We start from the raw sequence: 144,179 nt of genomic DNA on the forward strand, positions 1-144,179 counted from the left end.
ACTGCACCGTGGTAGAGTCTATCATTGCCCCCAGAACTTTTCTCCTCTCTCTGTTCACTCCTTTTGCCCTGTGGCTTTGCAGTTTCTCCCACCAAAGGGGCAGAGTGTATTTCCCAAACCTATGACCTTGTGTTTAGCCACATGACTTGCCTTGGGCAAAAGAATAAGGTGCAAGTAAAAGGGTGCAAGTTCTGTACCTAGGTCTTAAGAAGACTTGGGTGTTTTCACTTGCTCCCTTGTGATTCGACCATTTCCATGAGAACATGGCTCAGGCAGGCCCTCTGGTCTGAGAAGGAGAGTGAGAGACACATAGATCAGCCAACATCCAGCATGCCCACAAACATGTGAGCTAAATAAATGCTCACAAGTTAGATGCCCCTAAGATACACAGTTGTTTGTTACGTAGCAATAGCTAACTGATAGACTCACCCATCATGAGGCTGGAGTAAGGAAGCAGGCAGGTATGATAGTAAGAGAAAAGCCTATTCCCTCCATTGGTTAAATGTGGGGAGTCAGGGAAGTAAGATGGGGAGGTCAATGTCAAGCTTCTTATTTTCTCCTTGTTCTTGAGTATCAGGGTTTGGAAAGGCAAGGAACATCCTGTGGGTTTTGGAAAACCTGAGAACATCAGGACTCAGTGGCCAATTTTCCTGGGTATAGCGTGAAGGAGTCTGTCATACAGGACACCAGGGAGCCATCATCCAGCTTTGGCAGAGGGAGGTGTCTGGGCCAGTGGCCATGGCACGTGGTGCTCCTGGCTCTCCCAGTCTTCATAAGTGTTTGACAGGAATCTGGAACTTAACTGCATGCCCCAGCAAGGGGCTGAAGAGGTCAGTGGGCTGATGGAAGACAGGTTAGAACAGAGAAACCAGAGAACATGTGGAATTTGTGACCAGAGTCAAATAGCTGGGACCATGGTGCTAGTATTCCCTCCCTCCTTAAAATAAAGCTAGATGCCAGCAGCTCCCCAACAGTGGTCCCCTCAGAGGACCCAGTGGCTCTGCAGACCTGTGACCACTCAGATGTCATCTTGGGGAGAAATGGGGTGGGAGGCAATGCAGGGGAGAAATTTGCCACCTTGAGCCTGAAAGATTCCAAAAGATGATCCTAAAGATGCTGGATCACCCTCAAAGCAATATCAAACCACAGTGGCAAATCTTAAGTTTTCTCCTTGCTACTCTGGGTATTGTGGAGAGTGCTCTTAAGAACTTTAAGTCAGGGAATTCCCTGTCAGTCCAGTGGTTAGGGTCCGTGCTTTCACTGCTGAGGGCTCAAGTTCGATCCCTGGTCGGGGAACTGAGATTCCACAAGGCGTGAGGGCGGCCCAAAAAAAAAAAAAAAAAAAAAGTTTAGCCATACGTGAACTATATTTCAATTTAAAAACGAAAAGAAAAAAAAAAAGTTTAAACCAATTCCTGAGCGTAGTTTATTCTTCCTTAGAACTCCCTTCTTTATAATACTGTTTTCTCCAAATGGTAACACATGGAGGGTTTTAGTTTGCGAAGCAAGCCTAAAATGCCATAACCCATCCAAGACTTCAGCATGCAAACATTTGCTCACCGCTACCAGTTAAAACGTCTTCCTTCAGCTGTTGGCTGTCAGCAACTCTTTGCAGGCTGGTTTAAGTTGGACAGGACCGATTGTAATGGAGGGCTGAGTGGTATCACCCATATGCTGTGTAACCAAAAATGCATTTTCACGGCAGAGAGAACAGGAAAGGGATTCCAAGTGGATTTCGAATCAGTTCCTGATTCTCAAGCCAATGTCCTATATCCAGTTTCCCCTCCCTCGTTTTACATTTCAACAAAAGGCAGCAGCGCCTTATGATCCCAGAGTTTATTTGGCCAGTGTCATCTGAGAATGCGGCCGGGTGATTTGTGGTGGGAGAGATGTGTTAACTGGGCCCAAAGTGCTATCCAATATCCCAGACGTAAACCGCTTCCTGCGGGGTTGAAAAAGGGGCTGAGGCTTTTGGAAAGTTTACCTTTCATTTTCTGAGGCTTTCCAATTTCTTGGTCGCAGCTGGATGAGCTCTCAGGGCAGAGGAGATAGCCTGGGAAAGAAAAGGGGTGGCCAGTCCAGCTGGGGGCAGTGGGAGTGGGAGCCTTCCCGGGATAGTGTGCCCCTGCCTGGCTCCCAGCTCTGGGGTAGGTCACGGGGCCCAGGTCTCAGCCCAAGACGGGGAGGAATCCCTGGGCTGATTGGATTCTCCAGGAAGAGCCTTGCACAACAAAAGGACCTTTCAGCTCCTATATATTTTATCTCCCCAGCCAAGCACCCTTTCACGAGTATTTATTAAGGACGCCCTTGTGTGGCAGACACCAAGCCACACAAGACATTCAGGAGCTGTTTGCATTATTTCCTTGGAATTTGTTTTCCAGGCAAAACCAGACGTTGGAGACAAGAGCAGTGATCCTTGCTTCCTTCCCCAGTGCTTCTTGACTTATGATCAGCTCTTGTTCGAAAATGCTTAGTTTTGGGTTTACGTGTGATGGATAGAGTTCTTGGGACTTGCTCCAGATCAAGTTGAGAGGGGAAGGGCTTTGTGAGAAATGCAGCTTCTGCTTTGGAGGCTCCCCCTGGGCAGCTGGGAAGGTGCTCTCATTGGCAGGCAGGACTCTCCCCGACTGGGAGGGGTGGGGCTGCAAGGGATTCTCCGGAGGCAGCACTGGGTGAATTGCAGGGAGGAGGTCCTGCACAGCCATTGCGCGCCTGCAGATTTTTCTCCCTGAACTGCGGCCTCCCCATCTGTTCTAGCCTCTAATTACAAACGCAAGGAATAGCTAATTTGCAGTGGCATCATAAAAAGGGGAAATATAAGTGATTTAAGAGCTGCTGTATGCTATGTTGTTCATGTTTTACACACTCCAGGCAGAGAGAAATTGTGCTCTCCCTGGCTTAAGAGAGTTCCCTCACACCAGCCAGTTTCTGATTTGGCTGGACTGTGGGAGAATTTCTATGAAGGTACCAAGGAAGAGGAGCTGGGCCCCAGGACACGCCCCATGATATTCTGCTCAGAAGAGGAGGCCAGCCACTGTGGTTACTGCTCAAGGCCAGTCGTCTGCCATGATTTCCGGATTATTTGAACTCCTTGGGGAAATATATTATGTAGACATAGTGCCGTGAGTCTAACTAGGATCACTGTAAATTATTTTCTTTCAACTGTGCCAGTGATGAAATAAGGAGGGTTTCTCGTAAATCATCTTAGTAAGGAGATGTAGAAAGTTACGTGCGCACACAAAGCCGTAGATTCGATCCCCTTTTCTTTCCTCGTCTTCCCCCTACCCCTCGTCCTCCTCTATCTTCTGTCTCTTGCACTGGAAGACCTTGGAAATCACCTGGAGTGGTATCCACATGGGAGAAAGGAAAGAACAAATGGTTTGGAGTCAAGGGCTGTTGTGCTCCTGGCACCCAGTGGTTATGGAAAACAGGGCGGGTGACAAACTCGCTGAGCCCTGCTTCTCTTAGGTGTGGATGGGGATGAGCAGCATCTGCCCTGCCCCCCAGGTCTCTGTAAGCATCCCGTGAATCCCAAGGTGACAGGGCTTGGTAAACCAGAAAGCACTTGCAGGCGCGTGTGCCAGCCCTTTGATCACATCGGTGAGGCAGTCAGTCCCCTGCAGTGCTCAGACGAGAGCCTCACTCTTGCACTTGGTCCCAGGTCTCACCACCTCACTCAGGATGTAGCAGACACTCTCACAGCACCCAGAATGGTGCTGACTCCTGGGGGAGGGGGCTTCGTGTGTAGAGGAACAGGCTCTGGTGGAGGCCACCAAAAAGAAGACGCTGTTTATGATTACAGCGTTACTGAGACCTGTCTTCAAAATCAACATTGCCAGGAACTTATTAAAAACTTAGGGCAAATCACTTTGCTTCCCTGGTCCTCAGTTATTCTCTGCTGTCAAATGAGAAGTTTGAACAAGGTGGTCTCTAGGAATTCTTCAAACTTTAAAACTCTATTGTTATAATCTTATTGAACTTAATTAGGGCAACAGTCTTTGATTTAGTAACTGTAGATCTGAAACACACATTTGCTCTGGGACCCTTTGATTAAGCATATTATGGATGTCATTTCTATCTTTAATGGTGGTTTATGTGCAATGAGGAAGATAATATGTAAAAATTCTTTCTGAAAAAGTAAAAACACTGAAATATCAATGGATAATTCATAAAGATGTGCTCTAAGAGTATTTGGGAGATGCTAGGAAAAAATTATTTTGACAGCTGTTAAAGGGGTAAGGAAGACTTTATTCAGGACTATTGCAATAGTGGAGAAAGATTGGGCTTAACTCCCAATACAGTAAAGACTGCTGGGGAGTTACAGTTAAGTAGCAGATCGAGTGGGTCAATGGATCACTTGAGAGGACGTGAATCAAGGGTGGGGGGTTTTTGCTAAACTTACTTAGGACTTTTGCTACAACTAGACTAGGCTCAAGTTTGGACAAGGAAAGAATCTGTCAGTGGGAAGAAATAATCTAATTTCTAGGACAGCATTATCTTTTTTTAGGTGAATTTTTCATATGATTATCGAATAATAAGTTCTCCATAGTTGTTTTACAAATAAATTAAATGATGGAGGAGGGGACGAGGGTTTAGTGGAAGGATAGGTTCCTCTTTGGTTAATGAGACACAATCCTCAGATCACCAGTTTGATGAGCACTCATATTTGCAGGTGGCTTGGAATCTTGGATTATATGACTTGGGGTGAAACTACATCTGAATCAACCCCCTAGACCAGGCCAAACCCTACACTTCTATGAAAAATAGCTGCCATTACATAATGTTTACTATGTAAAGACAACTGCCAGAATATTTATTGTTTTGCTCACGATTCCACTGTTTTGTAGGGGAAAAAAGTTTGAATAACCCTGTGAAATGTTGACTGGTGTTCAGAAAGTGCTAAGTGAATATCACAGTATAGACACATATCACACTGTCTACACTGCATGCTTCTAAACCCTGCTCTCTTCATTACTGCTCCATCCCCATGTGTACTTAGGATCCTTGGTTTTGGGAGTTCAGTGATAACTGCCTATGAAACAGTTCAAAAAGGGGAACATGTTTTCTTGGACTTTAATCCACTATTTTATTTTATTTTATTATTATTTTTTGTGGTACGCGGGCCTCTCACTGTTGTGGCCTCTCCCGTTGCGGAGCATAGGCTCCGGACGCGCAGGCTCAGCGGCCATGGCTCACGGGCCCAGCTGCTCTGCGGCATGTGGGATCCTCTCGGACCGGGGCACAAACCTGCGTCCCCTGCACCGGCAGGCGGACTCTCAACCACTGCGTCACCAGGGAAGCCCCACTACTTTAATTCAAGATTTGAAAATGCAGACAATTTCGTGAGAAAGATTTTGAACTTAGGGGTCAGTAAAGCAGATATCTGTTATTTCCTGTGCCCTCCATCCAGGCCTCTGGCCCCAGGGGCTTGGGTCGGGCTGGTTTGGGATTCAATAAGGATGAGAAGGCAGGCACACTGGCTCTGCCTTCCAGGAATTTCTGTTTAATATGGGAACACTGCTCTGAGAGGCACCGAATCATGGGGCTCACAAGTGGGTGAAAGAGCATTTAGAACAGAAGGAAGGTTGGCACAAATGGAAAGAAGTCAGAACACAAATCACCAATGGTCAAAGTCTAAGAAACATTATGAAAAATGTCCATTTCCCTTCGGCATTCTCAGGGTTGCAAAGCCTTCTGGAAGCAAAACAGAAAAATGGCAGAACAAAAGAAACAGCATCTTTCTGAAAAGGAAAAAATGTTGCCCAACACCTGCAAATATAGAGGATGAAGAAAAGAAGACCAAAGAGCCTTTTACTTCTCATTTATATGTGTGAGTAAAAGTAGGTCTCCCACCTTTTCCTTGTTTTCCTCGAAAGAAGGCAGTTTCCAAATTGTATTCACAGATTGACTTTGCTGCAGAGATGCAGCTTCATTTTATTCCATCGAAAAATAATTCTTTTCAGTTATAACCCTATTTGAAAACAACGTATTTTGAGCCACTGAACAGAGCTTTTGGAGCCGTGATCAAGTGGTTCTGTGGAGCGGTCTGCCAGTTTTGACAATTGTATTTTCTTGTATGCGGGCTCAGAGTGAAAGGGCCTCCTTAAGCTGTAAATGATGGGAGAAAAATAAGCTGATTGCTCTGGTCCACAGTCAGAGTAACTCCAAGAGAGGGTTCTCTGCTTAATCTGGACATGATTAATTCAGCTAATGTGGATTTTTTAAATGGCTAAAAATAAACTGTGTCCCAGTTGCTTCCACCTAAACCATCCTCAGTTCCTGTTCCTCTCCGTGGACGTGGATGGCGAAGTGGGGACTTCTAGAATTCTGACCTAGCATTTCTATAACACCTCAGTGAATTGGAGGAGCTTTTTGGATAATTAGCATGCAAATGTGCATTTCCATGCAGGATTGGAGACAAGCTCTCACTCTCCTGCTGAGGGACTGATTTTGTTAGAGGGCCCAAGAAGGTGTGTTTTTCATTAAGACATGCGTGACTATCAACGCAAGGGGTAAATTCCATCTCGGCTGTAATTGGGAGGGAACCTTATGAGAAATGAGCTCTTGCCCCACAGCAAGTCAAAATATCTGTGCTCTGTATTGGTCTAACATAGACTGGCTGGAAGATGTGGGCTTCTCAAGGAATGTTCGTCTGGGGCAATTCCTGCTTTTCATGTGTTTAAAATATTGTTGTAAAGGAATTTTAAAAAACCTTCAGTGATTATCTGCAAAATAACTGTACTAGGGGACTTTATTAAATCATACAATCTCACTTCATTTATTATTTCTAAATATGGTTCCCATGGGAGCGAGGGAATCAGGCCTTTGTTCTGTCTTCTTTTCGTACCTGGAAGGAGGTTCACTGGAGACAGGTCTGTCTAGGTTTCCTCTGGCAACATTCTCTTCTGTAAACAGTTCTGCTTGGAGCTTCTAAAATTTATATCTTTAAGACCAGATTTCCAAGCTGTTTGGTTTTTGTTTGTGGGAAGATATATTTCCTGTCGGGGGGATATTCTGTGGCTGGGATGACACATCCTGTCGTACCTGAATAAGACTGAATAGGGAGGATTTAGCCTCTTAGGCATCAAGGTAGAAGGTAGAAGCTTCTGGGCCCTCTTTTAGCAAGAAAGTGGCTGCCTGAAATTGAGCTCCCTGCCTTTGGAGCAAGGGAAAGCTGCATTGGCTCCAGGCCGGGGGAGAGGCTTTGTCCTTGAGTGGGTATCCTTGGCAGGGGTGGGGGGGAAGAGAATGAAAATGTACCACTTCTTAGCATCCAGGATGACAGGTACATCATTTTTTAAAAAGCCTATAAGGGGACAACCTGCTAAGAGTGATTAGTTACCTCTGGTTGTGGGACTGTGGCTGACAGTTGCTTCTTTATATATTTGTCCACATTTTAAAAGTTCTCTACAATGAGAAGGTATTACTCTCAGAATCCTAAAACAGTAATTATTTTTAAAGCTCCCCATCCTGGAGGAGATCAGGAGGTATGATGGAGCTGGTAACTGCAGGAAGGCACCAAGGCAGGAGTGCAGCCCCGTTTGGGCTGGACCCTGCCCTTGACTCCCCACACACTGACACTGCAGCATCCAGGGATGGGGCCGTCTGCTCCCCACCAAGCAAATCTCCCATCCTCTGCAAGGTGGTCAGAAGGCCACCTCTGCTCCCCAGCCTCACCTCACAGGGCTGCGGGGCCCTCCTTTTCTGAGAGCTGCCCTTGACTGGGGTACCAGCTTCTAGCGCATTGATTTATAGAGCTATTTGGTGTCAGGTAGTTGCCCATCAATATCCTATTTATCACCCAGCTTGTCACAGGTTGTGGCTGCTATTCCATAAAGCCAAGGCCTTTGAGAAGGGGCCAGTGACTCAAAGCACAGGAAGAGGACTTAGGAAATGTAACACTTTCAAGTTCTTTTCTCCCCACTTTGCTTCTTCCTGCTCAGCGCTCCCTTGAACAGGGGGAGGGACAGCGGCTGCATCCAGGGCAGGGAGCTGCAGACCCTAGTGGGACTTCTGGATGCCACACTGCCTGCTGCTGGGAGGATCTCTCTTGTCCCCGCCCTGCTCCCCAATATCCTTCCTAAATAAGTGTGTTCTGTGTTGGGGGAGTAGGAACAAAATCTGCATAGACTGGAAAGAAATATATCAAAGCACAAATACTCTGGTTGATTAAAAAAAATGCTTTCTTCTTTGCAGTAGTTTCCATACTGTCTAGAATGAGCGCATATCACTTAAAAAATTTATTTATTGATTTTTGGCTGTGTTGGGTCTTCCTTGCTGCACGTGGGCTTTCTCTAGTTGCGGTGAGCAGGGTCTACTCTTCGTTGCGGTGTGCGGGCTTCTCATTGTGGTGGCTTCTCTTGTTGTAGAGCATGGGCTCTAGGTGAGTGGGCTTCAGTAGTTGTGGTGCGCAGGCTCAGTAGTTGTGGCTAGTTGGCTCTAGGGTGCAGGCTCAGTGGTTGTGGTACATGGGCTTAGTTGCCCCGCGGCATGTGGGGTCTTCCTGGACCAGGGCTCAAACCCATGTCCCCTGCATTGACAGGCAGATTCTTAACCACTGCGCCACCAGGGAAGCCCCGAGCGCATATCTCTTAAAAACAAAATGATACATTTTGTATGTATTCACTGATACTTGAAGTTCCACAATTAAAGAGTCATTCATTTAGCTTCAAGTTTTTTATGCTTTTAAAATGCAGATTCTCTAGAAGACGTCTTTTACAGCCTGGCTGAGGAGTTCATTCTTCTAGAAAGAAGGCTTTGGAATTGATGAGCAAGCTCTGTTGAGGGGTGAGGGGTGGGGGGCTAGGAGAAAAGAGTGGAAGGAAACCAGCTTTGCCCACCACAGGGTTTCCCAGGGGTGCACCTGGGAATCTTAAGTACAAATGTGAGGACACGCCCCCTTTTGCAGGGCTGAATTCCTGGGAAGCCCGGCTGTTGTCTGGAGCCCTAGAGATCAGGAAACACTGGACTTTCTGGCCAACCCCCCTTGCCCTCGAGCTTCAAGGGTTCTGTCAAGGTTCTCACCCTCTCCTGTCCTTACTCTGCAGGGGGGGAAAAAAGGAAGCCAGAGTCTCCAGGTGTTTGACAACAGAGAGTCCCAGCTCCTGACCCTGATTAAAAGTGATTTTTCTTTTAAGAATAAAGACACCTTTTGTCATACTCTTGAGGCTGTCAGAAACCATCTGAGCAGGTTTTGCTAGTCTCGTTTTTAGATGCAAAAGCAAGAGGGCATACCTGTCCTCACCCCAACTCACCCTTACAAGCCTCCTTGAGGAGAGGAAGGAGGATTTCCGGTTGGTCTGGGAGGTGGTTTGATGGACTGTTCTCGTTATATCCAGGGCAGCCCTCACTGAATGAAAGGAGGCTGTGAATTGTTTCTATCCACACATTCCCCTTTATGTTGTTTATGTCTGAAAATCTGGGTCCCAGGGCATGGCACAAATGAGCCGAGGAGGGTTAACGTTTATCAGGTGCTTCCTCTGTGCCAGGCACTCTTTTAACTGCTTTACGTTTATTCATCCATTTAATTCTCTCTGCAACCCAGTGAGAAGGGAGCCATTGTCATTGCCATTTTCCAGGCAAAGAAACTGGGGGCCAGGAAGTCACTTGCCTGAGACCACTCAGTCAGTGGGTAGCAGGGCCAGGATACAAACCTGGGTGTTCGCTGATGGCCTTCAGTTATGACCACGACATACAATGTCTCCCACCATGGTGTCTGCAGGTGGTCATTTCAAATTTTGCTTACATCTGTGTGTAGAAGTCTTAAAAAATAATTGTAATGGAATACCTTTCCAGGCATTATGCTAATTATAATGTGCTAACAATTTACATCTGTAATTAGGAGACTGGGGAGTGAGGGATTCTGTTGCTTGAGAAGGTAAGGTACAAATATGACTCCCTGTGGAAACTATATTCCCAAATTGCAAGAATAAAAATAGCATACCAATGAATACTGGTGCCCAATGGAAGCCCGTCATCTAAATATTTTCAACGTCTAAGGATTTTAGTGATTAAATATCCCAATGGCATGAATCTATAAAGACAAGAAAGTGGGCAAACCCACTTAAGTCAGCCCAATTCAGCGCAAGGGAGGAAAAAGTGTTTTTCACTACCTTCCTAGGTTTTCTGGCTGGGACCCTATAAATTGGACTGACAAAATTCAGATTAACAAAGGAAAGACATACACATCTATTTATTTACTTATTTATTTTGTTTTTTATTTATTTATTTTTTTGTGTGTTTCTTGCAATACTTTATTCTGACACCTCCAGTTACTGTGACAACTATGTAAATCTTAATTGATAATTACATTGAAATACTTGCTAATATTTTAATTCTAATACAATGAAATTATATTTTAGTACAAAAATAAGTATGGACAAATTTTTAAAATTTAAAACAAAAGCAGACTACTGATGCAGAATTGAGTGGAGATGGCAAAACTAATACTATGATCAGAATAGAAAAGAAGAGACTGGAAGAAAAATATTTTAAACTTTACTGTGAATGACAATTGCAATTTACCACAGAATAAAACAGAGAAGATTTCTGTTTTGTTAAAAAAAAAAAACCACAAACATTAGAGACATTTATAGCAAATATGATGAATTTGATAAGAAGTTCCTTCTCAACAGTCAAAAAATAATCGACTAGGAGATTGGTTCCAGATGGCAGAGTAGAAGGACGTGCTCTCACTCCGTCTTGTGACAGCACTGGAATCACAACTAACTGCTGAACAATCATCAAAAGAAAGACACTGGAACACACCAAAAAAGCTACCCCACATCCAAAGACAAAGGAGAAGCCACAATGAGATGGTAGGAGGGGTGCAATCACAATAAAATCAAATACCATAACTGCTGGGTGGGTGACTCACAAACTGGAGAACACTTATACCACAGAAGTCCACCCACTGGAGTGAAGGTTCTGAGCCCCACATCAGGCTTCCCAACCTGGGGGTCCAGCAACAGGAGGAGAAATTCCTAGAGAATCAGACTTTGAAGTCTAGCAGGATTTGATTGCAGGACTTTGACAGGACTGGGGGAAACAGAGACTCCACTCTTGGAGGACACACACAAAGTAGTGTGCATATCGGGACCCAGGGGAAGGAGCAGTGACCCATAGGAGACTGAACCAGACCTACCTGCTAGTGTTGGAGGGTCTCCTGCAGAGGTGGGGGGGTGGCTGTGTCTCACCATGAGGACAAGGACACTGGCAGCAGAAGTTCTGCGAAGTACTCCTTGGCCTGAGTCTTCCCAGAGTCCATCATTAGCCCCACCAAAGAGCATGGGAAGGCTCCAGTGTTGGGTCACCTCAGGCCAAACAACCAACAGGGAGGGAACCCAGCCCCACCCATCAGCAGACAAGCAGATTAAAGTTTTACTGAGCTCTGCCCACCAGAGCAACAACCAGCTCTACCCATCACCAGGCCCTCCCATCAGGAAACTTGCACAAGCCTCTTAGATAGCCTCATCCACCAGAAGGCAGACAGCAGAAGCAAGAAGAACTACAGTCCTGCAGACTGTGGAACAAAAAACCACATTCACAGAAATATAGACAAGATGAAAAGGCAGAGGGCTATGTACCAGAAAAAGGAACAAGATAAAACCCCAGAAAAACAACTAAATGAAGTGGAGATAGGCAACCTTCCAGAAAAAGAACTCAGAATAATGATAGTGAAGATGATCCAGGACCTCGGAAAAAGAATGGAGGCAAAGATCGAGAAGATGCAAGAAATGTTTAACAAAGACCTAGAAGAATTAAAGAACAAACAAACAGAGATGAACAATACAATAACTGAAATGAAAACTACACTAGAAGGAATCAGTAGCAGAATAACTGAGGCAGAAGAACGGATAAGTGACCTGGAAGGCAGAATGGTGGAATTCACTGCTGTGGAACAGAATAAAGAAAAAGAATGAAAAGAAATGAAGACAGCCTAAGAGACCTCTGGGACAACATTAAACACAACAACATTCACATTATAGGGGCCTCAGAAGGAGAAGAGAGACAGAAAGGAGCTGAGAAAATATTTGAAGAGATTATAGTCAAAAACTTCCCTAACATGGGAGAGGAAATAGCCACCCAAGTCCAGGAAGTGCAGAGAGTCCCATACAGGATGAAGCCAAGGAGAAACATGCCAAGACACATAGCAATCAAAATGGCAAAAATTAAAGACAAAGAAAAATTATTGAAAGCAGCAAGGGAAAAACGACAAATAACATACAAGGGAATTCCCATAGGGTAACAGCTGATTTCTCAGCAGAACCTCTACAAGCCAGAAGGGAGTGGCATGGTATATTTAAAGTGATGAAAGGGAAGAACCTACAACCAAGATTACTCTACCAGTCAAGGATCTCATTCAGATTCGACGGAGAAATCAAAAGCTTTACAGACAAGCAAAAGCTAAGAGAATTCAGCACCACCAAACCAGCTCTACAACAATGCTAAAGGAACTACTCTAAGTGGTAAACACAAGAGAAGAAAAAGACCTACAAAAGCAAACCCATAACAATTAAGAAAATGGTCATAGGAACATACATATCTATAATTACCTTAAACGTGAATGGATTGAATGCGCCAACCAAAAGACACAGGCTCGCTGAATAGATACACAAACAAGACCCGTATATATGCTGTCTACAAGAGACCCACTTCAGACCTAGGGACACATACAGACTGAAAGTGAGGGGATGGAAAAAGATATTCCATGCAAATGGAAATCAAAAGAAAGCTGGAGTAGCAATACTCATATCAGATAAAATAGACTTGAAAATAAAGAATGTTACAAGAGACAAGGAAGGACTACATAATGATCAAGGGATCAACCTAAGAAGAAGATATAACAATTATAAATATATATGCACCCAGCATAGGAGCACATAAGGCAACAGCTAACAGCTACAAAAGAGGAAATTGACAGTAACACAGTAATAGTGGGGGACTTTAACACCTCACACCAATGGACAGATCATCCAAATAGAAAATTAATAAGAAAAGAGAAGCTTTAAATGACACAATAGTCCAGGTAGATTTAATTGGTATTTATAGGACATTCAATCCCAAAACAGCAGATTACACTTTCTTCTCAAGTGTGCACAGAACATTCTCCAGGATAGATCACATTTTGGGTCACAAATCAAGCCTCAGTAAATTTAAGAAAATTGAAATCATATCAAGCATCTTTTCTGACCACAATGCTATGAGATTAGAAATCAGTTACAGGGAAAATAACGTAAAAAACACAAACACATGGAGGCTAAACAATACGTTACTATATAACTAAGAGATCACTGAAGAAATCAAAGAGGAAATCAAAAAAATACAAATGACAATGAAAACATCATGATCCAAAACCTATGGGATGCAGCAAAAGCAGTTCTAAGAGGGAAGTTTATAGCTATACAAGGCTACCTCAAGAAACAAGAAAAATCTCAAATAAACAATCTAACCTTACACCTAAAGGAACTTGAGAAGGAAGAACAAGCAAAACCCAAAGTTAGTCGAAGGAAAGAAATCATAAAGATCAGAGCAGAAATAAATAAAATAGAAACAAAGAAAACAATAGCAAAGATCAATAAAACTAAAAGCTGGTTCTTTGAGAAGATAAATGAAATTGATAAACCATTAGCCAGACTCATCAAGAAAATGAAGGAGAGGACTCAAATCAATAAAATTAGAAATGAAAAAGGAGAAGTTACAACGGACACTACAGATGTACAAAGCATCCTAAGAGACTACTACAAGCAACTGTATTCCAATAAAATGGACAACCTGGAAGAAATGGACAAATTCTTAGAAAGGTATAACCTTCCATACTGAACCAGGAAGAAATAGAAAATATGAACAGACCAATCACAAGTAATGAAACTGAAACTGTGATTAAAAATCTTCCAACAAACAAAAGTCCAGGACCAGATGGCTTCACAGGTGAATTCTGTCAAACGTTTAGAGAAGAGCTACACCCATCCGTCTCAAACTCTTCCAAAAAATTGCATAGGAAGGCACACTCCCAAACTCATTCTGTGAGGCCACCATCACCCTGATACCAAAACCAGACAAAGATACTACAAAAAAAGAAAATTACACACCAATTTCACTGATGAATATAGATGCAAAAATCCTCAACTAAATCTAGCAAACGGAATCCAACAACACATTAAAAACATCATGCACCATGATCAAGTGGGATTTATCCCAGAGATGCAAGGATTTTTCAATATATGGAAATTAATCAATGTGGTACACCATATTAACAAATTGAAGAATAAAAACCATATGATGATGTCAATAGATGCAGAAAAAGCTTTTGACAAAATTCAACACCCATTTATGATAAAAACTCTCCAGAAATTGGGCATAGAGGGAACCTACCTCAACATGATAAAGGCCATATATGACAAACCCACAGCAAACATCATTCTCAGTGGTGAAAACTGAAAGCATTTCCTCTAAGATCAGGAGCAAGACAAGGATGTAAACTCTCACCACTGTTATTCAACATAGTTTTGGAAGTCCTAGCCATGGCAATCAGAGACGAAAAAGAAATAAAAGGAATACAAATTGGAAAAGAAGAAGTAAAACTGTCAGTGTTTGCAGATGACATGATACTATACATAGAGAATCCTAAAGATGCCACCAGAAAACTACTAGAGCTAATCAATGAATTTGGTAAAGTTGCAGGATACAAAATTAATGCACAGAAATCTCTTGCATTCCTATACACTAGTGATGAAAAATCTGAAAGCGAAATTAAGGAAACACTCCCATTTACCATTTCAACAAAAAGAATAAAACACCTAGGAATAAACCTACCTAGGGAGACAAAAGACCTGTATGCAGGAAACTATAAGACACTGATGAAAGAAGTTAAAGATGATACCAACAGATGGAGAGATATACCATGTTCTTGGATTGGAAGAATCAATATTGTGAAAATGACTCTACTACCCAAAGCAATCTACAGATTCAATGCAATACCTATGAAATTACCAATGGCATTTTTTACAGAACTAGAACAAAAAATCTTAAAATTTGTATGGAGACACAAAAGACTCCAAATAGCGAAAGTGGTCTTGAGGGAAAAAAACGGAGCTGGAGGAATCAGACTCCCTGACTTCAGACTCTACTACAAAGCTACAATAATCAAGACAATATGGTACTGGCAGAAAAACAGAAACATAGATCAGTGGAACAGGATAGAAAGCCCAGAGGTAAACCCACGCACCTATGGTCGACTAATATATGGCAAACCCACGCACCCATGGTCGACTAATCTATGATGAAGGAGGCAAAGATATACAATGGAGAAAAGACAGTCTCTTCAATAAGTGGTGCTGGGAAAACTGGACAGCTACATATAAAAGAATGAAATTAGAACACTCCCTAACACCATAAACAAAAATAAATTCAAAAAGGATTAGAGACCTAAATGTAAGACCGGACGTTATAAAACTCTTAGAGGAAAACATAGGCAGAACACTCTTTGACATAAATCACAGCAAGATCTTTTTGATCCACCTCCTAGAGTAATGGAAATAAAAACAAACAGAAAGGGACCTAATGAAACTTAAAAGCTTTTGCACAGCAAAGGAAACTACAAACAAGATGAAAAGACAGCCCTCAGAATGGGAGAAAATATTTGCAATTGAATCAACGGACAAAGGATTAATCTCCAAAATATATAAACAGCTCATGCAGCTCAATATTAAACAAACAACCCAATCCAAAAATGGGCAGAAGACCTAAATAGACATTTCTCCAAAGAAGACCTACAGATGGCCAAGAAGCACATGAAAAGCTGCTCAACATTATTAGAGAAATTATTATTAGAGAAATGCAGATCAAAACTACAATGAGGTATCACCTCACACCAGTTAGAATGGGCATCATCAGAAAATCTACAAAAAACAAATGCTGGAGAGCGTGTGGAGAAAAGGGAACCCTCTTGCACTGTTGGTGGGAATGTAAATTGATACAGCCACTATGGAGAACAGTATGGAGGTTCCTTAAAAAACTAAAAATAGAATTACCATATGACCCAGCAATCCCACTACTGGGCATACACCCAGAGAAAACCATAATTCAAGAAGACACATGCACCCCAATGTTCATTGCAGCACTATTTACAGTAGCCAGAACATGGAAGCAACCTAAATGCCCATCGACGGACGAATGGATAAAGAAGAAGTGGTACATACATGCAATGGAATATTACTCAGCCATGAAGAGGAATGAAACTGGGTCATTTGTAGAGACGTGGATGGATCTAGAGACTGTCATACAGAGTGAAGTAAGTCAGAAAGAGAAAAACAAATATCGTATATTAACGCATGTATGTGGAACCTAGAAAAATGGTACAGATGAACCAGTTTTCAGGGCAGAAATAGAGACACAGATGTAGAGAACAAACGTATGGACACCAAGGGGAGAGAGTGGTGGGGAAGGTGGTGGTGTGATGAATTGGGAGATTGGGATTGACGTATATACACTAGTATGTATAAAATGGATAACTAATAAGAACCTGCTGTATAAAAATATAAATAAAATTCAAAAATTCAAAAAAATAATCGACTAAACAAGTCACCTGATATTGGAATTAAACATCGATCAATAAAAATTTTAAAGATTTTTAACAGAATCTGAGCTTGTAATTTTGGCCAGCTATGAAATGACTTAGATTCTTACACACACATATACAGGACCATTTTTTGATAGATAATAAAATGAATTATTATTTTACTTATGAATGTTTTAAAGAAACGTATGAGGAAACTACTGTAAGTGATATTTTACCAAAAGTGGGAGATTTTCAATTAAGCCAGCAAACAATCGTCCATAGTCTACAAGACCTTTCTAACAACATGAAAGAGCAGTTAATACAAAATTGAAAAATTGTAAGGAATTTTTTTCAGCTTTTAATGCCTTGGGAAATCTAAGAGACGCTCCCCAATTAATATTTGGGTTCCTGTTTTCTCAAATTTGAGATAAATGTTGTTAACCCCTGGCCTAAAGTATGGAACTTGTGGCATAGTTAGTTTTTAATTTTTCCTACACGTTTATTTAATATAAGATTTACATGACACAGGAGCCTTCGTAAGGAAATGAATATCCCACCAAGGCCGGTAAAACCTTTGGGTCTTTATACTAGGTTTGATGAAGAGTGGAAAGTTGTGGGAAAAAACGTGATGGGGCAAAAGGATATGTGTTAATTGTAGTAAATTGAGGAAAAGTTAGCAAGGCCTGTTTGTTCAGATGCCCCTCAGAGCCCCTTGGTCTTCGGAGATAAGGACATTCCTTTCCTCCTGGTATAAGGAGGTTGCCTCTCACATGGAGGTCTCTCGACCCGGTTCAGGGAGACCCGCCTGCACCTGCCGTTTCTCAAATTCCTTCAGCAAAAAATATTCAGTTTTCCAAGTTGCCATATTTTGTAGTAGTGTGTTCTCAGCCCTGCCATCAGCAAACAATGAAGGTGAAATAAGAAAACTTTGTAAAGCTGAAGGCATTCGCAACCAAGACGTTCAATACAACATGGGTCTCAATTTTCCTAGACAGTTTATTTCATGTATTTTTTAATTGGCTTTTTATAGACATGAACACACATTAAAACAAAAGTTTGGTTCCAATTTTTTTTTCTTTAATTTTGAAGAACAGTTATTTGCAAATCTCTGCTTGGATTAAGGTCTTAATAACCACACTTAACCATGAATGTGAAAATGTGAGCTGAAGGAACACTTTGGAGTACTCACCAAAGATTGACTCTGACCTTCTCTGTGGAAGTTTCTGGTTCATAGTTGAACTCTGTGTGCTTTTGCATCCTTCCTACACAGTGTCTTTGACAATGATGCCAACTGTACAAAAATGATAACAGGACATGTCCTTGGAGGAGCCACTTTTCAAGACCTCTGACTCCAAGGGCTCTGAAGTTCAGCCAGTGGCAGGCTGAAGCGAGATTTGGCTTCTCTCCTGGAGTGACTTACATTAAGGCTCTGGACTAGGTTCCCAGACAGACGCCATCCCCCTGCCCAGCCCAGGCCTTCGGGACTGTGCCAGTAACTCAATGGTGAGCCTGAAACTAAGCCTAAAAGGAAGCAGATGGTCTGTATTAAGAGATTTTCCATGACCTTCCTCATTTCATTTCCTTTCTGTGGGATTTCATATTTGTGAGCATATCCTCTGAATGTGACGGTGTAGCAGCGTTAGACTCAGCAATCCTGAGTCTCAGGGCACTCATTTCATGAAGAACATGCATCAGAAGGGAGCGTTTGAGCTATCCTGTAAATGTTTTTAACTCACCAGTAACGTTTATGCATCAATCATGGATCCTGGGCATGGAGATGGTTTTCCTGTTGTGAAATTTTGTGCCATTCCTTAATATTATTACTTGTGAGTGGGGGACTAAAGTCCATTTCTAGCAATTCTTATCTTCCTTTTTATTTATTTTTTTATTCTCCTATTAGCTAGGGAAAATAAAAACTGCACAAGGAAAATCTCCCCATCTCATGCAGCAGTTCATTTTTTCCCTTTCATCCTAATTCTCAAAGAAGTAAATAATTGCATACAAAGGATACAAGCCAAGCTTTCTATTCTGTGAGTCTAAGGGACCAGCATATTTATCTTTCTTTCTGTCTGTACCTCTTTGATTTGTATTAATAAAAAGATATTAAAAATTTTTTTTCTAGAAAGCCAAATAAATGAAATCACACAGCTAGACAATTCTGTATGCAGGATAATGACTATCAATGATTTGGCAGATACATGACTTGATAATAGAGATACAAATACATTCATCTGTGTTTTCAAAGTTTTTCTAAAAGTAAAGACCATGGCAAGAAAAGAAAGGCACTAACTCAGACTTTTCAAAGAAAGGAACCTATAAATAAACTAATTGGGCTATCACTTGATTTGTATGTCAGATATGTAAGTACTGAGAGAACAATGTTTGTTTCAGCTGTTCTCATCAGTATGATTAATGACTACTTTAAAGTGCTTGATTCCATTGTGTGCCAGCTGCTCTTGTGTAAAACAAACTGGGACTTTTCTCAAGATAATCAGAGTGGGACTGTCTGCAGGGTTTGAGAGCTGATACCTGCGAGTTAGAAAAGGAAATGGATGGCTCTTAGCTGATCCTGATGAGATCAGACCCAGACTCCTGTGACTGAAATATATTCCTAAACAGATGCTTGTTACTGGGGGCTTGTAAATCAAGGGCCTGCCCCACGTGCAGGTTCTGCTTGGTGGAAAGGTCTGAGCCAATCGGGAGCCTTATGCGTGGTTAGCAAGTTAAAAAGAACCTAAGTAGTCTTAACCATACGAACTGATAGTACCTTCAAAGGTAAATATACAAGATGAGTCTTTCAAAATCACAGACAAGCTGGACCAAGCAGCAATAAGAAATCATCAAACCATGGAAGTAAAACTATGTCCTTTCCCAATGAAGCGACCACACACAGGTCACACCCTGGGTGTAGGCAAGGTGTTGGTGATGGGGACATGACTTCACAATTAGAAAATTGTGTATGCAGGATCATGATTTAGCAGATAAATGACTTGACAGTACAGATATAAATGGATTCATCTGGGTTTTTCAAAGTTCTTCTCAAAGTAAAGACTATGGAATCAAAAGAAAAGAGAAGCAAAATGGGGAATGATTTCAACTATGAGCTTTAAAGACATTGAGCATTTCTGTGTTTTCACTTCCTGTAGAGCAAGTTCAAAAGTAGCTGTGCCATCATTGTACCCTCTACACTGAAAGGCAAAAGGAAGTCAGAGATGGGAATGATTTTCTTTACCATACAACTACTTTCAAAAGGATCCACATGAAAATGAGAATCCCATTGTAGTCTTTAAGGTCAGTTCATTTATGGCACAAAGACAGTCACCAGATATTGTTCAGGCTTTCCCTGTGCTGGTCACTCTGCCGGTAAAGTGGATGCCAGACCTGAAATAGCTTTCCGTCTCACTGGGAGAGATCAGAGCATAATTGCTAACAGTTGTCAGATGCTTACTATTTTAGCACTGTACTGAGCGTGTACAACCACTATCTTATTTGTTCTTCAGAGCAGCCTTATGAGGTCATTATTATAGCTAAATGCCCATTTTAGAGACAAGGACACCAAGCTATTTGCTCAACATCTCACCGTTAAGAATAGCAGAAGCAGGATTCTCACACCCAAGTCTCTCTGACCCCAAGGACCATGCATGGTCTGCACTACTACATGGTGTCCATGTTCATGAGGAAAGGGGCAGTGCCAGGCAGTAAGCACGTGGGAAAATGTTGAGATGAGTGTCCAAGGCAGTGTCATGGAAGGTCACCAGAAGAGCAAAACGCATACTGAGGAAGCTCAGGGAAGAAGGTGAGGCTTAACCTGAATTTGGATTTGAACTTGTAGACCAAATATTAGTAGGATGATGTTGAGGATAACTACCATACTTTCTCACTAAAGCTCCTTTGGTGCTGCCAGAGAACGAAAATTGGCCTCATGAATCACTGAGTTGATCTACTGTCACCTTTCTTATATAATTATAATTAATTATATATATATATTTTTAACATTTTATAAATTTTGTATCAAAATATATCAATCATCTCTATTTTATAGATGAGAAATTCCATAAAGCCTCATATACTGTAAGAATTGATGAAGCTATTGGGAGATAATTCTCCATGGATCTCCCTCTTTTCTGCATGTTTTATAAACAAAGGCTTCCTGACTGCCCTTTGCTCTAGACTATCTCTTCAAGGATGTTAGTGAACAGCCCAGGAAGGTATAGTGAAAAGGGCAGATGCTTCCTGCCTATGTATTGTAAAAGCTAGGTTCTCTGAGCTCAGTGTTCCTCTCCTGGAGCACAACCCACCATGCTTGCAGGCATCCATCTGGGTCTGTCCACATTGCCTCCATGAGACTTGGGAGCAAGGGGACCTGACACAATATGCTGTCTCATGTTGCTTGCTGTGCAGTGAGGAGTAAAGTCCTTTGTCTCTGACCCAGGTATCCTGTGTCTTAATGCCAGCAACCATGAAACAGTGGCAGTTAGCTTGCAACTGGGGTGAAATCTCAGACCCTTCACGCTTCAGAAGATAGGAAAATTTTCTTTTTTAGAGAGGTCAAATGTGTCCTCATCCTTACTGAAAAATAATGCATCTCCTTTGGCATCCATTGGATTAATACCAAGTAGATTGATCTTAGAACCCAGAGAAACCAAGGAAGACAAAATGCCCTTGTGAGAGTCTCCCTTCGACGCTTAGTCAGGGTGCCCAGGGACTAGGCTCAGTACAGCCTCTCCGTGGCCATACCCTCAGAGTGCTCCTCATCTAAAGCAAGGGTTGGCAAACTGGCCCGTGAGCCAAATCTGGCTCACACTTGTTTTATTAAAGTTTATTGTCTAGCAGCATCTACTGCTGCTTCTGTGCTGCAATAGCGGAGTTGAGTGGTCACAGTAGAGACTGTATGGCTTGCAAAGCCTAAACTATTTACTATCTGACTCTTTTTTGAGAGTATTTTTTTAAAAATATTTTATTTATTTATTTATCTATTTATTTGGCTGCGCCAGGTCTTAGTTGCGGCATGTGGGCTCTTAGTTGTGGCATGCAGGATCTAGTTCCCTGACCAGGGATCGAACCCGGGCCCCCTGCATTAGGAGCGTGGAGTCTGGACCACCAAGGAAGCCCCTACTATCTGACTCTTTAAGGAAAATATTTGCTAACCTCTGATCTAAAAGAAGAGACAGATACTTGAAGAATAAAGAATTCCCTCAAAACATGCTAGAGGCCAAGGTATGAACAGAACATTATCTGAGAAAAGAAAAGAAAGCTATAAACACACACACGTACTCACATATAGGCATGTACAACCCCGCCCCTCCATGTACACCCACACCTGTCATTTACATGCATGGTCTTACTTCATCCTTGCAGCACCTTTATTAGGCATATAGATTAGGAGCATCACCTCTACAGAAAAACTAGGTTTAAATTTAAAGATTTGCCAATTACTAGCTGAGTGACTTTGGGGTAAGTTACTTAACTTCTCTGTGCCTCACTTGCTAAACATGGGTAATATCACCTATACATCATAGGGTTACTGGAAGGATTAAATGAAGGTATAGAATATAGCCTCTGACACATAGTAAACAACATGTAGCTATTTGTTATCATTTATCTCCATTTTCCAGATGAGTAAATTGAGGGACAGAGAGGTTGAGTAATTTTCTCAAAATCACATAAGTAGAAAAAGGTAGATGCAGAACTTAATCTCAGCTCTGACTCACAAATCTGGGCTTTTTGCCACTACTATTGTATTGCTTGTCAATAATAAAGGCTTATTAAATTTATAAGTAAAATCACCATAATAAAATTTCTTTACCTTTTCCAACAATGCTTCCTATTTTTCAAATTGTGATTTGTGGCTTATTGGCATATCCTACAGGTCTTTTGTACTGTGTGAGTTCCACAAGGGTCTTACTTGAATTCACTATATTAATATATTCATGCCTGACACTCGATAGTTGTCCTTTAAAGTCAAGTCTACTTTTATTATTAAAATAATGATGTTTCTGGCTTTAAAAGCATATGCCTAGGCAAAGGTTTTGCTAGTGATCTATATAATAATAAGGTAATTTTAAATTAAGAATAGTACTTTTAAATACTAAACTCTAGATAAGTGATTTGATACTATTGTATTGCTCTAAAAATATACCCAAACTGGTCATATGTTCTATATAGTTTTCATATTGTCAGTTTATCTTACCCTTATTATTCAACTGAGCTAAAAAACAAACAAACAAAAACAAAAAACCAAAACACCAGTAATTGGTTTATAGCCTTTCTGGGAATGGTCCTAAGGGAAAATGTACTGTCTCCTGAACCCCCTATCTCTTATCTCCAGATTACTGCCTTTGGCGGAGGGATAGTATGGGGAAATCTTGCTGAGAAACGTGACTATTTAAAGAACTTCATGTCAATAAAAAGGAAAAGTCAATATCCATTTGACTTGACATAGTATTTTGAGCTTCTAGAAAATATTTTCCATGACTGACAATGCTGATTCTTTGACAAGGAAATAATACATGTGCAATCTGATGTGTACTTACTGAAAGTGGAGGGCAATTATTACCTAGAACCTAAGCGAGAGAGACACTATACAAAAAATCATATCTAAGATGAAAAAAAGAATGTCTCTTTGGTCTGCACCAGACTAAAAAATGTGGTGTCTACCTGAACAACATCTTAGTGGCTCTGCATGGAACTTTTCCCTCATTCCATTTTGATGTTTTGGCCATTGGCCTATGAAAACTATTTCCAGAACTTGCCAGGAGGTTGTTTTTCAAAGATGTTATTTTCTGTATTGCATTTGTCATCTGTATGAAGCTCCCAAAGAAGAATTCCCCTGGTCTTTGTTCCTCTTGGGAAGCCATTTTGTGCTTTTATCTAGTGGACCCTATTACCAATCATGTAACTGATAGCATTCCCCTCTGCACTGGCTGCTAGAAAGTTTTGAGTCAGATTTTCACTTACCTCTAACAAATACGCAGGATTTTCATGGACTGCGTTTTGAATTCTAAGCTTGTTCCTGGCCTTGTCAAACTTTCTTTCCTACACTTATGCCTGTTTTTCATTTATTTTTATCTTGTTACATCTTATATATCTTTTTAATCCACTTTGAATGCTTTCTGGATCAAGAGAGACTTGGAAATGCTTAGATGGATATGTATCCTATAATCTGTGCTCTCTTCATGAAACTGGGTGATAAATATAATTACCACACCATTTGATGTAAGGAACTTTATATTGAAATAATTACACATTCTTTGAAATTACACATTGGTTCATACAGAATAATCTTCACCTTAATTTCTAAAATCAAACTCACTTTTGAAAACCTTCTAGCAAAATGATGAGATGGGTCAACTTTAGACTTAAAGCCTGGCTAAGAAAATGTATACTTCATGAGATTCATTTCCTCTTGCCATTTGAAATGGGTGCTTGCTCCCCATTTTGTGCTCAATACTGAAAACACAATTCCTCAGCAAAGATTTACTTTATACTTAGATTTCAGAATTTTCCAGAAAAGAACTTTTAAGTCATGTAAATTTGAAGTCACATTTTTGTGACCCAGCATTCAAATGTGCAAAAAGCAAATCAGAATTGTTTTTAAATGAAGGTATGTTTCCAAGTCAATATAGACAAGTGCAGTGTATGGAAATAGTTTTTAGAAATATTTTTAGTTCAGTGAAGTATACTAAACAGTGTTCTTAATGATAAATTTGGGAAAATATGAACAAAAAATTTTAGAAAGGAATTTGTGATACTAAAATAGATCTACAAATATTCAAAATATCAATAATCTTACTTTATGGGAGTGAGACAAGGCGACTGAAGACACAACAAACCATGGACTTGATTTAACCAAGTCTTCCTGGAGCATCCGGAACATGAAGAATGACAGTCATAGGGCACTGTGCTGGGAACAGTAGCTGAGTGCTTTTACACATGATTCCCAAAGGGCAGAGATGCTCCTTAGGAAACAGCGGGGTGGATTAATTTCGAGAATAATAAGCTTTACACAAGTGTAATCTGATCTCATCAGACTGAATGCTTGCCAAAAGCCTGAACTCAGAAGCACGATCAAGTCCAATCCTAGTGACCTCATTTCTACACAGGGAGAGCATTTCTAATATTTTTATTTAAAGAAATACTGATAAAATCTACCAGTGAACTTCATAGAAAGGGTATATAATGGATTTCTTGTTTGAACACCTTTTGTGTTCATTTGGAAGTTTAGAGAAATCTGTAAAGATCTGCCTCTCGGCTTCTTAACTTTATCAGTGCCCCTGGATGGAACATGAGGTCAACTATGTAAGTTTCCTGGGGAGGGAGAGCCCCAATCACCCCCTTTCGGGATTCATTCATCAGCTTGACTTCATTCCAGGCTCTGCCGTACTCCCCGCGAACCAGAGAGCAGCCGATGCCAATTCTGTCAGCCAGAGCCTGTGGGGAGAAAACGCGAGATCAACCAAGAGGGAGGAGGGAGAGGGGCGGAGAAAAAGCCTTGGTTGAAAGACCCACCTTGGTCGAAGGTGAAATATACACTCTTGCAGAACAACAACAAAGTGCTTAGAAAGGAGGCTGGAAAAAAGGTGGAGTGTTGTGATAGGAGTCGGTAAAATGTGATAAGTTCCCCTGTTGCTCAAGATTCTGTGGACTCAAAATCTCTGTGTAGGTCCTGCTGGGAAGGGACATTTTTCAGGCAGTTGCGCTGCGTTGTATCAGCACAAGATTGATAACGTAATTGGAGAAAAGCTGTTCCACAGGCTTTCAGCTCTAGTGCATCTATCAATCTTTCCAAGCTCCTGGGCTGCTCCTTGGGTGTGATATGCAGTGGGATTGAATGGCAGGACTGGAATGGCGGGGACCTGTTTCTAGCCCATTTGTTCTGTGTGGTGTAGACAGGTGTTTTGGAGCCGGGGGGGCAGAACTGTGAGCGGTTGGTCCTTCTTGGGCTGCCTGATGGATGCCCTGTCCTCAGGGGTTGCATATGTTCCTCGGAAGCTGTCTCTTCAATTTGTCCTGATTTTAAAAGCACTTTTTAAATAATCTGGAAACTTCCTAGCCACATCATAGTGGATAAGAGAGCTGGCTTGTGGGACCTCAGTTCCCTGACCAGGGATTGAACCCAGGGCTCCAGCAGTGAGCACGCCAAGTCCTAACCACTGGACCACCAGGGAGTTCCCAGAGTCTGAGTTCTTAACCTCAGCTGAGTTGAATCTGGAAGTATCTATTTTCTTTGTGAAGTGGGAAACAAGGTCATCTGCGTATAGGAAGAGGTGAAGATGAAAAGGCTTAGGAAAGAAGGCAGATGTGGGGCACAGCTGCTGAGGAAAACAGGAAAAGCCTGTGGCCAGGAGCTGGGAAAGATGGCCAGGCAGCACGTACATCCACCACCTTGGATCCTGAATTGGCTGTGGCACATCCCACTGTCGCGTTCTGCAGCCCAAGTGTCATTGTGGGAAGGGCAGGCAGTCGGATTGGTCCAGTGTGGGCAGGCAAGGCAGAGGGGGCGGAAGGATGGGGTCATGAAGATGAAGGAAATCAGTGAGCAGTTTACACGGTCTGTGGACGATTTATCTAGGCTTCCATTGAGGAAAGGAGCCGGAAGAAAATGGGGAGGTGAAGAGTATATGTAGGGGGAGTGAATGCTTTTGGGAGGAATAGAAGGATAACACGTTTTACCAGTGAGTGTTGGTGTTCAGGATTCAGTGGTAGGCAAGACCTGGGTGATTAACTGCATGACTCAGGTGAGGTGTGAGGGTAATGAATTCAGTCTGCTGTAACGTTATGAACTGAAATGTTTCCCCTTGAGATTCCTGTTTTCTTTCTGAAGGTGGGTCCCTTAAGAGGAGTCATGAGGGTGAAGCCCCCACGATGGGAATTGTGCCCTTATAAGAGGAGGAAGGGCCCTCCCCCAACTCTGAAATATAAGGATACGGTACAAAAGCTGCAACTGCTGACCAAGAAATGGGCTCTCACCAGACACTGAATCTCCTGACACCTTGATCTTGGACTTCTCAGCCTCCAGAACTGTGAGAAATAGCTGTTTATTGTTTAAGCCACCCTGTCTGTGGTACTTGGTTATAGTGGCCTGAGAAGACTAATGCAGTTCCTACAAGACACACAAGGGCAGCTAGCTACAGGGTAAACAGACAGATAGACCTGGAATCAGGAGCAGCTTGTGGGAGAGAGGAAATGATCTAGAAACCTGAGACATGTAAGTCGTATTTAAGGTGATGTAGGAGGATGACCTCACCAAACGAAGTGTGTAAAGGGAGAAAAGAGAAGAGCCTGGGACAGAACCTTGAGTTCTGGGTCAGGACCCCAACATTTAAGACAAGGATGGAGGAAAAGAGGTCTCCAAAGGAGACTGAGATGAAATGGCAAGAGAGGACAGAAGTTACTAAAGAAAGTGGTGTTAAAGAAAAAGGATCAGTGACAAATTCTTTGATGTATCAAGCAAGACAGAAAACAGATCACTGTGATCCTTCTTGGGAGGGAACAAGGGCCAGACTGCAGGGAGTTGAGGATGAAACTGAGGTCAAGGAGTGACTAGGAGTTGAGATGACTCAGAATTTTGGCTGGGAATGAGAATTATCTTCAGATAGAAGCAGTATGGTAGGTTTTGGCTCAGATAGGCATGGGTTCAAATTCCAGCTGTATCTCTGGTTGTCCTTGGGTAAATTCCTTCTCTAAGTATCAATTTTCTTATCTTTAAAACAAAGGTAGTAATTTCAACGTTTGGCATATCTGAGACTCTTCACAATTATATATATTAAGTGCCTGGCACATAAGTTCAAAATGATGGTGGTCATGGTGATAGGCGCTTATAGGAGTAGTTGTAGATATAATGAGAAAAGATTTATGTTTTCTCTTTAAATGTTTTGGACTTAAGTTTAGATTTTAAAGGTAAAACAGCTAGTAGAGAGAAAGAGATTTAAGATGGGAGAGAGGAATTGATAGAGCAAGAAATCCAAGGAAATAGGAAAGACTGGCATTTGGATCATAAACAGAATTGGCTTGGAACTGGAGGTAAGATGCAATGAGGTTTATAGGTATTCAGGAGAGGGTAGGAAGTTTATACATTTAAGTCTACGGCTCTGAAACAATTTTCTCAGCTCCTTTTATACTCCAGACACTGGACACAATGGAGGAAAAAAGAAGATCACCCCCTCCCTTAAACCTAATCCTGCCCCAGTGTCCACATCTCTGTGAATGATGCCATCATTTCCAGTTACCCTGCCCAAATCCTGGAAATCATTTTCTTCTTCTCATGCAGTCTCTCACACCACCACTAGGCAGTCAATAGCTCCTTTCAGTTTTATCTCCTACATCTCCTGCCAAACTCACCTCTCGTTCACAGCCTCCACCATGGCTTTAGTATCAGGCACCTGTACTTCTTGCTCCAGTGACCTTCCAGTTGGTCTTCCCATCTCCAGTCTTTCCCCCGTTCTAGTTCATTCCACATTCTGTTGCCTGAGTGGTCTTTCAAAATCACTTTCCCCTTAACTTTCAGTGGTTACTCACAGATTTTAAGATCAAGTACAGACTCACATGGTGCTTTACTGTCTGGTGCTTTAGCCTTATCCAACCCCTCCCCGCTTTTCTGGATCCAGACCAACTACTCTGCATCCCTCAAATGGACCACTGACTCTCATACATGTTATTTTAAATAAAATATTTGTATTGTTTAGAACACCCTTGTCTTCCTTCTTTACCTGCTGAAATCCTATGTAGCCTCTAATTCTGAGGCCACATATCACTTCCTCCCTTGAAACTTTCCCTGACGTCACCTGAGAACCTGCAAGTCTGGCTTAGGTCCCCCTTGAATGCAGAGACTGTCACTTTATTTATTTATTTTTTAAATTAAAAAAAAAAAAAAATTATTTATTTATTTATTTTTGGCTGCCTTGGGTTGTCTTCATAGTGGTGCGTGGGCTTCTCACTGCAGTGGCTTCTCTTGTTGCAGAGCAGGGTCTCTGGGTGCGTGGGCTTCAGTAGCTGTGGTGCATGGGCTTCAATAGTTGTGGCACTTGGGCTCAGTAGTTGTGGCTCGTGGGCTCTAGAGCGCAGGCTCGGTAGTTGTGGCACACAGGCTTAGTTGCTCTGGGGCATGTGGGATCTTCCCAGACCAGGGCTCGAACCCGTGTCCCCTGCATTGGCAGGCAGATTCTTAACCACTGCACCACCAGGGAAGTCCCGAGACTGTCACTTTAGTATCCGTATATTCCCAGACCTTGGAAGAGGCCCTGGCCTAGAGTAGGTGTATGATAAATGTGAATGAATATGTTTCCAATAGTCTGGTGAATATACGTGTGTGTATGTATATATACACATACATATACATGCCAAATATAAGTACATCTAAATGACAGGATTAATATCATCCAGTTAATTGTTAGCAACTGGCTTACTCCACAATGACACAGACAAAACATTTTTACCTAGTAGGAAATGAGCAAAACATCTTAAATACCTTGAAAAGCAAAGCTCGATGGTAGAAGATTCCTTTTTTGATCAGTCCAATTGGTACAACATTGGATTTAAGTTGAAACTTTAGTTCACTTATATGAAGTTCCCAGCTGAAATCATGTAGTTTTTCTTTTGGAATTTTACCACCCATTTTTTCTGCCACGTACCTGTGTCAATTACAGTGAGATTTAATCAATCAAGTTTAATATCTCACTTTGGATGCTTTGAGTATAAATATCTGTGTAGTTATACTTGTAAAAGATACTTTCCGTCTGATTTTTGTTTGCTTTACTTTAAAAAATGTATTTACTATAAGTTAACATTATGCTTACCATATTTAAACTATCTTACATAAACTGAAATTCTAACATTTCATTCAGCAGGAAGAAGGAAATGAATGCTAATTTTCCCAATATGTATAGCAAGATACAAATCAATATCACACTACATTTGTATCAACACAGTTTTTAAATGTTATCTTAATCTTGGAAAGTATTTTCAAATGTTTGAATCTGAAATCCAAGGCATTGTCTTGACATGTGGTCCTTCTTTTAAGGAATTTAAACTCAGAGACAAAGACAAACATATAGGACCATTGTGAACTCTGAGGTTCACAAATCTTTTCAAGTTTTATCATCCTTTTCTTTTAAATTTTATCATTTTTTTTTAATTTAGAGAAAGACATGGCATTTACGTAACACTGAGGTTAGAGGAGACAGGAAGAGGCAAAAAGGGAAAAATTACTAACAGGCTCCTCGGAGGTGAGGTGCAGGGGTGTACTTTGCCTGTGAGTTTCTCCTAAGATTAGGCTCTCACTGAAGATGTCAGTAAGCACACCTGCAAAAATCCTCTGTCAGCTGAGGCTGCTACATCATGGAGTAAAGGCAGGATTGCCCATTGTAAAGAAAGAATTTCCTCTTGCTGTACGTGGAACCAAGTGAAGAAGAACAATGGTGAAAACCAAGAGAAAGGATTAGGCAGAAAACTGACCCTCAGTGCCAGCCAGATGTCCTGTAACAGCCTCTAGGAGCCAAAGGCATGGGGACACATCTCTGTATTGCTCTCTTGGTGTGGGTTCAGGTTAAGAAAACAATTATTTGGAAATGATGAGAACTATTTCTGATAGGAACAAAGCATGAGGAAATTTGACAAGTGTTGAAATGAGCTAAGTCAGAGTTCTGCTTGAGTCATCATTTCTCAAGGACACCAAGGAAAACTTCGGTAGCCAAAAACGCTCTCTTCCAGAGTCACCTGACAAGAAGTCAGTGACCCGGCGGCTGTGTTTCTTGCAGTTGTCACACCCAGGTTTGGTGCCTGCAATTCACTTCTATTTGGAGAAGGTACAAGCTCCCACGGAGATTGCAGCTGTTGCACAAGCCAGGAGCTCACGACTGGCTGGTGTCCGTCATGAAGGCGAGCCTCCCTTTCTAGAGATTTCCTGTCAGTCATAAAGTCAGGTTCTCAGCCTTCTCTTAGCGGAATCAGATTAAATGCTCTCATTTAGGAGGCGACCTCACTTAGCTTATACAGCATGCTGAACCATCTCTTAGAATACCCACAATCCCACTTTGGAGCAACATGAAACACAAAATATCAGACATATAACATAAAAATAAGGGATGGCTATTTGTATTAGAAAACAACTTGTGAGTTGACAAATAATTCAAATTAGGATTCCTTCATTCATAACTTCTTTAGGATCACCCTGAAAGATGCTTTTCCTGGTTTAGCTGGAGAAAATGACCTAGGCGTTTTTCTTTAAGTAATTTCCAGCTCCTAGCTCTGATTCTTGGCAGAAATATGATCTAAAATAGAAATGGAGGATTTATATCCAATTCATTGTGTTTCTGCTTCAGAATCAGAGGCAGGGTGCTATACAAGTTTGGTTTTATTATGGTGTAGTTGTTTGAAAATTGGCTAAAAAGTGCAAATCAGTAACATCAAAAACATTTTTCAGAAATTGAAAATGTGTATGTATATATAGACACTTACTTTGCAAGAACCTCAACCTGTTCCTTTATACTGGTGATGGGAAGTATGGATCTGGTCACTTCATACACATAAACACAGAAGTCAGGATCAGAGGGAGGGAGCCATTCTTTATCAGGACTTCCTTCTCCAGTCAGTTTTGGTGCTACTGCAACCTCTTCCTCCTCCTTCACTTTTTCCTCTTCTTTTTTTACTCTGCCTTTCCTTAGAGAGTAAACAATAGCAATCAATATCACAGAGTGAATAAGCACCAACTGTGCTCTGAGTTGATCTGAAGAGCATTGCAGAAATACAGTATTTTATATATACCTCAGCAACAATACCATACAGAGTTTTCAAATTTTCCACGACGAAGATAGAGCTTTATAGTCTCTATATTTTGCCGGAGAAATTATTTTTCAAGAGATTACTACACGACTGATATATATTATGAAAATCATTGCTTTTCTGTACCATTGCTTATCAAGATATTTGGTACATTGTAGGTATGTAATAAATATTTATGGAATTGGGAAAAAATAGGTTGCCTCCTCAGAGAGTCTATGCCAGTCTTATATCATCTCTTGCTTCAGTTGAGACCTTCTGCAGGAAGAATTTGGATCCCACTTTTAAGAACAATTATCCAAAACATGGAAAAAGACAAAAACAAAATAAGGATGGCATGGAATTTCCATGTCATGCAGGGGCAAAGATTCATGCAAAGTTTATCTAGGGAAACGTATTTAGTTCTGTACTTAGGGAAAATAGAATGTACTTAGTAAACAGTAAAGATACTGTTTAATTAAAAGATACTCTTAATGAAAAGTTCCAGACTTAGAGAAGTTACTAGTTAACATATAGATTTTTGTTTAGTAGAGATGCAAATTATTTCTGTTCAATGGAAAAGATACTCCCAAAGGTTAAAATCTTTTTCTAACATTCCTTAATTAAATTGGATATAAATGCATATATTCTCAAATGATCTTTGAACCAGTATTAATATCTTACTAATTCTCTCATGAGTGGAACAAAACAATGACAGGGGTTCTCATTCCAGGTAACAGGGAGTAAGCACACTTCACCCTGTGTCTCCTACTGAATACAGTCATAAAACCTGGACAGGGTGCATGCAATAGCTATTTGAAAACTCTGAAAAATAATGCACAGCAGGAAGATCAGAGAAGACTCACATTTGAATGACTACGGAACTGACGGTGAGCTTATATTTTAATTTTCCTCCACTATTCTCCAAGCAGAACTAAACATAGTCCCAAGTCTGGAAGTGGGCATCAGCACAGAGAGAGCCCAAGGAGAAGCCCGATTGAGAAACAGGAAAGAGACACAGTGGAGGAAAACCCTTTTTTTGATTTTTTTTTCTTATTTTTATCCATTATCTTGTACCCCATCTTCTAAGGAAGCTTGTGACGGTGGTGGCAGCAGTGACATTAAGGTCCCTAAGAGTCTAAAACTGCCTTATACTTGCTCAGTTCTCCTGCTGTTTGGCTGTGGACATGGATGCAGTCATGGCAAGAGTGTAGCAGCGCAGGGTAAATAAAGGGTTTTTTGGCTTGAGGACCAAAAGGGAAGCTCCAAGGAACCAAAAAAGACAAGGGAGATCATGGATAGGGAGGAGCTCAGGAAAGCAACCCTATAAAATTGTTTATATATTCCTAGGCTTACTTCCAAGCTGTGTGTGCATAGTTCTGATCCTAAATGGCACATACGTAGATTTTGAAGATGGAACTATGGTATAAACTACCGCCCAAGTCCCATACTGGACACTATTTGGTACACGTGCAGGGCTGATCCAAATAGCACCACAAAGCCTTTGAAAATGGGACTAATGGTGGAATGACAACCCACAAAACACTGGTTGAAATTTGAAGACTGAAAGCATCTGGGCCAATCGACTGCTAAAACACACACACAAAAGAAACATTCTTCTTAGCATAAGTGTAAGACCCATAAATAAGAACTGAAGGACTCATAACATAATATCACAATCTATATAATTACTCAACATATGAAGAACCAGGAAAATCTCACCTTGTATGGGAAAAGACAATCAAAACACATCAGTGCTGAGATGACTCAGCTGTAAACTGTTCCAACAAGTAGGTCAAACACTCTTGAAATAACCAGGGAGTTAGAAAGTCTTAGAAAGAAATAGAAGATAAAAAAATAGAATTTGCAGCTGAAAAATACAATAACCAAAACTTAAAAAACACAATTCCCTGAATAGGTTTAATAGCAGAATGGAGATAACAGAAGAAACAGTCTATGAACTTGAAGATGAATCAATAAAAATGATCCAATCTGGACAGCAAAAGATTGAAAAAGCAACTGACAGAGTCTCAGGGACTTGTGGTGCAATAAATAAGAGCTAATATTGGTGTCATCGTAGACTCAGAAGAAGAGGAGAAAGAATGAAGCACAGAAAAAAAAATTGAATAAATTAAGGCTGAAATGGTTTCCTCAATTTGGTTAAAGACATAAATCTACATAGTCTAGAATTTCAGGGACTTCCCTGGTGGCACAGTGGTTAAGAATCTTTCCTGGCCCGTGCACCAAAAAAAATAAAAAGAATCTGCCTGCTAACGCAGGGGACACAGATTCGAGCCCTGGTTCGGGAAGATCCCACATGGCGCGGAGCAACTAAGCCCGTGCACCACAACTACTGAGCCTGTGCTCTAGAGCCCTTGAGCCACAACTACTGAGTCCATGTGCCACAACTACTGAAGCCTGCATGCCTAGAGCCCATGCTCTGCAACAACAGAAGCCACTGCAAGAAGCCCACACACTGCAACGAAGACTAGCCCCCGCTCACTGCAACTAGAGAAAGCCAACGTGCAGCAACGAAGACCCAACACAGCCAAAAATAAATAAATAAATAAATATTTATTAAAAAAAAGAAAAAGAATTTCAGTGAATGTCCATAAGGTACACCCAAAGAAATCCACTCCAGACATGTTGAAATCAAATTATTGAAAACTAAAGACAAAGCAGATGATGTGATTGCCTATGTAGAAAATCCCAAGGAATCTACTGAAAAAACTCCCAGAACTAAGAATTGAGTTCATCAAGATCTGAAGATATAAGAACAACATACAAAATCAATTATGTTTCTATATAGTTACAATGAACAGGTGGAAACCAAAATTAAAAACCAAAAAAAAATTTGGAGCATTTACAATTATGCCAAGAAAATTAAATCCTTAGGTATAGGCTTCTAAAAAACGTGTAGGATTTGTGTGCTGAATATTAAAAAGTGCTGTCAAAAGCAATCAAAGAAGGCGTAAATACATGATGAGACATCCTGTGTCCATAGATTTAAAGATGCAACATATTAAAGATGTAATTCTCCCCAAATGATCTCTAGGTTTAATGTAATTCCTATCAAAATCCAAGCAAAGTTTTTTTGTAGAATAGAATATCTTATTCTAAGATTTATATGGAAAGGCACAGGTGCTAGAATAGCTAAATCAAACTTGACAAAGAAGGATAAAGTGGGAAGAATCACTTTGCTTGATATCAGATCTTACTGTGTAGCTACAGTAATCCAGATGGAATGATACTGGTGGAGGGACAGACACACAGATTAATGTAACAGAAGACCCAGACCCACACAAATATGCTCAATTATTTTTAACAAAGGTGCAAAAGCAATTCAATGGGAGAAGTATAGACTTTTCAACAGATGGTGCTGAGCAGTTAGACATGAATGATCCTTGTGGTGATAGAACTATTATCTTAACATGAACCTACCCATGTGAGAAAATTGTATAGAAGTTAATACACACACAAACACACACACGTAGGAGTAAAACTGGGGGAACCTGAATAAAATCATTGGATTGTATTTGTCATTATCCTGGTTGTGATATTGTACTATAGTTTTGAAAATGTTATCATTGGGGGAAACTGGGTTAGGGGTATATGGGCTCACTCTGTTATTTCTTACAATAGCATGTGAATTTACAATTATATCATAATATTTTCAATTAAAAAATCCATTGACCATGCTTCTGTCATCTATTATTGGACTCTATTCTGTTCATTCATGTCCCGGTCTATCCCTTCATCAATACCAAACTATTTTGGTTACTGTAGCTTTACAGTAAGTCATAAAATCAGGTAGAATGATTCAATTTTATTCTTTTTCAAAATGATTTTTCACTATTATAATTTATTTACCTTTCCATAAAAGTTTTAGAATTAGCATATCGCTAATCTACCAAAAATGCTGCTGGAATTTTGATAGAATTGTATCAAATCTAGACCGACTCAGGGAAAACTGACATTTTCACTATGTTGAGTTTTCCAACACATGAACATGGTATATCCCTTCACATATTTGTTTGATTTCCTTTGTGTTTTACAGTTCTCAATATATAAGTTCTATACATGTTTTGTTTCATTTTCTCTTTCACTTTAATTTCATATTTCATTTTTCAGCCCTTAAGTTTTTGGTTTTCAATTTTTCATTGCTGGTATATAAAAATATAATTGATTTTTCTGTGTTGAACTTATATCCTGACATGTTGCTAAACTCACCTATTAGTTCTAAGAGTTTTGTTTGTTTTTAAGTGGATTCCTTAAGGATTTTCTATTTAGACAATCATGTTGTCTGCAAATAGGAACAATTTTTCTCTCCTCACTTGTCTTGTTCATGATCTTTGCAGGAAAGCATCCAGTCTTTCACCATTAAGTATGGTAATTTTTGTGGATGCCTTTTATCAGGCTGAGGAAGTTCCCTTATATTCTTCCTATTTTGCTGACAGTTTTATTTTTTATCATGAATAGATGTTGAATTTTGTCAACTGATTTTCTGCATCAATTAATATGATTATGTGCTTTTTCTTCTTTATACTGTTAATATGGATTACATTGATTGATTTTCAAATATTGAACCAGCCTTGCATTCCTGGGATAAACTCCTCTGAGATGAATTATTTATTCTCTTTATATATTGCTTTGATGTGCTAATATTTCAGAAAGGTTTTTTTTCATCTATGTTCATGATGGATTTTTTTTTTTTCATGATGGATTTTGAGCTGTAATTTTCTTATAATGTCCTTTTCTGGTATTGACATTAGGATAATGCTGGTATCATAACATGAGTTGGGAAACATTCTCTTTTCTATTTTCTTGAAAAGATTGTTCAGAGTTGGTGTTAATTCTAGAAATATTTGGCAGAATTCACTAATGAAATCATCTGGGTCAGGAGATTTCTCTTTTGGAAGGGTTTTATGAAATCAACTTCTTTAATAGTTAAATGATGATTTTGGCATCTGTTCCATCTTTGGTGAGTTTTGATAGTTTGCAGTTTTTGATGAGTTGGTCCATTTCATTTAAGGTGCTGAATTAAAGTTCTCACAGTACTGTTGACATAGTTATTGACATTTTAAAAGAACCAGCTTTTGATTTCATTGACTTTCTCTGCTGTTTTTCTGTTTTAAATTTCATTGATTTCTGTTTTTATTATTTTCTTCCTTCTAATTTTATTAAGTTTATTTTTCTAGATTCTTGAGGTTAGATTATTGATTTATGACCTCTCTATCTAATACATTTTAGTAAAATAAATCTCCCTCTCAGCATTGCTTTGGCTGCATCCCACAAATTTTGAGAGTTGTATTTTCATTTTCATTCAGTTCTTTGTATATTTTAAGTCCTTTGAGGCTTCCTTTTGTCCCAGAGATTATTTAGGAGTGTATTATTCAATTTCCATATGCTTAAAGATTTTCTTCTTGTCTTTATGTCATTAATTTCTAGTTTGATTCTATTATGGTCAGAGAATATAACCTGTATGATTTCAATTATTTTAAATTTGCTGAGCCTTGTTTTATGACCCAGGGTATTGTAAATGTTCCAGGTGCAGCTGAAAAAAATGTGTATTCTGTTGCTGGTGATGGAATGTTCCATAATATGTCAATTAAATCCTATTTATTTCTGGTGTTGTTCAACTCGTTTATATCCTTGCTGATTTTAGGTCAAGTAGTTGTATCAGTTGCTTGGAGGGGCATGTCGAAGTCCCCAGCTATAATTTTGGATTTCTCTATTTCTCCTTTCTGCTCTATCAGTTTTTGCCTCATGTATTTTGAGGCTCTGTTGTTTGGTGCATATACATTGGATCATTATATCTTCTTCATGGATTGATTCATTTTATCATATGTAATGTCCCTCTTTGTCTCTAGAATTTTTCTTTGCTCTGAAGTCTACCTTAATACATATTTAAAAAACCATTCCTGTTTTTTAAAAAATTAATGTTTACATGGTATCTTCTTCCATCCTTTCATTTTCAACCCACCTATATCAATACATTTGAGTTTCTTTAAACAGCATATAGTTGAATCATAACTTTTTAATCCACTCTGCCAATCTCTGCCTTTTGATTGGCTCTTTTCCTTTGTTTTTCTTTTCTTGCCTTCCTGTGGGTTACTTGAACATTTTTTATTTATCCATCTTGATTTATTTACATTGCTTTTGAGTGTAGCTCTTTGTATTGGTTTGTAGTGGTTACTGTAGGTATTATAATATACATATATTGCTTATCACAGTCTGCTGGTATCCACGTTTTACCACTTTGAGGGAAATATGGAAACCTCACACCCATGGAGGTCTCTTTACTGTCTCCAGTTTTAAATACCATTGTCTTGAGTGTCAGATGTTTTTATAATTTTTGTTTCAATCATCAAATATGATGTATAAAGCTCATGAGGAAATAGTCTAATGTATATACCCATATTTCAGCTCTTCCTTTCTTCCTGATCCTTCCAGATTCTTTCATTATTTTCTTTTTGTTGGAAGAACTTCCTTTAGCTAGCCAATCTGTAAGGGTAGGCCAGCTAGCAGTAAATTGTTTTCCTTCATCTGGGAATGTTTTTATTTCTCCCTCTTTATTGCTGAAGGATAGATTCATCAGATAGAGAACACATGGTTGATTCTTTTAGCACTTGAAAAATGGTGTGCCATTTCCTTCTGGTCTGAGAGAAATCTACTATCATTCAAATTGGTGTTTCCCTATAGGTAATTGGAATTTACACCTTTATGAAGTCTGGATCCCATGACTCAGGTGGGCTTTCTTGGGTGGAGCAATCTCTTATGAGAAGCATCCTATGCTATGCTAGCAGAGACAGAGGGAGGACTAGGAAGCCTGTGTGTGACTTCTTTCAGCCTTTTCTTATGTGTATCTTTTGCCTGCTGATCTTGCATTGTATCTTTTGCTATAATAAATCTTAGCTGTGATTATGTATTTGAAAGCCCCAAAATGGGACTAGGCTGGTGTAGGCAGGTAAATCTCCTAAATTATGTATTTACAAGTATGGAGCATTCTGTTCCACTAGCAGTAAATTAGGGGTGGGAATTATCTTTAAGTATTATTTGAAGGATGGCGTGGGAGGAGGATCAACTAAAGTCCATTTGAGTTTTCCCTTTAATTTAGAGAAAAAAATACAAAAATAATCCAATCAGCTGCTATTGGAGAATTACACAAAACTCTATAATCATAACAAATACTAAAAAAAAAAGTTTTATATTTTCTAATCCAATATTCTATTTACTACAGCCAAGGAAAGAGTCTAATCATGCATTAAATACACTAATGATATATTGTGATAAAATCTCCAAGCAAAAATGACTACTTTCCAGCTATATCATCTTAACCCTTTTCCTTTTTTGTAAGATAAATAAACTGAACACCTTACAATGCATAGTCAGATGTTACTAAATTAGGAACTAATCCTGGGAAGGTCAATTAGAATGGCAAGAAAGCATAAATAGGTTTACCTGTTTTCTAAAATTACAGGGTAGCTTTGTAAGATTGGAGATCTCGACCCTGTAATTACTCAGAGCCACCTATGAAACAAAGCAGGTGTAGTTCTGCCTGAGCATGCTGCCTGAAGTGAGAAGAATCATTTGGTGTGAGAAGATGACGTCCAGTACCCTGGGCTAAGTGCATCAGAGAGGGAAACTGACTGAGTGATTAAAAAGAGATAATTTATGGGAACCCCTGAATTGTAATTTCCTGCTGCTATAAATAGAAGTATTTCACTTGGACTTCTTTCCCGTGAAGGCTGCCAAGTAGTGTAAATAAGGGCTTCAGTACTTAAATGAATTTCATTTCTAGATAAACATGGAAACAAGAGCTTGGAAATTACAAAATTAACTCCTGTAAAATTAATCTCCAGAAAGAACATCAATTTATGATTAAAGATATAAGAAATTCTAGCTTTCTTGCAGAAACTTTAGCAAAACTACCTCAGAGAACAGAGATTTACTGTGAGAACCCAAAACAATAAGGATATTTTCTATGTTCACAGGTAGATGAGTAGGTAGATAGGCAAGTAGAGAGAGATAATTGGCTCAAAATTGTGTATTGACATTATCAAAGTTTAACCACTTGCTCCTTCTTGATCCCATCAACTATTTTTTTAAATAAATTTATTTATTTATTTATGGCTGCATTGGTTGTTTGTTGCTGTGCACGGGCTTTCTCTAGTTGTGGTGAGCGGGGGCTACTCTTCGTTGCAGTGCACGGGCTTCTCATTGTGGTGGCTTCTCTTTGTTGTGGAGCATGGGCTCTAGGCCCGTGGGCTTCAGTAGTTGTGGCTCACAGGCTCTGGAGTGCAGGCTCAGTAGTTGTGGTGCATGGGCTTAGTTGCTTCACGGCATGTGGGATCTTCCCGGACCAGGGCTCAAACTCATGTCCCCTGCATTGGCAGGCAGATTCTTAACCACTGCACCACCAGGGAAGTGCCAACTATTTGAATATATAAATTATAGGGCAGAGCTGGTGGGAGAGGTGTAAGTCATGAATCCGGCCCACTTGTTTCAATTTAGGTGAGAAGATTTTGGTATGTGAAAAATAATCACAATACCATGTAGCATTCAATAAATTCCACAAGGAATAAAAATTAGAAACTCAAGCAGTTCAACACTGAACAAAATCTATTCCAGTTAGGTGTCCTGTTCTACCCAATCTATTACAAAAGGATGAGAAGGGAGTATTGTACAAAGTGGAGATATGATTTATTCTGGTCTTAGGAAGGTACATCGTGTGTGTGTGTGTGTGTGTGTGTGTGTGTGTGTGTGTGAGATGTGTGATGTGTGTGTGTGTCTGTAGTTTATTTTGTTTGTTCCACTAGGATGTAAGTTCTATTAGGGCAGAGGTATTTGTTCACTGCTATACTTCCAATACTAGAATAATTCCTGGCATCTAAGTGCTCAGTAAATATTTGTTGAATGAATGAATAAATTCAAGAAAAGAAGGCCAGAAGGTATTTAAATGTTACCAAGAGACAATATGTGTTTTTGGAAGACTTTTGAAGTCAAGATTTAAGGGAAGGGAAAAAAAAAAGGTAAGGTATGGGTAAAAAGAGGGTTTGAGAGAAATTCTTTTATTTTTTAAATTTTAATTAAAAATTTAAATAGAGGTATAATTAACATGTAACATTATATTGGTTTCAGGTGTACAACACAATGATTCGATATTTCTATACATTGTGAAAGGATCGCCAGAGTAAGTCTAGTTACCATCCGTCACCATACAAAGTGAACTTTTAGGATTCACTCTCTTGGCAACATTTAAATATGCTCTATATTATTGACTGTAGTCACCATGCCGTACATTACATTCCCATGACTTTATTTTATAACTGGAAGTTTGACCTCTTGACCCCCTTCAGCCATTTCGCCCACTCAACCCCCCTTCCCTCTGGCAACTACCATTCTATTCTCTTTATCTATGATTTTGTTTTGTTTGTTCATTTGTTTTGTTTTTTAGATTCCACATATAAGTGAAATTGTACAATATTTGTCTTTCTCTGTCTGATACTTTGCTTAGCATAATTCCTTCAAGGTCCATCCATGTTGTCTCAGATGGCAAGATTTCATTCTTTTTTATGGCTGGTGGTATTCTATCGTATACATATACCACTTCTTCTTTATCCAGTCATCCATCGATGGACACTTAGGTTGTTTCCATATCTTGGCTGTGTTAAATAATGCTGCAATGAATGTGGGGGTGTAGAAAATTTTCAAATTAGTGCTTTCATTTTCATCAGATAAATACCCAGAGGGGGAATTGCTGGATCATTTTAAGTTTTAATTTTTTGAGGAACCTCCATACTGTTTTCCATAAAGCCTGCACCAATTTACATTCCCATCGACAGTGCACGAGGGTTCTCTTTTCTCCATATGCTGGCCGACACTTGCTATCTCTTGTCTTCCTGATAGCCAATTTACCAGGTGTGAGGTGATATCTCACTGTGGTATTGATTTGCATTTCCCTGATGATTAGTGATGTTGAGCATCTTTTTATGTGCCTGTTAGCCATCTGCATGTCTTTTTTTGAAAAAATGTCTATTCAGATCCTCTGCCCTTTAAAAATCAGATTGCTTTGTTTTGCTACTGAGTTTTATGAATTCTTATATTTTGGATATTAACCTTTTATTGGATATATGATTTGCAAATATTTTCTCCCATTCAGTAGGTTGTCTTTTCATTTTGTTGGTGGTTTCCTTTGCTGTGCAGAAGCTTTTTAGTTTGATGTAGTCCCAGTTATTTATTTTTTGCTTTTGTTGTCTTTGCTTTTGGAGTCAGATCCAAAAATCAATTGCCAAGACTGAAGTAAACAGCTTATCATCTAAGTTTTCTTCTAGGAGTTTTATGGCTTCAGGTCTCACATTTTGAGTTAATTTTTGTTTATGGTATAAGATAGTGGTCTAGTTTCATTCTTAACGCATGTGGCTGTCCAGTTTTCTGAGGAAAATCATTTTAAAAACAAAAATGTTTTAGGAAGTCATTGTGATGGGATCAAGATGACCTAAGTAGCAGAAATGTTAAAGTATATGTTGTAAAGATCTAAAAGTCTCCAAAGATGAACAGACTAGAAGGATATGTATTTCATATCCTCCTATTTGGGGACAGAAAAACACACTTTTAAGTGTGTGTAATAAACTCATGTGCAATCAACTTAAATATTTATGAAAACTAGTCTCAATAAAAAATATGGTATAGATAGACCTTGTAATTCCTTTCATGAATGGGTATAGTAAGTGTTTATTGTAAGGAGAATGGTCTTTACAAGGAAAAGCTTTAGAGAGCATTACACATGTTGGTTTCTGTGAAGCCTAGGGAAGTATCAAGAAGGTGTCTGGATAAACAAAATATAAATTAATCACCTCTCCTTTGAGTGCTATGCCATAAAAGAAAGTGCAGTTAAAACCTTAGAAAACAGAAATAAGATGGTGGCTGGTCACCTAATGAGAGCCTGTTGCTCAATTATTTTAATTTACATGGTATATGGTAATAATATTCATCAGGAAAAAGAAGTCCGCACTTTCACTTTCCTTGTCTGGTACCTCACACACAGCTGACTGACTTGTCTCCCATCTCTCCTCTCCCTTTCAAAAATTCAGCTGCTTTGTGGTTCTAGATGTCTCATTATTCTTTGTCAGTATTGCTCAGTATCTTTTTGGTCAACATTAAACGTTCTCCGTGACATTTTCAGATGAATAGAGTTAAAATATTTTACTCTATGTCCAGGGGTCTCTAACAGCCACAAGACAAGAAAGGTTGACCAAAAGATAAACAACAGGACAACGAGATTATGACCAATCTATCCCCCAGTGGACCAAGGGCTGAGAAGGGGAAAGAGCCTGGACACACTGATCACTTAAATAAGCCAGGTGGATTCTTCCCGAGGAAGCTGAGGAGTTCAGGAGACCACATGGAGACACCTGCCTCGGAGCCAGCCTTGTCCTGTCAAGCATGTGAAGATAAGATGGTCTCCCCCACAAATACACACAAGAGACGCAGATTGTACTTGATTATTGTTGGGCTTTAGAACTGAAAGACTGCCTTGGAATTGGGCCCAGATTTGGTCCCATGGCAAGTCAAAGTCACATATAAGCTACAGTTATGGGTGAGGCGGCAACCAAAAGAAAGTCAAGGAAGGTAACAAAGCAATTGTAAACAGACACTGTGCAGGTGGAGAGAGAAAAAGAGAGAGGGAGAGAGACAAGCAGACTAACGGTTTATCTACTTTACTCCCAGCTCCTGTCGTGCGCTGGATTCTGGGGATTCTTCTGCATCCCTGCGAGGCTGGAGTGGGTTTGGGCTCCCTGCAACTGTTTCATCCAATAGTACTAACATTTGTTGAATGTTTACTCTGGGCCAGGCCCTGCTCTAAGCCCTTTTCATTCATTAACTTATTTAATCTTCTCAAGACACTGTGAGGAACAGACTACAGGTTTTTTGTTTGTTTGTTTTTTTGTGGTACGCGGGCCTCTCACTGTTGCGGCCTCTCCTGTTGCGGAGCACAGGCTCCGGACGCGCAGGCTCAGCGGCCATGGCTCACGGGCCCAGCCGCTCCGCGGCATGTGGGATCTTCCCGGACCAGGGCACGAACCCGTGTCCCCTGCATCGGCAGGCGGACTCTCAACCACTGCGCCACCAGGGAAGCCCCAAACTACAGTTTTGTTTTGTTTTGCATTTTACCGATAAGTGAACTCAGCCAAAGAGAAGGTAACCTATTTGCTCAAGAGACACAGTTTTTAAGTGTGGATCTTGTTGAAAAGAACCTTTTCCTGCAAAAAGTTGAGATTTCTATTCTCTTGAATAAACACAAATGCCTTATGTATGCCAGCCAAGCGCTGTGCTAAATGCTGGCGATGAAAAGAGAAATTATTCGAGTCCGAACATGTTCTTGTGCTCAAGGCACTCTCAGTCCAGGGGAGGAGAAACAAGAGAAGCCAAGTGAGGAGAGGAAGGGAAGGGAAGAGGTGAGGAGGGGCAGGAGGGCAGAGAGGATGAGGGATGATCAGAAGCAGAGATCAGAACAGTGAGCAACAGAGACTGACAGGAGAAAATAAAGTCAGAAATAGAACATACACAGCTCCGAGGTCTGCGGAGGAGGGCAGACCACTCCTTAGGAGACCTTAGGAGACAGTCTCGGTTTAGAAGGTAGATGCTCAATTATATACATGTGTGCCAAATAGCCTCCAGCACCCCAGTGTTTTTCAAGGGCTTAAGTCAACAATAATTGACAGGTCATGGAGTGGGGCAGGAGGTCTGAGTGGTTTTTTGAAGAATCCGGGAAAGCGCTGACAAGAGAAAGAATATTTTTAAAAATATGTAAACATGTAGACAGTGTTTTAAAATATGCCAGGCCTAAAAAGCGTGGAACCACATTATAATGGTTCCAGCCAAATTCAGAATGTGGTCCCGTTTCCCTTTCCTCTTCTCATTGCTTCCTGAAGGGTCGGGGGTTTCCGTGGGCAAGACGGGGAGGGGATGTGGAAGCAAGAGGCAGGGACGAGGGAGGCTTACAGTGCAGCCAGTGCTGCTCATCAGCTGCCCAGGCAGCCACGGGGCGGGGGTGGGGGGCAGAAAAGTTCGTCTTAAGTTGATTCCTACACATGGTTGGACTTTTAAAGGGCTGACTGGAGACTGCTGTTTCCGTTGTTGTCTCTGCATTAAAGTGACTGTAGGACTTTACAGTGAGCAAAGTACCCTGAGTTCTCACCCAGAGGCAGGAGAAGAAATTCCCTCTGGGTAAGTTTTAAAGAGACAACAAGAGACACAAAAGTAATTTTAATTATACTTCATGAGTCCTGTTTAGTCCTACATCTGATTCCATAAGAAGAGCTTGCTAGTTAAAAGCCACCCCTCCCTTTCACCAACTCTGTGGGTAATTAAAACTTGACAGGATTACAGTTAGGAGAAGAATACAGTAAGGAGGTTTCTACCTGGATCCTTTCTCTTTAGTGGCGCTTTTGCTAAGAGCAGTATTGCGTCCCGAAGTAGGTTCTGATTTCTCTTCGGTGGGAGATCCAAATCCAGCACTAAAATGATAACTGTTTTCTCTTGTCATTTGAAAAACACCACAACCAATTTCAATCATACAGAAAATAGCAATGCACTACATTTGCAAGGCATTTTATAATTTATAAGGCATTTTCACTTCCATTATATGTTTTGATCCCAGTCACAGAGAAGAAGCAGGGCTCCAGGCATTATTCCATCTACAGATAAGGACACTAAGCCTGATCATGGACACTGAGTCAGGGGCTCAAGATCTCACTCTGGGTTCACAGAAGACAGAATGTCAAACCAGGTTTCCTGGCTTTCATCCTGAAATTGTGTGACTGTGAGAAGACTAAAATTTAAGTTGCCAAAACCTAAAATCTGAATTTCTTTTTTACTCCCAAATTAAGGGAGAGAATTATTTGAGTGTAGACAAAACATCATTTTCTTACTTGGTCTTTTCTTTACTTGCTCTTCTTAAAGAAGATGAAGAAGAAATACTTCGTCCATAACCAACGTCTGATGACTTATCTTCCGTAGATGGAGTTGGAGAACTAAAATTTTACATATTTCAAATTATGTACAAATTAAAATAATTTGTCAATATTGACTTTGTCCTACAAAATAGATTTTTTCTGAAAAATCATATTTAGAGCTGACTTTTAACAGTGACACATTATTTTAAAAGCAAAAAGGAGAGTTTAAAATAAGATAAAATGAATATTATAAACCTTTTCATGAGCTAGAACTAGAAATAGTTTTATAAAATGTGTCACATAAAATGTATTATATAGATATATAGGAATACAAGACCATTTTAATGGCTGTTGAAGCTTTCATTTTTAGCTCTACTATTTTCTCCTTATTTTATTAAAAATATTGGGCAGCAGTGGTATTCCTGGATTTAGTTCTGGAGATTTGTAAACATAATTCATCTTGGTTTGCTCCTATCTGTTTATACTTTCTTCAGTTACTTCATGTTGCCGGAAGGGTAAGAAGCCCTGATTGCAGAAATACCCATGGAATTGACTGGTAACATGGAGTCAAAGGAAAAACCACAGTGGTGACTATTCTGTGTTCTTTACTATGTCAGGCTATGAGTTTATGGGCCAGTGTTTACTTTCATGGTGCTGCTAGATACAGGAAGTAAGAAAAGATACCATACTGGGAACCTTTATGTATTCACATGATGATGGACAAACAAAAAAAATTATTTGCTTTCCTTCATTCCTCCTCCCCGCAAAGACTCACGCATCAGATTTACTGTTAACTAAGAGTATAGCACGTTGGTCACTTGGTTCTTGTAAGCAGAGATCCTTCAAAGGCAAAAGTTTGGTGCCAGGATTTATCTGTAGATAATTTAAGAATTGAAAAGTAATACCTGCATGCATTATATATTTTTTTAATGAATACTGATAGAATAGGTTCTTAACTGTTTGAGGTATCTAATTTCACACACACACACTTAAAAATAGGAAACTGAAGCTTGTGGATATCTTTGGGCAAGATACACCCTCCAGTCCCCCCCCCCCCCCCCCCCCCCCCCGCCCAGTCTCTGTAACTTGATACTCAACTGTTTCATACCATAATTATCAGCTTGGCCCTGGAAGTATTTGAGTTTGAAAATCTATCCATATACGTGAGGAAGAGCTTATCATCTGTAAGAGTAACTAATTACTAAACAGATCACTAAAAATGTTGTGAGGATAACTAACAACAAGCTAGACAAAGCCCTATACTAGCAATTTTATCAGCCTGGTGAAGAGGGTTAGACCAGATCACCCTGTGAGCTCTTTTTCCAATCAAGTAATAGATCCTTCTCTCATCCAAGATACTTTTCATGGTTCTCTTAAAGTAAGACAGAGCGTGTCATTCTTCTGCCCAGAACCCTGACGTGTTTTCCCACTTCATTCAGAGTAAAGGCCCAAATCCTTCCAATGGTCTACAAGACTTCCATGAGCTGCTTGCTCTTACCTGCTCTGATTTGGTCTGTTATTCCACCCTTAGTTGACTCAGTTCTAGCTACACCGACTTTGCTGTCCCTTGAGTGTGCCAACCACTCACGGTTTCTGCACTAGCTCTTTCCTCCATCTAGAAAGCTCCTTCCCCACTGTCCCCAAGGCTAAGAAGTCCTTCACCTCCTTCAAATATTTTGCTCAGATATTACCCTTTTAGTGGGGCTACCTGACCACATCAGCTCCAGTGTCCTAAGCCCCTTTATCCTCCTCCCCACCCACTGCAGTGCTTATCATTTCTATCACGTGATAGAATGTATTGGTGAGATTTATTGTTTATTGTCTGTTTCCTCTCACTGGTACCATGGGAGTAGAGATCTTTGTCTCTTTTGTTCACTGACACATTTAAAGCCTGAAGTATTAGAAACTTAATATTTAGAGTGAATCAGCGAGTTCTCCTTCATAAGGACATTGTCTCATTACTTTTTAAAAAAAAAAAACTCATGAACAAATATATTTTGTCACAGTTTTATCTGTTCCATGGCAACAGATAAGTGCTCTGGTAAGTGCTCTTTGGTGGTTTTTCTGCTCTTTTCCTCATTTTTCTTAAAGCATCTTTATGCTAATAATGTGGCACCTGTTCTTTTAAAATTACTCATCATTGAACGAAAGCAGTAATTTCTCGGTGGTTTGTGTGTATCTGTTATGGGGGGTATGGTGGTGGCAGTGGCTGGCAGAAGCAGAAGGAAGAGAAAAAGTTTTAGGCTAGCAGTTTTGGTTATTCAACATGTCTCTAATTCTGTTACCACGATAAAGTGTTTCCTGCAAATACAGCTTAGCTGTGATTCTTTTATGGCCCTGTCTCCGCTGCTTCTTTGAACCAAATTTGTCCAAGAGGGTTTCTGCTACCAGCCCTGCTCACCCCGGTTCCTGAGGTCCTGCCCACCCACCCCCTTGCGAACCAAGCATATAGCTTTTGTATGTCTGAGTTCTCCATCCCCTCGGGAAGTATAGACTTTTGATGGTGCTTTCTGAGATCTGCTACCACTCTTGTCCCTCTCTGTGCTTTTTTTCCCCTTTCCATTCTTCCTCCTGTGTAACTTCTGCCTGATCCCAGGGACTTTTAAATATTTTTGAAGTCTGCAGATCATACCAATTTCCTACTTCTGCCTAAAATGGGATTTGTAGGTTTTTTAAAAATTTCCCTATTCTCCTTATTGCTTTTGGTTTCCAGAAGTAGAACATGCTGACTTAGACAGTAATGTCAAAAAGCCCTCAAGACTCTGTTTAGCTTCCCATTTCTCTTAACATTAACACTGAATTACACTGTATTGTTTTAAAATCGTAATCACAAACGCAGCTAAGTAAAATAATATTCTTCTACATTACATTTTAAAATTCAGTATTACAATTTGGTTAATTCAATTAGATTATAATTAATAGAATAAAAACTTACACTTCTGTTATTGACATTATCATTAACACTGAGCCCTAGAAGTAATATAAAAGCCGATTGCTTTATATCTTCTCTGAAACTTGAGACTAGCAGCAGCGAACTAATTTAAGTTCAGGTCATCAGATTCTAGTTAAAACTGTACACAAATGCAAAATCTTATAACCAGACAAAGTTTAAGGATGAAGTTCTGATTCCCAAGTTTCTGCCTATAAAAATATAAATTATGTTAGGCGGTTATAAAATTGCAACGTAATGGCATCACGATGCAAGAAGAACTGATCACACATACTAAAATACAAATTAGTGCTGCCACTTACCCGACCATAATCATAGACTCCATCAGTAATTATGTTACTTGATGACAAATAGCCAGTCTGGCTGTATTTCAGAGACAGGTGGTGGTTGAGCAATTTGTTATGAGCTGCCTCACTGAATTTATTTTTTCGACTTACTGATAGATTAATTTCTTCAAGGATATCTAAAGCCCTGTCAATAAAAGTAAAAAAGGCATTATTTGCCTTATATAAGCAATCCAACAGTAAGTTCCCATTCATACACCTCACTAAGATCCTGAATGAAGGATTGAGATGGAAAGGTTAAAACCATTCCACCCTTTTAGGTAAACTAATCCTGACAGAATTATGAAGACAAATCAGCCCTTTTTGAGAACATACATGCCATGTGGAAACTCATAATCAAACAGTTGAAAAGGACACTTTAGGAAGAAAAAGTTCTTCATTTAAAGCAAAATTAGTATCGGACTCCAATTTTTTCAGCTAACCAGGTGACATATACGAAGAACAAAAATGGCTAGAAACAGGGTAAATCTGTCTGAGGAACCTTGAAACCCTCTTGGCTGAGTTGCTAAAGGCAGCTGACTCACAGGCTGTTGGTAAGGGAACCGACGTGGTGAGGTTGGTTAAAGGCATCATTGTGGTGGAGCGGTTTGTGGGGGAGAAAACAAAGGTGGCACTCATGGCTTGCCTGTTTTAATTTAGCCTTGAAAGCTGAGTGACAAATAAGATTGTGTTTAGCAAAGCAGAGGAAGGTGAAAGAAGCGTTTATCAGAATGAAAAAGTGGAAAAGGAAACATTGAAGATGATTTTGTGGAGGTGGCGGGGGAGATCTCTCAGGGGAGGAACGGGGAGGATCCCGCTTCTGCAGGCGGTCCCTTCAGAGGGGCTGTGACCCGCAGAGCTTCTGAACGCCCTGCGGCCTGAGAGTGGGCGTGGAGACTCTGCTCGACCTTCCTCGGGCCTGAAGACTGTGTGTCCTTCATCTGAGCCAGACCCTCCAGACCGCTCCACTCACCCAAGCCTGCACAATTCAGCGGCCGTGGGCTCATCGCTGGCACAGACCATTATGGCCCAGCTGGCATGCCGTCGTACCTCGTCGTTCTTGGAATGCAGGAGCTCTACCAGTGGCTCCAGCCCACCTGAATTTCTCAACTAGAAATGGAAGCCAAAATTTTACACATTAAGAGTACAGAACATAAACATTCATGCTTTAAAAAAAAATCTCATTTTTTGACTGTTGAAAGGGTTTTGACTATGTAAAAAACATTTTAGGATGTGTCCATGTTTAGATTTATTAAATTCAGGGGGAAAGAATCAATTGCAAAAACCTTACAGACAGGAGCGTGGTGTTCTGTTCAAAGTTAAGAAGAGGCTGCAGTAAAGTTACTGAGGGAGGTCATTGTGAGTTTACATGGGGTGGGCAGGGCAAAGAGCCTGTCCTCTTCCCTCTACAAGCGGGATGTCCCACGTTCGTTCACTCTGCTGCTCACCACTGCGTGTCCATCTGGCCTGTGGAGGACAGAATCACGGGCCCCTAAAGATGCCCTTGTCCCTGGGAGGGATTTGGTAGATGTGGTTAAGGATCTGGGGATAGAGAGATGGTCCTGGATTATCAGGTTGGCCCAACTTAATTACAGGGGTCCTTGCAAGAGGGAGATAAGAGTGTGAGAAGCAGAGAAAGGAGACTTGTAGAAACAGAGATTGCAGTAATCTGCTTTGAAGACAGAGGAAGGGGCCACAGCCAAGGAATGCAGGTGGACGGTAAAAGCTAGAAAGGACCCGGAAACAGATTTCCCCCTCAGGTCTCCAGAAGGATCACAGCTCTGTTGATATCCTGACTTTAACCCGTAAGACCATTTTCAGACTTCTGACCTCCCAAACCATGAGATAATAGATTTTTATTGCTTTAAGCCACTAAGTTGTGGTCATTTGTTTCAGCACCAATAGGAAACGGACACAGTCTCCAAAGCTAGGCAGGAGTAACCAATGCAGGCTAGTGCCACCTGTGTCACTGGACAGTGCCATGACGTCAGCAGTGTGGACGAAGCAATGCTGAAGCAGTTCACCAGAAGGAGATCCATTTTGTTATCACTCATATTGCTTCAAGGAGTGAAAAAGAGAAGAAAAAGAACAAGAAGAGAATCAGGGAGAACTACATTAATTACACTATTAAAAGAAGTCACACATGTATAAAATTGTTCCAGTCAGGGGAAAAAAAAAGAAGATTCAACAGAGCTCTTGTCTCACTGTTTGAAATGTAATACAGTATTATCTGAGCCCGGAGGACTAAAAAGAATATTCTACAGGTCTCTCTGTGTGGTATCTGAAGACAGGAGCCCTTGTGAGATACGATCCACTTCCAATCATGTTCTTCTCAAACACAGGGACTCTAACAGGGATTACACATTAGCACACGTAACCTGGGCAAGCTTTGAAAAGTTTACTTGAAGCATCTGATGCTTAGCAAGCCAAATTTCTGAACATCTTTGTATCTGAGTATAAGATAGCAATCTGACTCCACGTGTTCTTTCGGCAAATATCTAATTCATTTATTAATTTCACCACTCATTCCTCCATTCATGCATTCACTCATTCATTCAACAACTGTTTATTAAGCATATACTGTGTGCCAGGTATAGATCAATGACATGGACGCAGGGAAGGAAAACCTCAGTTCCCTTCCCTAAAGCCTCAGGGAGCTTATGGTCTTTCATACAAAAACTAGTGCAAAACTGAGTTCAAGGGAAGCATGCATAGGGGGTGGTGTGAGCACAGAGCAGGACGTTGGAGTCCACGTTTGAAGACTAAAGAAAGCCGTCATGGAGGACAGGATGGCTGAGCTGGGTGTTGAAGGAGAAACAGGCACTTATCAGGTGAACAAAGGTGAGACTAGCTTTCCAAGCAGAGAAATCAAGGAGGTATATAAATAAGAGAATTTTAGAATTCAAATCGTATGGTGTTTCTGGAGTGTAGAGTTACACCTGGGAAGCGAGTTCAGGCTTAGGCAGGTAGGGGTGGATCATTGCGAGCCCTTGCATAGCACACTAAGCAGCTTAGCTGTTCCCATGGGGCAGTGGCACACCCCTGGGGACTTGCAATGATGTGATGAGGGTCATAAATTTGAATGATCAGTCTGGAGGCAGTTTGGGGAATACGAGGTGGCAGGGGTAGGGAGGGCCGTAGAGTCAGTTGCAATATTCCAGGAAACGGATGGACTGCTCAGTGAGCCGCATGGAGGAATGACCAACTAACACAGTGTTGTTTATCACTGTGTTGCTGCTGCCTACTGCAGTGCCTGGCACATGGTAGCTGGTAAAAAAAATATTTGGTGAGTATCTTACTACCTTAATGGATTAATACAAATGAACTGAGTCAACGGGAACAAAGAAGGGGATAGAAGAAATATCTAAGAGACAGAAGAGATTTGTTAGTTGTCTGAGCAGACAGCACAGTGTGAGGACGGGGGCTCTGGACGCAGAAAGGTGTGTTCGCAGTCCCTGATTTCCCGACCCATCAACTCTGCTTTCAGCACATTATTTCTTTAAGCCTCATTTTCCTCCTCTATAAAATAGGGATTGCAAATGTACCTATTTCTTTTCTTTTTGTAAAATTGAAGTATAGCTGGTTTACATGCTACATAGATTACATATAGTTGGTTTATTATATTAGTTTCAGGTGTACAACATAGTGATTCAATATTTTTATAGATTATACTCCCTTTAAAGTTATTACAAAATAATGGCTATATTTCCCTGTGCTGTGCAGTATGTCCTTGTTGCTTGTTTGTTTTATGCCTAGTAGTTTGTACCTCTTACTCCCCTGCCCCTCCCTTCTTCCCTCTCCCTGGTAACCACTGGTTTGTTCTCTATATCTGTGAGTCTGTTTGCTTTGTTATATTCATTCGTTTGTTTTATTTTTAAAATTCCACATGTAAATGATAACAGAGTATTCGTCTTTCTGTGTCTGACTTATTTCACTAAGCATAATAACCGCTAGGTTCAACCACATTGTTGCAAATGGCAGAATTTCATTCTGTTTCTGGCTGAGTAATATTCCATTGTGTATAAACACCACATCTTCTTTATGCATTCATCCATCAATGGGCATTTAGGTTGCTTCCATGTCTTGGCTATTGTGACTAATGCTGCTATGTACATTGAGATGCATGTATCTTTTCGAAGTAGTGACAAACATACCTATTTCAAGTGAGGCTTAAATGCATGTTAAGTGCTTAGCACACTGGCTGTGCATAATAAGTGCTCCATATTGTTATTTTTACTGGGGCGAGAGGAACAGAGTCCTAGGCTGTTTGAATGAGTGCCACACGACACGCAAACAGGAAAAAAGCAAGAGAAAAAGGTACATTTGTAGGTTTATATCAAGTCTTTATGAAATGGGCCAAACGCACTTTTATATGATGCACTTGTAAAAACTACAATTCCATGTTTTAAATTTTTGAAATACAAGAGAAACAGAAGAGTGTGAGTAACCCATATTTATAATTTCAAGCATCATAGCAAAAGGCACACCTGAGTGTCCCCCACTCAGCTTAAGAAATGGTGCATTTCAATGACCTTGAACCCCCGTGTGCTCCTCTTCAAACACATCCACCCCCTTGATCCCCCAAGAGGCAACCAGTTTCTTAAATTTGGGGTCAATAATTTTCTCACTTTTCTTTATAGTTTTATATGTATGTGCTTAAACAACATATTGCTTTGCTTTGCATATTTTTGAACATTATATAAATAGAATTCACACATCTGTTTTCTTCTGAACTTGACTTTGCTCAGCATTACGCTGGTTGAGATTCTTCTCTGTTGATGTCTGTAGCTACAGTTCATCCATTTTCACTGATGCAAGATTCTGTTTTATGAATATACCACAAATTTATGTATCCATTCTCTTAACAACTGGACAGTTGGTTTGTTTCCAGCTGTTGAGATGTTATAAACAATGCTTCCTGGTGCACAGAGACAAGAGAGTGTCTTAGGTATATACCTAGTTTTATACCTAGAATTGCCACATTATAGGGTACGCTCACCTTCTTTGCTGGGTGATGCTAATTTGTTTTCCAATGTGTTGCACCAATTTTGAGGGACTTAAATGATGGGTAGGTTCAAATACTTGAAAATGTTTCAAATTAATGCACCAGTAGGTACGGACCAGAAGAAAGAGAAAAGGAAAGTGATGCAAATGCTCACCTCTGTCCGGGCCTCGACATCACACGCAGTTGCAGCAACGGTGAGAGCGGCTTTGCTCTGCACGACGGTGTTAGCAGAGTGCAGCGGGCTGAGCAGGGCGTGCATGACGTCACGGCTCTGGATGCTCAGACGCAGAGACTCCTGCATGGCCATGTTCGTCAGCACCGTGGCGGCGTTGGCTATGGCTCCATCTCGTTTGCTGGACAGGGCGTTAATTAACGCATCGATACCATCACCTTCGGCAGCAGCGCTGGGTCAATGAAGGAGAAATGAATGCCGTTCACCCCTGTTCAGGAAATGATGTTTGGAGCATACAACTAAGCTTATAAAACAAACGAGTGCCTAAAGACAATTTCAGAAAGAAATTAATTTATCTGGGCGATGAACCCGGAATTGAGGCTCTGGGGATTTAAATGGAGTCTGGGGGGTTATGAATGAATATAAATAATCCTTTCCCTACGTCTGCAGCTTTGGGTTATAGGAAAATGCATGACTGCTTCTTAGAAACCCTACTACAGCTATTCATCTTTTAACTCAGTGATACTTACAAGACCAGGAAATTCTATTCAAAGAAAGTCTATTAAAATATTCCTAACCAGTAAGAAAACAAAGGTTTAAATGGGAGGAATGAGTGAGCATGGGAATTAAAAATTTTTCAGCTCATCTTCCCTCTTTTTAAGTGAGGCTGTTAACTGTAGGCAGACGTTAACACGTTTGAAGGCAGCAAATCATTTTGGGGGTGGATGTTGCTTTTACAAATTAAATATCAATATCAAAGTCATGATATTGACAAGAATAATTTTAGTAATGTAGGCATATTCAGTTGTTAAATTTCCTATTTCTAGTATAAAAACGTTTTCCCACAATTAGAAATCCTAAACCTTTTAAAAACACTATACTTTCTATAGTCCTTGCTTTGTAATCACTCAAAAAGCTCATAAAATTTTAAAAAAAAGATCATTTTAAAGAGTGGAAGTTGATTTAATTATGTTCTTTAATGTTTGGAATTGCTTCAAATAAGAGATGTTTCAAGCAGTAAGATATATAGAGCATCCTGGTTTTAAAGGAAAACCCCAAATTATGTTAAAAATCCACCTAAATCATCATAGAAATAGAGTTAATCAAGACAATAAAAATACACTTGAGTCTTCAATAATACGAACATCTTTTTCCAGTTTATATTTGCCACTTTTAAAAACATTTAGGATCACAGTAGTAACCAACACTGAAAAAAAGAAGTGAGGCTATGTAGTTTAGCCCATCACTCTGTATCCTGATGAGTTCAGTTTGGTTCTGTCACTTGAATTTTCTGGTTGTGAAGGAGAACTGACAGTGTCAAGAACAGAAGGTATCACAATTATTCATCAGAGAGCAGAATACACACACAACCTCAATAAGGAGACTGCTAGCTTTAGGTGAAAGGAGGCCCTGAAGGAGACTGAACAGCAGCCACTGGGCAGGAACGGAATGGCTAGAGGCAACATCTCTGGAGAACGAAGGGCTCCTTGGTGTTGACCTTGAACGCACCTCCTACCCCCGGTTTATATAAATCCATCCAGAAAACACACCCTACTGATTGATACCAAGTTAAAGTCAGCACTCAGTTCCGTGTTTCCCCTCCTCCAGTTCCTGGTGTCTGTTTAACCCTCTGTGGCATCTCCTAGTCTTTCTCTGGGATGGCGTCCCTTAAAACTAAAATTTGGTTAGATGACATGTGACCAAAATTTGGGAGGAAGCCCAAGAAAAATATTGAGAGGAAGGAAGGCCCTGCATCTCACTATGGCAGCCTGAGGAACAGCATTTAATTTCCTTTCCTAGAGGATAAAATAAACACTCTTAAGATAATCTCACATTTACGTCTCTCTCCTATTATTAACTGACACGGTGGTCATTTGATTTTATGAATAAGGGAAAATTTGAAGGCTCTAATATATTAGTTCACCAGGAACTTCTCATACTCAACACTGAATTAAAAAAAAATGCCAGGAAGAATTTTTAATTACGCATATATTCTAATTAATTAACATAAGCTTAAACCTTCTCAAAAAAAATTGTTTCCTTTGAATTATTTTTCATGCACTTGATGCAATCAGTTCCTTAAATCAAATACTCTGTGTTTTTTTAATCATTATAAACACACCTTGGCTAAAATGCACGATTCCTTTGTCACTTAGTGGTTTTTATCTTTGACAATGTTCATTTTTTAACACATCTTGGAGAGTAAAGAAAGAGCACACAATGGAGGTATTTCAACAGCATCCATGATAGAAGCCAGAAATGCTTTAGGTAAATGCATACTAGTAAATTCTGAAAGGCTTTATCTTTTGTGTGTATCAGGGAGTTTAGGGAAAATTTAAGTAAGTATGCAGGATCATACTCCATAGTTTTAGTTTCTCTAGTTTATGTAAAAACGAACAAACAAACCTGGGTCATGGAGACACAGGGATTTTCATCAAGTGTGTCTCTGCTGTCAGCCTTTCTGCTTCTCCCTTTCTCCTGTACGAAGGCATGTCTGGCCCTGGTTCATTTATACTCTACCTTCTGCTTTTTCTTTGCTCTTTATGGAGGCAGTAAAGGGAAGTACATAAAAACCTAGCTGTTTAAAAAAACCAAAGATTCTAGTACACAGTGGAATATAGCTTTTACTAAATTGAACATAACTGCCAGCACCGAAAGACAAATCATACAGGCACAGCTGGGAGAGCAACGTATATTGTATGTGCATAGCTGCCCATAATTTGCTACGTGCAGCTCTAAGTGCAAAAAGCATAATTGAGATTAACTTATGATATGAAAAATCAAGCTATTAGTCTTACTTAAAAAAAAAACTAATTTCAGTCATAGAAATAGAGTGCAGAATTTGTACTTTTTTTAAAAAAAAGAATTGCATTAATTTTGTGCTTTCAAACCCAAGACATTCTGTCTTATTTTTCCCCAAGTCTAACATATACACAAGCTGAAGCCTATCCTATTTTTTTTTCCCTATCCTATTTTTAAGACACATTTTAGTCTCCTAGATGGTAGAGCATTATCCAAATGAATAGGACAGAAGTCAAACTGCTTTGTTACAAAATCCAGAATTACAGGGCCATATATCATCACAGCAATCTGAAACTATTTTCTGATATTTACTATCATTAGTCTGCATCCGGCTGGAGTTTAATCAATTAGGAGTTTAATCAATTAAGAGTTTAAAATGTAAATTGAAACAGAAATTAACCAAACTACAAACCAAATATGGGAATGTATAAAAACATCTGTTTATGTCATTTGACATATGTAAATAGAAGTGAAGTTCGACATGTCATGTGTATCCAATCTATTACCAAGTCCTGACTATTTCTCTCCTCCATATTTCTCAGAACGCTTCCTTTTCTCCATCTCCATCTCTCCCACTGAATCCAATTCAACATCCTGTATCTTGTGGATTGATATAAGTATTCTCCTAACAGGTTTCCCCTCATCCCCTCTAATCCTTTCTCCATCTTACAGCTTAAGTGATTTTTTAAAAATAATTTTATTTCTCCCCTACTTAAAACTTCCACGGTTTGCCATTGTTCAGGATAAAGCCCCAAATTTCTTACGTGGCCTCTGAGGCCAAGCATGAGCTGACCCCACCTCCCTCACCAGCCCGTGCACCCCGCCACCTCTTCCTGTTGTCGTGTCCTAGGCCTTTCTGGCAACCTGCCATACGCCAGGCTCCGTCTCACCTCGGCGTGTGCCCACACTCTGGCCTCACTCCCAGCCGTCCCTTCCCCCGGATAATTCCCATTCATCTTGCCAAGTTTGGCACAAATGTCTCTTCCTCAAGGAAGCATTTCTTGACCCCCCAAACTAGGTTAGGTCTCTTTTTCACATGTCCTCAGAGCATTCATTTGCTAAACATATATATACATTTCCTTTTGTTTTAAAAAATGAGGTTTGGGCACAAGTGTTCACAGTCAGAGAAGAGTCACAATCTCGAAATATTATTTTACGGCGCCTGTTATGGAAAGGAATTCAGCACATAGTTTTTCATATTAAGTCCCCAAGCCCCACAGTTACAGCATGGGCACTAAGAGCACTAAGGAAAAGCTCAATTGCACAAATAGCGACTATTATGCTTCCCGGAAAGTACAGTGCTATTTCATGTCTGTGTGCCTTTGCACTCGTGCTTCCTTTGCCCCCAGATCCCTCCCGAACCTCTACCTGAGGACCCCGCAAGGCCAGCTCACTCACCGCTTCCTGGGTGAGGTTACCCACATCCATCACTGCCCCTCCTTATTAATCACCCCCTCCTCTGCCATGTCTACGCCTGGTGCCTACTTCTTAGGCAGCATGTGAGTCTTTTTATATCCCCAGTGCCGAGAAGATCGATATATTTTAATTGACTTGAATCAACTCAAGGGGAGTGATGAAAACCTCTGCTGGCGTCCAGAAGCGGAGAGGGAAAAGTACTTAGCTCAGTGTGAAGTTTGCAAGAAGGGGTGGGATCCAACAATATGGGGATCTCCGCTTGTATCACTTATAGCTGTTCTTAAAAGCAGTTGATTTCCTCCTCACGCCTAGGCTTCTCGGATTATATAGTGAAGTCATTTTCTTTTTAACTATTTTATTTATTTATTTATTTGGCTGCATTGGGTCTTCATTGCTGTGCGCGGGATTTCTCTAGTTGCAGCGAACAGGGGTTACTCTTCATTGTGGTGCGTGGGTTTCTCATTGTGGTGGCTTCTCTTGTTGCGGAGCACGGACTCTAGGCGCGCAGGCTTCAGTAGTTGTGGTGCACGGGCTTAGTTGCTCCGTGGCATGTGGGATCTTCCCAGACCAGGGCTGGAACCCGTGTCTCCTGCATTGGCAGGCGGATTCTTAACCACTGTGCCACCAAGGAAGTCCCCCCATGAAGTCATTTTTATATGAAGTTTAATAGATGAAATCTTGCACTTTAAACAATGTCTTTGGGATCCGTCCCTCTCATGTATCAAGGGATGTGGATATTCTTTCTCTGCAAACACAGTTTGTTTGGGTTGTGTCATCAGAGGACACGATTTGGTACCTCTCAGATTTTGATCCTTGCTGCCGTTTGGAGACTCACATTTAACTCATCTGCAAAGGCTGGTTACATGAATCAAGGGTGACCTTGGGCCTCATAGAAAATCTGTTTAACAGAGCCCATATACAGGGGGATATGTGGAACCCGCTGGAACAGATGGTAATATTGGCAATCAGAACCTTGTTTGTTAACAGTGATTACAACCATTCCCACCAGCACGGCTTTTCATATGTCTCCGTGAGGTTTGTCACACCAGGGAAGACATATTGGTGGCAGACACGCTGCAAGTGGTGAAGAGAGGTGCATATGCAGCAGTGACTCAGTGTTGGCGAGTTTAATTGCAGGCTCCCAGCGAGTCTATACAGGTGCGAGGGGGGTGGGGTGCTGGCCGTTATGATAAGCAGATCTCCTGGTTATCACAGCCGGATCTGGAATGCTGTGAACAGGATTCCTGACTCTCATCCCAGCCAGTTTTTCAAAGGTAATGACCCGAGAAGTCGAGGGTGTTAAATTGATCAGTTTCTGAGTCCCAAAGGACCGTCACCCCGCAGCAGCCCCACAGTTGCAGAAGACTAATATATGTGCCCCCCAACTCTGGCTGAACCCCAGGATTGACAAAAGTATCCAAGAGTATTGTCTCCTTTGAAAAAAGTATTATTTAAAGATGCTTATCCATAGTAAGGGAGAGAATCACAATTAGCTGCAGGCAAAAAGCTTAAAATGAAGAGTGTAAAGTAACACTATCATTAAAGAGAAACCCAGACATAGAAACAGATGTGGGAAGTTTTGCATCCTATAGCAAAATAAGAAAAAAATGCAAAAAAAAATATTTAAAAGTATGTGAAACCAAATTGTTTCCATCATATCGATGTGTCCTAGCAGGTATGATTTGGGAACTTCCAGAACATGCTTTTACGCTACAGTTGCTGTGACATCATGATTTTTCAAGAGAAAACTGCTAATTGCAAAGAGATGAGCACACGCCAACCCAGCACCTCCACAGAGAGCATGCGGGCTTTTGTTACCAATTACGAGGCAGTCAGTCAAGGTGCAGGGAAATCAAATGTAATTTTCTTACAAGTGACGTGGAATCCTTACTGACCTATCTGTTCAGTCACGATACTTCACTTCCATACATGCCACCTTCTGTTTCAAAACGCTGGAATGCCTGCCAATAATTAACTAGCTGCCATCAGGAAAGAACAACTGTCTTCATTTTACATGGCTGACTTGTCTCCTGATAAAATAGGAATAATGGTCAAGGTGTTAGAACATTCATAATAAATGGCTTCTGCAGTTACCAAATGTTTCTGTTTAGCCTGGAAAGCGGTCTATTTACATAACTGGATATGACAAGGGCCACAATCCCAAAGTAATTAGAGATACCACGTTGTTGATTTTCTTAACTGAAAAAAATAAGGACGCTGAAATCTCTAGTGTGATGGCACATAAAACCCCCTGGCCCTTGCCAGGACTACCCTCATCTCATCAGCTCTAATGTCAGAGAGACAGTCATTGACGAGCTGTGTCATTCCTGTGACCCCTTTCACAACGCTGGTGTCATGCATGCCCCTCTCTATGACTTCGTGCTGTTTTATTTCATCTATACTGTTATCACTTCTGAAATTACCTTAAAATTACTCATGTGTTGTCTGTCTCCCTGTCCAAACTGTAGACTTCATGAAAGCAGTTTCATGGAACCATTGTCATGATCCCTACAGCCTAGAGCAGTACCTGGCACATAAAGAACACCCAAGTAACTGTGAAATAGTTACAAAAGAAACCGAAATTCACAGATAATAACTTCCTTAGCCTCTGGGATAAAATGACAAAAGTGGTAAAGAGTGACCCCATCTAGCTCCTAGTGAAAGGTATGTTCCAGGCTCCCTGTGATCCTGGGTCAAGGGTAATCGCTTAGACACACAACATATAATAGATAATCCAGATTCACTTTTTTTAGAGTTAAGAGAGATAGAGTGAGAGTAAGACTTGCTCAGGAAGCAAGTCAGTTAACAGACACAGAATTAAAGCCATGATGATCTGACTATCTTTTTTACAATTATCAGTCTCTTAAGCTTTAAAAAGTACTGTATTTTCTAGAAAAAAAGAACCAGAATCTATTTGGTTCACTTCATCATTCCTCAGGGAATGAGAAATAAGGGAGACCATTTTGATGTATAGCATAGTGGGAAATTCTTATTAACCATTGGATACATTTTTTCCTCTTTCTCATTCTCTTATAAAGAGAATATAAGGAAGAGGAGGAAGAGAAGGCAAAACAGGGAAAGGAACCTGGAAGAAAGGAGGAAGGAGGAAGGAAGGAAAGGAGGGGATCGAAATTCAATTCTCCAAAGGTGCCTGCAGTCTGGAAGAATCCAAAAAGACCAGGAATGCAAAGGGAAACATTTGGTTGGAAGATTTGGAGAAGTTCAAAGTCGCAGAGATAGTGAGCAAGAGGCAGAGAGAGAGAAGAGTCACGAGCTCCCTCTGGATATACATAGTTGACTGCCTCGGTGTGAAGTGTGCATCCCACCTCTGTGAACTTGAGCAAAGACAGTGCCTATATTTCCTCATCTGCAGAATGGATGTGATGATAATATTCCCTACCTCACAGGACTGCTTCAAGGATTTAGTGATACATTCCGTTTGGAGTACTTAGCCCAACGCCTGGCCACACAGGCCAGGTATCATCACCATCACCATCACTATCAACATCACCTTCACCATCATCCACGCATACTCAGTGAGCCACAGGGGCAGAGATTTTCCTATATCCTGTCTCCATTTCTTGGATCATGGGAAAATAGGATCCTATATCCAAATTTGCATGTGTGTATGAAATTTTCATTTTCAGACAACTTTTCAGCTAGACGGTCAAATCTCCAACCCCTGCAGGGCTAGAGCAGAAGCAGTTTCCTCAAGCATCCCACCCAAGTCTCTTTGTTTAGGCAACAAATGAGTAATAAAGGCCATTTTCAGAGGGAAGAAAAATCAAGGAAAAGGATTAATATTGAAAAGTCAAAGACGAGTAAAAGTGGAATTTATGTAGGTTTTAAGCACTGCTTCAAATTTTAAGAGAAAAATCACACAATATAAAGGTATCCAAACTGTTTGATAATTTCCTCTTAAAATCAGTAACAGTGGAAATTAAACCTGAAGGATGTAGCAGCAAATTTAAAATAAGTTTATGCAAATGTTAGTCTCTGCTCTCTAGGTAATAAAAGCAGCATAGATAAGTTTCTAAATGAACATTTCATGGGATTCACCTAGCCTCACAAAACTTGTAGCCGACAAAATTCATACTGTTTGTGAAGGTCGACTAGGCTGACACAAAATGGGGGTATGGAATCAACTTGTTTTTATTGCAAAATCCAGCTTTTCATTCTATATATTCCTTCAAATCAGAGGCATCTATCAACACACAGCAGAGAAGGAATCTAGGCACTTAAGTGGGGTAGAAATGGAAAGTATCCACTCAGTAAACCTGGATGGAAATAAGGCAAGAATAATACTTAAATTTACCACGAAGATGCTTCCCATCTATTTTATCTGTTAACTCAGAAGGCTTTTAAAATAGTGAAGAACACTTTAAATAAAGTTCCTTGAGGTATCATACTGAATACAAAAGTTTGAAACATCCTTACTACAAAACTGAACTTTCTAAAAGGAAACTAACTCAAGTTTTCTTGCAGGATTCTCATATTGTGAGCATTCTAATTCAAAGGAGGTAGCATCTGACAACAAAGTGATATGTCAGAATTTTAAAACAAAATAATCTTTTCTGTTATATAAAGTCAAGAGCAAAAATTCAACTCTAGAGTAAGTACCTAATAACAAGATTAATTTATGTCGGTTAAGTGTATTATATTTATCCTATATGGTTATATAGCACAGTCGATATTCAGTCACCAGGACAATTAATGTGTCAAAATATTCTGAAATGACTTCACCTTAAAAAGAGACGAAGACAAGCATCTATTAACACACAGTTAGCAGTAGAATACTATCTCTTTAAAAGCACCACAATGGAATGCTTTCCAGATCACAATCTTTCAGTAATGTTTTAAAATATTATTTTAGACACATTGAAGAGTATTTCAAATTAAATTAGTGTGCCTTTTCACTAAAATACAGAACAAACCTTCTATTACCTTTTTTGCCCCTCCCCCAACTTCTTCCTAAACTGCCACTAGGGGTCAGTATGAAGACACAGTTCCTCCACTGTTAGAAGGAATATGGAACTCTGAAAACATTTTCCCTGTGAAAAACCCTAACAAAGACAATAACCGCAGAACTTTAGCATTATCAAGTCCAACCCATACACCACGTCTGTAACATGAGTTTTCATTTTTCCCGAGACTGCATTTTAATGTTGTAAATCACAGTGGATTATTTCTATGGTCAATGTTTCTTTGATAAAACTAAAGTACTGTAAGCGACAAGATCACTTATTCTAAGTGAATCTGTGCATATTGGCCAAGAAGTATGATCTAGAACGGATGTTAAAGTTTATTCTCAAATGGTGATGGTACAAATCTCTAGCCATCTGGGAGGTATGTATCCCATCTCTTCCTGTAGAGGAATGGAGATGCGGAAGTGAATCTTGTGATGTTTTGCCAGCTTTGAGAGGTGGTTTTTTCCCTCCTTCAAAATGACCATCATCATTCACTGCACTACAGCCTCAAGTACACAAGAAAATATAGGCAATTTTAAGGAACAGCACTAGTCTATACTTAAGTCTACAGAAAAAAAGGAATTAAAATATTTGTAAAAATAAATATACATGTATACTAACTTCCACTAACTCTATTTAATGGGGTGGGGATTTAAAAAAGCTTTGAAAAGTGCTATGTATGCACACTAGAGAGATTTAACATTCCAAGAAGTCACTCAAGGTCAGGCCCTTCCCTAACAATACTGAATGGATAGGTCACTGTGAATAAATGAAGTGCTGTCTTTTCTTGAAGTTCTGTATGTGGAATATCTTTCAAAAATTTTCTCTACACATTACATGGCTTTCTTAGGCATAGTACCCCATGAATAATTCTACTAGGTATTAAAATTATTCAGTAAATGCTTTATTTCTGTGTTAGTGAAGAGAAATATTAATACTGATAATACAAAATGACACGTCATCCATGTAGAATGAGGACGCTGAAAAGTTCCCAAAGCACTCAAAATGCACATCCATATAATTTAGCGGCATTCTGTCTCTTTCTGGAGTCCCCTTGGGGCATAATCCTTACTCATCTCCCTCATTTCCTTTATTGTGGTCCTGACTGTAGGTTACATGATGGCAGGATGGTCCCCAGGGAAGAGTTCTTTGTCTCTGGTATTGTGGAAGCTAGCGGTGGCCCAGCAATCAATCAAAAAAAATTTTTTTTTAAGTAACCACTATATGTGCTGCCATTTAAAACTTCCTTGAGTCACTGCTGTTGTGGGAAGTCAAGAAGGGGTATTAAAAACAAAAAGTAAGGGCTTCCCTGGTGGCGCAGTGGTTGGGAGTCCGCCTGCTGATGCAGGGGACGTGGGTTCGTGCCCCGGTCCGGGAGGATCCGACATGCCGCGGAGCGGCTGGGCCCGTGAGCCATGGCCGCTGAGCCTGCGCGTCCAGAGCCTGTGCTCCGCAGCGGGAGAGGCCGCAACAGTAAGAGGCCCGAGTACCGCAAAAAAAAAGAGTAAAAAAATAAGAAAGAGGAGATAACAAGGTCTCTCAGATTTAAGGAAATCGCCCAGTTCTTTATGGAGAGAACATGAAGTAAGTATGAAGAATCAGAGTTAGTTAGTATGATCCATGTGTAGACAACAGAGACCTGATTACTTTCTATATCAAAATCACAGTTTTGACTTACTTCTCTATAGGTATTAAAATAATTGTATTGTAAATAATTATTTATTGAATGAAAGATTTAAAAAATTTTATATAGTGCTTTACAATTTCCCAAAGTTTCACACACGTGACTTCATATAAACCCATGATAACCCTTTTTTCTCCACCCCTATATTGCCCACGCCCACAAGTGGTAACCACTAGTTTGTTCTTTTTATCTGTGAGTCTGCTTTTTTTTTCTTAATATTTTTTGTATTTTAAAAAAATTTTTAATTTTATTTATTTTTTTATACAGCAGGTTCTTATTAGTCATCAATTTTATACACATCAGTGGATACATGTCAATCCCAGTCGCCCAGTTCAGCACACCACCATCCCCACCCCCCTGCGGCTTTCCCCCCTTGGTGTCCATACGTTTGTTCTCTACATCTGTGTCTCACCTTCTGCCCTGCAAACCGGTTCATCTGTACCATTTTTCTAGGTTCCACATACATGTGTTAATATACGATATTTGTTTTTCTCTTTCTGATTTACTTCACTCTGTATGACAGTCTCTAGATTCATCCACGTCTCAATGAATGACTCAATTTCGTTCCTTTTTATGGCTAATATTCCATTGTATATATGTGCCACATCTTCTTTATCCATTTGTCTGTCAATGGGCATTGAGGTTGCTTCCATGACCTGGCTATTGTAAATACTGCTGCAATGAACATAGGGGTGCATGTGTCTTTCTGAATTATGGTTTTCTCTGGGTATATGACCAGTAGTGGGATTGCTGGATCATATGGTAATTCTATTTTTAGTTTTTTAAGGAACCTCCATACTGTTCTCCATAGTGGCTGTATCAATTTACATTCCCACCAACAGTGCAAGACGGTTCCCTTTTCTCCATAACCTCTCCAGCATTTGTTGTTTGTAGATTTTCTGATGATGCCCATTTTAACTGGTGTGAGGTGATACCTCATTGTAGTTTTGATTTGCATTCCTCTAATAATTAGTGATGTGAGCAGCTTTTCATGTGCCTCTTGGCCATCTGTATGTCTTCTTTGGAGAAATGTCTATTTAGGTCTTCTGCCCATTTTTGGATTGGGTTGTTTGTTTCTTTAATATTGAGCCGCATGAGCTGTTAATATATTTTGGAGATTAATCCTTTCTCCATTGATTCGTTTGCAAATATTTTCTCCCATTCTGAGGGTTGTCTTTTCGTCTTGTTTATGGTTTCCTTTGCTGTGCAAAAGCTTTGAAGTTTCATTAGGTCCCATTTGTTTATTTTTGTTTTTATTTCCATTACTCTAGGAGGTTTATCAAAAAAGATCTTGCTGTGATTTATGTCAAAGGGTGTTCTCGCTATGTTTTCCTCTAAGAGTTTTATAGTATCCAGTCTTACATTTAGGTCTCGAATCCATTTTGAGTTTATTTTTGTATATGGTGTTAGGGAGTGTTCTAATTTCATTCTTTTACATGTAGCTGTCCAGTTTTGCCAGCACCACATATTGAAGACACTGTCTTTTCTCCATTGTATATCCTTGCCTCCTTTGTCATAGATTAGTTGACCATAGGTGCGTGGGTTTATCTCTGGGCTTTCTATCTTGTTCCATTGATCTATGTTTCTGTTTTTATGCCAGTACCATATTGTCTTGATTACTGTAGCTTTGTAGTGTAGTTTGAAGTCAGCAAGTCTGATTCCTCCAGCTCCGTTTTTTTCCCTCAAGACTGCTTTTGCTATTCAGGGTCTTTTGTGTCTCCATAAAATTTTAAGATTATTTGTTCTAGTTCCGTAAAAAATGCCATGAGTTATTTGATAGGGATTGCATTGAATCTGTAGATTGCTTTGGGTAGTATAGTCATTTTCACAATATTGATTCTTCCAATCCAAGAACATGGTATATCTCTCCATCTGTTGGTATCATCTTTAACTTCTTTCATCAGTGTCTTATGGTCTTCTGCATACAGGTCTTTTGTCTCCTTAGGTAGGTTTATTCCTAGGTATTTTATTCTTTTTGTTGAAATGGTAAATGGGAGTGTTTCCTTAATTTCTCTTTCAGATTTTTCATCATTAGTGTATAGGAATGCAAGAGATTTCTGTGCATTAATTTCATATCCTGCAACTTTACCGAGTTCATTGATTAACTCTAGTAGTTTTCTGGTGGCATTTTTAGGATTCTCTATGTATAGTATCATGTCATCTGCAAACAGTGACAGTTTTACTTCTTCTTTTCCAATTTGTATTCCTTTTATTTCTTTTTCTTCTCTGATTGCCATGGCTAGGACTTCCAAAACTATGTTGAATAATAGCGGTGAGAGTGGACATCCTTGTCTTGTTCCTGATCGTAGAGGAAATGCTTTCATTTATTCACTATTGAGAATAATGTTTGTGGTGGGTTTGTCATATATGGCCTTTATTATGTTGAGGTAGGTTCCCCCTATGCCCACTTTCTGGAGAGTTTTTATCATAAATGGGTGTTGAATTTTGTCAAAAGCTTTTTCTGCATCTATTGAGATGATCATATGGTTTTTATTCTTCAGTTTGTTAATATGGTGTATCACATTGATTGCTTTGCGTAAATTGAAGAATCCTTGCATCCCTGGGATAAATCCCACTTGATCATGGTGTATGATCCTTTTAATGTGTCGTTGGATTCTGTTTGCTAGTATTTTGTTGAGGATTTTTGCATCTATATTCATCAGTGATATTTGTCTGTAATTTTCTTTTTTTGTTGTATCTTTGTCTGGTTTTGGTATCAGGGTGATGGTGGCCTCATAGAATGAGTTTGGGAGTGTTCCTTCCTCTGTAATTTTTTGGAAGACTTTGAGAAGGATGGGTGTTCATTCTTCTCTAAAAGTTTGATAGAATTCACCTGTGAAGCCATCTGGTCCTGGACTTTTGTTTGTTGGAAGGTTTTTTCTTTTTTTTCCTTTTTTTTGTTTTTTTTTGCGGTATGCGGGCCTCTCACTGTTGTGGCCTCTCCCGTTGCGGAGCACAGGCTCTGGACACACAGGCTCAGAAGCCATGGCTCACGGGCCCCCAGCCGCTCTGCGGCATGTGGGATCTTCCTGGACCGGGGCACGAACCAGTGTCCCCTGCATCGGCGGCGGACTCTCAACCACTGCGCCACCAGGGAAGCCCTGTTGGAAGATTTTTAATCACAGTTTCAATTTCATTACTTGTGATTGGTCTGTTCATATTTTCTATTTCTTCCTGGTTCAGTCTTGGAAGGTTATACCTTTCTAAGATTTTGTCCATTTTTTCCAGGTTGTCCATTCTATTGGCATAGAGTTGCTTGTAGTAGTCTCTTAGGATGCTTTGTATTTCTGCGGTGTCTGTTGTAACTTCTCCTTTTTCTTTCCTAATTTTATTGATTTGAGTCCTCTCCCTCTTTTTCTTGATGAGTCTGGCTAATGGTTTATCAATTTTATTTATCTTCTCAAAGAACCAGCTTTTAGTTTTATTGATCTTTGCTATTGTTTTCTTTGTTTCTATTTTATTTATTTCTGCTTTGATCTTTATGATTTCTTTCCTTCTGCTAACTTTGGGTTTTGTTTGTTCTTCTTTCTCTAGGTCCTTCAGGTGTAAGGTTAGATTGTTTATTTGAGATTTTTCTTGTTTCTTGAGGTAGGCTTGTATAGCTATAAACTTCCCTCTTAGAACTGCTTTTGCTGCATCCCATAGGTTTTGGATCGTCGTGTTTTCATTGTCATTTGTCTCTAGGTATTTTTTGATTTCATCTTTGATTTCTTCAGTGATCTCTTGGTTATTTAGTAACGTATTGTTTAGCCTCCATGTGTTTGTGTATTTTATGTTTTTTTCCCTGTAATTCATTTCTAATCTCATAGTGTTGCGGTCAGAAAAGATGCTTGATATGATTTCACTTTTCTTAAATTTACTGAGGCTTGATATGTGACCCAAGATGTGATCTATCCTGGAGAATGTTCTGTGCACACTTGAGAAGAAAGTGTAATCTGCTGTTTTTGGATGGAATGTCCTATAAATATCAATTAAATCTATCTGGTCTATTGTGTCATTTAAAGCTTCTGTTTCCTTATTTTTTTTCATTTTGGATGATCTGTCTGTTGGTGTAAGTGAGGTGTTGAAGTCCCCCACTATTATTGTGTTACTGTTGATTTCCTCTTTTATAGCTGTTAGCAGTTGCCTTATGTATTGAGGTGCTCCTGTGTTGGGTGCATATATATTTATAATTGCTATATCTTCTTCTTGGATTGATCCCTTAATCATTATGTAGTGTCCTTCCTTGTCTCTTGTAACATTCTTTATTTTCAAGTCTATTTTATCTGATATGAGTATTGCTACTCCAGCTTTCTTTTGATTTCCATTTGCATGGAATATCTTTTTCCATCCTCTCACTTTCAGTCTGTATGTGTCTCTAGGTCTGAAGTGGGTCTCTTGTAGACAGCATATATATGGGACTTGTTTTTGTATCCATTCAGCAAGCCTGTGTCTTTTGGTTGGAGCATTTAATCCATTCACGTTTAAGGTAATTATAGGTATGTATGTTCCTATGACCATATTCTTAATCGTTTTGGGTTTGTTTTTGTAGGTCCTTTTCTTCTCTTGTGTTTCCCACTCAGAGAAGTTCCTTTAGCATTTGTTGTAGAGATGGTTTGGTGGTGCTGAATTCTCTTAGCTTTTGCTTGTCTGTAAAGGTTTTGATTTCTCTATGGATTCTGAATGAGATTGTTGACGGTAGAGTAATCTTGGTTGTAGGTTCTTCCCTTTCATCACTTTAAGTATATCATGCCACTCCCTTCTGGCTTGTAGAGTTTCTGCTGAGAAATCAGCTGTTAACCTGATGGGAGTTTCCTTGTATGTTATTTGTCATTTTTCCCTTGCTGCTTTCAATAATTTTTGGGTGTCTTTAATTTTTGCCAATTTGTTTACTATGTGTCTTGGTGTGTTTCTCCTTGGGTGTATCCTGTATGGGACTCGCTGCGCTTCCTGGACTTGGGTGGCTATTTCCTTTCCCATGTTAGGGAAATTTTCGACTGTAATCTCTTCAAATATTTTCTTCGGTCCTTTCTCTCTCTCTTCTCCTTCTGGGACCCCTACAATGGGAATGTTGTTGCATTTAATGTTGTCCCAGAGGTCTCTTAGGCTGTATTCATTTCTTTTCATTCTTTTTTCTTTATTCTTTTCCACAGCAGTGAATTCCACCATTCTGTCTTCCAGGTCACTTATCCGTTCCTCTGCCTCAGTTATTCTGCTATTGTTTCCTTCTAGTGTATTTTTCATTTCAGTTATTGTATTGTTCGTCTCTGTTTGTTCTTTAATTCTTCTAGGTGTTTGTTCTCTAATTCTTCTAGGTCTTTGTTAAACATTTCTTGCATCTCCTCAATCTTTGCCTCCATTCTTTTTCCGAGGTCCTGGATCATCTTCACTGTCATTCTGAATTCTTTTTCTGGAAGGTTGCCTATCTCCACTTACTTTAGTTGTTTTTCTGGGGTTTTATCTTGTTCCTTCGTTTGGTACAAAGTCCTCTGCCTTTTCGTTTGTCTTACCTTTCTGTGAATGTGGTTTTCCTTCCACAGCCCGCAGAACTGTAGTTCTTCGTGCTTCTGCTGTCTGCCTTCTGGTGGATGAGGCTGCCTAAGAGGCTTGTGTAAGTTTCCTGATGGGAGGGACTGGTGGTGGGTAGAGCTGACTGTTGCTCTGGTGGGAAGAGCTCAGTAAAACTATAATCCACTTGTCTCCTGATGGGTGGGGCTGGGTTCCCTCCCTGTTGGTTGTTTGGCCTGAGGCGACCCAACACTGGAGCCTACCTGGACACTTTGGTGGGGCTAATGACAGACTCTGGGAGGGCTCATGGCAAGGAGTACTTACCAGAACTTCTGCTGCCAGTGTTGTTGTCCCCACAGTGAGCCACAGCCACCCCCTGCCTCTGCAGGAGTCCCTCCAACACTAGCAGGTAGGTCTGGTTCAGTCTCCTTTGGGGTCACTGCTCCTTCCCCTGGGTCCCGATACGCATACTACTTTGTGTGTGCCCTCCAAGAGTGGAGTCTCTGTTTTCCCAGGTCCTGTCGAAGTCCTGCAGTCAAATCCTACTAGGCTTCAAACTCTGATTCTCTAGTAATTCTCCTCCCGTTGCTGGACCCCCAGGCTGGAAGCCTGACGTGGGGCTCAGAACCTGCACTCCAGTGGGTGGACTTTTGTTGTATAAGTGTTCTCCAGTTTGTGAGTTAACCATCCAGCAATTATGGGAGTTGATTTTACTGTGATTGCGCCCCTCCTACCATCTCGTTGTGGCTTCTCCTTTGTCTTTGGATGTGGGGTATCTTTGGTGAGTTCCAGTGTCTTCCTTTCGATGATTGTCCAGCAGCTAGTTGTGATTCTGGTGTTCTCACAAGAGGGAGTGAGAGCACGTCCTTCTACTCCGCCATATTGGTTCCTCCCTCAATCTGCTTAACTCTGCTTCTTTTCTGTTTTATTCCCTAGCCTGTTGTATTTTTTAGATTCCACATATGAGTGATCTCATACAGTATTTGTCTTTCTCTCTCTGACTTATTTCACTTAGCATAATGCCCTCCAAGTCCATCCATGTTGCTGCAAATAGCAAAATTTCATTCTTTTTTATGGCTGAGTAGTATTCCATTATATATATATATACCACTTCTTTTTTCTTTATTAATTTTTATTGGTGTATAGTTGCTTTACAATGTTGTGTTAGTTTCTGTTGTTCAGCAAAGTGAATCAGTTATACGTATACATATATCCACTCTTTTTTGGATTTCCTTCCCATTTAGGTCACCACAAAGCATTGAGTAGAGTTCTCTATGCTATACAGTAGGTTCTCATTAGTTATCTATTTTCTATATAGTAGTGTATACATAGCAATTGTAGTTATTACTTTTTATAATTTAATTTTATTCACTGTGTTTTATTTCTTAAAATAATTGTATGTTTTGAAAAATACCTAGTCAACAATCGTATTATTTTCTAATCTTTTCATTGTTTACCAATAGCCAAAATTTAGTGTTCATATTGGGAAATGAAAAGCATTGAACTCTTTTCATTCTTGGAATAACTTAAAAACTCTAATTCTGATCAGATCCAACAGATGGCAGTGATGTTATAAATTAATAGTGTAAAATATTCTTATAATATGTAGACTCTGCCCCTCAGAAAATGTGAACCAAGAATAAATTCTCTCAGTACTTGCATAAATAATATAAAACTTTGATATGACTACTTGGATAAAAGAGTACAAAGTAAATATAACATGAAATTTAGCTGAAATAGTACTTCTTTCAAAAGCGAACAACTTTCTCCTTTCCAAAAAATATTATAAATTGAGAACTGTCAGAAAGATTAACAGTGAACCAAAAAAGATAATGGTGTCCAAATTAACTAAGTGGATTACATTTTTATTTAAAATTCATTATTGCTTCTTGGTTTCCTTTTTTATCTCTTTCTATGGGGGTTGTTTTAACCTCACTTTTTACTTATTCACTTAAAAATATTACTTGTTTTCTCCCAGTCACTTTAAATAAGTGAATCTGGCTATTCTTGTCCTCTTTTCCTATACCCTCAAATAGTTATTTTTATTCTTATTCATTGCCTTTTGTCCACTTTGAGTGACCTTTTTCTGCAGATAATAAAGAACGAAAAGTATGGCTAGAAGACTCTTAGAGCTAAGTTGCTCTCCACTTTGTGATCCAAATTATGTGAAAACAAACAAACACCACAATACAGATGATCACTTTCTGTTTCAAGTTATGGGCATTGTCAGATAGACCTTCTGTTTTTCACTGTCCTTTTCCTTTTGGTTGTATTTCCCCCCGAAAGCCTGCTATGGGATGGGCACAATTCTAGATGCCTGGTGTGTGTCTGTGAATTAAACAGACAAAGGTGTTGGGTGCTGGTCAGAGAACATAATGAGTGAGCTGTATGGTATGTAAGAAAATGATAAGAGTTATGAGAAAAGGGCAGTAGGAAAGGAGGATGGAGTATGTGTGTGGGTGGTACAGTTGTAACCACGGTGGTCACCACATTTGGGCAGACCTGAGGGGGTGAGGGACTGAGCGGTGGGCATCCTGGAGTAGAACATTCCACGCAGAGAGGATGGTCATACAAAAGGCCTAAAGCAAAACACTTCTGGGAGGTGAATGTACTCTCAGAATATATCTATTTTACGCTTCGTCATTTTACTCTCTGACATTGGCTTGTTTGTAAGTAAAGGGATTTGTGTTTGTTAAATTATTTTTTTAACTACAATTTCACTTATCCATAACTCAATACCTGGAGACTTCACATATCCAGAACACACATGAGAACTATCAGAAAAAAAAGAAAGGAAGAAAGAAATGGCCTGTGAAGACCAAAACACCCCTTAGAGCAGTGGCCTCGGATCCTCCCTTACTGCTTTTATGTAAACTTTGATAAAGCTTGGTTACCTGGTATCCAAGCTTTTCACTGACTGAAAGGAAGGGATCTGAAGAGAACCTCGGCAGGGTTGTGCCTGCCAATCAGATCTACAGACAGCAGTGAATGTTAACACTGCCAGCCCGCCAGTAGGAGTCAATAAAATGCACCAACCCCAAAGGCACCCCACCTAGAGGCTATACTCAGAGAGGAGGCAAGCACCCACCTTCCCTAAGGGGCCCTGACGACACCACTGTGGAGTGTACGATAGCCACTTACTCAAAATGATAACCATACCCCACCCCACCAAAGTTTTGATTCAAACTCATTACAAATTTTTAAAAGCTATGTTGATTATAGAAGTAAATTTTCAAGTGTCTAGAAGACTTTATCTAGGAAGCCTCATTCACAGAAAATAACAATTAGGCAAGATCTTTTGGTACCAATTAAAGAGATACTTATAATTCAAGTTGAAAATCTTCCACAAAGGGGTATGGATGACCTGGTTATTTATTTATCATTGCTACCAAATTTCTCATCATTCTCTTATTTTATTACATTTGGGTGTGTTTTCTCTTGCAAGAGTGCAAATCTGAATCCATGTATTTTAGATTATAAATTATTTTATGTATATTGTAAAATTCTGTTTTTAGATTATAAAAATACTTTGACTTAAAAAAGCATTTGCCAGTTTTGCAAAGAGAGTCACAGCAAAGTATGTTCCTCTTTCCTCTGGTTGATTACTTTCTTTACTTCAGAAAATTCTGATTTACCCACAACTTTCCAAGCAAAACTCAGTTACATAAAGGAAATTATACCAGCATTATATGTTGTCATAACATGCCAGTTATTACTCAGTTCATGAAATGAGTCTCCAGCTCCAGAAGGTACCCTGAGTGTAAGGATTAGAAATCCATTTTAGGCACTTGAGATAGAAGTATAGGGGAAGGGGTTACATTTTAACAAACAAAATTAGAATTCTCAGGGCTTAACTGCATTAATAAAAAAAAAAAAAAAAGAAAAAGAAAAAGGCTAGCAATTATCAGGTATCCAAACAGCTACCAAATGCACCTGGAAGACAATAGCTCTGGGTTTTTGCCTTCTTCTCTTACTACTTAGGTGTGGTGGAAAAGCAACTTTCTAACTATTTCTAACCCTCAGCTCCAGCCCCCCAGCAGCAGAGGCAGGGACTCAGCCTTGCTCCTACAGCTAGCACTTTGCTAGGAAAGCTGATGAAATGGACTGCTTCTAAAAATCGATGCTGGAAACACTCACCAATGCCGAGTTTAAGATAATCTTTTAAAAATGATCTGAGTAGGAAACATTTTTTTACTACAAATAACCAGTCATCTTTGTTGTCTCTTCTGCTGTGGTTGGCTTCAGTACCACCCTAGAAGGATCGACAATGGGGCTTGTTTGTGTTCATTCCTTTTGATTGACTATAAAATCTTTTTCAACCCCAGTTTTCAGCATTTGGCACAAACAGGTCAAATCTGACTCCATTTCCTCCTCAAAACCATTAATTTTCAGTATCTTTTAGCTCAAAAATTCCAAAGTAAAAGCTATACAGACCTCAAAAAAAATCCATAAAACACTTTTATTCATGTCCCATTTCCCTCACCAAACGTAAGTTGGAAAAAAGAAATCACAATGTACGGTACATAATAGGTTAAAGAAATAACAGCAATTAAAATTTATAAAAAATTAAATTACAAAAATAAGGTTGATTGTCATAGAGGAAAAGTCAGGCAACATTTAGCCCTAATTGTCCTCCCTGTGTTGACAAAATGGAACTATACTGGCAGAAAACAAAAATCTCATAAATAGGTAATTGAGAGAGAAGATCTGAAGGCAGCTTCTTTTAGAACTACTTGCCATCCTAATTTTCTATGATTTTATATAAAACGACATAAGCCAGGCAAACTCACATCAAATCAAGAGGGCTGTGTACACTGGAGGCCTTTTAGAGTGTGTTAGGTAATATATAAATCTAAATGCACTGGAGATAGAAGTGTTTTTGTGTCATAAGATTTTTTCACTGGCATGACTACACTGTAAAAATCACTGAATATGTTGTTTTCAAATTGCTACTTACTATGACCCAATATTCTAGAAATGTGTGTGCTTTCATACAGATGATTATGGCCCTGAATTTAGGAAATTATCATGTCAAAGATTGTAGCTATTAAAGGAACATAATTTTGTTTTGATGCTTATGCATTTCAGCTACGTTTTTATTGGACATTGTTAGATTTTTAGTCATTCCATTAAGGTCTTATAAAATATTTGTGTGGGAGTATAGAAAAAGAAAGGGTAAGAGACAGATGAACTATATGATGGGGATGGAGGAGGATTTATTTCAAGTAAGAAAGGGGTAATTTTAGGCACAATGCCACAAAAACAATAATAAATGAGTGTTAAAAACTAATGTACTGAGATGGTTAATTTTATGTGTCACCTTGACTGGGCTAAGGGATGCCCAGTCAATAATGGTGAAACATTATTTACGAGTGTGTCTGTGAGGGTGTTTCTGGAAGAGGTCAGCATTTGAATCCGCAGACTGAATAAAGATCCCTCTTATCAACGTGGGTGGGCATCATCCAATCCACTGAGGAACTGTACAGAACAGAGGAGGAAGGGTAAATTTGCTCTCTGCTTGAGACGGGACAGCCATCTTCTCCTTTCCTTGGACATCAGTGCCCCTGGTTCTCACACTGGGACTGACCTTTACAACCTTGTTCTCCACGTCACAGACAGCAGATCGTGGGACTTCTCAGCCTTCATAAGCTCATGAGCCAATCCCTATAATAAATCTCATATATATATATCTCCTATTGGTTGTGTTTCTCTAGAGAACCCTGACTAATACTCATACCATATTTAGGGAAGGTAAATAAAATTTTTTTTACTCTTCTTTATTTATTTAGATTTACTTTTTATTGAGGTTACATTGGCCTGTAACATTATGTAAGTTCATATGTACATTATATTTCTACTTCTGTATACACTATGGTGTGCTCACCACCAAAAATTTAGTTTCCATCCGTTACCATACAGTTGATCCCCTTTACCCATTTCCCACTCCCACGCCCCACCACCCCACCCCTTCCCCTGTGGTAATCACTACTCTGTTCTTTGTATCGATACATTTGTTTTTGTTTGATTGGGCTTGTTCGTTTATTTTGTTGGTTTTTTATATTCCACATAAGAGTGAAATCATAGAATATTTGTATTTCTCCATCTGACTTACTTCACTCGGTATATCTTCAGGGCCCATCCATGTTATCGCAAATGGCAATAATCATTTTATTTATGAAAGTTGCCTTCTAAAAATTCTGTTTTATAAGGCAACTGTATCTTCTGTAGAGGAAATAGTAAGGCTTTGGGGTCTAACATATCTGGCTTTAATTTCTAGCTCATCTAGTTGAATGAATATGTGTACCCAGGAAAATTAGGGAAACTTGCAGAGCTTCAGTTTCCTCATTAGTAGATGGAGTATCTAGACAATTAAAATTTTAAATGAATATAAATTACATTTCACAGTGTTTGGAATACGGAGGACATTCCTTTTCAACCCTTCTCCATAAGTATATACCCATATATGTTGTTTTCAATGGACTTTTAAAATGTTTCTCGATTTATCTAATGTTTATGTCCTTTTAAAATTGGTTCTTTAAAATTTTTTTCTTGATTTACCAATATTTGTAGACTGTCTTTAATATTTCCAACATTAGCCAGTTTTCTCTGTTCTGGAACCTTCTACAAGATTTAGCCTGTTACCTGCATCGAATGGCCTGCACATTTTCCCAGCAAGCCCAGAAACCCTCAAGATTTTGTAATGTCTTTGGAAAACAGGCTTATCTGCTGACTCTTATTTTCATAAGGGTTCCTGAGGAATAAATAACTCAACATAGAAGCATCTGAAAGAATATGTAAACTGCCTTGAAAGCCAGGAGATTACGATGAGCACATCTTGGACTGTTAAATATCCCACAAACAAGTCCCTGTTGAATGAGTCTTTTTGTACTTACTTTGCATTAGCAGGATTACAAGTGGTCAGATTCGCCAGGGCAAAGGCCGAAGCTTCCCTTACCTCTTCATTGTCACTTTTTAGTAACTGAATTAACTGTGGGATCCCTACAGAAAAAGAAAGGTAAAATGTGACTTTACAGACATCCATGTGAACTAGAATATGGCAACCTAAAAATGTTCAAAGTGGCCTTTTCCAGTTTGCTTACCCTGATTATTGAAAAATTCTTTGCTGCCCGAATTCTCACACATTGCCGAAATAGCTTGGGAAGCGGCAATTTTAGTTCCATCGTTTTCAGAACCCAAAAGGGTTACAAGGCATTTTTCAACTTCTTGTTCGTGAAAAAGTTTTCTGTTTTCAGCTTTCATAAACCAAAAGGGAGAAAAAAAAAATCAGAATTTTGCTGCAAAAACTGTGCAAGTGTAAAGACTTCCGCATCCAAAATATGATAGGAATTCAAACTATTTGTTAGCTTTAGTCAGTCTAAAATATATACCTATTTATCCTTTAGAACACAGTGATTATGCAAAATGAATTATGGGCATTGCATTTTTTTCATATTCCCTCATGATATCAATACTATGGCAGAGAAAATTCTGTAATAAGAAAGAGGCAAGCTTCAGACTTAGCAGGAACTTATTTAACATCAGTCATGTGCCTGTCATGGTGCTGTGTTCACATGCGCTGTCTTCTCACTGCATACAAAAACCTGTTTATTTTAAATACAAAGCCCTATATTTGAAGAATGCCTAAGACGCACAAACCTGTGAGCTGGATGCTCAAGAGCAGAGCAGAGAGGAGGAGAAAGTCAAAATGAGTAATAAAGTATTGATATGATCCCAAGTCTTAAGGAATTTTTGATCATCTTTTATCTTGTTACAATACATGCTGACATAGCAAAAACTATAATAATTACTTAATTGCTAAGTTGCCATAAACATAAAATAACATAAACATAGCACAGTTCTGTTTGAAAACAAAGTTATGACTCTGAGTACATACCATGATATTAACCCCACTATAAAACACTAAATTAAAACCAAAACCAAAGTATTTTTAATGTTCTTTTTGTTCCCGATGTTCCTCTATTTAGTTTGATTTTTTAATAAATGACAATCTCATCACTATACAAAAGCAAATACTGCATTGAATTAAATTAGAACATTAAACAATTTTTGTTTTGTGTTCTACAGTTAATTCTAAATAAATTACTATTTATTAAAAGCATGTACTATAAAAAATATATATTAAACCGAACTCAGTTTTAATGCTATAACAGAACCAGAGACAAGTTGGAAAAGAAGCAACTTACAAACAATTCCTTTCTAATTTATTTACAGTTCCTAAGAAAATTTTGTCATAGGTTTGGTTCTCATTAATTAACCTTTATAAAGTCAATGTAAATGATTAAAATGGAAGAATGTGTGATATGTGCTCTTAGGATGTTGATATACAAGAGAAGAATATTTTGTTAGAATAAAGATCTCTGCAAAAAATGCTGATACTACCTTAGATTACATCAACATGTGGAAATAATTCACTACTTGTACATATTTTAATTAACTTTTTTTCCCAGAGATATCTTCAGAAATTATAGCAACTAGGTTTCCACTTTTATTGATTTTTGTCTTCTTTCAACAATGATTTTTAAAAATTACCTTTTTCACAGAAGCGGTATCACGGTCAGATGTCACCACCTTTGCAAATACTGTTTTGGCCTTTGTTCCTCTGATACACAGATGTATGCCGGAGCAATCTGGCCATCACTGGCACAAGCTAAGTCACTAACACTTCTGTTCATTCGTCTTAAAGCAATCATGAACCATGTCCTATAATCCTATCATTTTAATCCCTGCTCGTTTCATTTAAAACTGGAATTCAGTCAGGCCATAACTGTTTCATTAACAAGCTGCGATTAATACTTAAATCTCAAGTATATGGCCCCTAAAATGTTTTAAAATATATGTAGTCCTTATTAGTTTTCTCTGAATAAACAAGATCTCAAACTTCTCCAGAATCTCTGACTTAAAATCCTCAGATTTATAATTAAGACTTCCAAGATGGGCTTCCCTGGTGGCGCAGTGGTTGAGAGTGCGCCTGCTGGTGCAGGGGACACGGGTTCGTGCCCCGGTCCGGGAAGATCCCACATGCTGCGGAGCTGCTGTGCCCGTGAGCCATGGCCGCTGAGCTTGCGCGTCCGGAGCCTGTGCTCCGCAACGGGAGAGGCCACAACAGTGAGAGGCCCGCGTACCGCAAAAAAAAAAAAAAAGACTTCCGAGATGATGCTCAATCAACTTCACTAAACAGAACACTCTGAGTGGATTCTATCAAGAAAATCGACCAAAAGAATTAATTTGAAAAGACTAACTTTGGAGTATGTGATGGTTACAATAAACAGTGTATACACAATTATTGGAACAATTTTTAAAAACTAATTTAAATACTGTGGGCAATTAGTTTCTCAACCCTGCTGGGAGTGTGCTCAAAATCCAGCTGTGTTCACCAAACCTCAAAAGTGCTGACTGCAGCGTGGCTATAATGGATTTAAAAGATGAATTAACATATTAACCAAGTACCTTCATTGAATTGCTACACTGAGAAGTATTTACGTGTTAATTACACAGAAAGTAAAGATGGCAAGGTAATTATGCTACTAATAGAATAATGTCCTTTAAAAATAACATTTGTTCAGTATCACTAAATTTAAAAGCATGAGGTTTTGTATCTGAAAATAAATCTGTATGTAATGATGCTTTTCTTTACCCATTCTCAGAAGTTGCTAGTGGGCCACCTGTGCTCCTGCTGAGATGTTAATGCAGTTCATAAACCTCATGGCAACATGGTAGTTAACACCTTCCTCCTCCTGGTGCCAGGTCAAAGGCATTCTAATTTAGGGGTGCATATTAAAACTTTACTCAGCAAACAAAACTTAAAGAGTGTATATTATGTGGTTTTGTTTCAACTGTGTTTTTGACATGCAATGACAATGCTAACCCTAATCCTAGCCTACAAAAAACTTTTATGATGATGGAAAGTAAAAAGAGAATGTTATAAATGAATATGGAACAGTATAAGGAGCAACATTTGTAAAAACCTACTTATGAATGGAGTTAAGAAAATATAAACTGGACTACATCAAAGTTTAAAATGTCTGTGCATCAAAAGACACAATCAATAGAGTTAAAAAGGCAACCCACAGAATGGGAGAAAATATTTGCAAGTCATATATCGGATAAGGAGTTAATATCTAGAAAATATAAAAACTCCTACAATTCAATAACAAAAAAATTTTAAACCCAGTTTAAAAATGGGCAAAGGATTTGAATAGGCATTTCTCCAAAGAAGATTTTTTAAATGGCTATTTAGCACATGAAAAAGATGCTCAACATCACTAACCATGAAGGAAATGCAAATCAAAACACAAAGAGATACCACTTCACACCCATTAGGATGGCTACTATTAAAAAAAAGAGAAAAAGACAGAATATACCAAGTGTTGGCAAGAATGTGGAGAAATTGGAACCCTTGTGCCCTGTTGATGGGAATGTAAAATGGTGTAGCTGCTATGGAAAACAGTATGGCAGTTCCTCAAATTAGTAAACGTAGAATTACCGTATGATTCAGCAATTCCAATTCTGGATATATACCCTAAAGAATTGGAAGCGGGGGCCCAAGGAGATATTTGTACATCTGTGTTCATAGCAGCATTATTCACTGTACCCAAAAGGTGGAAGCAATCCAGGTGTCTATTAGCAGATGAAAGGATCAACAAATGTGATATAATTATACAATGGCATACTTTTCAGAGTTGAAAAGGAAGGACATCCTGACACATGCTACAACATGAATGAACCTTGAGGACATTATGTTCAGTGAAATAAGCCAATCACAAAAGGACAAATATTGTATGATTCCACTTATATAAGTACTTGTAGTCAAACTCACAGAGACAGAAAGAATGGTTTCCAAGGACTGCAGGGAGGGAGAAGGGGGGAGTTATTTATTCATGGGTACAGAAGGTTAGGCTTGTGAGACGAAGAGGCCTGCAGCTGGATGGTGGTGATGGTAGCACAACAACATGAATGCATTTAATACCACTGAACTGTACGCTTAGAAATGGTGAAGTCGGTGAATTTTATACTATGTGTATTTTACAATTTTTCAAAAAAGAACAGACCTCATCTTCTTCCCTTCAATCAAAACCTGCCCTTCTTCTTGAGTTCCCCATTTCTGTGAGTGGCACCATTCTACGTCCGGCTGTCCAAGCCAGAAGGCCTTGTCCTTGGCATTACCTTCTTCTTTCCCCAACCCACAGAGTCATTCAACAAACCCATATGGACCCTCAAGCACCGTGCTGCTGGGTCTCCTTGCAGACGCCTCTGAGTCCATCACGACCACCTCGGCTCTGCTTCAGGACCCCCCTCCTCTCACCTCGATCACCGCAGCAGTCCCCTTCCTGGTCTTCCTGCAACTGGTCCTGTGCATGTCTAATCTCTTCTCCACTTTGCAGCAAGAGTGCTCTTTCTCTAAAAAGTGAAAATCTGTAGGGTTCCCTCCCCTCTCTAAGTCACTTGAGGAGTGCTTTGTTGCCACAAAAATAAAGTCCAAAGCCCTTAAACTTGGCTCGTGATGCCCATTAGCATGTGGCGCCTCATTACTTCTCCGGCCTGGACTCTCAGTTTTCTGCTGCACTCTATTCACTGGCCATTCTGAAAACTTTCAGCTCTGGAACTCACCACGCTCTGTCCCTCTCTGGCCACTACACACTGTCCCTTCTCCTCAGAGCACTGCTGAGCCCCCCCGACCCACCAGGACCTTCTTTGCCCAGCCAGTTTCCCTCATCTCCTCTAGGTCCGAGCCTGTAAATCACCTGTTCCAGGAAGGCTTGTCTGACCCAAGTCTGCGTTAGGTGGAACCTCCTGGGGGATCCTGTTCCCCCATCATCAGGCACGTTTAACACGGCATCGCGACTGCCTGCTTACTTGCCTGCCCTGGGTTTGTTGATACAAACTGGGGGCTTAATAAACATTAATAAATGGATTCATAAACAGATCCAGATAGGCTGTAGCTTACTCACAGACACATCCCTAGGTCACTGCAGTGCCAGTAGCGTAATTAGTAGTAGAACTAGAGTGCAAGAGCTCTCCATCCCGTGCTCTTTTCACTACTGTATCGCATGATGGGTAATAAACTCACGAAACTTGTATCACAAGAGGGGCCGAAACCCAAAGAGAAGTTGAGATACGTAAAAGTTTTAGGTTTGACATTGCTCATGTCTTTCCATTGCCCTCTCATCTGGTCTCAAATAACTAAGAAGGCCTGGGATAGATGGAGAACAGAACTGACCAGGTAATGACAACGCCTAAGTTCCTTTTGGGAGAATTCTGACTTAAGCAATTTTGTCAAAATTAATTTTACAGGCTGTCTTTAGATTTGGCCTGTATGATGTAACTCACGAGGCCCCTCTCTATTGACTTAGTACTGGGAGGTGAAATTTGGCATACTGCATTAAAACTTTGAAGAAATCCAGTATGGGTTGAAAAGGAAATGTTTCCCATAATATAGACATATATACAGATGTGAGTATATATGTTTAGAATATAAATCACTTAAAGTAGTCAAAGCTGTCATCATTTATAAGAGGGGTGATGTGGAAGGGGGAAAATAAAATCACATCTTTTATTAAATAAAATACTCCAAATATACATAAATTGAAACTATAATTTTATCTTCAGTGCTCATGATGTAATTAATCTCCCATATTTTACAGATTTATGTCAACATAGCTTGCCAGTGACATGAAAATTGTATTTTGTGTATAGTATGAGCATATTATTTTTCACAGCTATATAACATGGAACAGCTAGACTCCAGCTGCAACTCGAAATTACTGTATAGATATCATTCCAAATGTGGATTTATTGAAATGATGTTTTCGGGATTACAGAGAGTGCATACATTCTGTAAAATTTCAAAATCAGGAGAAATAAAAGCTTAAAACTTAATTTAGGAATGAACTGTTTAAAAATAGGTTATAATTAAATCATATTGAGTTTATTAAATCCTGGACAAAGCAATCTCTACTTTTACTTACTAGCATTGAGATGAATTTTGATCTTAAATAGTAAGTATAGCACTATCCTCAAATGACCATCTAAAAGCAGACAAATGCTGTAGCATTTGTTAGTACTAATTGAAATCAAGACTACAGGAGGAAATAGGTATGCTTAGTTTATACAAAATGAGACATACGATCATAAGCGGCTTTAGTAATTGCTCTTGCTGCATTCTTTTGAATATCAGGAATTGTAGAGTTTTCTGCAAATGATAGGAGCTTCTTAAGACCCCCTGTCTGCTGAATCATCACCATGGTATCCATATCTTCAAGGCAATTGGCCAACACGGAAAGCGCTTCTATATGAAGGTCACTCAATTCCTAATGATAAAAGCAAACACAACTTTAGAAAATTGTAATAAAAGCAATCCACACTTTCCAAATTTTATTACAAGAGGGACTCAGATCAGTCAGAACATAATGTAATTAATTTTGTTGTGACAGAGGCCCAAGGAAACAGTTCTGTTTATTAATGTGACATCTCTCTCCCTGACCATTAGTCCCATCTCTTCTCATTTCCCCTATTCCAAAATGTTTTACAGATAAAAAATAGTTGCTGGAAACTTCCAGTAATGGTATCCAAGTGATGTTGCTCAAACAGCCTTCCACCGACAAGTTTAAAATCTAAAGAAAATATTTTTTGAAAAAGCAGACAGAAGCTGAAAGAAAGTATATTCCTTAAAATCTCCAATTGGTAGAGGGAGGTATTGTGAGTGTGTGGCTTTCTTGCCTGAGGAATCTCCAGAATCCCCATAGCAGTGGAAAACTGAAGCCTTTTCTGAACAGTTAGAAATTTAAGGTAGAAATCACAGTAAAGATGCTCCACTGCCATGGTATTCTACACAGCAGTGGTTCTGATCAAGAAACTCACTTCACAGCAAAAGAAATGCAGCAGTGGGCAGATGGTCACAGAAATCACTGGCCTTCCCATGTTCCCTACCATCCTGAAGCAGCTGGCTTGATAGAATGGCCTATGCAAGACACAGTGACAGCGCTAGCTAAGTGGCAATAACTTGCAGGGCTATATATTCTCTGGAACAGCATCCAATATATGTTGCTGTTACTCCCAGGAACCAAGGAATGGATATGGGAGTGGCACCACTCACTATTACCCATGGCAATTCAGTAGCAAAAATTTTGTTTCCTGTACCTGTAACCTTATGCTCTGCTGATCTAGAAATCTTAGATCCAAAGGGAGGGATACTTCCACCAGGAGACACAACAATGAGTCCACAGAACTAAAAGCTAAGACTGCCACCTGGCCTCTTTGGGAGCCTCATGGTTCTGAATCAACAGGCAAAGAAGAGAGTTACTGTGCTGATTGGGGTGATTGAGCCCACCTATCCAAGGGAAATTGGACTGCTACTCCACAACAGAGGTGAGGAAGACTATGCCTGGAATACAGGGGGTCCCTTATGGCATTTCTTAGTAATACCGTACCCTGTGATTAAGGTTGATGGAAAACTATAATGACCCAATCTGGGTACCACTACTAATGGTCCAGGCTCTTCAGGAATGAAGGTTTGGGTCACCACATCGAGTAAAGAATCAAGATGGGGCTTCCCTGGTGGTGCAGTGGTTGAGAGTCCACCTGCCGATGCAGGGGACACGGGTTTGTGCCCCGGTCTGGGAAGATCCCACATGCCGGGCTCCTGCGCGTCCGGAGCCTGTGCTCCGCAATGGGAGAGGCCACAACAGTGAGAGGCCCGTGTACCGCAAAAAAAAAAAAAAAAAAAAAAAGAATCAAGATGACCTGAGGTGCTTGCTGAGGGCAAGCAGAATATGGAATGGGTATCTGAAGAAGGTAGTTATAAATACCAACTACAACCATGTGATCAGTTACAGAAAAGAGGACTATAATTGTCATGAGTATTGCTTCCTTATTTTGTTAGGAATGTGCGTGTGTGTGTGTGTGTATGAAATATCCTTTTCTTCTCTCTCTTATCCCCTCAGGCAACATGAGATGTACTGCCTTTACAATATGGTATTTAAGTATGGTTAATTTTACATCTTATTATGGGATGTCAAGGAGAAGAGGAAACATCATCCAAGGACTTTGCATCCTCCTGTGGGGAAGGGGACAGTGTGTGTTTTGTTGTACACAGGACAGCTGGACCATGTTAAGTGGAAGTATGATCTTGTTTTTGTCTTTATTTGGAGATTAATGATTTAGGAGCTGTGTACGGATGCCAGATTGACTAGTGATGGTTAATATTTATGTTTTAACTTGGCTAGCCCACAGTATCCAGATATTTAGTTAAACATTATTCTAGATGTTTCTGTGAAGGCATTTTTTAGGTGAAATTAATATTTAAATCAGTAGACTGAGTAAAGCAGGTTACCCTCCATCATGTGTGGTAAATGACTCTTCTTGCATTACCCTAGGGAAAACTGGGGCAGACAAAAGTTAAAAGACTAATTCTAGGTGTTTCAAGAAAACATAAGATCACAAACAAAAATTTAAAAATCTTAAATCAGAAGATTTTAAAAAATTAAATTATTTTAGAATGCCCTCTACCAATTGTCTGATTTAATTGTGCTGGTAAAGTATGTAGCAATAAGCAAATTAGTCCATTCTACTTAGCATCATGCTTAAATATAATAAAATTTCATTTAAAAAATATTCTATAATTTGTATTTTATAACAACACTTAGGAGAGATACATCTCCTCATAGAGAGTTGAATGAATGTTACAGGTACCTTAGTTTCTAGGATCTTAATAAGGTGGTCCACTCCTTGACTGTGTCTTAGCATTGCCCAGCACTCCTTATCATTTGTAATAACATCTAAGGTTTTGAGAGCCAACAACTGAATAATTGGATATTCTGACTTCAAGAGATCTAATACAGGAGGGATTGCATTTAGTTCTTGAAGTGTCGCTTGGCACTGAAAATCCTGCCAGGAAATATAAATGTTCAAATAAGTGGTTTTTAAAGCAAAATACAGTCTTAAGAATGGAGAGATTCTATTTTCTAACAAAGAACATTATGAGTTATAATGTTCCCATCTTTTATTCTGGATTTGCTTCCAAAATAACTCACAAACAAACATAAGCAAACCCTGGATTGACAACACCAAAATATTCATTTTAACTATACAGACCTTGTCAATAATAGGAAATAGGCATGATCTATGACTTCTCAGCAGCTACTGTTTTTTTATTATACAGCAAATTCCTCTTACTACAAACAGCATCACAATAAAATCTATGCATAATGAAATTCTTTTCACACGCTATACCCTGTTTCAAATAGTAGTCGATAAAATGAAATGACGGTATCAATTCCTTATTATTGTCATTCAGATGGATGGTTTATAAAATGCTAATCTGCATGCAGTGCTGTTGGCAGGACCTGTGCGTGCAAATTTACATCAGGTTTAGTTCTGACACATAACCTTAATTTAAGACATTTACAAGAGCAAGGGGTCATTAGAGTCCAGACAAGTCTGGACTGCATGGTGTGCCTGTAATCCTGGGTGAGTGGTGGAGGGAGGGTCGTTGGGGTGAGCGACAGAGAAAACAAAGCAAAAAAGTCATGAAAAGCCCCCAAACTCTGACTACTAAATCATGACATTTTAAATCAAAACAGGGTAAACTTAAAATAGAATTAAAGACAGAAAAGACCCCACTTCCAGTTTATCTTCCCTCTATCCTTCAACTGGCCTCTCATAGTCAGCTTCCTTCAGACATAAAAACTGTAGGTTGCTGCTTGCTATGGGTTGAATTGTACCCCCCCAAAATATCTTGAAGTCCTACTCCTCAGTACCTCAAAATGTGACCTTATTTGGAAATGGGATCGTTGCAGATGTAATTAGTTAAGCTAAGGTCATGGGGGAGTAGGGTGGGTAATTATTGGTGTCCGTATAAGATTGGTGTCTTTATAACAGGAGGCGAGAGAGCTGACAGAGGGAGAGATTGCAGTGATGAGGCTGCAAACCAGGGACCACCAAGGATTCACCGCCACCACCAGAAGCTGGGAAGAGGTAAGGGAGGATTCTACCCAGAGTCCCAGACGGAGCATGGCCCTGATGACACCTTGATGTCAGAAGTCCAGCCTCCAGAACCGTGAGGGAATAGGTTCCTGTTGTTTTAGCCAGTTTGTTGTACTTTGTTACAGCAGCCTTAGGAAATGAATACACTGTTATTAGCTAGTCCTTCTGTTATGAAGAATAGTGGAGGTAAGTCTTTTCATTTCCACTTGATAGAAAATATAGAGAAATAGACTTAATGAGGAATCTTGGCATGAAACACACAGACACGTTTGCAGGATTATTTAGGCCTATAGGATGAAGTAAAGTCACCAGAGAAGGGGTATGGCTGTACTTGCTCTTCAGGAAGAGGAAAGGTAACACCAGTGGGTGCCCAGCTACGTGGCAAGGACATGCCAGGGCCAGGGTTGCATGCTTTGGGTGCCTTTTGGCATGAGTGCCTTTGTCCTCTTTTTCTATATATTTTGTCTAGATACTTTGCTTCTCAATGAAACGTCCTTCACCTTTGCTTCCATATCTCTTCTTTCACATTCTCTTGACGGCTATTTAAAATGGTGTCTTGTACTTCCAGTTGATCTAAAGCTTATCAAACGTGTGTGGGAATTGTTCAGGAACCTGAACAGGAAAAGAAGCAGAGAAGGCTGTCCAAAGTGGCAGCAAGCTGACCTGCTGGGGGTGTGAGGGTGTGTGTGCTGGGTTGGGGATTGGAGGGGAGGGGCCAGAGGACAGGACAGGTTGTGGGCGGAGGGTGGGTAGGGTGTTTCTTCCATTATGAAGGAAAGCATCACAGTGAGGTAGCATCTTGCAACTGTGAATGATGAGTTCTGTTCAGCAAAACTCAACTTTTCACCAACAAAGAAGCTGAATCCAAAATCTTGGTACATTGCGAAAGGCAGATGATACCAACCAATTGGATCACCAAGATTAGATCAACAGTTTACTGCCTAGGTCAAAACTAGTTCAACACTAATATTAGATTTCCTGTTTTGGAAGAAATAGTACTTACCTAGTATAATCCTGCCTTAATTTGCAAGCCCATTCTATTCTTTTAAAATGCCCTTTTATGGGGGACAATTACTTACAAAACGTGAAAACTGAAAGGTATCGACTCTAAACTTCCATTATTTTTCCTCTGAATGATAACTACTAAATAGTACTGAGAAGGAGTGATTTTAATTAAAACTGGACCTTTTTTTAAAGCTTTGTCCTTTTTTTAATGGGAAAATAAATTCTATAACCAGCTTTTGTCAAAACTCATTGTTAGAAATTAATCTCACCTGGACCAAGTTGTAAATGCACTGGATAGAATTCTTCTTCACGTCCGGGTCTGGGCTGCTTAGCAGTCTGATGAGAGGCTCTAATCCACCTTGTTCAAATATTTGCACTTTGCTGGTATACTCTGCAGACATGTTTGCTAGGCAAAGACTAGCAAACTCATGGATAACTACTTCCTCTGTGTATCAAAAACAAATAACACAAGTATGTAAAGGCTTATTCAACCATTATGTTAAACCACGCTGTGAAAACCAAAGCTCCACAGATCTTACCTTGGTTGGAGCCCATCTTAGTTTGAGAGAGTTTAATGACAATACAGAATTGGTGTTTCATAAACTATTTTCAATCGGTACTTTAATCAGGTGCGAAAAATAAATCATTCCCCATTTTTGAAACATTGATAGATGGAGGATGCAGAGTTACCTTCTGCGGCCAGCCGAGCAATCACAGAATTCATGACATCTAACTCCCTTAACAATTTTTTGACATCATCTACAAAAGAAGAAACAGAATATTAATGTTTATTAATTATAATAATAATGGCAGTGTCTGTGGAATAGTTCCTTATGAGATAGGTTCTATTATTACCTAATTTTACAGATAAGGAAATTGAGGTTCACAATCACACAGCAAGTAAGAGGTGGGGACGGGTTTCACACCCAGGTCTGTCTGACCCCAGACAGACTATAGCCCATGTTGCTTGATTGCTCAGCTGTACAACCTTCCAAAACACTAGAAAAGATAACCATAAATGCACGAAAGTGCCTAGAACACCATCAGTAAAGTTGAGTTACTGTGCCCTGCACTTGCTTATGATATAACAGTAATTCTTTTTGTTTTGTTTTGTTGGGAGGATATTTTTAAATTTAGATTTTAATAAAACTAGTATAAAATGCAAATAAGAATTATCCTCAGCCTTTTCCCATAAATACATCTTGTATATGTTCCATTTGCTTATCAGAAATGCCAAAGATGCTTAAAGATAAGTATATTAATTTTTTAAAGTTCACTTTTGTATTATTTACAGGAGCCTAATTAAAGCTAGACAATTATGCCCCTGCTTCTTTCTTGCCATCCTTAACCCCCTTTTTCTGAGAAATAAGGCATAGCTGCTACTTCAGTTTTGCAATTTCTCTTCTTGGTCGATTATCTCTTCTGTAAGCCAAAATTAGTGTTACCAGAAGTTTGGAAAAATTCACTTTGCAGCAGCTGAAGCAGATGGTCTCGGGAATTAACCGCTGGATACGTTTGCCTTTTCTTGGACACCTTTTCCTGTGTGATTCAGGGATGTGGCTGTTCCTCAACCTGTCAAAACTTCTTTCTCTCTGTTCTGTTCAAAATGGCTCAAACAGGGCTAGCGAACTTGCAGCTAGCTGTATATGCACATGGATAGGCTTTCAGCACAAAAGAATAATTGAGTTTTGGGGAAGTGTAGGACTTCATATTTTACAGTCGAAACTCCTCTGAAAAACGCATTACCTCCACAGGTCTAGAAATAATAGCCATGGCATAATAGTCAGATCCTTCCAAGTGTCCTGGTAAACTAGGCAGAGGTGCCCCCTCTGGAAAAGCATGCTGTCATTCTCTTCTCACTCTTATGAGTCCAGTCTGTGTTGTTTGCAATGATTTTTTGGAAGGTTGTACCAAAGTTCCCTATTTTTACATGCTAGAAGAAAAGCATTTCTGGGCTTTTAGATCTCCAAATACATTCTCCACTTAGTATACAAAATAATCTTCCATCTACTTCAAAGTTTCTGCTACAACGCTGACCATGAGGTCAGGAAGATTCTGGCCCTGTGTACTCTCTGCTCCTTGTGTTTCCCTGCAGGAAGCATCTGCTCCCACAGGGAGAGGGCCCCTTGCTGCATCTGTATGTGCCACCACCCCCTTGCTGTGCCCAAACAAGTTAAAATTTTTCATCAGAGGATTCTCTGGGCCACGAAATTCCTTTCTACATATGAATTTAGCCCAGGTCTGTTCAACAACAGATCTAGGAGGTTTATCCACTACACCACTTTCTTAAGGCTCAATGGATCATTCAGATTCAATGGCAGCTCTTGTAAATTGGTGGCATAGCTGATTAACTTGTTATTCAACTTTCTGACACCAGATTGTTCAAATAGTCCTTCTGTTCTTGAGGTTAAATCAGCAGAAATAATGGGTAAGCTGCTACTTCTGTCACATTAAATATAATATTGATCTCTGTCCCCTTCTTTCTCAGCAGAGAACTCTCAGATATGGCAACTTGGACTTGTGGTTGGGCCACATGAACACGTTCTAGGCAAGCAGTGGGACACCTACAATTCTAGCTTGGTTCAGAACTGCCAGCACCTTCCTTCCCGGAGTATCTTCATGCCATCTGGGTTTTTTTTTTTTTCAGTCATCAATTTTATACACATCACTGTATACATGTCAATCCAAATCGCCCAATTCATCACACCACCATCCCCACCGACCCACCGCTTTCCCCCCTTGGTGACCATACGTTTGTTCTCTACATCTGTGTCTCAACTTCTGCCCTGCAAACCGGTTCGTATGTACCATTTTTCTAGGTTCCACATATATGCATTAATATATGATAATTGTTTTTCTCTTTCTGACTTAACTTCAATCTGTATGACAGTATCTAGATCCATCCACGTCTCAACAAATGACCCAATTTCATTCCTTTTTATGGCTGAGTAATATTCCATTGTATATATGTACCACATCTTCTTTATCCAGTTGTCTGTCGATGGGCATTTAGGTTGCTTCCATGACCTGGCTATTGTAAATAGTGCTTCAGTGAACATTGGGGTGCATGTGTCTTTTTGGATTATGGTTTTCTCTGGGTATATGACGAGTAGTGAGATTGCTGGATCATATGGTAATTCAATTTTTAGTTTTTTAAGGAACCTCCATACTGTTCTTCATAATGGCTGTATCAATTTACATTCCCACCAACAGTGCAAGAGGGTTCCCTTTTCTCCACACCCTCTCCAGCATTTGTTGTTTGTAGATTTTCTGATGATGCCCATTCTAACTGGTGTGAGGTGATAACTCATTGTAGTTTTGATCTGCATTTCTCTAATAATTAGTGATGTTGAGCAGCTTTTCATGTGCTTCTTGGCCATCTGTAGGTCTTCTTTGGAGAAATGTCTATTTAGGTCTTCTGCCCATTTTTGGATTGGGTTGTTTGTTTTTTTAATATTGAGCTGCATGAGCTGTTAATATATTTTTGAGATTAATCCTTTGTCTGTTGATTTGTTTGCAAATATTTTCTCCCATTCTGAGGGTTGTCTTTTCGTCTTGTTTATGGTTCCCTTTGCTATGCAAAAGCTTTGAAGTTTCATTAGGTCCCTTTTGTTTATTTTTGTTTTTATTTCCATGACTCTAGGAGGTGGATCAAAAAAGATATTGCTGGGCTTCCCTGGTGGCGCAGTGGTTGAGAGTCCGCCTGCCGATGCAGGGGACACGGGTTCGTGCCCCGGTCCGGGAAGATCCCACATGCCATGGAGCGGCTGGGCCCATGAGCCATGGCCGCTGAGCCTGCGCATCCAGAGGCTGTGCTCCGCAATGGGAGAGGCCACAACAGTGAGAGGCCCGCGTACCACAAAAAAAAAATAAAGATCTTGCTGTGATTTATGTCAAAGAGTGTTCTTCCTATGTTTTCCTCTAAGAGTTTTATAGTGTCTGGTCTTACATCTAGGTCTCCAATCCATTTTGAGTTTATTTTTGTGTATGGTGTTAGGCAGTGTTCTAATTTCATTCTTTTACATGTAGCTGTCCAGTTTTGCCAGCGCCACTTATTGAAGAGACTGTCTTTTCTCCATTGTATATCCTTGCCTCCTTTGTCATAGATTAGTTGACCATAGGTGTGTGGGTTTATCTCTGGGATTTCTATCTTGTTCCATTGATCTATATTTCTGTTTTTGTGCCAGTACCATATTGACTTGATCACTGTAGCTTTGTAGTATAGTCTGAAGTCAGGGAGTCTGGTTCCTCCAGCTCCGTTTTTTTCCCTCAAGACTTGTTTGGCTATTCGGGGTCTTTGGTGTCCCATAAAAATTTTAAGATTTTTTTGTCTGTAATTTTTTTTTTTTTTGTAGTATCTTTGTCTGGTTTTGGTATCAGGGTGATGGTGGCCTCATAGAATGAGTTTGGGAGTGTTCCTTCCTCTGCAATTTTTTGGAAGAGTTTGAGAAGGGTGGGTGCTAGCTCTTCTCTAAATGTTTGATAGAATTCACCTGTGAAGCCAGCTGGTCCTGGACTTTTGTTTGTTGGAAGATTTTTGATCACAGTTTCAATTTCATTACTTGTGATTGGTCTGCTCATATTTTCTATTTCTTCCTGGTTCAGTCTTGGAAGGTTATACATTTTAAGAATTTGTCCATTTCTTCCAGGTTGTCCATTTTATTGGCATAGAGTTGCCTGTAGTAGTCTCTTAGGATGCTTTGTTTTCTGCAGTGTCTGTTGTAACTTCTCGTTTTTCATTTCTAATTTTATTGATGTGAGTCCTCTCCCTCTTTTTCTTGATGAGTCTGGCTAATGGTTTATCAATTTTATTTATCTTCTCAAAGAACCAGCTTTTAGTTTTATTGATCTTTGCTATTGTTTTCATTGTTTCTATTTTATTTATTTCTGCTCTGATCTTTATGATTCCTTTCTTTCTGCTAACTGTGGGTTTCGTTTGTTCTTCTTTCTCTAGTTCCTTTAGGTGTAAGTTTAGATTGTTTATTTTAGATTTTTCTTGTTTCTTGAGGTTGGCTTGTATTGCTATAAACTTCCCTCTTAGAACTGCTTTTGCTGCATCCCATAGGTTTTGGATCATCGTGTTTTCATTGTCATTTGTCTGTAGGTATTTTTTGATTCCCTCTTTGATTTCTTCAGTGATCTCTTGGTTATTTAGTAACGTATTGTTTAGCCTCCATGTGTTTGTGTTTTTTATGTTTTTTTCCCTGTAATTCATTTTCATAGCGTTGTGGTCAGAAAAGATGCTTGATATGATATCAATTTTCTTAAATTAACTGAGGCTTGATATGTGACCCAAGATGTGATCTATCCTGGAGAATGTTCTGTACACACTTGAGAAGAAAGTGTAATCTGCTGTTTTTGGATGGAATGTCCTATAAATATCAATTAAATCTATCTGGTCTATTGTGTCATTTAAAGCTCCTGTTTCCTTATTTTTTTTTCATTTTGGATGATCTGTCTGTTGGTGTAAGTGAGGTGTTGAAGTTCCCCACTATTATTGTGTTACTGTCGATTTCCTCTTTTATAGCTGTTAGCAGTTGCCTTATGTATTGAGGTGCTCCTGTGTTGGGTGCATATATATTTATAATTGCTATATCTTCTTCTTGGATTGATCCCTTAATCATTATGTAGTGTCCTTCCTTGTCTCTTGTAACATTCTTTATTTTCAAGTCTATTTTATCTGAAATGAGTATTGCTACTCCAGCTTTCTTTTGATTTCCATTTGCATGGAATATCTTTTTCCATCCTCTCACTTTCAGTCTGTATGTGTCTCTAGGTCTGAAGTGGGTCTCTTGTAGACAGCATATATATGGGACTTGTTTTTGTATCCATTCAGCAAGCCTGTGTCTTTTGGTTGGAGCATTTAATCCATTCACGTTTAAGGTAATTATAGGTATGTATGTTCCTATGACCATATTCTTAATCGTTTTGGGTTTGTTTTTGTAGGTCCTTTTCTTCTCTTGTGTTTCCCACTTAGAGAAGTTCCTTTAGCATTTGTTGTAGAGATGGTTTGGTGGTGCTGAATTCTCTTAGCTTTTGCTTGTCTGTAAAGGTTTTGATTTCTCTATGGATTCTGAATGAGATTGTTGACGGTAGAGTAATCTTGGTTGTAGGTTCTTCCCTTTCATCACTTTAAGTATATCATGCCACTCCCTTCTGGCTTGTAGAGTTTCTGCTGAGAAATCAGCTGTTAACCTGATGGGAGTTTCCTTGTATGCTATTTGTCATTTTTCTCTTGCTGCTTTCAATAATTTTTCTTTGTCTTTAATTTTTGCCAATTTGATTCATGTCTCGGCATGTTTCTCCTTGGGTGTATCCTGTATGGGACTCGCTGCGCTTCCTGGACTTGGGTGGCTATTTCCCTTCCCCTGTTAGGGAAGTTTTCGACTATAATCTCTTCCAATATTTTCTTGGGTCCTTTCTCTCTCTCTTCTCCTTCTGGGACCCCTACAATGGGAATGTTGTTGCATTTAATGTTGTCCCAGAGGTCTTTTAGGCTGTCTTCATCTCTTTTCATTCTTTTTTCTTTATTGTGTTCCACATCAGTGCATTCCACCATTCTGTCTTCTGGGTCACTTATCTGTTCTTCTGACTCAGTTATTCTGCTATTGATTCCTTCTAGTGTAGTTTTCATTTCAGTTATTGTATTGTTCATCTCTGTTTGTTCTTTAATTCCTCTAGGTCTGTGTTAAACATTTCTTGCATCTTCTCGATCTTTGCCTCCATTCTTTTTCCGAGGTCCTGGATCATGTTCACTATCATTATTCTGAATTCTTTTTCTGGAAGGTTGCCTATCTCCACTTCATTTAGTTGTTTTTCTGGGGTTTTATCCTGTTCCTTCATCTGGTACATAGCCCTCTGCCTTTTCATCTTGTCTATCTTTCTGTGAATGTGGTTTTTGTTCCACAGCTTCAGGATTGTAGTTCCCATGCCATCTGTTTTAAGTGCATTCCTTTTTTAAAAAAGTTATTTTATTGAAGTATAGTTGACTTACAATGTTATGTTCATTTCTGCTGCACAGCAAAGTGATTCAGTTACACAAATATATACGTATTTTTTTCCATTATGGTTTATTACAAGATATTGAATACAGTTCCCTGTGCTATACAGTTGGACCTTGTTGTTTAGCCATTCTATACATAATAGTCTGCGTCTGCTAATCCCAAACTCTCAATCCATCCCTCTCCCACCCCCATCCCCCTTGGCAACCACAAGACTGTTCTCTATGTCTGGGAGTGTGTTTCTGTTTCATAGATAAGTTCATTTGTGTCATATTTTAGATTCCTCATGTAAGTGGAGTCATATGATATTTGTCTTTCTCTTTCTGAATTACTTCCCTTAGTATGAAATCTCTAAGACTCCACACAAAAAACTACTAGAATTAAGCGATAAGTGAATTCAGCAAGGTAGCAGGATACAAGATTAACATACAGAAATTGTTGCATTTCTTTACACGAAGAATGAAATACTAGAAAAGGAATCTAAAAAAAAAATCGCATCCAAAAAATAAAGTACTTAGGAATAAACTTGACCAAGGAAGTGAAAGACTTATATGCTGAGAACTATAAAACACTAATAAAAGAAACTGAAGATGATTCAAAGAAATGGAGAGACCTCCCTGGTCGCTCAGTGGTTAATAATCCTCCTGCCAATGCAGGGGACACGGGTTCGATCCCTGCTCCGGGAAGATCCCACATGCCGTGGAGCAGCTAAGCCCGTGTGCCACAACTGTTGAGCCTGCATGCCACAACTACTGATGCCCATGCTCCTAGAGCCCATGCTTCACAACAAGAGAAGCCACTGCAACGAGAAAAGCCTGTGCACAACGAAGAGTAGCCCCTGCTTGCCGCAACTAGAGAGAAAGCCTGCGTGCAGCAATGATGACCCCCCAAAATAAATAAAATAAATAAATTTTAAAAAAAGAAATGGGGCTTCCCTGGTGGCGCAGTGGTTGAGGGTCCGCCTGCTGATGCAGGGGACGCGGGTTCGTGCCCCGGTCCAGGAAGATCCCACATGCTGCGAAGCGGCAGGGCCCATGAGCCATGGCTGCTGGGCCTGCACGTCCGGAGCCTGTGCTCTGCAATGGGAGAGGCCACAACAGTGAGAGGCCCGTGTACCGCAAAAAAAAAAAAAAAAAAAAAAAGGAAAGATATCCCATGCTCTTGGATTCTTATTTACAATTTTTTTGTTGCATAATATTGACCACCTAATTTACTCTTGATCTTGTATACTCTTGTACATCAACCTTTTCCTAAGATGGCAAGCTCTTCAGATTGCCTTAATCAGGCGTTTCCAACCCCCAGGCCACAGAACGGTACTGATCCGTGGCCTGTTAGGAACTGGGCTGCACAGCAGGAGGTGAGAGGAGGGTGAGTGAAGCTTCATCTGTATTTACAGCCGCTCCCCATCATTCACATTTCCGCCTGAGCTCTGCCTCCTGACAGCATTATGGTGAGTTGTATAATTATTTCATTATATATTACAATGTAATAATAATAGAAATAAAGTACACAATAAATGTAATGCACTTGAATCATCCCAAAACCATCCCCTGACCTCCCCGCCAGACCCCCAACCTGGTCTGTGGAAAAACTGTCTTCCACGAAACCGGTCCCTGGTGCCAAAAAGGTTGGGGACTGCTGCCTTAAGTAATGTAATATCTGGGCTTCCAAGGCTACTTCTCCTCACGAGGATCCTAATGAACTCTCTCTTTAGCTGAACCCTCTTCATTAAGTGAGTCTCTGTTGTATGGCCTCATTGAACTAAATACAAACTGGAAGGTGAAAGAAGATAGCAGCTTCTGTTTTTTTTTTTTTTTTTGCGGTACACGGGCCTCTCACTGTTGAGAGGGCCCAGCCGCTCCACGACATGTGGGATCCTCCCGGACCGGGACATGAACCCGTGTCCCCTGCATCGGCAGGCGGACTCTCAACCACTGCGCCACCAGGGAAGCCCCAGCAGCTCCTGTTTGATAAAAAGGTTTAACAAAGTAATTTAAATTCCTATCTTGAATGACCCAGGCATGGCACAAACACATAGCTCAATCACTCTAGAAAAAAAAAAAATTTATTTGCAACTGCAAAAGGGAAAAGATGGTTCTCATAGCAATCCTTTAGCACCTGGAATGTTGGAACATTCTGTTGGTTCATCCACTATGAGCATAGTGGTGGAAAACCATATGAAAATACAAATTTCTGAAGAAGCATCAGTTATTTTAAGACTGTCCAAAGATGATGATTTAACCATGCAGGTTCAGAGGTGCATTTATTTACATACTAGTCTGGAAACATGACTTTGCATTTAGGTCAAAAGACTTGTTGCTTATTTATTTATTTATTTATTTTCAGTATGCGGGCCTCTCACTGTTGTGGCCTCTCCCGTTGCGGGGCACAGGCTCCGGACGCGCAGGCTCAGCGGCCATAGCTCGTGGGCCTAGCCGCTCCGCGGCATGTGGGATCTTCCCGGACCGGGGCACGAACCCGTGTCCCCTGCATCGGCAGGCGGACCCTCAACCACTGCGCCACCAGGGAAGCCCCTTGTTGCTTATTTTTTATTCCAGGTTTCCTTGGACATGTATAAAAAGTGAAGCACTAGCTACTGTATTGGCTCTCTTACCAAAAAAGGAGCTCTGCAAGCAGTTGAAGATGCCATGTGTTTTATCCATGTCATCAGATAGTTCAAATAGAGAATCAGGTAAGTTAATCCCAATAATGGTTTGATTTTTTTCACCCACTTCACAGAATCAAAAGAAGGTCCTTATAAGTTCATGCAGTATACTTGAGACCCAGGCACTCAGTGGAGACCTTGAAGACCGCAAAGCTCTTTCCATGGTTAAGCTTTGCAGTTGCAGACTGCACTGGTTCTAGAGCTGGTTACAGCCCAGCCAGCCAGCTTACAGACTGTGGTTTGACAGGTCTAAGGGAGCCATCTCATTTAGCACCCAAATGTAACAGTATTCTTTACATTTGGGGGCCACAGACTCCTTTAGAAACTCATGAAATTCAACTTAAAAACCTACTTAGAAAAATTTGCAAACAAATTGTAGGGTTTCACAGATGATAAACTCGTATATATTAGAAGATGAAAATACAAAATAAAATGAATAACAGAAATTAACATAAAAAGGGAAAAAATCACAGAGACCTAGATATTAAATTGAAAATACAAATGTAAACAGGAAATTATAACTCTCCTTTCTAAATCATTTAGAAGGAGAGTCTGACTTAGCATGGACACTAATGTTAAGGATCGTAAAAGATACAGTGAACAGAACGTCTACTGAACTATGAGTCAGAGAGTAAAGTTGTAATTTAGCTCTCATCTCAGTTCTGCTACTAGCCACCTGCATGACTTTGGGCAAGGAACCCAATCCTTCGAGGGATCTTTCTTATGTTTAAGGAGTTGGGGCTTCCCTGGTGGCGCAGTGGTTGAGAGTCCGCCTGCCGATGCAGGGGACATGGGTTCGTGCCCCGGTCTGGGAAGATCCTACATGCCGCGGAGCGTCTGGGCCCCCCGTGAGCCATGGCCGCTGAGCCTGCGCGTCCGGAGCCTGTGCTCCACAATGGGAGAGGCCACAACAGTGAGAGGCCCGCGTACCGCAAAAAAAAAAAAAAAAAAGGAGTTTGACTTCCCTGGTGGTGCAGTGGTTAAGAATCCACCTGCCCATGCTGGGGACACGGGTTCGAGCCCTGGTCTGGGAAGATCCCACATGCCGCAGAGCAACCAAGCCCGGTCGCCACCACTACTGAGCCTGCGCTCCAGAGCCTGCGAGCCACAACTACTGAGCCCGCATGCCACAACTACTGAAGCCCGTGCGCCTAGAGCCCGTGCTCTGCAACAAGAGAAGCCACCGCAATGAGAAGCATGCGCACCGCAACAAAGAATAGCCCACGCTCGCCACAACTAGAGAAAGCCTGCGTGCAGCAACGAAGGCCCAACACAGCCAAAAATAAATAAATTAAAATAAATAAAATAAAATAAGGAGTTGCACATGGGGTGTTACAAAGCACCTTTGGTTTTCAAACTCTGTGGTATGCATGCAGAATAAAACGGAACAAATTTAAATATTTTCCCTGTTTTGGTTATAAATAATTCTATATGGCACATTCAATATGGCAGAATTAGTCTACAGACAACCCCAGAGACAGATTTATGAAGGCCCCACAATACGAATGATTACTACTTTATTTTAACTTCTCTGTGCCTCAGTCACCTCATATGTAAAGGAAATAATAGCACCAACCTCATTAAGCGATTTAATATATAAATACTATGTACGACAGTGCCTGGCACATTGCAAGTACTTTGTAAGTGTTGACTAATGTTATTGTAATCTACATTGGTGGAATATCCACTGCCCACTGACTGTCCTCATCCTGCTGTCGTTCCCGGAAATACTCCCAGAGCCCCCGCCTTGTAGCACAGCCACTGCTAGAGCCCCTGGAGTTTCCAGAAACCCTTCCACTAACTGCAAAGTGCCCCCGCCAACCCCATAACACCGCAGGTACTGTTCACGTGGTCTCCGCAGCTGAGGCTGTGATGGCACAGATGCCAGAGAAGGCTCTCCTTCCCCTCCCTCCCCCTTCCTCCACTCATAACTGTCTCTGAAGACACCAAGGCCACAGTCCCTGCTGGACACCATGGAATGATGGGCCCCCATTGCATCACAGAGGGTCCAGGGTATGTGAGCTGGGACAGTGCAGGAAGCTGAAGGAGGAATCTGTGCTTGTGTGTTTGCTGAGACCATGGTAAAAAGGAGAAGGTAGGATGATTTTAGCCACGTGCCATGATAGAGACATGTTTATTCCTATGAGCCCAAGTTTCATGACAGAATTCAGTCTCCACCAAGAAAGTCATTTTTTATTATAAATAACAAGGTTTTGTTGTCCAACTCGAAAATCTACCACCATAACATGAAAATGCCTTACAAACGGAAAACACGTCCTGTTCACTAGTCAGGGACTGCCTGTATTGCATGGTTTTAGTCAAACTGATATTCTAATAGAAGTGACAGCATATTTTAAGTAATACTGTTACTCCACCATATTAAATATGTGAAAATAGTAAAGCAAGTAATAGGTCTGATTTAAGGAGTAAATACATATCTAAATTTATGTTTGGCAAAATATAGCTTGCAGCTTCAAAAAATAAGTGTATCAAAACTTTTTACTCTGGACTTGTTACAATGAAATACACATGAAGTGTAACTTACACAGGCAGACATTCAAATTACATTATCCTAACTCAAGAAAAAAACTATTTTAATTTTAAGAGACAATGATTGTTCTAACTTGTAAGACTGGAATATACTACATCACCAACTCTGAGAGTTTTTCCATGGATATATGTGCACATATTTTTATATTTAAAAATATCACTTAAAATATGAAATCATACGTTTGTTGCACATTACACTTATTTAACTTTCTTGTTGACATTAAAGTCAGCTTAAATAAAATTAAAACGAGTCCCTTAAGGTTAAATTTAAAAGTATAATGCATCATGTGAGATTATTTGATGAGTTTTAAAAGCAGATACTTACTATTAGAAGCCAGAATTCCAAATATCATAGTAGCGTTTCTTCTCACAATTTTGTCTTCGTGGTTGAGCAGCTTAGTTAACGGTTCCACAGCTCCAAGTTCAAGGAGGGTTGCTTTATTTTCTTCACCTGACGTCACAGGTAAAATAAAATCAGACATGGATAGCAATCTCATCAAAGTTCTTCTTTGTGCCATTCCAATATCTTATTTGTCTTTCACATTCCTCTGCTTCCACACGTATTTCTCTCAGAATAAACCTTAGAGCTCAGGTATCCTGGACTTGCTGCTCTCCCTGGACTTGCTACTCTCCCTTCCCTGGATGTTTACAAAGCTGGCTTCCTCATTTGGTTGTTAGCTCACACTGAACCTCCTGAGGGGTCTCTTCTGATCACCCTACCTAATGTCATCACTACATCCCAGTCTTTCTGATATCTCTTTATGCTGCTTTATTTCCTTCATACCACTCAACGATCTCCGTGCATTGTTCGCTTACACCCCTGTTACTTAACTTTCTATGAAGACAGATACCCTTTCTGTTCTATTATAACGTCGTGCCTAACACAGTGCCAGGCATGTAATGGAAACTCAATAATACTTACTTGCATAATTAATTATAAAAATTAACACACAGAGTCCCCTCTTCAAATTCAAGTGTGGTGGAGTTTAGGGTGCTCATTTTTCACCCAGTGGGTTTGCCTGCAGCCAGCATGGAGGCACACACACAAAGCAGAGCCACCGGGGTTACTGGGATTCCTTAGCTGTGGCAAGAAGCCCCAGAACCAGAAGGTCAGTGAAGGCCAGCATCTGGCCTAACTGTAAAAGCAGTTTATCCCTACCCCAATAAGTGGGATATCATTCTGCAAAGTCTGGAATAATATTTAGGTCCTGATTAACTTCAGCTTTTCAATTTCACCAGCTATGAAAATGCATATTTCATTTTCAAAATTAATTTGAGTAAAATAAAGTCTTTTAAACATTTTTGCCTCAGTTTTCTTATAAAATTAAAATATTTTATACTTGAAGTTATAGGTTCATTCTGATAACTCAGTTCTCTGAACACAGACTTGTACCTTCCTATAGCCTGTGGAACTGCCCTGTATCTAAATGATTAAATCTGTCACTTGATAAGAATATGCTGAAATATGCATTATTGACTATTACAAACGTCCTTCTCAAACCTTCCATAATGTTTGCATTTTATTGGGGTTCTAAAAGTGAATTTCTTAGATGAAAATATTTTGTCAAATAAATTTTTTTTTTTTTTTTTGCTGCGCCATGCAGCATGTGGGATCTTAGTTCCCTGATCAGGGATGGAACCCTCGCCCCCTACATTGGAAGAATGGAGTCTTAACCACTGGACCGCCAGGGAAGTCCCAAATAAATTTTAATTTAAGGATAAATTTTAGAATACTTAAATAAATGGTGGCTTCATAGAATCAATAGAGAAATATTCCATCTTTTTCAATTTTCTAAAAGAGTTTGTGTATAATTGGTATTATTTCTTCCATAATAGTATGGCAGAGTTCAGCAGTGAAAACATCTGGACCTAAAATATTCTTTGTGAGATTTTTAAATTACAAATTTCCATTTTTGTAATAGATAAGGGGCTATTCAGGCTATCTATTTTTCTTTAATGAGCTTTGTTTGTGTCTTAAAATGAATTTGCCCAATTCATCTAAGTTGTAGAATTTATTGGCATTAAATTGTTCATAACATTTAGATTATCCTTTTAATATCTATAGGAGCTATAGTGATGCTCTTATTCCTCATCAATAATTTGTCTTCTCTCTTTTTACTTATCAATCTGGCTAGACATTTTCATTTCACTGCTTTTGTCCACTGTTTTTCTGTTTTCTGTTTCATTGATTTTTGCTCAGGTATATATTATATCCTTATTACTGATGCCTGGGTTTAATTAGCTCTTGTTTTTCTATTTTCTTAAAGTGGAAGCTCAGGTCATTGACTTGAGAGATGTTCTTGTTTTCTAACAGGCACTTGGTGCAATAAATTTCTCTCTAAATACTCTTTTAGTAGCATCCTACAAGTTTTTATATGCTGTGTTTTCATTTTTAATTTGGATTTTCCTTCTGATTTCTACTTTCACTCACAGGTTATTTATTAATTATTATTATTTTTAAAAATTTATTTATTTTTGGCTGTGTTGGGTCTTCGTTGCTGCACGCGGGCTTTCTCTAGTCGCAGTGAGCGGGGTTTACTCTTCATTGCAGCGCACGGGCTTCTCATTGCGGTGGCTTCTCTCGTTGTGGAGCACGGGCTCTAGGCGTGCGGGCTTTAGTAGTTGTGGCATGCGGGCTCAGTAGTTGTGGCTCACGGGCTCTAGAGCACAGGCTCAGTAGTTGTGGCGCACAGGCTTAGTTGCTCCACAGCATGTGGTATCTTCCCGGACCGGGGATCGAACTCATGTACCCTGCATTGGCAGGCGGCTTCTCAACCACTGCGCCACCATGGAAGCCCCGACTCGCAGGTTATTTAGAAGTGTGTTATTTGCTTTCTGACTATTTAGTGATTGCCCAGAGTTCTTTGTGTTATTGATTTTTAATTTAATTCTAATGTGGAATAGCATATATTTTGTATGACTGGAATTCTTTTAAATTTATTAAAGCTTGTTTTATGGCCCAGAATATAATCCATTTTGATAAATGTCCTGTATGCACTTGAAAAGTGCTGCTGTTCTTGGAGTGTTCTATAAATATAAATTAGGTTAAATTAATTTATATTGCTGTTCAAATCTTCTATATCCTTACAGATTTACTGTCTACTGGTTCTTTCACTTATTGAGAGAAGAGTATCAAAATCCTCAGCTATAATTGTAGATGTCTATTTCTCCTTGCATTTCTAGCTTCATGTAATCTGAAAGTCTGATATTAAGTACATTAATTGTTTAGGATTTTTCATAGCATCTTGATTAATTGACCCCTTTATTATTATTATAAGATGGCCATGTTTATCTCTGGTACCACTTCTTTTTTTGTCTATTTTTGTGATATTAATATAGCTACTTCAGCTTTCTTTTGATTAGTGCTAGCATAGGATATCCTTTTTCATCCTTTTACTTTCAAGTTATTTGTGTCATTATATTCTAAGTGCATTTCTTGAAGGCATCATGCAGTTTGGTCTTGCTTTTTTTCTAATAAAACACTCTCTCCCTGTTAATTGATGTATCCAGACCATTTACATTTAATTTGATTATTGATGTGGTTAGGTTTAAATATACCATCTTGTTACTTATTTCTTATGTGTTTCATTGTTGTTTTTCTTTTCTTCATTTCTGCCTTCTTTGTATGAATTGAATTTTTTATGATTCCATTTTGTTCCTTTGTTGGCTTATTTGATATCATTGCTTTGTTATTTTTGTGGTTGCATTAGGGTCTGTAGTGTATGTCTTAGCACAGTCTTCTTTCAAGTGGTAGTATACTACTTCACATATAGTACACTTACAATAGTATACTTCCATTTTTCACCTTTCTACCTTGGTTCTGTTGTCATATATCTTACTTTTACATGTTTCAGACTACACAATATATGATTATTAGTTTTGTTTAAAATAACCAATTTGCTTTCTAAGTGATTTAAATAATAAGCAAAAAAACCCTTATATGTTACCATTTATAGTGTTCTATATTTATTCTTTTGTGTAGATCCATATTTCCATCTGATGCCATTTTCTTTCTGCCTGAAGGACCTACTTAATATAATTAGTAGTGTGGGTCTGCTTGCAATGAACTATTTCAGTTTTTGAATGTTTGAAAAAGACTTTATTTCACTTATGTTTCTGAAAGATATTTTTGAAGGGTGTAGAAATCTAGGTTGAAAGTTTTGGGGTTTTTTCCGGTACTTTTTTTTTTTTTAACTTTTACTGTAATATAGTTGATTTACAATGTTGTGTTAGTTTCAGGTGCACAGAAAAGTGATTCAGTTTAAAGATATTGCTCCACTGACTTCTTGCTTGCATCATTTGTGATAATAAATCTGTTGTCATCCTTATTTTTGTCACCCTGAATGTAACATTTTTTTCCTCTGGATGCTTTTAAGATTTTCTCTTTATCAGTCTTTTCAAGAAATTTGATTATAATGTGCCTTGTAGTTCTCTTCATATTCATTGTGCTTCAGTTTCGTTAAGCTTCTTGGATCTGGGGGCTTCGAGTTTTCATCAAATTGGGGGAAATTTTAACCATTATTTTCTGAAATACTTATTCTGTTCTTCACTCCTTTATTCAGAGACTCAAGTTACACATACATTGGGTCAGTTTTGATTTACAAATTGAATTATATCCTCATTATGCATTGTATTTTCCTGCTTTTTGTCACACGTGGTAATTTTTTACTGGGTGCCAGACATAGTGAATTTTACCTAGTTGGGCAATGGATATTGTTGTTACCTTGAAGTTTGTTCTGGGACACAGTTATCTGGAGAAAGTTTGATCCTTTCAGGTTTGCTTTTAAAATATTTATTTGATAGTACTAGAACAGGGCTCAATCTAGGCCTAATTGTTTCTAACTATTGAGGCAAGACCCTTCTGTGTACTTGCACAATTCTCCATGAATCTTGAGGTTTTGCAGTCTGGCTGAAGCGAACAGGCACTACTTCTGACCCTGTGTGAGCACTAGGCACTGTTACCTCTGATCCTGTTGAGTGCTTTGTCTGACTTCAAGTAGTCCCCACACATACACATGTGGATCAAGCTGAACACTTGAGTGGGAGCCTTTACAGACCTCCTGAGTTCTCTCTCTGTGCAACTCTTTCCTCTCTGTTACTCTGTCCTGAAAACTTGCTGCCTTCATCTTCCTGGATCTTCAGGTCTATTGTCTCAACTCAGAGAGTCCACCAGGCTCTGCACAGGTTACCCATTCCTGGGCTATGGCCTGGAAACTCTCTGAAATCAATAGGCTGGGGCAATCAGAGGGCTAATTTCCTTTGTTTCCTGTTTCTCAATGGCCTGATATTCAGTGTGTTGCCAACTCTTATATATTTTTCTGTTTTCTTACTTGTTCTGGTAAGGAGGTTAAATCTGGCCCCTTACTTCATCTTGGCAAGAAGGCAAAGTCCCATCATTTAACTTAAGAAAATATTTCAGAAAATACTGCTAGTACTGAACATCAGACTTACAATATAAAAAGAGATGACATGCGATGACTCTGTGCTATAGATGCATGATCCAATATCTCCCTGAAATTTGACCCAGTATTCTACACAATCTACTCATGAACCATACCTTCCAGAACCACTCTGGTTTTTATCAGAATTCCCAACGATGACTAGAGTGAGGTGATGGTGATGACTAGCCAGGTGAGTATTTTACCATTTGCTAATTGAATGATTTGTTGTTCTCTCATGTAAGTCCCCCAAACAATGTTTGTTTTTTTTTTTAACATCTTTATTGGGGTATAATTGCTTTACAATGGTGTGTTAGTTTCTGCTTTATAACAAAGTGAATCAGTTATACATACACATATGTACCAGTATCTCTTCCCTCTTGCGTCTCCCTCCCTCCCACCCTCCCTATCCCACCCCTCCAGGCGGTCCAAACAATGTTTTAAAGTACCATTTCTTTAAAATCAAATTGCTCCCATTTTAGTTTAAAAAGGTTTTGTTAAAAATACCAAGCTACACTAAACTCTTCAAATATTTCCAATTTCAATGTTACACAGTATAATAAAAGTCTGATTTTATCACCACTTGGAATGAACTAAAATGTAACTATCTCTTATGTTTGTAAATCCTCTATGAACAAGTCTTTCAACAGAATCTAATTTGTAACATTTACAACATTTTAGTAAACTTTATATTTTACAACAGTTTTAGTTTTACAGAAAAATTTCAAAGATAATACAGATATTTCCCATGTGTCCCACACCCAGTTTCCCCTGTTATTTTACATTTTACATTAGTAGGGACATTTGATGCAGTTAATGAACCAATAATAATATGTTATTACTAATGAAATTCCACAGTTTATTCAGATTTCCTTACTGTTAGTTTTTCTTTTCCTGTTCCAGCATCCTATCCAGGATCCCCCACGACATTTAGTCACTGTGTGTCCTTAGCTTCTGTTGGCTGTGAGAGTTTCTCAGACTTTCCTTGTTTTTGATAGCTATGACAGTTTTGAGAGTACTGGTTAGGTAATTGGAGGATGTCCCTGAATTGGAATTTGTTTTATTTTTTTAAAAAAATCATATTTAGACTGGGGCTATAGGTTTTGGGGAAAATAACATAGAAGTGCCATTTTCATTATGTCATGTCAAGGGCATTTATTATCAAATGACTTATCTCTGCTGATGTTGATTTCGATCACCTGGCAGAGGAAGTGTTTGTCAGATTTCTCTGCTACAAACTAACTCTTTTCCCCCTGTGTCCATCTTGCACTCTTTGGAAAAATGTCACTATGCACAGCCCCTAAAGAATAGAAGTTGCATCCCACCTCCTCAAGGGCAGAGTATCTGCATAAATTGGGATCCTTCTGCATTGGAGATTTGTCTTTTCTCTCCCATTTATTTACTTATTCAATCATTTATTTGTCTGTATAGACTTATGGATATTTATTTTCTTCTTTAATATAAATTATAGGGCTATAAATCCAATACTTTGTTTATTTTGTTGCTCAAATTATTCCAGCCTTGATCCTTAGGAGCTCTTTCAGCTCCTGTGACATTTACAGTTTTTTAAACTGCAATAAAGCCTTCAAAATGACTCTTCTACTCATTGACTAAATTGCTCCTTAAGACTGGGTTAGGCACATAGGGAGCTATGTTACTTTCAGGTGATGCATTAAATAATATTCTGATTGTCTGAAAGAATTCATCAGACAGGAAGTAAGTTAAAGACTGGGGAGAAAAGTGCCCATTATGTAGCAAGTATTTTTAAGAAACTAATGAAATAGAAAGATAAACTGAAAAAAATCCAAACCTTTTAAAGCAAATCTATAAATGGCTTCACATGCTTTAGCCAAAATTTCTTCTTCTGGAGAATTAAGCATTAACACCACGGTTGCTGCTTTTTTGCTTTCAATTGTTAAGGGATCAAACTGAAATTCAAAGAGAAAAATATCAGAGCCACATACAAGCTTTAAAAGCACATAAAACATGAGTGGTGTGTTGAAACTTAAAGAGAGCATAGTCTTACAAAAAGGATGTGGTCACTGCCCACAAAGTGCACTGTAAAATTTTTATTTAAAAACTATTACAGTTGTCAACATTGGCGGCTTTGGAATTCCTGGAGTATGGAGGGAAGAGCAAAGTATTTTGGAATCCGGCAGGTGTAGTCTCTCATTTTAGCCATGGGGAACCAAACTAGTTACTTAAGCTGTTAGAATTTCAGTTTCCTTCTCTGAATAACGGGTATAATAATACCTATTGCAAAGGATTAAGGAGCGGATTAGAGATCATATATGTAAAGCACTTAGCACATTGTCCGGCACATAATAGATGCTCATTAAATAACATATATTAGTATAGTTCTTAGCCAATACACAAGAATCCTTGAGAACCTGTATGTATTAGATGCCCTGACAGTCTCAGTGATCAGTACTTGCTTTCTAACCACTACACCCTCTCTTGAAAAGCAGGAATTACATATGTGAAATAACTAAAAAGCAAAAGATAACAGCATATCACAAAATGTAAAACTGGATAAAATCTGGAACAGGGGAATAGGTAATATAGTATAAAGAAAAAGTATAGGACTCTTAAGAAGTCCTGTATCTTGCTGTGAGATCTTGAGAATTCATGTGGAGCTGAAATGAACAATAACAAATGCATGACCCCCGTGGGTTTTGTTTGGTCAAGGAGAAAACAAATTATTACACTATTTTTCTTCCATTTCCAGAGACCATGGAGGAGGAGGTTCTGCTTATGTTAAAGGAAAAAAAAATTGAATTTCAAAGCTTTACCTGGTTCTTTGTGTTGGCCCTTTCTAAATGGACATCTTAATGTGTTTTGAGACATAGCAAAAATTGATGTTCAGTTTTGGGTAGAGGATGGAGAGATAGGTTATTCTGAATAAGGAGATATAACTGTGTGAGGTTAAAAGAGTAAAGATAGAGAAGATGGCAGTAAGCAATGACCCGAAAGGACGTGGCTGGGATAAAAATACCTCTTGGAGGGAAAATGGCTGTTGGATTTTAGGACAGCATTATCTAACATCCAAATTGAAGCTGTTGTTTGTGCATGTCTAGCTCTGTACTAGAAGCTGAAAGAGTTATCAAAGCCTCAAGCCTCTTAGACTCTTTGGGAGACAAATCATCAGTAAAAGTCTGCCATATGCACCAGGCTTGCTGCACTTACAGGTTCCAGTGACATGAACCAGTGAGAAAAAATGGCCTCTAGAAGAGCCTAGAGCAATGGCTAGGATGCTGTCTGCAACGCTGACCAGGAGAGCATAAAGGCCTGGAAATCCAGAGAAATTTTAAGGAAGAACTATTAAAAATACCCGGTGATTGATGCTTGAGAAACATCTTAGATAGGCATTAAAGGGTAGCCCCAGAATGCCAGAGCACTTGGAGTCATCACTAGCTCACTAACCACATCTTTTTTAATCTGAAAAATTAGGGAGTTGGATTATATCTCTCAGATCTCTTCTAGATGTAAAATTCTAGGATACTATGAAGTACAAAAACATATGGCAGAGACAATAAATGTTGTGATGCGGAAGGGGGAATTAATTTGAACTGGGATAAACGGAGAAAGGTCCACGGTGGTGGTAGAATTTTAGATGTGATTTGAAGAATGGATACAATGGGGTAGGCTGAGATAAGGAGGAAGGATATTCAAATGGGAAAAATGACACCAGGAAGGTTTAAAATGGTAATGAATGCTGCATTTATGGTGGATAAAATAGGAGTTTGACTGAATAGAAAATATGTAATAGGAAGCAGAATATTACTGAAAAATAAGGAAAGATGAGGCCTCAGCAAGTGACCTAGACCTTCCCTTCACCAGCCCTCTATTGAGGATAATCAACAGAGTTCAGAGGAAAGGATTGTGACTCTAGAAATTTATACCTTGCTAAGTTATCACTCATACGTGAAAAAGACATGTTCAGGCATTCACAAACTCAACAAATATATCAACTGTACACGTAAACAAATTACTTGGCAAATACTTAAGCCAAGATTGGGGAGGACAAAATATAAACACAGTAGTGGTGGATCAATAAATTGATAAATTGATATTTAAACTGGATGATAATGATGGTCTGAATCACAGTGTAATTCTTAAGAAGGGATTTCTGAAGTAATGACGACATAATAAGGAAAAAAAGTTAGTAATGATTTGGAATTAAAATTCTAGATTTTTTCAACAAAACTCAGGTAAAATTTCATTAATCTTATCATTACCTGAATTACATTATTTGTTAATTGACTGTTTCCGCCACTAGAATGTAAGTTGCCTTGAGGCCTGATCTATATGCCCAGGATGTAAAGGAATATTTGGCATATGGTATGTACTCAATATTTGTCCAGTAAATGAATGACTTTTTTCAGACAAAAGATTATGTTATTTCTCTATCTCCACTACCTAGAACAATACCCAGTATATGGAAATCCTCAATAAATGTCTATAAAGAAATATATTAAAGTGCCTCTGGAAACTTCTTTTTTTATATTTGTGGCCTTGAAGTGCCTTAACTGTTGTACTGTCTGTTGATGCCAGAAAAGAAGATTCCAAATCTGCGGTTCACGGAGCCATCAGTGGGCTCCAGGGACAGCTTGTCTCTCTGAAATTATGTGCAGAACTTTTGGTGTGCATTCTACAGGGAGAGAGTCCACAGTCACCATCCTACCCTTGTAAGGCCCCCAACCCACCACCAAACCCTTGAGAATCAAAGCCTTAGATCACCTTTTCCACTTAAGTCAGTTTCCCTAGCATCCTGGCTGGTTACCTTTCCTTCCATTTTAGAACTTCCACTTCAGAGACGTCTGCTATTTCAGTATTTTTAAAGCTGATTTTACTAGCACGTGAATGAAAAAACTATGTTGAAGCATAGATTTCTCGTGATCTCCATAGAATGGCTACAATTCTCAAAGGAGCAGGGTAGGTAGAAATACATTTAAATATCTTTTAATGCTCCTTCAGTGGTTCAGAAAATGCTTCAGTATTTTGCCATATCTTCTGGTCATCCTTAAGAAAAAGGTGATGGGGGTACAAGAAGCTTAAGAGGAACTTTGAGACCGTGAGAGTTACCACTGTAAGGGCTGTCAAAGGAGGAGAAATACCAGTGTTTGGCAGACAGTGGAGAAACTTGGCATGACATGTGTTTCTCCTACAGAGCCTGCGGCATTATAGTAATTTTTTATTAAAAAGGGCGCCGAGAATAAAATGATAGCTATAACAGAATGCCACATGACTAAATATATAATCCTGTGCTGTAATTACAGATTCCATCTGCTTTCCCATGAAGAACTCATAGTCAGTCACCAACAAGCTGGTTGTGAAATTATAATTTCGTGCTCTGTACTGAATAAATGATGAACTAAAATGATTTACAAAGAGAATGAAAGAAAGGGGAAGCGTTTTGGCTAAGCTTTGAGTTTTAAACCCAGTCAATTAGAGAAGCCATAGACTTGTAGAGATGCTTTTCTACCTCTGTTAAGGAAATAAGACTATTTAGGATAAGGCTGCCCAACAGAACTGCGATGAAATGTTCCGATCCTGCATTGTCCAGTGCGGCAGGCACAGGCCCCATGTGGCTCCTGAGCACTCGAAGTGTAACTGATGAGACTGAGGAACTGAATTTTTCCTTTTATTTTTTATTGTTGATTTTAATTAATACAATTTTAGTTATTTTAAATGTAAATAACCACATGTGGCCAGTGGCTACTGTATACATAGACAGCACAAGTCTAAAGGAACATACAATTATAAAGCTGAACTCAGTGAAAAGAGATGAATCATGAGTTGAGTGATTTTTATGCTGCCGGTAAGTGCAAATAAAAGGCTTTTTTGATTTCTGTTGGAATGTGTTTACCAAGTCAGTGGTCTCCGATCACGAGAAGCCAATTGCACAGGAAAAGGGAGACAGATAAACAGAAGGAAGTAGACTGCACCACTCGAGCATGGACTTTTAGTACAGACTCTCTAGACATCACTTAAAATCTGCAAAAGGGTAAAGGTTAAAATGAAAACCGCTAAAATGGCCTTTCATTTGCTTTACAACCTGAATCAAAATAGCAAATCTTTAGAGCAAGGTGAGCAAGCCGACATTTATCATACAGTTTTGTATATGTACGTTATTTATACATACATCTGTGATGAGGGAGAAAGATAGGAAAATAAAGTCCCTAAGAGGCTTCATTTCTAGAAAAAAAGTCTATGGCAGTTTTGGCAGTCTATGACAGAGTTAAAGGTTGAGTTCTGAGGCTGATGAAAAGGGTCCAGAAAAACAAGACCCTGGGGACATCCCACTCTTCCAGGGAACTGGGTTTGGTTGCCCAGGTGAGGGAGCAGTTTCCACTATTGCTCGTTCCTCTGATTCAACACCCACCATGCTGGTTCCCTGTATGCACCTAGCAGGAAGGCGTTGACCCATTAACATAAATGTTCAGTTGACTTGATACTTAACCACTAAGATTCCAAGGCCAAATCATAGTCTCTTGTGAGTTTAAATACTGTGGATTTACCCACTAAAGTTCAACTGCCTCTGAAACAAGAGAATAAAATTTCCGTGCTCTTAAACTCGAAGACCTGACCATGAATTGTGATGGCTGTGCTCTAGGCCTCTGGGAACTTCGGTGGCCGGATGGGCTTTCACAGCTGATACCCCTGCCTCCTTGGACAGTTCGCGCAAACTTCAACAGTTTTGTACAATGATGGACAGCACCCTCAACTACATCATTAATAATTACATTTACTAAGTTCTTATCTAATGCCTGGCACTGTTCTGAGCATCTTTTACCTCTCTAACCTTGCCCCGCTGCTGTGAGTGGGTATGCCGTGGACATGATTACATCCTCACTGGGGAATACCAAGGTTAGGAGGTTTGCCCCAGATCACAGATGGTGGGTGGTGAGGTGAGGATTCAGACTCGGACAGTATAACCCTGGAGCCCATACTCAGTTACCGAATATCACGCCTTATACCAAACATTGCCTACTAACGTTGTTTCTGTTAATAATTCTTTTGTGCAATCAGTCCACAGAAAAAGTCTGCCTTTTGTTAAAGCATCACAAACAGCCTTTCAGCCAGACTTGGAAATGATTTGGGAAAGCATAATATAGTTGTGTTGGTTATTCAAGCCATAGCTTCCCCCCATTTAGGCATCTTCTTAGCTAGTGTTCTCCTTTATGAGAAGAAACAGAGAATAATAAACCATAAATGCACACATTAGTGTATGCTTTGACAATGAGAATACTAACAAAAGCAAAGGGAGCATTTTGTTTTAACCTTATCACCAAACACACTTTTTTTTCTGTCCCCGTTACCCATTTTAACCAGTAGATGAAAGACTAATAAAAATAAAAATCTTTGGAAACAATGTTTTAGGAGATATATATGAAGCAAATTGCCATGACTTGACACAGAAAAGTTTATTTTTTCAAGCACTTATATATCCCTCTTTTAAATCTGGTTTTTATTTCTAATTTGTACAACAAACCTTTCACAGACTTTGAAGAGGTATACCTTGGAACAAATTCCAAGTTCAGATAGTTTAAACTGTGCTATAGTGTTTTGAAGTATTAGAATTTATAAGACAGAACAGCAGTTAGATACTTTAATACTACTCTGTCAGCTTTATTAACATAAAATCAGAGTAGGGGAAGGATGGAAGGATCCTCGGGATTGTCAGAGAGCAATGGTCACTGTTACACGTGCCTTTGGCTGCCCTCAAGACTGCTGTGACCCAAGGAAGCAAAAGCTAGATTTTTGTTAACTTGAGGATCGGAATTGTTTCTCAGTCCTTGATTGTGCTCCTCAAGGACTGGAGTACAGAGGACAACACCAGCAAGACATTATAAAATTATGGAGAGTGTATTAGACAAATATATCTATTGTTTAATAGTTCCTTAATTCTAATTTTAATCAGAAAGTGTCGTCAAGTACTGTGTTCATGACTCCACTTTCTGGTAGTAATAGGATGTCAATAATGCTATTTTGCAGCAAAAAGAAGGGTAATGCAAATAAGATGCAGTGAAAAATTAAGAGAATTTAGAACATTTTAGGGGTATGTCCAAAGGAGAGCAGCCAGACTGATGATCTATATCAGGAGACCACAGTGACCTTCTCTGCAAAGCTTTCCTAGACCTGGGCAGACATGTCTTCTGTAGCCTCTGTTTCCAGCTGCATTGAAGGACCATACAGAAGTTATATAGGGGTGTGTGTGTGTGTGTGTGTGTGTGTGTGTGTGTAGCAGAATCTAAAGAATTCGAAAGGCAACAGATCTTATTTATTGAGTGTTTTCTATGTGCCAGGCACTGTGAACTTCATATACTCTCATTGTAATCGATAGAACAACCAAAATGACTTGGACATGACAATTCTCATTTAAGAGATTAAAAAAAAAAGCTGAAATAACTTGGCCAAATTTGGCAACTTCACCAAAATAACAGTTTATGAGAGGCAGAGCTGGGACAGAGGTCACATTTGTAACCACAATGTTCCAGTGTTGTTAGGAAGATTCCTGCACTAACTTCAGATTCTTTCAAACAGTAAAATCCTGCGAGTCTTTTGACTATACACAATTTTTTCCCATTCACATTTTATTTGAAGACAACCACACCAAATGTCTGTTTCAAAATAAGTTTTTTAATTGAAAATTGAGGACATTTTCTATTTTTAACATAATCAGTTCATAAACTTTAAAGAGAGACAATAAAACCCTGCTTTAATTTTTTATCATAGCTTTTTTTTTTGTGATTAGAATACGTTCTGTATCTCCACTTTCTGTAGAACAACTACAGTTCAAGAATAGTAGTTTCTTATAAATTGATTAACTCAGTATCCCAGTAAGCATAGCAGAAACCAAAAATTGGTGAGTTTCCATTTTTTTCAGATGGGTTCTTTTTCTACATCTTTATTGGAGTATAATTGCTTTACAATGTTGTGTTAGTTTCTGCTGTACAAAAAGGTGAATCAGCATATGTATACATATATCCCCATATCCCCTCCCTCTTGCATCGCCCTCCCACCCTCCCTATCCCACCCCTCTAGGTGGTCACAAAGCACCGAGCTGATCTCCCTGTGCTATGTGGCTGCTTCCCACTAGCTATCTATTTTACATCTGGTAGTGTATATATGTCAGCGCTACTCTCTCACTTCATCCCAGCTTCCCCTTCCCCCACCCCGTGTCCTCAAGTCCATTCTCTACGTCTGCGTCTTTATTCCTGCCCTGCCCCCAGGTTCATCAGTGCCATTTTTTTAGATTCCATATATATGCATTAGCATACGGGATTTGTTATTCTCTTTCTGACTTACCTCACTCTGTATGACAGACTCTAGGTCCATCCACCTCACTACAAATAACTCAATTTCTTTCCTCTTTATATCATAGCTTTTTAATTCAAATATTGTGATCATATTCCCATGCTATCAAATATTCAGTGACATTTTATCAAAATGGAATAATTTATTTAACTAAGTTTTTATTATAAAACATTTTTGTTACTTCTATAATCACTACCGCTATGGAAATAATTTTTTGTATGATCCATGCTTATTTACCATGAGCACTTTAAATTATTTTACAACTTCTAAGATCACCTTGTCCCAAATGACCAACCTATTGGACATTGTTGAACCCTGCTTTTAAAAGGGAGAGACAAGGTTTTGTGTTGTGGGGAATGCATTATTCAAGCACTGGAAAGAGAAAAAGGTGATGAACACAGATTTTTCTCTCCATAGAATTGGAAAATACAGGACTTCTAATGTCCAAATAGTCATCTTAAGACAACCTCACATACATACCTAACAGCTATAGCATAACTTCCAGTCATTTTTTAAAATTCATTTGGATAATTAACATTAATGAGAGACTGGCAAATGTAAATTTAAAGTATTTGAAAGAACAAACCAAAACTATTTGTTCATTAACTAGGCTTATAAACATGCCATCCACATACTGGAAAAGCTAATAATTACTCTCTAATTGTGCTAATCAAGTAATGACAATGTTGTAAATGTTTGTTTACATAATGTTAGATTTCTCTGACTAATCTTATCATTAGTCAGACTTTGGACTTCTGCCACCGTGCACTCATGTATATACTGGTACATGCCAAACTGTTTCAACAGTTTATTTTTAAAACTGGTTGTTAACATGCTGCTAGTATTCAAATCAGAAACTTACCACATCCTTGGGAGGGGGCTCTGATTCCTTCTTTATCTTTTTACCCATTCTGGAAAAAGATGCCACAAATAGTTAAAATGTCATTTGTACATTGTATATGTACAAATCTCTCAGTTACCTGCATTCCTAGGAGGAGATGTACTTCGTCCTCTAAATTTTACCTAAAAAGAAACTAGGCAATACATGTAGAAATTATTGCACATATACAAATATGTGCAATACATATATAAATATGTTACCTACATCCCAGACTTCACAATTTTAAAGGAACTTATTGATAAGATTGTTGGGCATTTGTCCTGGCTTCCAGTTTGGAAAGGAGAATACATTAATGACATAAATGACATAAATATTACTTACATAACAGGTAATGGTTTACCATGCTTATAGCTCACTTGTGTAGGGCTTGGGAGACTAAATCTAAATTACTTTTGAGATCTGCAGGAATGTTCTGCCACAAAAGGAGGGATTTTTGTCTGCTTTCTTGCACTGATCTATCCCAAGCACCTAGAACAGGGTCTGGTACATACTGGGCATTTGACATTTATAAAAATCATTAACTCTGTTGTTCCTGGGGGTAATTGTTTTCTGAATGATATCCAAGATCTACCAAGACCAAGTGAACATTTGTGTCATTTTCCCATATAAAAAAATGTTTTCTCTAATGTATTCCATAGCTCAATAAAAAAGTAATTGAGAATCTCAAAAGATGTATTCTAGGGAAATTGGGGTTACTAACTCCACCTGGGTACAGAGAACTTTCCAAGATGGTGACTGTTAAAATAACCCTAGGGCTTCCCTGGTGGCGCAGTGGTTGAGAGTCCGCCTGCCGATGCAGGGGACACGGGTTCGTGCCCTGGTCCAGGAAGATCCCACATGCCGCGGAGCGGCTAGGCCCGTGAGCCATGGCCGCTGAGCCTGCGCATCCGGAGCCTGTGCTCCGCAACGGGAGAGGCCACAACAGTGAGAGGCCCGCGTACCGCAAAAAATAAATAAATAAATAAATAACCCTAGAAATCTTTCATGTTTTCTCCAATGAGAGTTTGTGGGGTTATGTTTGGTATTAGGGCAATCTCAGATGGTGTATTCTAGTCTCAAGGTAATTACAATAGCCTCAAGAAAATTTTGGAAAGTAGGAAATCTTTGGAGAGAATCTACAATGTCGGGGTTAGTTCAGATGGCTTGCCAAGGGACAACAGCAACTCCAAGAATTGATCACATAAGTTAAAAAGCCACATGCTCATAGAAACTCATGGTGACTTCTGAAAGACATCTATTCCAGGTCCCTAACTTGAAGTCACATAAATTTCAAGATCCTTGAGGGCCTGGGCAAGCTTATGCTGTGCACTCCCTCATGCTATACCTAATATGTTAAAACATTAAAATACACCCACATCCCCTGTTAAATATAATTTTCATCATAAAAAAGATTTGAAATTTTGCATTTGAAATGACTCATCAGTTTGTACACCTGGAAATTCTTGCAAAATAAGAAAATTGTTTTCAAATGTAATTTTAATATTAATAAAACACTTAATATTTTTGAATTTTCTTTTCATATTTTAGACCAAATGCTTTTTTTCAGACCCCAAATATCTTTCTTTCACAGATACTTGAAAAGCACACAGATCCCAGACTTTGTGCCTATAATGTTTCAGGCAGACACACAGACTATTCTGGACAGATGAAAATCTGACCTATGATTTCTCTAGGAAAAAGAGATTTCACAGCTCTTTATAACCAATTCCAAGATATAGCAGCCTTTGCTTTACAAAAGAATTCCTTATGAATAACATTCAAGAAGCAAGTAAATTACACTCATAGAAAGTTACTTGAAGTCATCTGATTTTCACTCAGGAACTTATTTTTCCCATTTCAGGATAGTGGTTTTGAGTAATTGCACACAAAAATACAGAGGCTGGAGTAGCCTAAACATACAGGATTACAGAGAACTGGCCCTCGGCAATATGGTGAAGTAGGAAGCATTTCGGGTTTTGGGGGGTTTTTGAGGTTTTTTTGCCGTACGCGGGCCTCTCACTGTTGTGGCCTCTCCCGTTGTGGAGCACAGGCTCCGGACGCGCAGGCTCAGCAGCCATGGCTCACGGGCCCAGCCGCTCCGTGGCATGCGGGATCTTCCCGGACCGGTGCACGAACCCGTGTCCCTTGCATCGGCAGGCGGACTCTCAACCACTGCGCCACCAGGGAAGCCCCTGGTTTTTTTTTGTTTTTTTTTTTTTACCATATTGGATATAACAGTTAACAGGGGAGAAAATACACAGCTGACATAGTCCAGGGGCAGTGTACCCCAGAGATGACCCTAAGGTTTTTTTATAATTTGTAATCAACGTGATACAACTAAATTACCTTATTTTATTCTTTAAAGACTCATTTCCCTTTAAGGCTACAGAGACGTCAAATTAAGAAAATAAATCTCTGACTTTTTGAAGCAAACTAAACCTGTTTTCCTTGACTGTTTTACCACCTGCGCATTGATTTTTTATTGTGCTAAAATATACATCACATAAAATTTACCATTTTAACTATTTTTAAGTGTATAATTCTGTGTCTACTGTTCACTTATAAAGGTAGAACATTTCATTACAGAGAATTTGGAAAACAAGGAAGGGAATATGGAATTTAAAAAAAATCACTCAGAAATAAGTTCAGGGAGATCAGCACTATTTGGATATAGCTCATTTTTTGTGTATTTTCTATAGTGATTTTAACATCTTACCTGGATTTCTATTTGCTATTCTCAACTTCCTTTCCTGGGACCATTTTCTTACTAAATTCTTAAACTAATGGACAAGTTCATGAAATCTCATTCTCCATTTATTGCTTCAATCATCATTAGTGGATCAGCATGTCATTTAAAATAATATTTTAAAATCCACCATCTAGCCAGTCCCCTGTTGTTGAGCATTTGTTTCCAATTTTCTGGAATTATGGACAAGGCTGCAAATGAACATCCTTAGACAATAAAATTTTCATCCACACCTGCAACTGTTTCTTTAGGAGAAATCCCTAGTAATAAAATAACTACTAGGTAAAAAGGTATGAACTTCACGGCATTGGACATGAAAACAAATCTGCTTTGAATATGCATCTTCTTGGTTATTGGAAAGGAGTCACATTTTTTCACGAATTTATTGATCTTCTTTGTGAACTTTCAGCCTATGCGATCTTAAACATTTTCTAACGAGATTTATTTTGAGAAGGGCTAGAACAATTGGGGGCCCACTTTTTGAGTTGCTCAGAGTCAAGTAACGGAATCTTAGACCCTCAGATCCTCACTCTGGGCCTCAGTTTTGTCACCTCTTTGTTAAATAGGAGGCGGCCGGCACGCTTATGAAATCCACGGGGACCACAGTCTAACACTGCGGGCGTAAGGCAGGGACCCGGCGGTCCTTACGAGGTGTTCCCTCAGTTGCCCCAGATGCCCCCCACACGCGGGGCACTGTCTCCTTCCCCAAAGGCTGCTGGGGCCTCTACCCTGGGCCTCTCTTCAAACCGCAGGGGTAACGGTGCAGCCGCCCTCCCGCCTTTACCTGCAGGGAGATCCCGCCGGGCAGCGGCTTCTCAGACCTGGCCAACTGCACCGGCTGCAGCCAGCTCGCGTCTCTAGTCCACTGTTGTGCCTGGTTGCTAGGCGACAGCGTGCCGCGCCTGCGCAATCCGCGCCCGCGTGCGCCGCGTCAGTGGAAGCGCGCGCTCGGCTTCCCGAGGCGCTCCTTTCCCCTTCGCGTGGAGAGGTAGGTACCCGAGGAGACCGTGTGCGCCCTCTGTACCTAAGTCCCGGGCTTCGGGGCAGTATAAACACTGGGAATCCTCTCCTTCCAGTTGTTGAGGGCCAGCCCTAGAGACAAGTGTAAATCGGGAGGCAGGGCCGCCTCAGTAGCTGGCCAGAGGACTGGCTATGGATTCACATACTCTGAGGTGCGGATGTCCCAGCGACAGGCCTCGGCCAGAGTCTCTGTGAGGTGACTTCCAAATCGCCACCTTCTGCCCGGACTCCGCCGAGCTGCCGACGTGCACTGCTAACTTGCCATGCACGAGGGTGTCCAGTCTGTCCCCACAGAACGTATCATGTCCCTTCAGAACCTCCTCCTCTTACACCTGTTTCCTCTTTTGCCATTTCTCCCAATAGCCTAGAAATGGCTTCCCCCTCCTCCCCCAACTCCAATCAGCACTTAAAGCAATCCGCGCTCCACTTTTTGTCCCCTGTCTATTCCCTCTCTTAAATCTTTACTGTCACCCCAGTCTAGGTCATCATTTTTTGCCTTCTAAGTGATGGTTTCGGTTTCTCTTTCCAGTGCTTTCTTGGTACCACAGATCAACCTTCGGGAAATTATTGCCCTAGTCATGTCACTCCCCTACTCAGACTTGAGCGGCTTCCTAAAGTAAAGTCTAAGCTCGTTAGCCTGTTCTTCAAAGCCATCTGCCCCCCACCCAGTTCTATCTGTGCAGCCCGCCCCTGTCCCAAACACAAGCCCCAGCCAAACTTACTGTTCCCCCAAATTTTTCCATGCTTTTCTCCTTTAGATTTTTGCTCACTCTATTCCTTCATCATTTCATCTATTCAACAAATATTTATTAAGCATCCACCATTTGCCAGGTCATGGGCAACTTGCACAACTTCTGGAATATTCTTTCATTTCTGCATAATGAAGCCCAGCTCCAATGCCATCTTCATAAAATACTCTTTGATTGATCTTAGCAAAAAAAATCTCTCCCTCTCCTGAATTCCCCTCAGGCTTTTTGAACTCCATCTGCTACCTGTCTCCGTTGGCCTCCCAGTCCTAAGAGTGTTAGATGCTTCTTACAATTGCTTCTTTCCTATCCCTTTATGTCCTCTTCTTACCTTTTCAATTACCTGATAAACAGCTTTATACATATTTAACAGTTCTTTATATTAGCTTTTGTATGGTCAAATAACATGTGATTTCCATCTCCTGATTGGACCTTGAATAATACACTCCTGTTATCTTCAGCCTCTCTCTCTCTTCCCTTCAGTATATGAATACTGTGAAGTCTCTCATTTGCCTCATACAAAAAACAAAAAGCCTCCTTTGAACCTGTAGCTCCTTCTAGCTATCATTCTGTTTTTCTCTTTCTCTTCTTGACCATGAATTTCCCCCAAAGTAGCTTGCATTTGATACTTCCACATTTTTAACCTACATTCACTCTTCAAGCCATAGTGATCTGGTTTGGTCCTACCACTAAAACTACCCAAATCCATTGTCTGTTACTTAGACTCCATCTTTTTTGACATCGCTGCTGCAAATAACACTCTTGATGATACCTCATACTTGAAACACCTTCCTGGGTTTCCTTGATCCTCCTGGTTTCATAAGCATTATTTAAGGTCCTTTCTGTACAGCCTGAAATGTTGATATTTCCCAAGGATCTGTCCCTGGCTCTCTTGTTATATTATAGCTTTTTCAGGGTGATTTTACTTATTTTTGTGACTTCAAATGCCATATATATAGCTCCGCACCAGACTCCAGTACTGTGCTATAGGCTCATATAGCCTTCCTTTTTAAAAATTGAAGTATAGTTGATTTACAATGTTGTGTTAGTTTCAGGTGTACAGCGAAGAGATTCATATATATATATATACATACATATATACATATATGTACATATGTATTGTTTTTCAGATTCTTTTCCCTTATAGGTTATTACAAAATATTGAGTATAATTCCCTGTGCTATACAGTAGGTCCTTGTTGGTTACCTATATTTTATATCATGTATCCTTCTTTTTATGGAAAGCTCCACCTGAATGTCCACAGGTGTTTACCACCTAAACTCATTATTTTCCCAATATAAACATTTTTCTATTTATCAGGGGGTACCACCACCCACCTAGATACCCAAGCATGAAGTCTGACAGTCATTCTAGACTTATTCTCCCTCGTATGCAGTTATTTGGATTCCCTTAAAAGTCTCTTGAATTTATTCTCACTTTTCCATTCCCATAGCCTGGGTACAGAGTGTCACCATCCTTTGCTTGATTTCATCAAACAAGCCTTCTGACACGTCTCCCATCCTATGACTTTCTCCTGGCTTCAGTCCATCTTCTCCAGGATGACCCAGGTAATCTTTGTAATTTGTCTCTCTCCTCGCTGGTCCCCAGTCACTCCACCACATACATGATGAGATGCAATAAGATTCCTAAATTTGCATTCAAGACCTTGTTCTGGCTGACTCCTCCCTACTGCAGTAGCTTCTCTAATCACTCAAAAAAAAAAAAAATAGCAAACTGCTCATAATTCTTCAAGGACACCATGACATTTTATGCCCTTAACTCTCCTAATCAACCTGAAACCTATCTGTCTTTCAAATTTTATTTTAGTCATGATTTCATCCAGAAAGTCTTAATTCTCCAAACATAATAAACATTTCTCATTTTGTACCTTACACCTGCTCTATTTCTGCTATTTTCACATGATATTGTAATTCGTTTGTTAATGTGTGTGTCTCCCCACCTTGGCTGTTTCCGAATATTCTTCAAATAACTCATTTATTGAGTACTTATTATGAGCCAGACAATTATGAAGTGGCTAAAATGCAGCATTAAACCCCCACCATAACCCTGTAAGGTACAAATGAAGTAATTGGCATAGGTCACTCTATCAATAAATGGCAGAGCCAGGAGTTGAGCTGACGTCAGCTTGACTGTCAGTCATGTTCTGAACCAACACGTCATACCAGCCCATCCTGAAAATTCGGTGTTATAACAAATTGTAAAGGGTTTTCATGAAATAATTAAAACTGCTGTTTTGATTCTGTTTTTCCCCACAGACTTAGTCTTTACTGCACATGTCTGTTTTTTTTGAGGTCCTATTTATACAGTTGGATGAGTTTTGGCAAATGTTGTGTGACCACTACCACAATTAAGATATAGAACATTTCCATCATCTCAATTTCCTTCATGCCCGTTTGAAGTCAAATCTCTCTCTCCATCCCACTTCCATGGGAACAACTGATCCGTTTTCTCTCCCTTTAATTTTGCATGTTTATGAACACCTTATACATGGAACCACACAGTACACTACCTTTTTGGTCTAACTTCTTTAACTTTGCAAATACTTTTGAGATTTGTCCGTGGTGTTGCATGTATCAATAGTTTGTTTCTCTCTATTGCTGAGTAGTGTTGCACTCCATGGATGTACAACATCCATTCACTGGTTGATGGACATTTGGGTTCTTTGCAGTTTTGGACTGTTATAAATAAATCTGCTCTAAACAGTTATACACAGGTTTTTGTGTGAACATATGTTTCTCCTTCTTTGGGAAAATACCCAAGAGTGTAATTTCTGGATCTTATGCCATGTGTGTGTTTGATGTTATGAGAACTTGCCAAACAGTTTTCCAAAGGAACTATACTATATTTGCATTCCCATCAGCAGTGAGTCAGACATCCAGTTGCTTTATATGCCCTACAACACTTGATATTGTCAGGCCTTTTAATTTTAGTCTTCCTATTGGGTATGTAGTGCTATCTCCTTCTGGCTTTAATTTGCATTTCCTTCATGACTAATCATGATGAGCTGATTCTCTGTACTTGTTAACCATTTCTGCATTTTCTTTTGTGAAGCATCTGTTCAAATATTTTTCCTACTTTTAATTGGGCTGTTTGTCTTATTACTGAGTTGCAAGAATTTGCTATACATTCTGGATCAGGTCATTTATCATATATATAATTTGGAAATATTTTTGGACCTGGTTCATTACAGTGGAAAATGAAATTTAGAGACCATAATCTAAACACTAGCGTTGCTCATTGCTACTAGGTTGGTCATTCCTTCTAGGCCTTCTCAGAAGCCTGGTGAAGCTCTGAATTCAGCACGCATTATAAACCAGATATCTACAGATCCAGACCATGGTTATAACAGATAAGATATCATTGTGGGGCAGGCATAGGCACTCTCTGGTTCTCTAGCCACGGCTTCTACTGGGATCTTAAAACTGTCATTTTCTGTCTCAGAACTACTAAATATAATTAGAAGTAGTTCACCCTCCCCACATCCCTTGTAACCCTTCTGTCCACCACACTGTGCTATGGCAGTAGTCACTTATTCTGTCAGAACTCTTCAATAGGTACTTCTTTTTAGGAGACCACAAGTGACTCCCAATAAGCCATCCTCTCAAAGTAAGCAAATATTCAGTTTTCAAATTCAATCAGGTCAAATAGCCAGTCCCAGATTTACATCTTTGAACTTCTAAGATCAATAATCACTTCTACTTTCAGTTACTGTGTCATTTGAAGTCCCATTGCAGACAACAAAATCTATTCTAGTTAGCAGGGAATTAGAGATTTATAGCATTGTTGCAAAGGCTGGAGAAACAGGTTCTAGGCTGATATTTCAGAGATGACTTTCAAAACAATACTGCAGAGCATAATTCACAATAACTATGAAGTGAAAACAACTTGTGTCCACTGACAGATGAATGGATAAAGAAAATGTGTATCTATGTACAATGGAAGATTATTCAGCCATAAAAAGAAGGGACTCCTGCCATTTATGCCAACATGGATGGACTTTGAGGACATTATGCTCAGTGAAATAAGTCAGACAGAGAAAGACAAATGCAATATAATTTCACTTTATATGTGGAACCTAAAAGCATCGAACTCATAGAAACAGAATAGAATGATGTTGCCAGGGGCTGAGGGGTCTGGGAAAATGGGAAGGTGTTGATCAAAAGGTATAAGCTTTCAATTATAAGATTAATAAATTCCAGGGATGTAAAGTATAGCCTGGTGATTATAGTTAACAATACTGTATTGTATACTTGAAAGTTGCTATAAGAATGGAGCTTTAATAGTCTCATCATAACAACAACAACAACAAAATGTTAACTATATGAGGTGAAGGATATATCAACTAACCTTATTGTGGTAATCATTTTATAATACCTACATGTATCAAATCATCATAGTGTACACTTTAAACTTATACAATGTCGTATGTCAATTATATCTCAATAAAGCTTGGGAAAAATACTGCAGAAGTGGCTAAACAAGAAAGCCAAGGAATCAGGAAGTTTAAGTCACTTTCATGCAGAATAAGGAGGATTTTCTCCAATTAGCATTTACCTTCTTCATTAATTCTTTTCCTCCTCAGCCAGTTTTTTGGTTGTTGCTGTCATGGAAAAGCTATCAAGTGAAGCAATAGTGCCTAACGAATCAGGCCAGCTCCACTCCACACAACTTAGACCTTGAAGAGAGAAAGATTTAAACTTCTTAAAGTGTTTGCAAGCTCAAAATAAAAAATGAAATTCTTTTATGAAAATAGTTATACCTTTATGAAATTAAGCTCAATTTCATAGCTAAAGCCAAGTCACACACGCACAATTGCAGAATCGTTCAGTTTAACAGCCTCTGTGAAAGTTGTCTATGTTTGGGACCAGCAAGGCAAAGGCAAGGAAAAGATGTCATTTTTGAAGAGCACCATAAGTAGATGCATTTATGGCATGTGAGGTGCCATAAAAATAGCACTAATCTAGAAGATAATTAAATCAGATGATTGATGAATCCACAGACATTATGAAGTGTGACGAGTTAATAGATCTAGTTACATAACCTGAAGAGTAATGCTTCAAAAAAGACATTATTTATTCTGGAAAGAGGCACCAAAACAAAGACCTTAAGGTAAAATATTTAAAGTGCTAATGAATATTTTGAAACAAATAAGATGTATTAGGAATACTGCTTAAATGTATGTATTGATGGTTTAATTGTAGGTTAAAGGGTTTACATCTATAGTTTGTTCCCAAAATCCTATCAGTGAAAGAACTCAATGTTTTGATTACAGAGAAATGTTGGTGTAAAGATTTTCCATGGATCCATATTCTACATTAAATGATAATCTCAAAATGGTGAATCCAAGCCACTGCAGTCATAGCTGTTTACAGCTTTATGCAAAAATTAAGATTAAAAAAAACACTCTGCCAGTTCATACCAAAGAGGATGACCAATGAAAAATTTTCTCAAGAGTTTCTGAGCTAAAAGAATTAAAATTCTGGCTCTAAGTGTGGGTATAGATAATTCTTACTTTGAAAATTGGAAGGTTGGTTTGTTGGCTTAAAAAATGTATGAACTGGGACTTCCCTGGTGGTGCAGTTGTTAAGAATCCGCCTGCCAATGCAGGGAACACGGGTTCGAGCCCTGGTCCGGGAAGATCCCCTTAGTTGCGGAGCAACTAAGCCCTTGTGCCACAACTACTGAGCCTGCGCTCTAGAGCCCGCAAGCCACAACTACTGAGCCCGAGTGCCACAACTACTGAAGCTCACGCACTTAGAGCCCGTGCTTCGCAACAAGAGAAGCCCCCACTCACTGCAACTAGAGAAAGCCTGCGTGCAGCAGTGAAGACCCAACACAGCCAAAAATAAAATTAATTAATTAAAAAAATGTATGAACTAATATTTTGAGTGTGTTAATGAACATGATCCAACATTGGAAAGATCACAGGAAATATAATAATGTATACTGCCTTGAGAATTAGGACTTGGGCTTTCACTTCCAGGGTAGGTTTGATCCCTGGTCAGGGAACTAAGCTGCATGGCCAAAACAAAACAACAACAACAACAAAAATCAGTGTCTTTAGGTATTATCACTGTCATGCTCCACCCACAAGTACTGTGGTTTTGTAAACTAATTAAACCTCACAACACCATCAACTCTCCCATGTTAACGACTTGAGAGCCTTAGCATAACAAACTTCATTTGATTCAATAGATATGTTCCAGAAAATATGTTTTTGAAAAGAATTTTTGCAATCTAATTATACTTTAAGAACATTGAGAGTTCACTATTTAGAGAAATCTGAGGATGAATCATTTTATGTAAAAAAAGAAGAGAGCCCTTCAGTAAAAGAAAGCAATTATATATTATTTATCTACTTTATAAATCTAAATTCGCTTAAAGTGAAGGGGGTACCTCTGTATAATATTAGGTAATTTATCATAATATGTTCCTTTTAATGTATCCTTTGAATTCATTTCCATTCAAATTGACTTAGTCAGATGGTTGATTGTTGTAAATCAATTGAACTTGGTTAAAGATAAACAATAAAAATGTAAGACTTCTGTTTGTAACATTCAATTCAGTGTTAGCGGTGTAAGGAAACGCAGAAACAGTATGGTAACCCTTCACCTTTTCTAGAGCTTAAACAGATAGTTTGCCAACATGTACTGTAAATAGTTGCTATTTTCCTCCACTGTAGACTGCCACAAGGCAGTTTCTTCCACCACATTGTGTTATTTAAAAGTTATCTGCTTTTTTGGCTGCTGTTCAAGGGAGTTCTTTGCCTGTAAATCCTCTTTATCTCATGCTAGGGTTGAAGCAAAATCTTGGCACAATTTCAGTGCATTTGTCTTGTTGTACCAGGGGAGAAAAAAATGAAGGGCCCCAGAGACTGACACTGTTCTGCAAATGGTCATGAAACAGTGGGGAGCCCTGCTGGCCATTCAAAAGGGTAATACGACTAAGCTCCCACTGCTAAAAATAAGATCCACTCACACTAAAGGCAGCCACACCATAAAAAAGATCATTGAAAAGCCTGAAAGATAGAATTACAAAGTAAACATTACTCATCATGTACTTGACTCCAGGCCTTTAAAATCAGCTTAACTTAGTGGACTGTTTCCATATGTAGTAGTCATTTAGTTCTTAGTCTAGGTTTTACATTCTTGGACTCTGAACTCAAGTTTCTATAATTTGCACTGTGGAGATAATCTTCCTGTTTGTTACAGGTTAGGGGTTTAAGAGAAAAAATAGGATGCACCCCACTTACAGAAAGTCTGAGACAACTTATCCACTTGAGATAACATCTCATTTTGTGAAGGATGCTCCAGAATGACTTCCCCACCACTGACCAGCCCTCTACACAGAATGTGTAACCTATGCTTGTGGATACACAGTAGGAACTGCTGTCAGAGTAACGCCTGCAAGTGAAGACATTCCCCGAGTTGGCTTCTGGCATTCAGCTTGTTTTTAAAAAGAAATTGAACAATTGTGTCTGTTTAAGGAAGGATCCCTTGAACTGAGAATAAGTGGGTTGATCTAAAATACAACCCAGATTAGACTTACAAGAATAAACTATATTGAATATAATGTGGTTTGGGGACTTCCCAAGAAAACAAGTGCATTAGTAGGAGAGGGTTCTCTGAGCTCTCCTCTTGGCCTGTTATGGTGAGTTGTTAGGTAATACAATAGCACATGGTACTATTGAGGCCAGGCTGCTGGGTCTGATCCCTCCTTGGCTTTCTTAACCAAATTGGGCCAGAGATTTTAGCTGGATCATGACTGATACATGATTACTGCTAGAAAAGGAGGTCTGAGCTCATGCTTTTCCAATGACAGTTGGTGACTATAACCTTGACCCAAGGAGGGTTCTTGAGCCTGAATTTGGAAGGCCCTCCTTATTTGCAGGGGTGGGCCACCCTACATGGATCTGGTTCCAAAGCAGCATCATTTCAGGTATAGTAAGTTTAATTTCCACAAACTATTGGAGTTTTGTGTTTAATTTTGGGCAGAATCATCAGACTTTCATTTCAAAGTTGTTATATTTTCCATCACTTATTTTAAGAAATGCCAAGTAAAACAAGTTTAAAAAATAAATGGAGCAAAAAGTCTACAAACAATAAATGCTGGAGAGGGTGTGGAGAAAAGGGAACCCTCTTGCACTGTTGGTGGGCACGTAAATTGATACAGCCACTATGGAGAACAGTATGGAGGTTCCTTAAAAAGCTAAAAATAGAACTACCATACGACCCAGCAATCCCACTACTGGGCATATACCCTGAGAAAACCATAATTCAAAAAGAGTCATGGGGGGCTTCCCTGGTGGCGCAGTGGTTGAGAGTCCGCCTGCCGATGCAGGGGACACAGGTTCGTGCCCTGGTCTGGGAAGATCCCACATGCCGCGGAGCGGCTGGGCCCGTGAGCCATGGCCGCTGAGCCTGCGCGTCCGGAGCCTGTGCTCCGCAACGGGAGAGGCCACAACAGTGAGAGGCCCGCGTACCGCAAAAAAAAAAAAAAAAAAAAAAAAAAAAAGTCGTGTACCACAGTGTTCATTGCAGCTGTATTTACAATAGCCAGAACATGGAAACAACCTAAGTGTCCATCGACAGATGAATGGATAAAGAAGACGTGGCACATAAATACAATGAAACATTACTCAGCCACAAAAAGAAATGAAATTGAGTTATTTGTATTTAGGTGGATGGACCTAGAGTCAGTCATACAGAGTGAAGTAAGTCAAAGAGAAAAACAAATACTGTATGCTAACACGTATATATGGAATCTAAAAAAAAAAAAAAAAGAGGTTCTGGAGAACATAGGGGCAGGACAGGAATAAAGACGCAGACAGAGAATGGACTTGAGGACACGGGGAGAGGGAAGGCTATGCTGGGACGAAGTGAGAGACTGGCATGGGCATATATACACTACCAAATGTAAAATAGATAGCTAGTGGAAGCAGCCGCATAGCATAGGGAGATCAGCTCGGTGCTTTGTGACCACCTAGAGGGGTGGGATAGAGAGGGTGGGAGGGAGATGCAAGAGGGAGAGGATATGGGGATATATGTATTCATATAGCTGATTCACTTTGTGATACAGCAGAAACTAACACAGCATTGTAAAGCAATTATATTCCAATAACGATGTTAAAAATAATTATAATTCTCTGAACAGTTATTTCAGGTTGTAGGGCTTATTTTAAATATGACCCCTTTGTAAGAATCAAAAAATTAAAGAGAGAGAAAATATTCTGAAATGTTTATTTAATGGAAGACAGACCAAGTTCACACAAAAACTAAATAACAAAACAAACTCTTAAATACAAATAATTTTCTCTATCACATTAATCTAATTTAATTTTTCATATTAAATTAGACTTAATATATTCAAATAAAGTTCGAAAAGAAAACAATGCCAAAATAGAGAGATTTTGTTTTTCCTCTATTCAAAATAAGATGAGTTCTTCACTTCAAATTTAGTCTCTATCTCTTATAAACACATTCCTACCTCTACAGAAAATGTAGTTCTATGTATATTCCACTTACTAAGCAGTTTGTTTTCATTGCAGTCACAGGATACTATTGGAGAAAGTAAGCATAAACCAATGTTACTCTACTGTTCTTACTATTTAGCATTAAATTCTAACAGTAATTAAACACTAGTGACTTTTTTCTTTGAACCTATTAATGTTCACCGTACACATTATATTTCACGTGAACCTTGCAGTTTTGGATTATGTTCGTGACATTTTTGAGCATCTTAATGAACATAATCCAAGTCAAAAACTATCATTCTAAGCTTGGCAATACTAATTACAGCACCTGAAAACTAATTCAAATAGAAAGTTAGTATGCTATATATTTATTCGAAAGAATTTTTTTAAAGAATATTATAGTTTTGGTGATTAGAAATATTTGCAATTTCTATTGTCTAACTACAGAATTTTTTCAGTTGATTCATCAGAGTGGACAGTAGCAGCTCAGACGGGAAGTTCTATTATCCACTAGTTCTGAGTACTGCAGTTTATGATTTGAAAGTTATAAGATGGTTCTCCAGTTGGCTTCAATCAAGATAAAACTCATATTAAGGGCCAAAGTCAAGGAAATGATGCATATCTGCTAAAATAATCAGCTGCCATATATTTCTTTGGCCTTAAAAACACTAGATGACAATCTTGCCCTGTGACTTAAGTAAAGCTTCTAGTGTTTGGGGAAGGTATGTAACTGATGCAAATATTTAGGTATATATTTAATTATGAATGTGGATTTGCTAGTACTATGACTATTGAGAAAACTATTTGATGGCCAAAGCTACTTTATAGAGCATTGTTGTACATTAGTAGACAGAGCAATCAGGAATTTTTAAAAAAAGAAAGAAAAGAAAAAGAAGAAAAAAGAAATAAAAGGTATCCAAATCAGAAAGGAAAAAGTAAAACTGTCTCTATTTGCAAATGATGTGATATTATATGTAGAAAACTCTAAAGATTCCACTAAAAAAACTGTTAGAACAAATAAATTCAGTAAAGTTGCAGGATACAAAATCAATATACAAAAATCAGTTGTGTTTCTATACACTGACAATGAACAATTAGAAAGAGAAATTAAGAAAAATTCCATTTACTATAGCATCAAAAAGAATTAAATACTTAGGAATAAATTTAACCAAGGAGGTGAAAGCTCTGTACACTGAAAACTATAAACCACAAATGAAAAAAATTGAAGAAGACACAAATAAATAGAAAGACATTTCATGAATTGGAAAAATTAGTATTGTTAAAGTGTCCACACTGCTCAAAGCGATCTACAGATTCAGTGCAAACCCAATCAAAATTCCAATGGTCTGGCTTCCCTGGTGGCACAGTGGTTGAGAGTCCGCCTGCCGACGCAGGGGACACGGGTTCATGCCCCGGTCCGGGAAGATCTCACATGCCGCAGAGTGGCTGGGCCCGTGAGCTATGGGCACTGAGCCTGCGCGTCCAGAGCCTGTGCTCTGCAACGGGAGAGGCCACAACAGTGAGAGGCCCGCCTACCACAAAAAAAAAAAAAATTCCAATGGTGTTTCCTACATAAATAGAAAAAAATAATTCTGAAATTCTTCTGGAACCACAAAAGGCCCCAAATAGCCAAAGCAACCTTGAGAAAAAAGAACAAAGCTAAAGGCATCACACTTCCTGATTTCAAGCTATATTACAAAGTTAGAGTAATCAAACCAGTATGGTATTGGCATAAAAACAGAGAAATAGATCAATGAAAGAATGGAGAGTCCAAAAATAAACATATGCATATAGTGTCAATTAATTTCTGACAAAGGTGGCAAAATATACAATGAGGAAAGAATAGTCTCTTCAATAAATGGTGTTAGGAAAACTGGATATACCATACACCATACACAAAAATTGAGTCAAAATGGACTAAAGAGTTGAATGTATGACCTGAAACTCCCAGAAGAAAACCTAGGTGATAAGCTCCTTGACGTTGGTCTTGGCAATAATTCTTTGGATTTGACAACAAAAGCAAAGGCAATGAAAGCACAAATAAATAAGTGAGACTATATCAAACCAGAAAGCTTCTGTACAACAAAGGAAACCATCAACAAATGAAAAGACAACCTATGGAATGGGAGAAAATATTTTTAAACCACATATCCATTAAGGGGTTAATATTCAAAATATTTAAGGAGTTCATGCAACTCAATAGCAAAAAAAAACCCTCAATTTAAAAATGAGCAAAATACCTGAATAGACACTTTTCCAAAGAAGACATACAAATGGTTAGTATATACATGAAAAGGTGCTCAAAATCATTAAAAATCAGGGAAATGCAAATCTAAACCACAGTGAGATATCACCTCACACCTGTTTGGATGTCTATTTTCAATAAAGTAAGAGCTAACAAATGCCGGTGAGGATGTGGAGAAATGGGAGCCTTTGGACACTTGATGGGAATGTAAACCGGTACAGCTACTGTGGAAAATAGTATGGAGGTTCCTCAAGAACTTTAAAATAGAACTAACGTATAATCTAGCTATCCCACTCCTGGGTATATATGCAAAGGAAATGAAATCATTATCTTAAATAGCTATCTGCACTCCCATGTTCATTGCAGCATTATTCACAATAGCCAATATATGGAAACAACCTAAGCATCCATCGATGGATAAATGGGTAAAGAAGATTTGGTATCTATACAATGGAAAATTATTCAACCTTAAAAAATGAAGGAGGGAATTCCCTGGCCGTCCAGTGGTTAGGAGTCAGCACTTTCACTGCTGGGGCCCAGGTTCAATCCCTGGTCGGGGAACTAAGATTCCCACAAGCCCCGTGCCATGGCCAAAAAAAAAAAAAAAAAAGAAGGAAATCCTTCCATTTACCACATCATGAATGAATCTGGAGGGCATTATGCTAAGTGAAATAAGCTACACAGAGAAAGACGAACACTGTATGGTCACTTATATGTGGAATAATTTTTGAAAAGTGAAACTCATAGACAGTAGAAAAGTGGTTGCCAGGGGCTGGGAGGTGGGGGAAATAGGGATAGGTTGATAAAAAGGTACAGACTTTCAGCTATAAGATGAATAAGTCTGAGGATCTAATGTATAACATGGCAACTATAGTTGATAACACTGTATTGTACAATTGAAATCTGCTAAGAGAGTAGAACTTGAGCATTCTCACCAAAAGAAAAAAAAAAGGTAAATATAAGAAGTGATGGATATGTTAGTTAACTCAGTGGGAATCCTTTTGTAATATATACATATATCAAATCATCACATTGTACACTTTTAATGTTATATTACAATTTTATTTGTCAATTATACCTCATAAAAGCTGAAAGAGAGAATATTCATTCTAGCATTTGCAATTGCTAGGGAATGAAATTCATTTACTGATGGAATAATATGCAGTTGTTGAAAAAAGAGAATGAAATATATGTATTGATTGGAAATAATCTCAAAAAGATATTAAGTAAAAAAGCAGGGTGCATTCCAGTGTGAATATTATGCTACCATTTGTGGAGAAAAAACTCTAGAAGACACACAAGCAGGGGATAACAGTTTTCGAATCTGGGGGGAGAACTGGCTGGCTAGAAAACAAGAGTGGGGAGACTTATTCTTCATGGTATAGCATTTGATACCTTTTGTGTAACATGTGATTATATTACCCATTTAATGATAATTTTTAAGTGGAAAATTAAAGCAAAAAGAAAGAAAAGAATAACAGGTAATGTGTCTGGGTAGCCCACATCCAGGATGACCTGTTAGGCTTGACAGAACCTTGGGTGTATCCAGAGTTCATGGTCCCTACCTATAGGAACAATCTGAGGTGACAGGATGCACAGCCAGCCCATTCCACTACTGTTGAGACTGCCAATGCCAGTGTTCTCCTGCTCTAACCAGTGGAGAAGAATCTAGCTGCTTAGAAACTTAGGCATTTCAGAAACAAATCTATTCCCCCTCTCAAGTGACAGTGGACACTTACCCTCTTACCATCAGAAATGATAAGAAACTCTAATGCTGAATGAACGCCCTACGTTATCAAAGACATTCTTGTTTTTCCCCGCTGTGTCTCAGGAGATGGGAAACTTATTGGTGTTTTACCCATACTCCATCTGTGGAACTAGCACTAGAATGTTAGATTTTTTTGTTCTTTTTTTTGTTTGTTTTTTGCCCACACCTTGAGGCTTGTGGGATCTTAGTTCCCTGACCAGGGATTGAACCCGGGCCATGGCAGTGAAAGTGCCAAGTCCTAACCACTGGACTGCCAGGGAATTCCCTAGAATGTTAGTTCTTAATTAGACTAATAGTTTCAGAAGCAAAATTTTAAGATTGCTAAGAAGAATCTATTTAAAAACTATTTGATTACTTAAATTTCTACCTCACTCCTCTGTTGAGATTTTGGCCCATCATATATTTCATGAACTAACTATAAGGCCCCCTTTTTCAGGAATATGTACTAAAGAATACAGCAATTGGGATATTTATATTAGTGATTTATTTTAGTAAGTTATTATATTTCAAAACTATTGTTGTTTCACAGATGTTTTCTACTTCAATTCATCTGAATGATATGAACAGGTTTAGAAATAGGTGTACCGTATTTACAAGAAGAGTTCATTAGTGGCCACAAAATCTTAGTCTTTTATATAAACTCCATCAATAACTCATAGTTCTCAGTCTCAGTGATTAGATATAAAAAGGATCAGAGAAAAGCAATAGGACAGGACACCGCCAGGTCCAGGAGAGAAGGAAGAAGGTGCAGGCAGGCTCCAAGGAGCTGAATTTCTAGAATTGGTTACATTTTAGCCAGATAGACAGTGGGGTGGATATCATTTCAGAGAGAGGAAATAATATGAACAAAATATCTTTTGCCGACTGCAAGAAAGTTATCATGACATGAGCTGACAGCCCATGAGAAGGGACAGGAGACGATGCTGGGATATAGGAAGGGACCTTATGCCCAAGGGGTTTATGCAAAGCATTTTGAGTTTTATCCTGTACATTTTGGAAAACCACTTTATAAAAAAAGACAACTACGGAGGTTCATAAAATTAAAATAGATCAGTTTGCACCCAGGAAATTCTACACCCAGACCGATCATCATATCACCAGTATGATGGGAATACTTTCTCATTCCACTGGGGTGTCCCTTGCGACCCTCAGGAGGGAGGGATCATTAAGAGAAACCAAGGTTGTCTCAGACAGTGACCTACCAGGTGATCAGGAACGGAGACCGCCCCTTCCTAACATTGCCATGCCTCGCTTCCCAGATTAAACCACACTAAACTGGGATGGAGGTAAATGCAGCCTGTGTAAAAATTTAAAATAAAAATTTCATCACTGAATGTTCCTGTAAGCATCCTTGAGCAGCACAGCACCACCACACTGCTGGTCGGGATTTTACTGCCTACGATCCCTTTATATCACCTGTTTGGGGGGAAGGTTGGTAATCCTGCTAGATTAGGAGTGTCATCTCCAGCCGCTTTTGCGGGGCTTACAGAAATCTGCCAACCTAGACCTTGCTTGGGTGTGGATGGGTTTTCCTCTGCCCAGCTGTGGCCTGGCTCAGAAAGAATGGAAAAGGGGCTCTGGCTCCTGGATTCTGGGAGAAACAGTTTGGCCTCTCTTCCCAGTGAGATTGCAGCTGGCTTCTGCTGACTCTATCAGGAATTAGTATTCTTCTGAGACCACAGACAGCCTATTCCTCCTATGACTTAGGCCATGTATCTTACACAGTAATACCTCTTATTGTGCTAAAAACTTTTTGCCTTCTACCTGGGTCTGTTTTCATTAAAACGTGCTCTCAGTTTAGCAGGAAGTATCTCTGTGAGTCAAACCAGAAAAATTACCTTTCTCGATTTGTCTTACTTTGATTTCCAAATTCCTCCCTTGATGGTGGGGTGGAGAGTTAAGAGGAGGATCACGGGTTGGATTCTCCAGGAAGCAGTTGTAATGGTAATGAAGTCAAAAGTGTAAATGTTTTATTGTGAAGTAGAAGTTACAAAGGAAAGGGGGAGGGAGCGGGATGGGGCAGGGGGAGCTGTCAGACCACAGGGCAGACAGGACAGAGTCTCTGCCACCAGAAGACAGAACTCTGGAGCAAAGATTGCCCTTCCGAGGAGTTCTGCATTTGGAGGAAATGACTAGGCCCTGATATATTGCCGTGCTTATCACCAACTAGGGGCCATCCTGAGGATGGTGTGATGTTGTTGGCTGGAAAGCTGAGGCAGATCCTGCAGAGCTATCACCTTCATGACAAGTACCTGGCATGGTCTCCCAGAAACACAGTGAGTTTTGTGTGCATGAGAAATCTTTTTGCTTTTAGCCCCTGAGATTTGATGATCTTGAATATGTGGGTTTAAGGTTTTCCTCAATTTTGGAAAAATTTTGGCCATTATTTCTTGAAATATTTTTCTGCCTCCCCTTCCCTTCTGGCTTCTCCTGACTGATGGAAAGTACTTGGATTGGTGCCTAGTAATTGGTCCTTCTACTCACTACTTAGTAGATGCATCATAGCACTTATGAGTCCTGGAGAAGCTTTATTCCTTCCTCTGTGCTACATTTTTGCCATGTGCTTCCACCATTGTGTGTATAAAACTGTATTAGTCTCCTTGAGCTTCCATAACAAAGTACCACAAACTGGGTGGCTTAAAACAAGACAAATTTATTCTTTCACAGTTCTGGAAGCTAAAAGTCCAAAATCAAGATGTAGGCAGGGACATGCTCTTCCTGAATGCTCTGTAGGACAATCCTTTCTTTGTCTATTCCTAGCTTCTGGTGGTTGCTGGCAATCCTTAGCATTCCTTGGCTTGTAGATGAATCACTCCAGTCTCCGCCTCTGTCTTCATGTGGCCTTCTTCCCTTGTGTCTCTGCATTTCTGTCTTCACATGGTGCTTTCCTCTCTGTGTCTGTGTCCAAATGTCCTCCTGTTTATAAGGATAAGCAGTCTTTGGATTAGGGCTTACTCTAATTCAGTATGACCTCATCTTAATTTGATTACCTCTGCAAAGACCCTTTATCCAAATTCTTAAATTCACATTCACAGATATCAGAGGTTAGGACTTCTGCATATTTTAGGAGATACAATTCAATCCACAATAACCTGTATTGTCCTTATTTGCTTATATGTGAACTCCCCTTAGTAGACTATCAGCTTCTTGAGAGCAGTAACTTTATCTTTACACTCTTGGCATCTAGCATATCATCAAATTATATTTAGCTCAGTGTATGTAGACACATTTCAGTAAATGTGTATAGAAGTGTGGACTTAAAAAAAAAAGCACAACATGAGAGTTGTGAGTTAAGTTTTATCTGGGGCAAAATGAGGACTATAGACCGGGAGACAGCATTTCAGTTAGCTTTGAGAAACTGCTCCAGAGAGGTAGGGGGGAAGGTCAGTATATATGTGAATTTGGTGAAGGGAGAGTACATGAAATCAAGCACATATTTTTTGCAGAAGGTTTCTGCTAGTCTTGTGAAGGTTACTGTTAGTCATGAGGAACAGACGTCACCATGAAGGATTTTAGTACTTTTCTAGATAAGAGGAGATACAAGAATTGGGCTCATAAAATCAGCTCCTGAAACTATCTAACTATCTGAAGACTTGTTCTGCTCGTTTTTTCCCAGAGCACAGAGCGCCTCATCGCTGCTCTCCACCCTGAGCTCCTTTCAGCGGGTGTTGAAAGCCAGCAGCTGCAGAGCACATGATCTAATCCTTGTAGAGGTAGATGACAAATGCCAATGTCAAGTGCCAATTTGTAGTTGACAGAAGGCAACTGAACTGAATTAGAGCAATGCTTGCATTGCTAAAGATCAATCTGGGAAAAAATGTAGGAGAAATAATAAAATACTAAATAAATATTTCACTTTTTAGCTATGAATCCAAGTCTTTATATAGTATATCACTTAGGATACAAATTTTGGTTGTAGGCAATAGAAAAATCCAACTCATAGTGTCTTAAAATAAAAAGGAGATTTATTGGCTCATGTATCTAAAAAGTACAGAGGTAGGTAATTTTTCATGTGATTCATTGGTTCAATGATACAAACAAGAGAAAGTGTAGAGGTTTTCTTCTTTCAGCCATGACAGAATACCTGGTACTGAACTAGTCATAAACAACTAGAAAATTGGACAAAATATCTGAAACAACAGTGTTTAGAAATTGGAAACCAGTCAGGACTGTAACACTTGAAAAAATGAAACAAAGTGAAACTGATGATCACCATTGGTTTCTGCCCAGAGGTACTTTCCATATTGTAGTACAGTAAGGGGGCAGCAGGCAGATGACAGTGGTCTCACTGAGCTAAAGAGACAGGGATTGGAGTTTGGGAATGCCAAGGTGAATGGAATTTACAAGGCAAAATATTGGGGAAGAGGGAACTGCGCAGAGTTAGAGCTCCAAAAATGTACAAATCTGCATAAGGGTCTGTTGAGGTTTTGGCTGAATACTAAGCTACACATGTGTAGTGCAGAACTCCATAAGGCTTTGCAAATGAGCTATAAACTAGAAAATTCCCAGAGCTCACATTGGGCTGAGATATGTTTTATTTTCTAATTAGTTACAAGGGAGAAACCATATTGAAAAGCTGGAGTATTCAGCAGAGACCATAGAAAGTTTGCAACTTAGTGCTAAAATAGCCTAGAGTAAAGGCCACTGTCTGCTGACCCTAACAAAGCTTATAACTAAACATCAAAAGGATCAAACTGATCTGCAAATAATTTGCCTACCAGCCATAACAATATTCAACACTTTTTAAAGAAAAATTTTAAAAAAATTCAGACACTCAACAACATAATTTTCACAACATCCAGCATCCAATAAAAAAAGTAGGGCTTCCCTGGTGGCACAGTGGTTGAGAGTCCGCCTGCCGATTCAGGGGACACGGGTTCGTGCCCCGGTCTGGGAAGATCCCACATGCCGCGGAGCTGCTGTGCCCGTGAGCCATGGCTGCTGAGCCTGCGCGTCCGGAGCCTGTGCTCCTCAACGGGCGAGGCCACAGCAGTGAGAGGCCCGCGTACCGCAAAAAAAAAAAAAAAAAAAAAAATTACCAGCTGTGCAAAAAAGCAGAATATGTGACATATTCAGCAGGAAAAAATTAGTTAATAAAAACATAACCAGAATGATGATGATAATGTTAGTAGAGATGGACTATAAAATTGCTATTAAAAATATGCCAAGGAATGAAAGGAATACATAACATAATGAGGAGAGAAATGAAACTATATAAATGTAACTTCTAGTGCTGAAAAATACAAAATCTGAAATAAAAATTTACCAGGTGGACTTAACAGCTGATTGGATTCTGCCACAGAAAAGATCAGTGAACTTGAAGAAGGCATAGCAAATAGAAACTCTAATATGAAACATGAAGAGAAAAGTAGCTGGAAAAATAAGTAAAGATTCTTTATTATCTGTGAGACATGTTTACATATGTGTAATTGGAGTCCTAGAAGAACGGGGAAAGCAGAAAAATGGCAAACCATTTTTGTGAATTTGAGGTCAAGTATAAATCCAAGGATCTAAGAATATTAACAAATCCTAATCAAGATAAAAACAAAGAAAAATGCCTCAAGACTTAGCATAATTAAATTGCCTATGATTAAGAGCAAATTCTAAAAGCAGACAGGAAAAAATAAAAGGCACATTGTATACAGAGGAACAAATATAAAAAAGAGAAAGACTTTTTGTCTGAAATTATGCAAGCCAGAAGACAGTATTAATGTAGCCATGTCAGTTTTCTTTTGTTATGGTTTATATTTATCTTTTTCTGTCCATTAACATTCAACATTTCAGTGTCTTTCTATTTAATATGCATCTCTTTTAACTTGCATGTAGTTGGCTTTTGTCATTTTATCCTGTCTTGCAGGCTTTTTCTTTTTTTTTTTTTATTGAAGTATAGTTGATTTACAATATTGTATTAGTTTCAGGTGTACAGCATAGTGATTCGGTATTTTTGCAGGTTATATTCCATTATAGGTTATTACAGATAATGGGTGTAATTCCCGGTGCTATACAGTAAATCCTCGTTGTTTATGTATAGTAGTTTGTACCTGTTAATCCCATACTCTTAATTTGTCCCTCCCCCTTCCCTCTCCCCTTTGGTAACCACAAGTTTGTTTTTCATGTCTGTGAATGTTTCTGTTTTGTATATACATTCATTTGTATTATTTTTCAGATTCTATATATAAGTGATATCATATAGTATTTGCCTTTCTTTGTTTGACTTATTTCACTGAGGCTTTGTCTTTTAATTGGAGTATTTAGGCCACTTACATTAAATTTAATTTCTGATATAGTTGGATTTAAGTCTGCCATCTTGCTCTTTGCTGTTTATTTGTCCCATATGTTCTTTTTTTCTCCCCGTTTTTTTCTTAATTCTTTTGACTTTTTTTTAGTATTCCACTGTATCTTCTCTACTGGCTTTTCATTAGAGCTATATATCTCTTTGAATTGCTTGTTATTTGTTTGTTTTTTGAGGGTACCAGGGGTTGTTGTAGAGTTTGCAATATTCATCTTTACTTATAACATTCTACCATCAAATAATATTGTATCACTGCACAATATAATAACCTTACAACAATATACACTAATTACCCGTCTCCCTTGCTTTGTGCTATTATCATGCATTTTACTTCTATATATGTTATAAACCCATAAAGTATTATTATTTTTGCCTTAAGCAGTCAATTGTCTTTTTATGATATTTTAAAATGAGAAATAAGTATTTTATATTTACCCACATATTTACCTTTCCCAGCACTCTTTATTCAGTTGCATAGATTTAAGTTTCCATCTAGTATCACTTGCCATCAGTAAAACAGTTTTTAGCATTTCTTAAAGTGCGTTTCTATAAGCAAAAAAATTTCCTAAGCTTTTGATTGTCTGAGAAAGTCTTTATTTCACCCTTTTGTTTTTGCTTCCATAATTTTAAAATGCATTCTTAAAGTCACTTTTTTATTGTTGTTAGAATTAGCCAATAGCTATATCTTTTACTTAATCAGCAGAATCTCAGAAACATTTTGTTTTTTCCTTTCCCTCTACTCCTTCCTGCCTCACTCCTACTGTTTCATATATTGAGTTCTTCTAAAATATTATTTGTAATTTTTATTGATTTTGCTTTACATTTTTTTAAAAAAAATATCAACACATTAAAGTGTATTTTTCTCCTTTTTTTTTTCCTAGTATTTTTTTTCTGTATCTCCCTTCATTACCCAATTTTTCCTAATACATTTTAGGAAACTAAAATAGAGTTAAATTTTAGTTTTTGTTTGTTTTCTCTTCCAGTTTTATTGAGATGTAATTGACATACAGCACTATATAAGTTTAAGGTGTACGGTGTAATGATTTGACTTACATATATCATGAAATGATTACCATAATAAGTTTAGCAAACATCCATCATCTCATTTAGATACAGAATTAAAGAAATAGAAAAAAATTATTTTCCTTGTGATGAGAATTCTTAGGACTTACTCTCTTAACAATTTTTATATATAGCATACAACAGTGTTAATTATATTTATGATGTTGTACATTACAACCCTAATACTTATTTATCTTTTAACTGGAAGTTTGTACATTTTGACCACCTTCATACAATTTCATCTCCCCCCCACTCCAGGCCTTTGGTAACCACAAATCTGATCCGTTTTTCTATGACCTTCTTTATTTGTTTGTTTTTGAGGTGTAATTGACCTACAACACTGTGTTAGTTCCTGTTACACAACATAGTGATTGGATATTTCTATATGTTTTTAAATGATCACCACAATAAGTCTAGTTACCACCCCTCACTGTACAAAAATATTACATAATTATTGACCATATTGCCCACACTGTACATTTCATCGAAGTTTGTATCTCTGAATCTCCCTCACCTATTTCTCTCATTCTGCCACTCCCCCACCCCGACTCCTCTCTGGCAACTGCCTGTTTGTTCTCTGTATCTATAACTCTGTTTCTGTTTTGTTATGTTTGTTCATTTGTTTTGGTTTTTAGATTCCACATATAAGTGAAATCATAGGGTATTTGTCTGTCTCTAGCACATTTAGCTTTAATAAGTTGTTTCACTGATTTCTTTTCTTTTTTCTTTTCTTGCATTACAGCTTTGTCATGTGCTAACCTTGGCTAGTAGGCTGGACTACATTTCCTAGAATTCCCTTTCTTGTATGTTTCTGGTTAGGATGCTCACATGTTGTTACCCATCTGCTGATGTATCTTACAGGCACAAAGCAATTGCAGCTAAGCCTGCAATTGTTCTCCCTTCCCCTGGATCACCCTTCCACTTCTCTGACCCCTGAGTCAGGTTTGCATGTTTAGCTCTATGACACAATGGCACCAATGACACCAATGTCAGGAGTAGCAAGAATGAGCACAGGTTTCAGTCTGTCCTTATGGAGTTCCAATTTGCATTTGTGGGTTCCGTTCTGCTCACAGTCTTTCCACGTGACTGCCTGCCCTGTGGACTTGAAGCTCCAGCATCAAATGCAGAGACAATAGCTTCATAGAGACCACTTAACTAGCTCCCACAATTGAGCAAGTGGTAACCCTGTAACAAATCTCTTTGTACATAGGGATGTAGATATCTCCACTACTGGTCCTGTTTCTCTCCTTCCCTAACGGATACACTGGAATACATCTATCGATTCATAAATGGCCTTTTATAGCAGTTCTTCTTGAATTTCCAGCTGTGGTTTTAAAATTTTGGACCTATCTGCTTTCCATACTTTAGAAGAACCTTATAGTTTTTGGTCTTCAACTGCTATTCTTATCTTCTAGAATAGTTATAGATTTACTAGTTTATTATATTTATTTTATCTTATTTCTAGGGTTTGGGAGGCATAGAATAAGCCTTTGGTGTGAGCTTGGTCTGTTGTCATGACCAGATCCTTTAGTTAGTTGTTTTTTTTTTAAATAAAGTATCTGGAACCACTTTTTAAAAGATTTAGAAAAATATCATCATTATAGCTAAGCCTCCTTAGTTTGGTCAGTATGAATTTGTGAAAAGTTTAAATATAGAAAATTTGAAAGGAAAGGGTGAGGGCATAACTTTCTGCATCTGAAAATTACTGGTGGGTAGGTTGATATTATATCAGAAGTAAAGAACTTTCACACATTCTCAAAAAGAGACATGAATTTCACCCTATTTAGGGGAAAGGGGGAAAATATTCTGCTTAAATGACAAACATCTTCCTTCCAAAAAAAATTTCATCACCTACTTCTTTTTTAATAAATTTATTTATTTTTGGCTGCGTTGGGTCCTCATTGCTGTGCATGGGCTTTCTCTCGTGGGCTCTAGGCACGAGGACTCCAGTAGTTGTGGCACGTGGACTCAGTAGTTGTGGCGCATGGGCTTAGTTGCTCCGCGGCATGTGGGATCTTCCCAGACCAGGGATCGAACCCGTGTCCCCTGCCTTGGCAGGTGGATTCTTAACCACTACTGTGCCACCAGGAAAGCCCCTCATCATCTACTTTATCTTAATTTTTTCATGTCACACTAACACAAATTTGGTTTTAGAGAGAAAAAAAACTCAAAAAACTATTGCATATGAAATTCTGAACTTTCAAATTAACAAAATATCTTGAACTATATTAACAAAGGATTGCCACATAACGGACTTCCTAGAGGAATCTAAATTAGCGTATCAACTGTTAGAAAAATGAATTCTAGCACAACTTAATTCTTAAATGAATTAAGTTGAATAATCTTTTTGCTCTGCTAATTGTCACTCAATTTTTTTTTTAATTAATTAATTAATTTATTTACTTTTGGCTGAATTGGGTCTTCGTTGCTGTGCATGGGCTTTCTCAAGCTATGGTGAGCTGGGGCTACTCTTCGTTGCAGTGTGTAGGCTTCTCATTGCAGTGGCTTCTCTTGTTGCAGAGCACGGGCTCTAGGCACCCGGGCTTCAGTAGTTGTGGTACGTGGACTCAGTAGTTGTGGCTCGTGGGCTCTAGAGCACAGGCTCAGTAGTTGTGGTGCATGGGCTTAGTTGCTCCATGGCATGCAGAATCTTTCTGGACCAGGGCTCGAACCCATGTCCCCTGCATTGGCAGGCAGATTCTTAACCACTGTGCCACCAGGGAAGTCCTGTCGCTCAATTTTTGAATTAATTTTTATATTCTTTTTACAGTATGACTAACAATCCAAGGATAAGGTATATAAAGCACTTTGTAAACTATAAATAACCAGAAAGAGGTAAGCAAAAATTATTGTAACCTTTGGTTTAACTA

The 144,179-nt window shown here is 39.2% G+C and overlaps 1 protein-coding gene across 1 annotated transcript; it reads right to left on the reverse strand.

The window, feature by feature from the left end:
* Positions 1-24,669: 24,669 nt before the first annotated feature.
* ARMC3 (armadillo repeat containing 3) lies at positions 24,670-111,323 on the reverse strand. Its single transcript, XM_089906218.1, has 18 exons — positions 111,222-111,323; positions 107,547-107,664; positions 100,624-100,749; positions 88,773-88,841; positions 88,352-88,527; positions 85,785-85,979; positions 83,221-83,404; positions 77,177-77,329; positions 76,970-77,075; positions 53,703-53,952; positions 49,517-49,653; positions 48,523-48,691; positions 46,046-46,143; positions 45,247-45,348; positions 44,737-44,853; positions 31,013-31,213; positions 29,025-29,187; positions 24,670-24,988 (listed from the first exon to the last, which is right to left on the reverse strand). The coding sequence occupies exons 1-18, from the start codon at positions 111,321-111,323 to the stop codon at positions 24,779-24,781; spliced, it is 2,676 nt and encodes an 891-aa protein (XP_089762344.1). The 3' UTR covers positions 24,670-24,778.
* Positions 111,324-144,179: the final 32,856 nt, after the last annotated feature.

This window comes from Delphinapterus leucas, chromosome 2, assembly GCF_059928025.1.
Source record: "Delphinapterus leucas isolate spDelLeu-1000000601 "Yukka" chromosome 2, BTC_Dleu_Yukka2, whole genome shotgun sequence".
Classification (NCBI taxonomy): Eukaryota; Metazoa; Chordata; class Mammalia; order Artiodactyla; family Monodontidae; genus Delphinapterus; species Delphinapterus leucas.

What these genes read in the sequence shown, in the direction of transcription:
- ARMC3 (XM_089906218.1), bottom strand. Translation starts at nt 111,323, where the DNA reads ATGGGGCCTGTGCCTGCCGCACTGGACAATGCAGGATCGGAACATTTC. An exon ending in TTATAGATTTGCTTTAAAAG is followed by an intron (nt 100,750 to 107,546) that starts GTTTGGATTTTT and finishes CTGTGACGTCAG; the next exon opens with GTGAAGAAAATAAAGCAACC. An exon ending in TTAAGATCCTAGAAACTAAG is followed by an intron (nt 83,405 to 85,784) that starts GTACCTGTAACA and finishes TTTTATCATTAG; the next exon opens with GAATTGAGTGACCTTCATAT.